At 43.4% G+C, this 136,228-nt stretch overlaps 6 protein-coding genes and 2 long non-coding RNA genes across 11 annotated transcripts; 3 read left to right on the forward strand and 5 right to left on the reverse strand.

Moving 5' to 3' along the window:
• Window positions 1–857: 857 nt before the first annotated feature.
• LOC309358910 (vomeronasal type-2 receptor 26-like) lies at window positions 858–14,857 on the reverse strand (the record flags this gene model as incomplete). The annotated part of the gene is made up of 7 exons (XM_081892177.1): window positions 858–1,759; window positions 1,940–2,066; window positions 2,802–3,029; window positions 4,104–4,964; window positions 8,873–9,164; window positions 11,098–11,313; window positions 14,481–14,857. The coding sequence occupies 7 exons, from the start codon at window positions 14,855–14,857 to the stop codon at window positions 858–860; spliced, it is 3,003 nt and encodes a 1,000-aa protein (XP_081748303.1).
• A 23,061-nt stretch (window positions 14,858–37,918) lies between these two features.
• On the forward strand, window positions 37,919–38,677 carry LOC309359624. Its single transcript, XR_014163866.1, has 2 exons — window positions 37,919–38,149; window positions 38,440–38,677. It is a non-coding gene; the product is annotated as an uncharacterized lncRNA (long non-coding RNA).
• A 2,468-nt stretch (window positions 38,678–41,145) lies between these two features.
• Window positions 41,146–55,266, reverse strand: TCTN2 (tectonic family member 2). 3 transcript variants are annotated; one of them, XM_081893336.1, is made up of 18 exons: window positions 55,163–55,266; window positions 53,991–54,095; window positions 53,719–53,792; window positions 52,831–53,035; window positions 52,255–52,355; window positions 51,334–51,530; window positions 49,823–49,946; window positions 49,151–49,283; window positions 48,115–48,180; window positions 47,908–48,012; window positions 46,897–46,974; window positions 46,521–46,601; window positions 45,720–45,831; window positions 45,087–45,190; window positions 44,278–44,434; window positions 42,625–42,750; window positions 41,836–41,924; window positions 41,146–41,406 (listed from the first exon to the last, which is right to left on the reverse strand). In XM_081893336.1, exons 2-18 carry the CDS (start codon window positions 54,070–54,072, stop codon window positions 41,291–41,293), a joined length of 1,950 nt encoding a protein of 649 aa, XP_081749462.1. In that variant the 5' UTR covers window positions 54,073–54,095; window positions 55,163–55,266; the 3' UTR covers window positions 41,146–41,290. The 3 variants fall into 3 exon arrangements, with proteins under 3 accessions (XP_081749462.1, XP_081749461.1, XP_081749460.1); XM_081893335.1 differs by lacking the exon at window positions 55,163–55,266 and adding an exon at window positions 54,891–55,062; XM_081893334.1 differs by lacking the exon at window positions 55,163–55,266 and adding an exon at window positions 54,427–54,520.
• A 7,265-nt stretch (window positions 55,267–62,531) lies between these two features.
• GTF2H3 (general transcription factor IIH subunit 3) lies at window positions 62,532–74,963 on the reverse strand. The gene is made up of 13 exons (XM_081893415.1): window positions 74,851–74,963; window positions 73,375–73,454; window positions 72,895–73,001; window positions 72,157–72,302; window positions 70,815–70,877; window positions 70,230–70,259; window positions 69,254–69,282; window positions 69,084–69,158; window positions 67,755–67,808; window positions 66,937–67,005; window positions 64,683–64,818; window positions 64,532–64,568; window positions 62,532–63,827 (listed from the first exon to the last, which is right to left on the reverse strand). The coding sequence occupies exons 1-13, from the start codon at window positions 74,858–74,860 to the stop codon at window positions 63,758–63,760; spliced, it is 906 nt and encodes a 301-aa protein (XP_081749541.1). The 5' UTR covers window positions 74,861–74,963; the 3' UTR covers window positions 62,532–63,757.
• A 4-nt stretch (window positions 74,964–74,967) lies between these two features.
• Window positions 74,968–87,295, forward strand: EIF2B1 (eukaryotic translation initiation factor 2B subunit alpha). The gene is made up of 9 exons (XM_081893479.1): window positions 74,968–75,112; window positions 75,967–76,068; window positions 76,969–77,105; window positions 78,386–78,502; window positions 79,234–79,350; window positions 82,774–82,838; window positions 83,932–84,007; window positions 85,125–85,250; window positions 87,131–87,295. Exons 1-9 carry the CDS (start codon window positions 75,100–75,102, stop codon window positions 87,284–87,286), a joined length of 909 nt encoding a protein of 302 aa, XP_081749605.1. The 5' UTR covers window positions 74,968–75,099; the 3' UTR covers window positions 87,287–87,295.
• A 545-nt stretch (window positions 87,296–87,840) lies between these two features.
• Window positions 87,841–104,148, reverse strand: DDX55 (DEAD-box helicase 55). Its single transcript, XM_081893364.1, has 14 exons — window positions 103,997–104,148; window positions 101,343–101,393; window positions 101,168–101,254; window positions 98,584–98,675; window positions 98,413–98,475; window positions 96,860–97,009; window positions 96,132–96,321; window positions 95,578–95,660; window positions 94,395–94,526; window positions 93,726–93,818; window positions 93,414–93,528; window positions 92,532–92,700; window positions 90,423–90,715; window positions 87,841–89,170 (listed from the first exon to the last, which is right to left on the reverse strand). Exons 1-14 carry the CDS (start codon window positions 104,102–104,104, stop codon window positions 89,021–89,023), a joined length of 1,776 nt encoding a protein of 591 aa, XP_081749490.1. The 5' UTR covers window positions 104,105–104,148; the 3' UTR covers window positions 87,841–89,020.
• On the forward strand, window positions 97,017–98,054 carry LOC309359654. The gene is made up of 2 exons (XR_014163899.1): window positions 97,017–97,342; window positions 97,714–98,054. It is a non-coding gene; the product is annotated as an uncharacterized lncRNA (long non-coding RNA).
• A 4,785-nt stretch (window positions 104,149–108,933) lies between the features above and the next one.
• Window positions 108,934–120,380, reverse strand: TMED2 (transmembrane p24 trafficking protein 2). 2 transcript variants are annotated; one of them, XM_081893537.1, is made up of 5 exons: window positions 120,136–120,380; window positions 116,085–116,277; window positions 115,503–115,523; window positions 112,541–112,648; window positions 108,934–110,774 (listed from the first exon to the last, which is right to left on the reverse strand). In XM_081893537.1, the coding sequence occupies exons 1-5, from the start codon at window positions 120,313–120,315 to the stop codon at window positions 110,650–110,652; spliced, it is 627 nt and encodes a 208-aa protein (XP_081749663.1). In that variant the 5' UTR covers window positions 120,316–120,380; the 3' UTR covers window positions 108,934–110,649. The 2 variants fall into 2 exon arrangements, with proteins under 2 accessions (XP_081749663.1, XP_081749664.1); XM_081893538.1 differs by lacking the exon at window positions 115,503–115,523 and having other exon boundaries at window positions 120,136–120,354.
• Window positions 120,381–136,228: the final 15,848 nt, after the last annotated feature.

The following is a 136,228-nucleotide window of genomic DNA, read 5'->3' on the forward strand; positions in this document are numbered from 1 at the left end:
ATTTTATATGCACTTTCACACTCTGATATTGATTGTGTTCATGGCCTGATAAAATGTACATGGGGTTTGGCAAGATGGATGATGAAACCCGGCAATTTGAGATAATTACCAGTTTGAAAGTTATTGCCTTAGAGCATTGAGCTCTGTGACTTATAGTAAGATCAAAATAATTATGCATATTTATTATTGAGTAGTGCTCTTGTAATTTCGAGTGCCTCAGGCAAGCAAGCAGTCCAGCTGCAAACTGGTGCCCTGAAGGGAGCTTCCTAGTTTTTCCAACACTCTTCCTCAATCACATTTCCTCTAGCTGTACATGTGTCACCAATGAAGACATGATTTTCAGCATTTTAGACCCCAAAGATGCTACCTTGTACACCCATTAAGGGGAGGGAGGAAATAGTTAAAATAATACAGATTCCTGTTGCAGGCGCAATACAGAGTGTTACATTTCCTTACAAAAGCCAGAAATGGTTAGTGTTGTGCTGTGGCCAGAGTGTACCTTGATATCAGTAAAGCTTGTGAAGAAACTGGGGAAATGTGGGTTGAATGAGGGAACTGTTAGGTAGATTGGTAGCTGGTTGACTGACCAAACCCCTTTTGTTGCAGACAGGGTCATGTCCTGTCAATTCACCACTTCCATAATTGTGGAATCAATTCACCACTTCCATAATTGTGTCCTCACAATTTCTCCCAAAGGAGCTCTTTGGGGTTGCTCCAGATCTTTTTTATTGTTTACTTGTTAATTCTTGAATTATTTGTTTACTTGTTGATTCTTTGATTTCTAATTACACACACGTAAATAAAACAGCAATAACAGACATCTAGAATTACAAGCATGATTCAGACTTCTGGCTTATTTAAAACTGTCTTCTTATTAGCTGATCCCTGCTGTTCAGCTCAGGCCTCAGTAAAATAACATAGCATTTGGGGATAAAGATGCAGCCCAGTAACCCACAACTAGAGGCCAAGATGGAGAAGATCTCCACAGCCACCATGTATTTGCCCTTGGTGCTCAAGTAGGTTGGAACAAAGGAGAGCCACACACTGCAAAAGACCAACATGCTGAAGGTGATGAATTTGGCTTCATTGAAACTGTCAGGCAACTTTCTAGCTAGGAAAGCCACCGTGAAGCTGACTATGGCCAGTAAACCCATGAATCCCAGGACACAATAAAACATGAAAGTGGAACCTTCATTACATTCTAGTATTATTTCTTCAGTCATTGAGTGCATGTCAACATCTGGGAATGGAGGAGAGGTTGCCAGCCACACAGTACAAATTGTCACTTGCATAAGGGAGCAGGAAAGAACAATTGGGGTGCCCAGTGGCTTTCCTACCCACTTCCTCATTCGGGACCCTGGTTTGGTGGCCATGAAAGCTAGAACCACAATGGCAGTTTTGGCCAAGATGCAAGAAATTGCCACTGAGAAGATCAAGCCAAAAGCAGTTTGTCGAAGGAGGCAGGTCACTTCCTGAGGCTGGCCAATGAAGAGCAGAGCACAAAGGAAGGAGAGCAGGAGGAAAAGGAGGAGAATATAAGTGAGGTTGCGGTTATTGGCTTTAACTATGGGAGTATCTCTGTGCTTTGTGAATATTTGAAGCACCAAAGCTGTGATGCAGGAAAAGAAGAGGGCAAACGTGGCCAAACTGATCCCCAACGGTTCTCCAAAAGACAAGAAAGTTTTGACTTTGGGGAGGCAGCCATCCTGTTCATTGTTTGCATATTGATCTCCAGGGCATTCTGAACAGTCGTCCATGTCTGAAAAAGAAAAAGAAATAAAGAAATCTCAGTGAAACAAAAAGGTCTTCTGTCCCGAAATTGGCACAATGCACCTAAGAGATACCAGAATGTATATTTGCTACTTCCATACTGTTTTCCCACTAGAGAAAGGAGCTTCTGATGCACAGGTAAAATTAAAGCGTGTGATGCATTCCTTACCCTCCTTGTCTGAGATCTTCCCTTCTGGACACGGAAGGCAATCATAGTAGCAGAATGGCTTTCCTTCCTTCTTGTTCTTTCTATAACCTACATGACAATTCTCATTACACAGAGAAGTAGGTTGTGCCTGTTCATAAATGAAAGAAGGAAATCGTTTGGAAGTTTGCATCTCACTGACAGTTAAGCAGATTGCTATAGGTTTTTTGTTTTATCTGAAGATGATCTTAAATTCAGCGCTAATGGTAGCATTGCAGCTTCTACCATTATTCCAGTACCTTTGACTTTATGAAAACCATATTGGTAAGTATTTGAACTTCTTCAGAGATTAGCATGCCAATATCTTATCAAATTAGAAAATGTTCAGGTGAAAGCTTATTGGGTTGTAATCTCATGAATATAGAAATTTCTCAAGTTTTTTTGACTTGCAGTTGCAATAGAAATTATTGAAATTCTGCCCCGTCGAGGTAGTCTAACCACTGTTCCTTTAACCTGGAACTTGCAAACTATGCTTCCAATGGTTTCTCTGGCAACATTCAGTGCATTTGTTTTCTTTTTGTATAGTTGTATCTTTTTTGTGAAGGGCGATGATCTCTTGTCTTACCTTCTTGGACCATTCTACTGGCTTAGAAATATGGCTAACATACAGCAACATTTGACATTCAGCAAACCCCTTGCAAGTTCAGGTATTTCATGTATTAGATAGAGCTAGAAATAAGATAGCTTTCCTTTTATCAGTGCTACAGCCTGATATTTCCTTCACAGATCAAGTCTGATTCTGATAACTGATGATTCAATATGTTGCAATGAGGCAGTTTTGGGACACTGAGCAAAACACTAGAGAAAACCCTGAATAAATTCTTACTTGGTTGAACCAGTTGGGCCACATGATACCATCATCATGAATGATTAACCTCTTTTCACGGGGAGCTTGTGGGTCCATTGTTCCAACTTTGACTCTCAGAAATGACTGATTTGGGAATGTGACCCAATTTCTTACATCCAATCCAGCTACTAATTCCCCATTTTGGTCAAAGGAAACTTCTTCCCCAACACTATTATTAAATGAAACTCTTCCCAGAAAGTGGTGGACCTAAGTTTGAAGAGGAAAAAAACAATTAATGAAGTTGCCAAAAATGATTAAATATTAGTAATATTCGTACAAATAGAGTGCTTATCTTTAACATTTAAGAGCTATAGTTTGTGGTCCATTTAAAAGTTGTATCTTAGTGTTTTTCTTTCTCTGTTTTTAATGAGTCTCTTCTTCAAAAATGGATGGAGCTAAAAAGGAAAAAGGAATTAATGAGCAGTGCTGCTTTCTAGAAAAAGAGGTGCTGTAACTCACCACAAACACCTCCCTCATTCCCTTGGCATGGCAATGGTGCCCCCCTGAGAGGGGAGGGAACTGAGTTCCCCTGAGTTCTGGCTGAAAAAAGCCCTGCTCATGAGCATATACAAAAGAGCAACATTGTGGAACACTATATTCATTTTAAATGTTTAGTGAAGCAATGTTTTTAATCGTAGCAATGTTTATTGTGGTGGTAAGATGTGGTTCTTTTAAGAATTACAGTTAGTCTTGGCCTAAATTTCATAGAAATTAGATCACAAATATTAGACAGCATGTTCCTTCAGATAGGAGGATAAGCTGCTCATCACTTTCCAGGGATACAGGGCTGTCTTTGTACAAATAGCATGATATCGTGTACCTAGCCATCTATAGCCATATTTTGCTATTCCAAGGACAAGTGAACCCACTTTAAAGTGATGGCAGAATTTCATCCATTATGTTATCCTAACCATTAGTGGATAGTCATTTCCTCCCCGAGAGGAAAGAGGAAAGCCAGTGCCCCCACATCATAGTGGAGTCCCGGCCGTGTCACACCCGCCAACCAATCCAGTCAGCCAGGGGGACGTGACTTGCTGCATTGAAGGGCCGCGTGGCTGGGGATCACCTTCTTGGTTTCAGGCCTTTGTTGTGGCCTTAATTCGCCCATTAATCTAAAATACTGGTGTCCATGTGTTTTATTATTCAACAACTGGGGGAGGGTTCAGGGCCTTGACATACAATGAGTTTCCCCTACTGAAGAGGTATTCAAGAGAAATGCCCCCTTTGACTGACCTCCAGAGTTTATTACAGACATTTGTATTAACTGGAAGACGACATTACCTTCCATGGCTGTTGTTCTGTAAGTTCCCATCTTGCTCCTTCTGCCATTGCTCTGCAATTTAATTTGGTGGACTGCATGGTGTGCAAAGCATGTGCCAAAATATAGATTGCATTGTAGATGCTGTAGCTGTGGGCTGTCATGCTCGTTTCAAAAACAGACCCAGGAAGGCTCTCAATATTCTCCTCCCCAGTGCAGACTTTGTCATCTTTCGTCTCTGAAGCAGAATCATTAAAACCACAATTAAATGCCTCTTCCCAGAAAACCCTGAGAAAGCCGTCTTTTTCCAAGGTAGGCTTCCTCATCTGAATAAATTTCTGGAATCCTGGAAGATCCTTAGAGTGAACTGCAAAGGACAGAGCCCCATGGAGGAATGTGATGTCCCAACCTCTTTGAAAGGGAAATGAGGTGAAATCCATCTGGGCTATCATAATCCAGATTTTTCTATTTCCTTGTATTGGCACATCATTCATTTCTGCAAGCCTGGGTAGCGTTCTCATTCCCATAATTGTATGAATTTCACCATGTACAACCACAGCATTGGCAGTGCTTCCCACAATAATGTTCAATGTTTTTGAACCTTCTTCCACCATTTCATCAAACTCACCAGAAGAGGTAACCTTAGGGAAACTTTCTATAAAATCAACGCAGATACCCTTCTGGGCAAACATGGGGAGAACATTTTGTACAACTCTCTCTCCAGTGTCATCATGGAGTTGAAAAAGCACACCAATCCACATCCAACGGAAATGCAGCAGTAACTGGAGGATCCCCTCGTATTGCTGAGTCCCATCTGGGAATATCCAGTGGGTGAAAAGAGCTTGAACGTCATTAGTCATCACAGGAGAAGAGCCATAGATGAGCTGAAAAGGGTCATTAATAAAATCAAGGGAGGAAAGATGATAACAAATGCTGATATCAAAACACCAATTAGACTCAAAACCAGATTTCATTATTTTTTTAAATAATATTTATTACTTTTAAAAGTTACAAAAAAGAAGAAGAAAAAGAAAAGAAGACAAAGAAGAAAAAACAAAAGAGAAAAAAGAGAAAAAGAAAAACAATACAGTACAAGATGAAGATGACGAGTGAGACCTCGTCGAAACGTCGCCTAGACACCCCAACTTTTACACGGGAAGACACCCGAGGACACCAAAACCTGCATTCCTGTACCCGTGAAAATCTACGAAACCAATACAGTACAATATATATACAATACAAAACACCACCTAAACCCATTAAACTAACATAAATAAAACAAAACAAAAACACAATCCTTCATTCCCTTGTTTCCTCGACCTCCTCTCACCTCCCTTTTTGTATCCCACTTATACTAATTGCTTCAGCAAATCCTTTCCATCTTTCTCTATTTTCTATCATATTATAAATAACATATTTTTTAACCTTATTTCCCATTAAGACTAAAATACTTATATATACTTAACTTCTTATAACATTTCTACTAAATCCATAAAATATCATTCCACCATTTTTCTAACAGTCATTACTTTTACAATATTTCTAAATATAAACTTTAAATTTTCCAGTCTTCTTCCACCATCTCCTCTCCCTGGTTTCGGATTCTGCCAGTCCTTTCCGTCAGTTCCATATAGTCCATCAACCTGGAGATCTTATGTCTGAGGCTCTTAACTCTTTTCCAAGTCCCTTCTGCAGATCTTCTTCATGTTCTTTAATGCTAAGGAGCAAATCTCGGGAAAATTCCAACCTAACAGTACTTTTATTCCTTCTGGACAGTTCAGCCAAATTTCCATAGTTAAAGCTAAAGTCCATAAAGTGTTTCAGGACATATTTCAGGATTCCTCCAGATCCAAAGGTCCCCAAAACTTCGATCTCCTCCAAACCCAAGCCCATGTCCCAAAAGTCAGTTAATCCCTGGATGGAGGGATCTTTCCAACTTTCCTTCCTCAGTCCAAGCCGGGATCCAATCCTCAAAATCTGACTTTTGCTAGATTCAATCAGAAAAGGCCTCAATTTATAGTCCTCAATTTGCTTCTGTAAAACTAAGGATTCCGCTTGTACTACTTTAGGTTTCACAACAACAGCTTTCTCCTTTTCCTCCACCATTTGTCCTGCCAATGTATATTCCTGTGCCGAGTCCTGAATTATTGTTGTATTGGTGCTCGCTTTTTGACTCAAATTAGTCACTTTCTGTTCCAAGTTATCAATTTTAAAAATCGTGTCATCTGTCTTTTTATGAAGCTGTTCCAGTGGGTAGCTTATCTTGCATAATACAGTCACAATGGCTTCTCCTGTCAACATTTTGAATGGTCCAAGGTCAATCTCTGGTTCTCAGAATCCTTATCTTGCAGCTGGAGATCTCCCTGTTACACTCCTATAACAATTTCACATGCTCCCTCTAGAGGGAAACAGTCTCCACTTGTATCAATTCTTTCAAGTACAACTCACGCAATAAAAATAGTTTCAATTTTCAGTTACTTTTTCCTCCTTTTTAAACACAGAAGAGGACAATGGAAACAGTATCTTATTCTTATTTTAGCTAGCTGTCAAATCCGTTCTGTCAATGAACTTTGCCCAAACGTCATCTGGCAGCCCGTTTCCAGGTTCAGAGCAGTGGTAATTTGATTTTTCACTCTCTCCTGCAGGCTCACTAGGTCCAAAATTTCCCCCTCTTCTCCTGCTTCCAAGGGGGGTTTTGTTTTTTAAACCGATGGAAATTTAATCCTTTGTCAAAAGCCTTCAGAGACTTTAGCTTGTAACATCTTTGCTTCAGTCTATTTACAAAAGCGGAAGGCAGACTTCCTGTTTAGAACCTTCCCACTTCGGTACAAATTAAAGTATGTAAAAATCCAATTTTCCGTTCTACTCACGGGTAGTTGTTTAAAATCCAATTGTCCACAGGAAAAAGTCAGTGCTCTCTGGCAGCAGCAATGCTGCTTCTCACCGTGAAAGAAGCAGTTGATTCAAAGCACCGCGCCACTCACCCCACGTCGCTCCGGATCCCCAAAACAGGGTTTCCCCAGGAGTAGGGGAGGCGCAAAAGGTGCCAGCCAAATCCCAAGTTCACAGGCTTCTCCCGCCTGTGATTTCTATGGGTCTCCGCCTTCGCCATGGCGGTCAGACCCTGCTTTTCACGGAGCAAGTTCCTCCCAATCAGAGGAGCTCCGCCATTGCCGGAGGCGCCAACCCGGAAGTCCTCTCAAAACCAGATTTCAATCTCTATTTAATAGGTATATATGAACAAGGGGGGATTCAGCTTTTTGGTTATTTCTGTTAATTTAGAATTTGCAGTTTGGGAAAATACTTGGATATTAATGTCTCTACATCAAATAGAACAATTATGCAGTTATGTTTATGGCAGAATTTGCTGCCCTTCATATCTAAAGGAGGATAAAGGAAAGAACAGGTAAATAAATGCTTGTTCACAGAAAACCATGATAAAGCTTTCTCATCTGAATAAATTCCTAATACTGATTCCTTGAGTTAACTGCAAAGGATAGAGAACCACAGAGGAAAGCTATTTCCCACAACCTTTGCATGGGAAATGATATGAAATCCATCTGGACTATTCTAATTCCAATCTTTTGATTTGGTATGTATTGGTGCATCATCTGTTTCTGCAATATTGGACATCCTTCTCATCACCATAATGTTGTGATTTCCATCATTCACACCACTCCTAGGGAACGAGGAGGTTTCGTCCACACCAGTGCATTTTTTGAGGGGGCTGAGCCCCCTCAACATTCAAGGGGCATTCAGTTCCTCATGGCATCACACGCATGACGTCAGGGTGTCATGTGACATCACGCGCATGAAGTCATTATGTCGTGCTGCATTGCACATGGGCCCCCTCAATTCTCTGCAGGATCCCATCTGCTTGGGTCTCCTTCCAGTCAGGAAGGGAGAGATCTTCTAGAAAGAGAAGACACCCAAACCTGTCAAGAGGGCTGGGGGATCCCCTGGGGCTGTTTTGCTATTTGGAGAACCTCAGGAGTGGGATTGATAGAAGGTGGGGAAACTGACAGAAAATACTACCTTGTATAAGAACCAAAGTCTGAAACTGTAACACCTATGCAATGTGGTTTAAGAAACTGAAGTAATGAAAATGGAAATAAGCTGATTGTTTACCAATTGTAACATCAAACTGAAAATAAGGAACTGCCATTTTAAATAAGCTGTATGTTCACTACCTTCTTTTGAAGCCCGTAACATCCACTAAATTGAATATTAATAAGTTAACTGTTTCCTGAAAGAACTTGATCTCCTGATGCATCTTTTGTCTTACCAACTTTATTCTGCAAAATAAATCTTTCTTATTTGTTCAACTTCTGCTTCAAGTTGACCTTTACCTCTCACAAAAACGCTAGATAACCCGTGGTGGTTAAAGAGTTTTACAGAGGGGGATCTGCTTCAAAAGGATTCAAATATCACTTATTTCTCTTGATTTGGAATGTTAAAGTTATCTTGGGAAATATATAAGTGATTTTTCAGCAGGCATAACAAACATACAGTTGTGCTACCACAGGCAGCAGACGTTTTGTTACAGTCCTGCACAGGATTAAAGTGTCCAATGAGGAATTCTTCCTGCTGAGTTTTTAAGGAGATGTAGAACTGAAGCAGACATATTTTCCACAACCTGCATTTTTGGTTGATAAATACCAACCTATGCCCACTATTTGCCATTCCCTTGATATTCTGTTCTTCAATTACCAGCATGCAACCCAATGAGAGTTAGTCAAAGGCAACTGTAAACGGATTTCATTATGATCCATGTTCCAGGCAAACCTCTTACTCTTGGCATCTTGTACATAGACAGGATGGTTGACATGTGGAGACATAAATCAGAGTTTGGCCCCCCAATGACAGCCTTTGGAGTCTCCTGAACATCACACTTGTAGTTGGGGAGGAGTCTTTCTTGGCTAGAGAGAAGTTCCATGGAGGCTTGGTAGGTCCAGCTTGGACTGAAATGGCTGTTATAGATGTGGAAACCCAAAGACATATTGGGCAAGATTTGGGGATCTTCATTTATCTCTTTCACAGCAAATGTCAAAGCCAGAATATGCTGGTAGAGTTGTGTCACTGGCCTGTATGGAGAGCGACATAGTGCGTAACAGTTCACCTTTACAAAAATGTGTGGATATATTGAAACACAAACCTGGATGTTTTGCTTCCTTGAACATCTAACTCCTAGCATGGCTTTCAGTCCTGCTAAATGCAATCATCCGTGTCCAGATACATGCACATGACGCCACATCTCACGGGGAGGTGCCTCCACCCCACCCCACCCCACCTCACCAATGCCTGGCCTCCTGGGGCTGCACAGTGGTGGTGTCTTCTGGTGATAAATTCTGTGAGCTCACAAGATCTTAGGAGATCTCACTAGGCACCACTGTGGTAGCCATGGCAGCTGTACAATGGCAGCTGCAGGAATTCCCTGGCCCAAGGCAGCTGTTTCTATTTACCTCACGGCTGGTCTGGCCCTGATTGCTACTAGTTCTGTTCTATGGAGGAGGGGGAGGAGAAAAGTCTGGTTAATGGGATCATCTTACTAGATGGTCCTGCTTGTGGGCAGAGTCTCAACCAGGTTCCCCACCCCCACCCTAGCGTGGGTGGAGCTATTGCACACATGCCGGAGTGGCACCACAATTACCCAGGGCTATTGCCCAATCATGTCAAAGGGTGATAGTGGGGGAAATCGTAAAAGTGGCAGCGTGACCTGTGCCAGGCTCCTGCCTCGCGCTGACCACCCGCCCTCCCTTTAATTTAGATCGTTTGGCCTTGCTTTGGACTTTGGTTGGTTGCCCGGCTTGAGTCAGGAGCCAGGTAGGAATTTTTCCATTTGGCAAATTGGCACGGGCCACTTGGTCTTTGCCCACCACTTAGCAATCATCACAACTTTGTAAGCTTTGGCAGTTAGGCATTGGCTTATGGAGAATGGGGGAGGGGAGGTCGGCCATCGCCTGCCCCTCCAGTGTCAAGGGTATTCCGTTAAAGGAATCCGGGGCCTGGTTCCTGTCCTGGTTCCTCACCCTTGAAGGGTGAGGGCCATGCCAGGCCACTGGGAACACCAGGGGAGATGCAGGCCGGTTCCCCTGAAGGAATTTCCCTTTGGGTGGTTTACCCTTACAGACTTCCTGCAAAGTGGGCAGGAGTCAGATATAGTCTTGCCAATGCCTAAGCCAGTACTGTTCTCATTCCTGTAATCATTAAAGTTGTGGCCAAATTTTTGCCCAAAAACCTTAAACAAAATATTCGTATCCGTGTGAATTTATTTATCTTAATGGGGTGCCTGCTTGAGGGTCTTGCCACACAACCAAAAACTTATAATAAGAATCACCTCAAATCTGAATGAATTACCACTTGGCTTTGATTGAAGTCAAATATTAAATAAGAAATCCTTCGCTCACCATGGTAAATGAGCGGAAAGCCTTAACAAAGTGAATGGGGATGTTACTTTTTATGCTGCCTTGCAAACTTTTTAAAACAACTGAACACTGGTATAAGCCTATCATATAAGAAGAAACATGTTATCACACACTGCAGAAGTCACTTGCTAATTCCCCATTCTCATCAAAGGACACTAAGTCACCAGCACTGTTGTTGAAGGAGATACTCCTCAAGAACGAGTGCAGCTAGGCAGAAGAAAACAAAGGGAAAGTTTAAAAACACAGAGCTTTTATGGATTTTAGAAACAAGAAGCTTCTGACTAAAAATTTTCTTTAATCAGCTCCACAGATTTTCTGTTGGATTCAGGTCAGGACTATTCAACACAGTTTGTGGCATTATATTCTGCATTAGATTAACTTTCTAATGATCCACTTTTGAAGTTCATTCTAATGGTATACTGTTCTTATAAGCCGTCAAACCTTAGAAATACACTTTTTCCTAAAGTTTACCACAATTTTGACCACTAGTGTAATGAGCATCACCTACATCATATGTCAAATGCAGAAATATAGTCATTACAGATATATGATAGGGTTTTTTAACAGACACACACAACACACACTTCCTTACAGAATATCATCGAAGAGTTCAGGTGTAGGAGGTTCATCGAAGGCTATGCTTGAAGTTATATAGATTTGAGACATAATACCAGCAATAACAACATCTCCAGATTGGAAATATTTGTGAAGAATAGGAAGAGGGTCACTGATGGAACACGGAGCAACTGCAGCCTTGCACTCATCTGGAGGAAGCAGCACTGACGCCAACATCAAGGAAAGTACCATCCTGCACAGAGCATGGTAGGAGCAAGAGGAATTTTTTAGGCAACAATTCATCTCTTTGCACGTTGTCATCTGAGTGATACTAAGCAGCAAAGTCTCACTGGGATGGTTACGAAAGCCAGATTTTTGCAGAGAAAAGAATCAGTGATCAGTCTGACAGAGCCCTTGGTATAAGGCCAAGCTCTGAACACCACAGGAGATATCTTCAAGTCTTGATTCGTAGTTTTCATGCAGCTACTGGAACTCCCCAGAGAGTCAAAGAAATGATTGTGATTACATTGATAATTACAGGAGACTTAATCAGCCTCTCAGTGATTTGGGGGTGGGAAGCATGTTTATCACATCACAGCCAAAGTCTCAGCTGGTCCCCTTAGTAGGGAGAGCAATAAGAGTTTATGGAGAGTCAGCAAAAAGAGAGAGAAAGGGTTACCCAGAAAACTACTCAAGATGAAAATATAGAATAAAAAAAAAACTGCTTTGCCGTTAATTGTTCAAAGAGGTAGAACAAACTTTTGTCATGGTCTGGGTTACGGGCAGTCAGAGTTCTGACTTGGTACGTCGGGACTGGGGTTGAGGTCGGGAAGCAGGAATCAGCAGTCCAGGGTCAGCAGTCCAGGGGTCAGGAAGCCAAGAGTCCAAGGGTCAGGAAACCAGGAGTCAGGAAGCACAGCTAGGTGGGTAGCGTGTTGCTGTAGCAAAGAGCCAGAGGGAACTGCTGGTCTTATATACCCCTCCTACCCTTTGCCACCAGGTGCTATGAGTCTTCCGTCAAGCCTCACCTGTGCGGGGGTGCCTTGCCCTTCCAGGCCAAACTCAGGAAGGCCCCAATCCTGCGAGGCCCTACCAGTCACAGGGCCTGGCTCCTGCACACACTTCTGACAACTTTGCACAACCTTTAAATCAAGTCCATTATCCATTTCATCAACCAAAATTCTTATTACATTAACTAACACCATATGGACACACCATAATTTTCAGCTGAGAACCAGTGTGATGTAATGGTTAGAGTGTTGGACATGGGAGACCAGGGATCAAATCCCCACTCAGGCAAGAAGCTCACTGGGTGACCTTGGGCAGGTCACAGCCTCTTAGCCTAACCTACCTCACAGGGTTGTTGTGAAGATGAAATTGGGAGAAGGAAAACCATAGTATATAAATGCTATATAAATGTAATAAATAAATATGCAATAATGCAATCTGTGAATTCAGTGATTTAGAATCTTTGTCTATGAGCTTTAGAATGCTTGAAACACTACCATAGCAACCAATTTTGAACAAGTTATGTCCAAAGGGGAAATGCTATAGCATTCTTTGTATCATGACTATTCTTAATGCTACAGTTTTAAAGATTGTAGGCTGTGGTTTTTTAACTAAATCAACCTCCACCAACTTTTGACGCCTAAAGCCAGGCATAGGCAAACTCGGCCCTCCAGATATTTTGAGACTACAACTCCCATCATCCCTAGCTAACAGGACCAGTGGTCAGGGATGATGGGAGTGATAGTCCCAAAACATCTGGAGGACTGAGTTTGCCTATGCCTGGCTAAAGGTTTATTGTAAACAACATGGTTGATCTTGTGATCTTATGGGGCACTTGATCTGAGAGGTGACCTGGATCCTCATCTCCCACATCCCCCGTGGCCATAGGTGACATGGGGGTGGGGCAGCATACCTCTCCATCATCCGAGATCACAGAGACGTCAGAGAACCCATTTTCCTCACATGAATGATCAGCTGCTCATTGGGGCTGAAACTCAGCAAGCATGATGCTCTGCAAGCTCCTGCTATCAGCTGATCTTTGGGGCCTCACAGTGCTACATATGGAGCTATGCAAGGCCCCCCAAAAGCTGCTTGTTGGGGTTTCCATAGTTTCATGAACACAGCTTTGCAAGCCTGAACTATGAGAACATCATCAGCACTTGAAAAGCACTTTGCGCGGGGTTTTGTAGGTTCTCCTCACAGCAGTTCTTCAGTCCAGCCACTCTGTATCTTCCCTACATGGAGAAGATAAACTCAGAGAATCTGGGTCTCATTTGTAGGCAGAGGAGGACCAGAAGGTAACAAATGTCATTCAATTGTTTTGAAGCCCCACTTGGAAATGTGACAACTTCACATTGTGAAGCCAGATGGATGTGTACAGACATTTTTATCTACAGGTGGAGGATGACAGAAAGGATTAAAAATGCAACCTCTTAATTGTCCATAATTTTCTGCCATGTTATACAGGCTTTTGCAGCTACATTCTGAGATCAGCAGCCTTTCTTGATTACATATAAATAAATACAATATAGCTTTTACCTAACTCAGCAGAAGTTACATGTTTCTTTTTTTTAATGAATATTTATTAGGATTTTCAATAACAAAACAAAAACAAAAATAGACAAAAAATGACAAAAATACAAAAATACAAAACTTAAAAACAATTAAAAGCACATAGAATTTCAATTGCTTATTTTCCTTTAACTTGTTTCCCAGACCTCCTCACACCTCCCCTTCTTGTATTCCAATTTAAATTATTAGCTCAGCAAATCCTTATTACTTATTTCTCAACTTTACTTAATAATTTATTTTAACATGTTATTATTTTACTTTTACTTTTTCTTCCATTTCCTTAATTTATTTTTGCAAACCTTATCTTCATTTAATTTAGACCATTTTAAAGACCAGTTTTAACTTATCCAAACTTAAACATCAATGCTTATACATCAGTACTCATTCTTAAACATTTTTCCTAATGTCGACCAAACTTCCCTTCTACGTCTTTCCCAATTTTCATACCAATAGCAAAACAATATAAAAACAGAACAAATTATAATTGTATACCCTTTGGATTCCCAGACTCCACCCACCCCTTTCCCGGTTTCAGTCCCCAGCAAGTGTCCATCAGTCTCAATATAGTATTAGCCTGGAGATCTCACATCCGAGGCTCTTAAATCTCTCTCAGTTCCTCTCTGCCGGTCTTTTTGATAGTCCTTAATGTTAAACCCCAAATCTCAGAGAGGCTCCGGCCCAACAGGATCCATGTTTCTTCCAGCCAGACCTCCATACTTAAAAATAAAGCCTATGGGGTATTCCAAATCTTGTTTCAAACTCCTTTCAAATCCAAATGTCCCCAAAGCTCCAACTTCCACCTTAATCAAATTTGTAATCCTTCGGTTTTCAGATCTCCACATAAGGAGATCTCTCAATTTTTCACTCTCCAATTCAGGCCAAACTTTCCACATCAAGTTTTTATTTTGCTTTATTGCCATCATGTCAGGCCTCAAGTTACAGCTCTCCTTTAACATCTGCAAAATTACAGCTCCTCCTTCCTTTTCTTCAGGAGCAACATATGTTTCCTTCTCCATATTTTCAAAGCTCTCAGGTTTCTCTATTTGTCCAATTGAATAGGCTTGCTGTTTCAAATCCTTATCAGATTCAACCATGTCATTTACTGTTAAGTCCAGAGTTGTGACGTTTATAGCCAAAACATCAATTTGGCCTTGTAACTTTCCCAAGAGAACAAAAGCTCTGTCCAATTCAACCTGGATTTTCCCTCCTCCAGCCATTTTTGTAAAGTCCCTAAACCCCCTCTAGGGGGATTTTGGTTCCTTAATGTTCCTTTCAGCTCAAATCCAAAAATCAAGTTAGTTTATATCAGCCCTTCCTTATTTTCAACAAATTGTAATAAATATAACCAGCAGAAGCAACAGAAACAAAGTTCTCTTTTTCCTTCTTGACAGCTAACTTGACAGCTGTCAAACTCTTCGGTACTTCATCAACAGGCTCTCTCGCGGAACTCTCCCGGGTCCGGGAGGGTGACACTTCAGCTCCCAAAATTAGTTCTTTATCCTCCAGTAAGATTTCTTATAATATCAAACCGTGAGGTTAAAATCTTTTACAAAAAAGAAAGAAAAGATTCTCTCGACCTTAGTTAGCAGGTCCTTTGCTTTAAATTATTTACAAAGGGGGGGCAGACTTCCTTTTTAAACATTCCCCGCTCGTTCCTAATTCATCAAAATTTTTCTTTAAAACTCCAATTTCCGTACTACTCACGGGTTGTTGCTTTAGAGTCCAATTGTTCAAAGAAAAAGGTCAGCGCTCTCCGATAATGGCTTGCGGCTTCACTCCGCAGAAGAAGCAGTCTACTCTCAGCACCGCGCCGCACCCCGTTCCGGAGCCTTTAAAAAGGCTCCTTCACAGATTGGGGAGGCGCAAATGGTACCCGCCGAGTCACCACTCTCACAGGCTTCCGCGTCTGCGATTTTTAAGGGTCCCCGTGTCGCCGCAGCGGCAAGACCCAGTCCTGCGGAGCCAATTTCCTCCGGAGCTCGGAGGGAATCCGCCATTAGTCAATGGCGCTAACCCGGAAGTCCCAGAAGTTACATGTTTCACACAGATGATGTATCCCCATGAAGGGATATACCTTTAGCACCTTATGAATGGAAGATCAGTGTATTGACAGGATAACAAATTGACAGAACAACTTTATGGGGTTAAAAACTGGTCTCAGCTTTATTGATTACAGATGTAGGTTGGAGGCTTTTTCTGGGAATGAAAAAGATGAAAAGGATGAGTGTTGAGAAATACAAGGAATTACTTTTTCTGCTTTTCATTCAATAAATGTCAGCAAACAATGCAATAATTAAAACCATCAACACAAATTCATTCCTATTTGCTCCTCAGAATTAAGTGGTCTTTGCTGTTCAAGTCAGGCCTGAGAAGAATTATATATAATTTGGGGGAAAAGATACAACCCAGCAAACCTGCGCTGGAGGCCAAGATGCAAAAGACCTCCACAGCCACCATCTGCTTTCCTTTGGTGCTCAGATAAGAGGGAACAAAGGACAGCCAAACGCTGCAGAACACCAACATGCTGAAGGTGATGAACTTGGCTTCGTTGAAACTGTCCGGCAACCTCTTGGCCAGGAAAGCCATAGTGAAGCTGACCATGGCCAGGAAGCCCAGATAACCCAGGACAGAATAAAACATCGCGACAGAACCTTCGTTGCATTCCACAATGATTTCCTCCATCAGAGAGTTCATGTCCACATCTGGGAATGGAGGAGCCGTACAGAGCCAAGCAGCACAAATGCTGGTTTGAACGGAGCAGCAAGCAAGAAGAACCGAGTTTGTGAGAGATTTCCCCACCCATTTCCTCATCCTGGATCCTGGTTTGGTGGCCACGAAAGCCAGAACCACCGTGATGGTTTTGGCCAAGACACAAGACACAGCAATGGAGAAGATGATGCCAAAAGCAGCTTGTCGTAAAGAGCAGCTGACTGGGTGAGGCTGGCCAATGAAGAGCAAGGAGCAGAGGAAGCAGAGCAAGAGGGAAGTAAGCAGAGTGTAGGTGAGGTCCCGGTTGTTGGCTTTGACAATGGGAGTGTCCCCATTCCTAGAGAAGACGCCAAGTATCAAAGCTGTGACCAGAGAAAAGACCAGAGCTAAGGAAGCTAAAATGAACCCTAAAGTTCTGCGTAGGAAAGAAAATGTTGGCGTTTGGGGAGGCATTGATCTCTGTCCTTGTTTGGAAATTGGTCATCTTGGCACTGGAAACAATAATCCATATCTGAAACAATGAGTGATATATGAGTTCTGACAAATAAGGCATTAATTAGTTAGTGAACGTATCAGAGATAAGTGGATATTGAAAACTGTTTGTACAATCTCCTGTCATTATGCATAATACGCAATAGGTTCTACTCTGTCTTTAGTCTGCAGTTAATGATCAGAAACATAGCCTTTGGTTGTGCCCTTAGTTGAGTTGGTCACACCCAGAGAGATCTTCATGGTGATGGAGGCTTCTTGAGAACAGCCACTTTGGGCTCAGAGGCTGGGCTGAGGACTGTTCTGCGTAAGAAGATCATTTCATGCTTTTTTCTGGCTCACACACCTATACAACAGATAACAGCATATTCCACACCTATTTCCAGAGATCTCACTTGTAAAAGTTCTGGATCTAGTTTCCCCAACTGTCTCTTTTTTCTTCCAGATATCAGTGCAGCTGCTCTTCTGTTTAGGAGTACTGAACTACTAATAGAGGGAAACAGTTGAAATAGAGATCAGGAAGATTATACAAAATAGCAGATGATGTCTCCTACCCTTTTGATTCGAAATCATCCCATGTGGACATGAAGCACAATCATAGCAACAAAATGGCAACCCCTCCTTCTTTTTTCTGCTGTAGCCTGGCTGGCAGCAATCATTACACAAGGCAAGGGGCAGCACCTAGCCATAAAAAGAGGAGAAAATGTAGCTCTCTTGTGCCTTGTGAACAACACAGTTTTAACCAAAGAGAAGAGATCAGCTAACTGATTAACATTATTCCAGAAAGGCGTGTTGTATGCGTAGATAAACTGTAATGTAAATTTTGGGAGTGAATGAGAAGGGATACTGAATTTTTCATCTGCATAAAGATGGAGGAGTGAGAGAGGACAGGGGAAGGCAACAGACTTTGAAATATAGGGAGTTAAAAAAGAAGTTAAAATAGGAAGCACATACATTAGGCTCAGAGAAGCACCGCGAGACAATCAGTCTTCTTTCAAAACAAATGGGTAACTTAGCGTCCCCTTGTCTTCTGAGCTGTAAATCTCACTTGGTTCAGCATGTTTTACTCCTACATTATGTGCATAGCATTAAAATGTTATACTGAATTCCTATATATCAGGGATGTGGAACATTTGGTCCAGCAGATGGTATTGGACTCCCCTCAGTCTGAAAACCAGCCTGGCCAATGATCAGGGAGGAGGAGAGTTGGAAGCCAACAATATTTCATTTGCAATATAGTGGAATATATTACCATTCTATACTTTCAAACCAGAACTCTAAAGAAGAAAATATCTACTTCTCACCTCCTGTACGATGGTAAAATAACATGGGTTATACTTAAACAATTTGCTTATTAATGATAGAATATCTACATTAACCATTTTATTTGTATTCTTAATAACAATACCTCATTTTTTAAAATCCAATGGTCCCACCTGATTAAAAGCTCTGTGCCATATGATGGCTTCCTCATCCATGCTGAAGTCTACATATTGTGATTCTTGTGGAACTATCTTTCCTACTTTCACTCGGGAGAAGGTTTGGTTTGGAAAAGTAACCCAGTTAATAATATCAAATACACTTGCTAACTCCCCATTCTCATCAAAGGACACTAAGTCACCAGCACTGTTGTTGAAGGAGATACTCCTCAAGAACGAGTGCAGCTAGACAGAAGAAAACAAAGGCAAAGTTTAAAAAGGAGAGCTTTTATGGATTGTAGAAACAAGAAGTATCCATCAATATATTCCACACAATGGAAAGTAGTCCAAAACTGTGCAGTCTACAACATTTGGAGCAAATAGTAATATTTCTCGCAAGTACAGCTGGCCTGCCACTTGTGTGAGGGTTCAGCTCTGGGGTCCGTGTGCAAAGGCAGAATGGTGCCATGTCAGGAAGCCCTGGAACTGCCCCTACTGCAAGGTGGGTGGGTGGGCAGAGAGAAGGGGGACAAAGAAATGGAGAGCAGCTCATGGTGGGTTTTCCCTGATCTCTATTTGTTTATTTACCAATGTAAATAAACCAACGTAAAATGAACTTAAATTGCAGGCCCACTATAATCAATGAACATCACTGGAAGGGAGTTAAAAAATAGACCAGGCAACCACATTTGAAAATAGCCCTACATGTTCCTCTTTAGTGCAGAAACAAATGCAGGTTCTAGAAAATAGTTGGTGTCGGTGGACAGAATGGGTGGGCAGTCATGGGAAGAAACAAACCTTAATTGTTTCAAGCAAATTCTTAATTTTTCATAATTCTCATTTCTCTTGCTCAACTTTGCAAAGGTTTATTCTTAACAGGAAATCTTACCTGCCAAGGTTGCAGTTTTGGAGGATCGAGCCCACCTCTGCCTGACATCATTCTGCATTTTGACCTGGATGAGTGCATCTGATGTAAAGAATGTGCAATGGCATAAACCGCATTATAGATACTGTAACTTTGGCCAGTCATGGTCATTTCAAAAATATGCCCAGGAAGGCTCTCCAGACTCTCATGGCCAGTGCAGGTGTTTGTGTTTTCATTGCTCTCATTGGAAGCAGAAAATATACAGCTGAATGCCTGTTGCCAAAAAGCCTGGAGGAACCCATCTCCATTTGGAGAGTTGGGGTTCAGGGTCTGAAGGAAGTCTTTAAATCCCTGGACTTTCTCTGTGTGAATTGCAAAAGACAAGGCACCATCAAAGACTTGTATGTCATAATACCTTTGCATTGTTTCTGAAGTGAAAGCCCATTGGGCTGTCAAAATCCACACGGTGCCTGTAGACTTCTCTGCAATATCTTCAGCTAATGAATAGAAATATTGCATCCATTTCACAACTGTAATGGTCTGAGGTTCTGCGCACAGAACCAAAATGTTGACTTCTGAGGCCACCAGGAAAGAGGACTTGGCCCGAAGGAGTTCCAGGGAACTGAAATTATCTAGACCCTGAGATATGGCTGGTAGTTTTTCATTGAAAGCCGTACAGACTCCATGCTGGGAAAGCATTGGCACTAAGGTTTGCATAAAGGTCTCTCCATTTTCATCATCGGATGCCACAATTCCTACCCATGTCCACTGGAAATATAGAAGTAGCATGACAATCCCTGCATATTGATATTTCTCATTGGGCACCGTTCGGTAGAATGTCTGGGGCTGCAACTCTGGGCTTCTCACTGGAGCTAATACGCAGTAAGCAATCTGGAGGAAGAAATCAACCCCACAAGAATTGGAGAGTTAGAGCAAACGGTTATAAATAAAGGCATCAAGTTTTTCTATACTTTGCAGTGATGTACACCACTAAAATAATTCAAGATCTGGACCTATACCCACAGGTTTTGTTAGTTAGGAAGAAAGAAGCACAGCTCAACGGAACGGTGGAGGGATTGTCTGTTCAGAAACTCCTTTGTACTTGGACATTGTCATATATTTCATGAGAGGGGAACCTGTGGTTCTACAGAACTTCCTGGACTCCTTGACCATTGAGCAAAAGTGGTTGGGGCTACTGGACAAAATCAGGACAAGCAACTCCCTTGTTTAGTTGGAACCATCCTGATGAGACACAACTAGGGATAGGAGAGGAATTGAGTTCAATGAACATCGTAATAATAAAAAAAAAACCTGATTCACAATTCCTGAAACAATTTGTGAGCCAAAATGCAGCTATCCTCTGACATTTGTACTTCTCTGAATTTTGCAATTCACTTCTCCAACCAAAAGCAAAGCTTTATATTAAAATGATACTGGTCGCAAAAGTGAATACATTAGTGAAAATGAAATCAAAAAATATATTACATTAGGAGAAATAGCTGGGAAATCTGTGGATTAGCCAGAACTACTTAAAAAACGAGAGAAATGGACACTTGAGATGCTGATGAAGTTTAGAAATCCATTTATGGCATATAAATGGACAATAGCATAATCTGCATCTCCAGCAGTTGGTGGTGAGGAGAAGTACCAGAGTTTTTCTGACCTTTTGCAACTGATGTTGTGCAGCTTCCTGGGAGCAGGAGGAAGACTCCTGCTGCTGCATTTGCCCAGTTCCAACCTCCCTGCTGCTTCCCAGTGACACATGGGAGACAGAGTCTGGTAAGCACCAAAGCCCCTCTCCTCCAACCACTACTGCAAAACTCCCCCAGATGCTTTTGTATCGGTTATATTTTTAACTTTCACCTCCTTTTTCAGAAAAATGAGCCAAAGTAAAAGAAAGCATGGACAACTCAGAAGATCATTATTGTACCTGAGGCAGAAGAGCTTCACAGCCCCCAGTCTTACTATACCTGTGGAATCTTGTAGATGCTTAAGACAGTAGCCATGTGGAGAGAGATGTCAGAGTCAACTCCTCCAATAACAGCAATATTTTCTTTTTCCTTGTCACATTTGAAGTTGGGGACAATCCTTTCTGTGATGGACAGATGTTTCAGGGTGTTCTGATAAGTCATCCTTGCATTTAAGTAGCTATCATAGACGTGGAACCCAAAGGTCGTATTTGGTACAATATTAGGGTTCTTGTTTATTTCTTTCACAGCAAACACCAGGGAGAGGGTATGCTGGTAGTACTTCAAGAGTTATACTATTTGTCAGATGTATTCTCCTCCTCTCCCTCTTAAGCACATAGGTAACTTCCTAGCTCACATACATGTATATAAGTTGCCACATCCTCCTCTTAACTCCTTATTTCCTTTTAGCAACCAACGGACACTCATTGGATGAGAAGTTGCCAAGTCAGAAATTCTGACTGGTGCCTCTCAGATAGTTAGTGTTTGGTGTAGGTAGATAGTAGAGACTAGAGCAGATCAGGTGGAACAGTATATATTCTTTCACAGTTACTGAGCTTCCATCTTTCCCTCCTTCAAATAAAATTGTGGCTGTACAAAAAAATACTCCAGCCAATGTTAGTCATAAGAGAAAGTCCATTGTTATGAATAGTATGAATGTTAGGCCCAGAGCAAATGGAAGAATTTGCAAAGCATGATATGCTGCCAAGCGAAGCAAAAAACGAGTTTTATCAAGAAAGATTGTATGACTGTGTCCAAAAACATTGGTGTTGTTTCCTGAAAGCAACAATCTCCTGATAACAGGAAGAAGTTGGCAATGGACAACACTAATTTAAAAAAACCCACTGACAAGAACAGGGAGGAGCTGGCAAAGGGACACGGATGTGTGATAAAGGTTTGGAAAATACTATCTGTCTGCTTTGAAGTACGACTGCGAAGGGTTTTCTTGATGGTTTTCCAGGAGGAGAGCAGGAGGAAAGCAGTGGAGACAGCCCCTCTGCAGACAATCCATGGGAAAGAAGACTATAAAAAGGACCCCTTTGCATGCCCTCAGTGTGCCAGGACTAGCGCTACAGCTCGACACCCACAATTCTTGCATGAGGCTTCATCAACTCATGTGAAGGGCCTTGTAAGTATGGATGAATGAATGTTTGAGTTTTTGAACCTCTTGCTACCAATGTATTAATGTATACTTGACTATATGAAATAAATGTTACATGAAAGGTGTGTAAACCCAGGTCTGGTCTCCGACGTGTGTTATTGAAAGTCCTATAACATATGGGATATCACTTGTCTCTCCGGATTTCAAAAGAACCAAGTTACCACGGTTTGGTGACATAGATGGCGCTGTGAGCAGGATTCCGAGAATGAGTGATATATACGTATTGAAGGATGACTAAATAGACCAGACTATGTTAGGTGTATTAATTTCAATGGGTCTCCTTTACATATAACTAAATTTTGATACTTTGTTTTGCAAAAACAAGTTTGCAACTGCTGTTTATATTACCCAATATGGTTTACATTGCATAGTAGCAGGTATAATACAAAATCTATGATATTCATGTGCCACAGTATCTGTGTCTGTCAGGTTAAAAGAGAGTGATTGTGAAAGTGAGGATCAAGCTTTGCTGCAATGGAAAACCGGATGTTAATGGTGTGAAAGGAAACACAGAGGGAGGTTGAGGATGAAGTTGGGAGAAAGCGGTGAGAGCCATGGGATCAGGTGATGAGAAAGAAGAACAGGCAGAAGATAGAAAGCCCAAGAAGCGGAATAAAGCAACAAAGAAGAAGATGACAAGATGACAATGTAAAGAGAAGAAAATAGATGTTTAATATTCCTACCTGACAAAAGTCACATGGAAACATGTTCTGAGCATGACACTGTATGCTTGGTGCACTTGTAGCATACATGAGCTCACCAAGGGTACGCTATGAAAGATAGAGTTTTTTACTTACAAAAGTTCATCTATAAGCTTTGTGTTTGGGTGCTCATGGAAATCCATTTCTTCAAATACAAAGCCAAAATAGGTAACGATTCCTCCAATGATTAGGTCCCCTCTCTGATAATTCTGGTATGGAAGCTGGAAAGGCTCCATCATGGTGCATCTAGCAGAGTGTTCCTTGCTCTCAGTTGGAGGCAACTGTAGCCACAGGAAGAGAAGAATTTGCAGCAGAAATGTTATGACCATCTTGGAGCTAACAGGGATGCCAAAAGTCAGATTTCTATCTTATCTACCATAAACTGCATTACAAGAACATTCATTTAATGACTCTGGATTATTTTGATAAAGAAAAAATGCCAATGATCTGATCCATGAAAACCTGCATGTTCGAAATTTCCCATCAGGGGTCTGAATGACACAGGATTTATTTTATATACACTTCCGCACTCTGATATTGATTGTGTTCATGGCCTGATAAAATGTACATGGGGTTTGGCAAGATGGATGATGAAACCCAGCAATTTGAGATAATTACTAAGGTATCTCCTTAGGGCATTGAGCTCTGTGACTTACAGTAAGTTCAAAATAATAATGCATATTTGTTAATGAGTAGTGCTCTTGCAATTTCGAGTGCCCCAGGCAAGCAAGCAGTCCAGCTGCAAACTGGTGCCCTGAAGGGAGCTTCCTAATTTTCCCAGCACTCTTCCTCAATCACACCTGCACCATTTTCCCCAACTGTACATGTGTTACCAATGGAGACATGATTTTCAGGGATGTTTCCTTGTACAAGAGTTAAGGGAAGGGAGAAAATAGTTAAAATAATACAGGCTCCAGTTGCAGGTGCAATACAGAGTCTTACATTTCCTTACAGAAATGGTTAGTGTATGCAGACATCTGTTTTTCTAAACACTTCAGAAATCCCACATTGCATGGGCTAACAGATGAAACTGACTAGTTACTGTATATTAACAAATATAGATCAATGCCTATGGAAGTGGGGAATTTCCTTTTGCCATCTTAGAGTTGGAAAGCAATGTGAGGGACTCATGAAGGTGACAATGGAGGCTTAAATGCAGTGGTACAACTTGAAACATACAATACATGTGGTTGTGGCATGTGGGAAGGGAAAGGGCAGTAAGGTCATGAAATCGACAGAGTGACTGACAGCGACAAACTGAAGTTCCAATATTTCCTATTTATTGGGGGGGGAGATAATATATAAGATCCTTCTTGAGTTTGCACTGTTACCCCACAGTATGAGGTTCAATATGAGCATTCTTGGGGCAGTACAATTGTTGCATGGTGAACACTCTTGGATTTGCAGACAATAAAGTGTCCCTGTTGGTGGAAACACCTAAGCGAAAGGCTATGTGTGGAGACTAAAGCTTGGCAGGGTGTTATAAGTTCTCCTGAGGTCTTCACGGTGTTGTTCCTAAGCAAGCAACCTGGGTTCCACTGAACCTTCCCAGTTCAATGAAAAATGGAAAGCTGGCTCAAAGAGGAATTGTGGGTTATGTGTTCCAGTGGTATTCGACCCTTCCCGCTACTGGCTTATAAAAACTAGTAGGGAGAAGGCAGCCAGCTGGCTCAAGATCACACTGTGATTGGTGATTTTAACCCTGATCTCCTAGGTCCACCTAATATCCCTCCACTTAATTCCACTTCCTTTAAAGAAGACATAGAAGTGAATAAGCTGGAGGAAGGCCGTAGGGAGAACTCAGAATACATAGAACATAGCACTCAACTGTTCTCTTGTGAGCAGGGCATCCCAGATTTAAAGAAGTCAGCCTGCTCTCTGATTGGATCCAGGAATGTCCTGGGATCCGTGTGTCCTCCTTTGGGCAGCCACCATTGAGGAGTACAACTTTCTGCTCTTCTCAGTGTCTAAATAAGTTTAGCAATGAAAGAAGGCAGTTGTGGTGGCTGCTGGGAGAAGCCAGCCTCTCCTCCAATCAGAGCTCATGGAGGGAGCTGAAAAACATTGATATGCCAGGTTGGCAGAGCGAGGAAGCAAGGACAGCCCTTCTCTTCGCTTTGCTTCACCTTTCCCAGCCCCAGTGGATAACTGTGGCTTCCTGGCACCACTGAGGTGTGCAGAACGCATGGCCCCTGGGAACTGTGAGCTCAGCAGGAAGGTGGCGGCAGCACATGGAAAGGAGTGGGGGCATGAGTGGCTGCTGGCACAGGGGGAGCAGGAGGCAAAGGGGCTCTGGGTGCTCTCTGCCCCTCTGGCAGTGGTGGGGGCTGTTCAATGGCAGCTCTTTCCCTCCCTCCCACTGGGCTAGCACCAAGGAAGCTATGGCCTTCACACTTCCTCAAGTGCTGGAGCCCAGTGGAGGAGAGGTGGCCACTGCCCCTACTCCTCCTTCTCTCTGCTACTTCCACCTCATGCTCAGGCCTGAGCTGGGAGTGGAGCTGCAGCCTGGTGGTGAAAGGCAGCCCTGAGGAAGCCGTGGCCCCCGGAGCCCAGTAGAGGATAGGGGCAGTGCTGCTGCCGCTGCCAATACTGCCACCACTTCCACCCCTGGCATTTTGACTCGCGCCCATGTCCTGGATCCAAAGTGGAAAGTATGCATAGAGGCCCCGGTAGCTTAAGGAGCTACTGAGTGAGGTCCATAGTCTGGAATGAATAGAAGGGAGCCCAGTAGGGATGGGAGCTTCTAAATGAGAAATGTTGAAGGCTCAAAGGCAGACAATTCCAACAAGAAAGAAAAGTGGGAGGCATCTAAGGAAACCAATGTGGCTGCATAATAATAATAATAATAATAATAATAATAATAATAATAATAATATAATAATAATAATAATAATAATAATAATAATAATAATAATAATAATAATAATAATAATATCTTTATTGTCATTGCCCCCTCTCGGGGACAACGAAATTACTTGGCTGCTCCATCCACCCAGGTAGGGCACTCCACACAAAATCAAAATAACTATAAAAACACTAATTAAAACAATACAGTATAATACAGCAAGGAAGATTAGATGACTTTCAAAGTCCAGGCTTCCCATTCAGGGCCGAGATCGCTCTGGAGAAGAAGCTGTTCTTACGGCGGCTCATTCTTGTCTTCATCGTCCTGTATCTCCGTCCCGACGGCAGGAGCTTGAGGAGACAGTGACCAGGATGTGATGGATCCTTACAGATGAGCTGAGAGTCAGGAAGGACACGTGTAAGAAATGGAAGAAAGGGGAAATCACAAAGGAAGAAAATACAACAGTTTAGGATGAAGATCCAGGCTGGTTAAAGCTCAGAATAAACAAGAGAGGTTAAAAGTAATTCTAAATAAGGTTTATTTGTCTATGTTCAAAGCAAGAGAAAGAACAAGCAAGTGGTAGTTGACAGAGGGAAGGCAGAACTACTCAACACCTACTTTGCCTCTGTCTTCACCCAAAAGGAAAGCAGTTTCCAACCTGGAGATAACAAAATAAATGATGTAAGAAGGGAGATGTAGTCCAAGATAGGAAAAGAGGAGGTAAGGGAACAGCTAGCTATTTTAAATAAATTCAGATCTCCAGGGCCTGATGAGCTGCATCCAAGGTTACTAAAGGAGCTTGCAGGTGTAATTTCAGAGCCTTTGTCTAGGATCTTTGAGAATTTTTGGAGAATAGGTGAGGTCTCTGCAGACTGAAGGTAGGCAGATGTTGTTCCTATCTTCAAAAAGAGGGAACAAGAAGACCCGGGTAACTACCGAATGGTGAGCTTGACATCAAAACCAGGAAGGCTCCTAGAACATACAATGAAACAGTCAGTCTGTGAGCACTTAAAAACGATGCTGTGATTACTAGGACCCAGCATGGATTTCTCAAAAATAAGCACATCAGATGAATCTCATTTCTTAGTTTTTTTGACGGAGTTACATGCTTGGTGGATCAGGGGAATGCTTTGGACATAGTGTATCTTGATTTCAGAAAGGCTTTTGACAAAGTCCCCCACGATATTTTTGCGAGGAAGGTGGTAAACTGTGGGTTGAATGAGGGAACTGTTAGATGGATTTGTAGCTGGTTGTCTGACTGAACCCAAAGAGAACTCATTAATGGTTGCTTGTCATTCGGAGAAAAAGTGTCAAGTGGGGGCTGCAGGCTGCAACATCTTTATAAACAACTTGGACGAAGCAGTTGGGGCTCATCCAATTTGCAGTTGCCAGCAAACTGAGAGGGATAGTTATAATAATAATAATAATTTATTATTTATACCCCGCTCATCTGGCTGGGTTTCTCCAGCCACTCTGGGCGGCTTCCAACAAAACACTAAAATACAATAACCTATTAAACATTAAAAGCTTCCCTAAACAGGGCTGCCTTCAGATGTCTTCTAAAATTTTGGTAGTTATTTTTCTCTTTGACATCTGGTGGGAGGGTGTTCCACAGGGCAGGTGCCATCACCGAGAAGGCCCTCTGCCTGGTTCCCTGTAACGTGGCTTCTCACAGCGAGGGAACTGCCAGAAGGCCCTCGGCGTTGGACCTCAGTATCTGGGCAGAACGATGGAGGTGGAGATGTTCCTTCAGGTATACAGGACTGAGGCCGTTTGGGGCTTTAAAGGTCAGCACCAACACTTTGAATTGTGCTTGGAAACGTACTGGGAGCCAATGTAGGTCTTTCACAGAAGAAAAACTATTGTTCTCATCCACTCAATCCGCAAGAGCCTGTCTTTGCATGCAGGATAAGTCCCTAACTCATCAGTGGTTTGAGACCCATCAGCTACCCTCATCTAGTTTAGCTGGCCAGTCAAAGCCATTCCCAGAGAGACTCTCCTCCCTGAAAGAGAGGGGAGTGGTTGTGGGCGGGAGCCCGAGCACCGCCCAGCAGGGGGCGTTGCCCCCTGCCTCCAGCTCACCTGGCTGGCACTCACGCCCCCCGGTGGCCACCCAACCAGGTGCTGCGGTGGGGGCGTGTTCAGCAGCCTTTTGCTGCAGTGCCAGCCTTCCCTGGCCTCATTCCTCATCGTCGTCCCGTCACGAGTCAGGAGTCATCGTAGGGAAGAGCTCAGCCACGAGGTTTGGAGTTGGGGGGTGTTTGTGTGTGTGGAGGCTGTCTGATTCCTGGCTTGCCTTTTTAAATTTAGGAGGCTTGCGTGCGCTCATTGCTTTACTGTTTTTAAAAACCAGGCACCCAGGTTTGCCTTGCTGTCTTGCTGTGTCCTCTTTTCTGTGTAAAACCTACATTTAACCTTTTATTTTCCCCCACTCCTGGTGCTGGATTTGTTTGGGCGTTTTAAGTGCGAATTACCTTTCTTAAGCTGCAGCTTGCTCCTTTGCCCAGCACATGGTCACTCCACCACCAGCCGTGAATGCCGTCTTACTATCTCCCTTGTCTCCTCACTTTCCTTTCCCGGCCTCTGCCTTGGTGGCTGTGTGTTTTAATTTAATTTTGGCCAGTGTGCATGTATGTTTTTTTCCCCTCTATTGCCCTTGCCCGTCCGATTGTCTGGCTGGTCTGGGTGACTGAGTGGGTTTGCCTTACATTTTAATTTGTTGGCCAGGGTGCTTGTACATTTTTTCCCTCCCTTGCCCTTGACTGTTCCTCTCTAATTTTAAGTCGTGTGTGTGTGTGCTGGCAGCGTGTTTGTGTGCCTGCCGTTTGTTGATTTATTACTCTTTTAGTGTGGGTTTGATTTACCCTGCCATCCCTTCCATTGGTACCACTTAAATCGGGAGCCCCCTCTGAAATTTTAAATGATGCCGGGGCTTAGATTAGACTGTGCATTTAAACCTCACCCCTCTTACTTTATCTAAGCCACCCCCCCTCTTCGCTTGGCGTTTGGGGGAAGAAATCAGGCAGGGCTGGGGGGGGGACAATTCAGGGTTTCTGATCAGGGAACCATTCCTCAGCATTGTACATTTATACGTTTAGAACCTTTGAAGGTGTACCTTTGCCTGGTTCTTGTCATTGGCTTCACTTGCCAGTACAGGGTCCCTAAAGGAAATCGCTTTTAAACAAAACAAAACAAAACAAAAAAGGTTGCAGCTTATAGAACCTTACTGAAAAGTCCAGGCTAACCCACGGTTTATATTTCCACTTCATTTTGGCTCACTGTAAAGGACAGCTATTTTCCTTTTCTGCTAAACTTTTCCTTGTCTGGCTTGTTCATTTTACCCCCTCCCCCCCAACTCCCCCCCAGGCTTTCCTTCTCCTCCCTCCACCCCTCTTCCCTCCCAGCACCCCCACCCTTTCAGAGTTCCCTTTGCTTCTTGCCTGAGTCATCACAGTTACCAGACAGGTTTTTCAACTTGCTTGCTTGCAGGCTTGATTGCTCTCTGAGTGACCAGCAGTTTGTTAGGCATTGTCTTTAAGCACCTGGCAGTTCAGCAGCTCTAGTTGCATTGTCAGTTTAACTAACCAGCAGTTTGACCATTTGCAGTCTTTTGTCTGTTTAAGCACCCTTATGGAGCTGACCTTGTGGGCAAAGATTTACTTTTCTTTGTTTGGCAAAGTTTCCTTTGTTTGGTAGACGTTTTCCCAGTAGTGAGATATTCCCCTTAAGAGCAACCTCACCCCTCCTTTTCAGAGGGCCATTGGTGTGGGCCTGGAATCTTGTTGATTTCCTTTTCTCTTAATTTGGCTGCAGCTTCTGGGCATTTCCTAGTAAGCAGTTATTTTCAATTCTGATTACTTGGCGTTGTTTTGCGCCTAGATTTGCCTATCATTTAAAAGGGGCAACATTTAATTCTAGGCAATTATCTTCCAATTCTGTCTGACTGCAGTTGAGGTTTCTTTGTGTATGGGTCTGTTCCTTGGAGCCAGGTGCTAACTAGCTGAGCGCTGCTGCTTGAACTCTTGCTGGGTTGTGATTTAATAAATATAAATAAATACAAGTGGTGCATTTAAGTGACGTATAGCTTATACTGTATGGGACCCTGTGCATATTCCTGCATTGCAGAGGATTGAATGAGATTTTATTGATTGATTGATTTAAAAGGCTCACTGTTCTGCTGAAATGCTGGTAGAAGGACCATTTCCTTAAGTGTATTTTTCCTACATTTTCATTTGATAGCAGTTCCCGTGTCTGTTGTTCTCTGATTGTTCTATTGTACCATCCCTCTAAATCACTAGGAGTTTTACCTGAGGAAGCAGCTCTATATAATTGATTGTGTGCATCTGCCTGAATTGTATATTGACTAACAGATACATAAATTAATAAGGAAGTGCGTTCTGAGCATACTATTGCATGGAATTTGCACAGTGTAGTTAATTCAGCTGAAGTTAAGAATTTATATGGCCAAGCGTTAATAATCAACTCAAGGAAACATTGTTTTTGGCAGCATTTTCCTTCTGCTGGGCCTCCAGCATTACCTTTTGTTTTGCAAAGTGTTAGTTAAAGGACATTTCCCTGAGAGCGATTTTCTTTGATTCCATTTGATTGCAGTATGGGGGCTGCGTTGCCCTGCTGTTCCTATTGTTTCATCACTACATGCTTGTGAGTTGCTCCTCAGGAGGCAGGTTTAAATATTTAGATGTGTCTATCCACCTGACCCATTTGTTTGGTGTCAAATAAATAAATTTATAGACATATACAAACAGAACAGTCAAGTGATGAATAATTATTTCAAATCATCGTCAGTTACAGTAGACAGTTGATAGTATCAATAATTAATTCTACATACAGTGGTAATTGATTGAACAAATAATACTGGATTAGATTTTAATAAATAACAATAATAATAAATAATAATAACAATAAATAAATAAATAAAAGATAAATAATAATAGAATGATAATAATAATAATAAATAAAACATTAAAATAAAGAATATTAATAATAATATATAATAAAAATAAATAAATAAAGAGGATAAGTGGAATGGCATCACATACCAAGATTAAATTGATTAATTAATTAAATAAATCTAAAGATAAATAGATAAATAGATAAATAAAATTAATAAACATAAAAAATAAAATTAATAATAAATAATTGACATATATTTCGGAACCCTCAGTTGCTTAGATCATGATGACAATAATGCCAAGGTTGCAGGTTCGATCCCTGTATGGAACAACTGCATATTCCTGCATTGCAAGGGGTTGGACTAAATGACCCATGGGGTCCCACACAATTCTAGACAGCCTGGATAGCTCAACTGGTTAGAGCATGGGGCTGATAATGCCAAGGTTGGTGGTTTGATCCCTGTATGGAACAACTGCATATTCCTGCATTGCAAGGGGTTGGACTAAATGACCATCGGGGTCCCACACAATTCTAGAGAGCCTGGATTGCTCAATTGGTCGAGCATAGTGCTGATAATGCCAAGATTGCTGGTTTGATCCCTGTATGGGACCCCTGCATATCGAATGAGATATTATAATATGAAGTAGGAAGCATCTTTAATATATATATATATATATATATATATGCAGGTTTTGGTGTCCTCGGGTGTCTTCCCGTGTAAAAGTTGGGGTGTCTAGGCGACGTTTCGACGAGGTCTCACTCGTCATCTTCAGGCTGGTGCTTTCGGCTTCTTGTTACTGGAACAGAGCAGGATCTCAGTGTTTGAGTTCCTATAAATACTGTTGAGGGGGTGTGGTGTATAGCCTCCAATGTTCTGGGCAGAGAGGAAGTTCCCAGGCTAGTGTGCCTTTTCTTCTTTTGTTCCTTAATTACTTGAGGGATATCTTGAGTGATTTCTTGAGTGATATCCTGAGTACCACTTAGGTGGGTCATTAGGTGTGGATTAGTTGCTAAAGTCTTTGTGTCTTGACCTCTTGAACTTTGTGAAGAGTTTTTCTGAGAAGATGGCTGTACTGCACTTAGTTGTGCTCTGGCTTGGCTTCGTGTATAGGGGCGAGCTGTGGTTTTGTGGCCTGTGTCAGCCAGATCTGTGTAGGGATTGCAGGGGGGTGCAGCATCCGGAGGTGCCACCATGGTTTGGCTACTGGATGGTGTCTGTAATTTATCTGTGGAGAGGGTCTGGGTTTGGGTCTGGTGTGGTTGATTGGTGATGGCGTTCTGTGTGCCTCTGGATCTGGTGTCAGTTTTTGTGGGGAGGGCTAATTTCCAGATGTCTGGCAAGCGGGATGTGTCGTCACGCTTGTTCATGTTGTGAGGGTGTTTCTCTATCTCGATGGCTTCCATGATTATTCTCTTGTGGTGATGTTCCATGTTAAAGAGCAATTTGGAATCTGCAAAATTAATTTCGTGTCCTGTTTCTTTCATGTGTTGGAAAAGAGAGGAAGTTTTTTCTTCTTTTTTGACGGCATTCTTGTGTTCTGCGATACGTGCATTTATTCGTCTGTTTGTTTGTCCAATGTACGTGGCTGGGCAGACTTTGCAGGGTATTTCATAGACCCCTTGGTTTTCCAACTGGATTTTATCCTTGGGGTTTCTGAGGATATTGGCTATTTTTTGGTTGGTGCAAAAGGCTGTTTTGATATTGTGTTTATGGAGGATTTTGCTAATTTTATCTGGATACCAGCAAAACAGGGTTACGAAGCTAATCCAAAAAGAAACACCCCCCAAAAACCAAGACACAGAAGAAAACAATGGCATGGCCCTCCTTCCTTATATCAAGGGCACTACAGATAAAATTAGCAAAATCCTCCATAAACATCGCCTAGACACCCCAACTTTTACACGGGAAGACACCCGAGGACACCAAAACCTGCATTCCTGTACCCGTGAAAATCTACGAAAGCATATATATATATATATATATATATATATAGTAATAATTAACACACACACACACATACTAATTGGATAAACAATTGAACATTTAACCAAATACTTGGAAAAATCGTTATTTATTATAAGTAAATCAATTGTTAATTAATACATTCGTTTCAGAATCTATAACATGTGCCTGTACAACCACTTGTAAACAGTCGCATGTGTTTGTGGCAGTAACTTTAGCGCGTTATCCATGGCTCCTAAGAGGAAGTGCTCTGCGGCGGAATCGGCTCACGGATGGGATAATAACCCCAAACCTAGTTCACACTACCTAAATGCCTTCAGATCATTCATTGATGATTATGAGCAGCATTTTTTCGAGCAATCCCTAACCCCATGCCCTCCGCTGCTACCCCTGATATGATACTAGATTCCCAGGTGGTTCCGGAGATCCCGCCTTTCACCCAGGTTGATGACCTCCCAGGCACCTCTGCTGCCCTCTTCAACGATTCCCAGTTCTCAGGTGCAGGCCCAAGCTCTCAGGCAGTAACTGCGGCAGTGCAAACTAGGCCTCTGGCCCTCAGAATCTGCATTGGGTCGCCTGTGCGGAGGCCGCCGGCCTGTGTCAATAACCCTGTTGCGTCCAGTTCTTCCGGTTCTTTGCAGAATAAGCAGCCCAGCAGCTGGAGGGGGAGCTTCCGACAGTTGAGGGGGGACAAACCGTCAGGTAAAAGACGCACCAAGAAGAAGCATGTGTGTAAGAAGAGCAAGTCAAAAACGGGCGACATGGATGAAGAGTCAGAACACCCTGTGCGCTTTCTGGGGTGGCCGCCACCATTAGCTATGATAAAAGTCTGAAGGAAGGTTTCCAGGATCCCTCTAGCATGCTGGGATCAAATTGAAAATGGCACCTGGTCTGTGGCGGTCGTCCCGTATGTTGAGAAGAAGCCATTAGATTCTTATCGCACGGCTAAGCCGGACCTGAGAAGGGAGCCAAAGCGCAAGGTATGTTGGGAATTCAATAAGGGGTCATGCCAAAGGCAGTCTTGTAAGTATCTGCACGAGTGCGAGAGGTGTGCAGGGGTACTCCCAGCCGTAGCGTGTTACAAAGGGAAGTAGCCCTTTCGGGAAGGCGGGGTTCCAGTTCCAGAGAAGCCCCCGCAGCAGGGAACAGACGATAGGGACTCTCCGGGTCTAGCAGGGTGGTGTCCCCCGGACGCCCCTTCTGTGCCCGCCTGGCCAGGCTGTCAGTTGGTCTTAGACACCCGCACCACAGGGTCCGCCTCCCCAGGTCGGTCAAGGCAGATCTGGAGGTGTGGACGACTTTTTTTTTGGAAAACTACAATGGGGCATCTCTATGGCAGGATGTCTTGAATTTGTCGTCAGACTTCCAGGTCCAATCGGATGCGGCTGGGTCCTTAGGCTTTGGCTTGTACTTCAAGGGCCGCTGATGGGCACAACGATGGCCGACGGCATGCAAGGTCAGGCCATCACGCGGGATCTCACCTTTCTTGAGTTCTTTCCAATAGTGGTGGCCATTCACATCTGGACGGAAGATTTTCGTGATCACCGTGTGTGCTTCAGGACCGACAACCTGGCGGTGGTGAACATTCTAGCCAGGCAGTCATCTCGGTCTGAGAGGGTCTCCTCCCTTCTGTGGGCGTTCGTCCTCCGGTGCCTTGAGTACAACATAATATTTTCAGCCAAATTCGTACCCGGAGCCAATAATGACATTGCCGATGCCTTGTCTCGATTTCAGATACCTTGCTTCCAGTCGCTTGCACCTGGAGCACAACTGTTGCCCGAACCCTTTCCGGAGTGCCTGTGGAACGTTGGAGACACAAAGTGATACAGGGAGTATTAGCGTCCGTGGCACCTTCCACTCTCAGGTCCTACAAGAAGGCCTGGTGTGATTTCCTTGGTTTCAGGTCTGGGTTATCTGGGCTCTCTCATAACGTACTTCCTACCACTGACAATGTCTTGCAGTACCTTTCCCATCTCGATGATCTGGGACGTGCTCCTAAAACCTTAAAGATTCACGTAGCCGCCATCAGCTTCTTTTCAAAAGCTACATTTGCTCATGACCCGTGTAGCGACTTCTTGATCCGTAGAGCCATTGAGGGTTGGGGCAGGTTACAACCTCCCAGGGCCGAGGGCAGTAAGCCGATTTCTTACGGGTTGTTATCTCAGATACGCATAAAACTCAGGTCAATTTGCTGGACCAGGTTCGAGGCACGTCTCTTTTTCGCAGCATACGCTATCGCCTTTTTTGCCGCGCTTAGAGTTGGTGAGGTGGTGTTTGAAGTTAGTGCACGAGGTTCAACACGTGGCCTCCTGTGCGAGGACGTGCAGTTGACCGAAACTACCGTGACAGTGCGTATACGTCAGTCCAAGACTGATCAGGCTGGTAAGGGTGTCCTAGTTAAGCTCATGGCGTAGGCACAGCAGGGCCCATGCCCGGTAGAGGACACTAGGCGGTACCTCTACCTCAGACCGCCCGGCCCGGGTCCGTTTCTGGTCCATGAAGATGGGTCACACTTGTTGAGGCACCAATTCACCAGAGTACTTCGCAAGGCTATTGAGGCTTGTGGTCTATCCTCCCAGGAGTACGCTATACACTCATTTAGGATTGGCGCCGCAACCACGGCCGCGCACCTGGGGCTACCGGCGGACAGGATCAAAGAAATGGGCCGGTGGAAATCCAATGCTTATAAGTCTAATATGTGACCTGCAGCTTTACCCTACTTATCTGCCTTTTCTTTTCTGTCTTTTACCCCCAGCTATGCTCAGGAGAAGCGTGTGGATTTGCGGCCACAGTATAGTTCATTGGGCCCACGTACGAGCGGTGAGCTGCGGCCTTGCACCCAATCTTGGCCTTCCACATGGTGTTCGAGTTTCCTGGTTTTCGAGAAGAGGCATGCGTTGGGAGGAGCTTATGCCATTGTTGTGGGAGGAAGTAGCCAAGTTCGGCCCTCCCGACATCCTTGTGATTCATTTGGGGGAGAATGACCTCGCTAACAGAAGGAGTGTGGACTTGTTGTGGAGCATAAAAAGAGACTTGAATGCATTTGCAGTCTTGTGTCCCAGAACAACGGTGTTCTGGTCCTTCTTCTTGAAAAGAACTGTTTGGCGCTGTGCGCAAAGCTGTATGGCCATTGAAAGAACCAGGAAACTCGTAAATTGGGCGGTAGCCCGTTGGATGCGCTTTATGTATGGCTGAGTCATTTATCATGACCGTATCCAGATCGGCGACCAAGCTTTATACCGGAATGACGGCATCCACTTATCGGATCTGGGGAACGACATTTGGTTAGCTAGTGTCAGCAAAAGTATCTGGGATTGGTTGCAGCTTTGAAGGTATTGGCGGCGAGCCTTTGGCTCAGGTGGCGGTTAGGCATTGGAATAATGTTGTGGTGTGTTGAAGTGCTAGGTGTGGCCATCGCCTATGCCTTCAATTTTTAGGGGTATTCCGTTAAAGGAATCTGACGGTCGTGTATTCTGTCCGATGCCTGCTTGGCGGGAGGCCATGGCACGACCCGCGGTGCACCAGAACCAGGAGCAACTCCCAAAGTAGTGAGGGAGACAGCTTGCCATACTTGATAGCACCTCTACCAGTGGAGAACCCGGCTGTTGTCAAACCAGCATCTGTTCAGGGCTGCCCCGAGTCACCGTGCGACCTACTCTAACCACTTCATGGCAAGTTCCAGCACTTACAGCTGAACCTCAGTTTTCAAATGTGATCCATTCAGGAAGACCGTTCGACTTCCGAAACGTTCGGAAACCAAGGCACGTCAGCAAATTCATTTGAGAAAATTGAAAAACATGCAGCGGAAGCCGTCCGACTTCCAAGGTACGTTTGAAAATGGAAGCATTTACTTCCGGGTTTTTGGCGTTCAGGTTCCGAAACGCTGGTCAACGGAGAGGTTCAAGAACCAAGGTTCCGCTGTATTGGTCTTGCGGGGAAAGCACAGGACCTAGCCATATTACAGCCTTTCCCTAATTTCTGCACTGAGTGCAACAATAGTTGTTTAGGGAAGTTTTTAATGTTTGATGTATTACTGTATTTTAATATTGTGTTGGAAGCCGCCCAGAGTGGCTGGGGAAACCCAGCCAGATGGGCGGGGTATAAATAATAAATTATTATTATTGTTATTAGCTCATTTAAAAGAACAACAGCACGGGGTAAGATGCTCAGGGGCTATCTAATCCCAAATTGCCATCTTACACATCTCAAGGCTTAATCTTATTTACTTTCTTATTGCCTTTATATCCCACCTTGCAGTGGGAGACTTAAAAAGTATTAGTTAGCAACCTTGGAGCAGACGTCTGCCCAAGGAAGTTGCTTGTTTGTATGCAGGTGTCATTCGGAATAAATAACAAGATGAAAGATGAAAAGATCTTTTTTAATAATTCCAGTAATTTAGCTTTAGGATGTATAATGGGACATGAATCCAATATATCCATTCAGACCAGGTCTCTCCATAGTTTTTAGTTTGGTAATGAGTTGTAATTCAGCAACTTCTCTTTCAAGTTACAGATAGGTAGCCATGTTGGTCTGCCATAGTCAAAACAAAAAATTCCTTCCAGTAGCACCTTAAAGACCAACTAAGTTAGTTCTTGGTATGAGCTTTCGTGTGCATGCACACGAAAGCTCATACCAATAACTAACTTAGTTGGTCTTTAAGGTGCTACTGGAAGGATTTTTTTTCTCTTTCAAGTGTATTTCTAAAATTCTTCTGCATTAAGACAGCTACTTTAAGATCCTGTATAGAATGCAATTAGAAGCTACCGTAATTTTGGTCATCTATCCCTTTAAGAATCCCTCGCCCTTCCCTGCGGAACCAACTGGCCATAACAGTCTTCAAGAGTTAGAAGGCTGAAGTATCTGACGAAGTGTGTATTACACACAAAAGCTCATACCTTGAAAACTTATACTGAGTTGATCTTTAAGGTGCCACTGGAATTATTTAAAAAGATCTTTTCATCTTGTTATTTATTATGACTATGACAGATCAACATGGCCTTCCACCTGAATCTGGGGTCATTCGTAGTTGACCTTTCCCACACACACTGTCATAGGCGACATATTCCGTTTTTCAACTTCAGCTTTTGATCTCAAAACGTTCTGTTTATCACAACTGATTCCTCTGTCCGTCTTGATTGGAATCGGAGGGACCTTGGAACAAGATATTGGCAAACCTGGGGGGGGGGTGTTGGCTGCTGAGCTACGCCCCCCCCCCCATTGTGAGGGCTGAGAGTGTGGTGGTGATGCCTCCCCAGCTGCTGCCATTGTCTGTGGGTTGACTGTGATGCCACAAACACATCTGGCAGCCGAGCGGGTATAAATGTGGGCCAAGGCGCAAGACTCGGCAGTTGCCCTCCCGAGAGAAATGGGCAGCTCGGTGGCACCCAGCCCTGGTGGTCTCCTGCCCCGTAGCAGCAAGCTGACAAGCGGAAGGAGGCAATTGCCTGGTGCTGGGATGCTGTGGAGCAAGGAGAAGGCAAGTACAAAGTTTACTTGCTGGTGAGATTCGCTACCTGAAGGCAACGGATATTCAGCTCTGAAGCTGGTTGATGTCTGGCAATGGACCTGGCGAGGCTGCAGCTGGTGGGTGGTTGTTGGAAGAGTTTGCATTCAGGCTAGTGGATGCCGTGAGGATACGCTGTCTGAGATGGATGCAAAGTGGTTTGGAAGCCTTGTTTGTGAACAGGCAGCCAAACAGAGGAGGAGTCTGGGGGGACGCTGTTGGATGGGGGCCATCCCACCCACCTCTTTGCCTTTGCCTTACAGGGATGTCCGGAGCCGGTGAGGTTTTCCCCAAGTCCAGCCTTCAAAGTCATGAAGAGAACCACAGGACGTCCCTATTTACATTGGAGAAATAAATGTGAAATATTGGCAGCGAGCAATGGACAAAGCCGTGGACGTACCTGAGAGAAGGAGCTTTGAAGGAAGACTGCAGGCGGACATCTGCTGCATTGCAAGTGATGGGGCAGTGGGGAGAGAGAAGAAAATGAGGGAGGAAACATTAGGCGACATTAGGCGCACCGTCCATTAGAAGTGCTTTGCAGACGCTTTGAACAGGAATGGCTTCCCCTCAGGGATTCTGGGAACTGTAGGTGGTTAAGGGGACAGAGAGTTGTTAGGCGGGTTAGGCTTAGGCTTAGGCTTAGGGTAGGGGCAGGGTTAGGAGTAAGGCAGGGGTAGGGGTAGGGATAGTGATAGGGTTAGGGTTAGGGTTCCCTTCTTGTCAGGGAACTCTGGGAATTGTAGCTCTAGTTAAGGGTTAAGGGTTAGCGTTAGAGTTAGGGTTAGCGACAGGGGTAGGGGTAGAGTTCCCTTTTTGCCAGGGAACTCTGGGAATTGTAGCTCTGGTTAGGGGGTAGGGGTAGGGTTCCCTTCCTGTCAGGGAACTCTGGGAATTGTAGCTCTGGTTAGGGGGTAGGGTTGGGGTTCCCTTTTTGCCAGGGAACTCTGGGAATTGTAGCTCTTGGAGGGGAACAGGGGGTCTCCTAACAACTCTCTGCACCCTTTTCAAACTATAGCTCCCAGATTCTTTGGGGGAAGAAGCCATGAGTGTTTGAAGCGGCTTCATAGCACATGAAATGGTGTGGATGTGGCCCTGGCCTCCCTCACCCCACTGCCCCTTATTATTGAGGAATCGAAAAGATTTCCCCATGCAAATCTCTCGGAAACAATGTATTTCATCTGGAAAACTATTTAATAAAGATTACTTTTTATTAAATCCTTTGAATGTGTTTGAACTGTGTTTGAGTGCACAGAGAATGATTTCATTTGAAAGCAATGCCCTTAGATTACAGAATCATGGAAGAGTTAGATGGGACCACGAGGGTCTTCAAGTCCAGCCGCCGCAGGAATCTTTTGCTCTACATGGGGCTCAAAGGACGACCCTGAGATTAAGGGTCTCGTGCTCTACTCAGTGAGCTATATGGATTGATCTAAATAGCAAACACCAATTATTTATTTTTTAGAATTTACAATTTTGTCACCTTGCCAACAAAGGTCCGTATAGTTAAAGCCATGGTTTCCCCGGTAGTGATGTATGGAAGTGAGAGCTGGACCATAAAGAAGACTGATCACCGAAGAATTGATGCTTTTGAATTATGGTGCTGGAGGAGACTCTTGAGAGTCCCATGGACTGCAAGAAGATCAAACCTCTCCATTCTGAAGGAAATTAGCCCTGAGTGCTCACTGGAAGGACAGATTGTGAAGCTGAGGCTCCAATACTTTGGCCACCTCATGAGAAGAGAAGACTCCCTGGAAAAGACCCTGATGTTGGGAAAGATAGAGTGCACAAGGAGAAGGGGACGACAGAGGACGAGATGGTGGGACAGTGTTCTCGAAGCTACAAACATGAGTCTGACCAAACTGTGGGAGGCAGCGGAAGACAGGAGTGCCTGGTGTGCTCTGGTCCATGGGGTCACGAAGAGTCGGACACGACTAAACGACTGAACAACAAAAAATAAAGGGTGTAGGAAATGAAATGATTGTTGCCTTTTCATTGTTTAAGGATGTTTTGTTAAGTCTTTTGATTCAACACATTTATTTCAATATACAGTTGTACCTTGGTTTTTGAACTTAATCCGTTCCGGAAGTCCGTTCTTAAACCAAAGCATTCTTAAACCAAGATGTGCTTTCCCATAGCAGTAGGGGACTCAACTGACAAATGGAACACACTCAACAGGAAGCGAAACATGTTCTGCATGCAAGGCAAAGTTCACAAACCAAAACACCTACTTCCAGGTTTGCAGCGTTCTTAATCCAAGTTGCTCATAAACAAAGCTGTTCTTAAACCAAGGTCCCACTATATAAGCGTCAATAGACTGACCTTTTAAATAGGAAGCTACTCTTTGTTTCTAAGCAATTTTTTACCTTTCAATTAATTCACCAAGGAGCAAGGGGGGGTGGGACCAAGATGCCAACAAAATTCTGTTTTATTTTTTAGCTATGCTAGAAAGACCAAAGCAGGTTGCAAAGAATTTTGTTTTATTTTTTAGGTGACAGCAACACTCCTGAATCGCCCTCCCTCTCTGCAGCAGCTGGAGAGATAACCCTAACATACAATAATTTCCTATATTAGACATTACTTTTGTTGCAACTAAATGATTACTGTACTTTGAAAAATACCTTTGTAAATAAAAACTCAGGCCTTGCTAGCTTCACAGCGTTCCTATGGCAGCAGTTTTGCACATGTCTAGTCACAGCGAGAGATGTGTTTAATGACATCATGATGTTAGCTGAGCACAGAGTATTTAAAGCCATCATTCCATCTTCTGCGGCCTGAAAGGCATTGAGCCTGCTGGTAAGTGGGAATCCACAAACTCTATAAAGGTAGTTCCCTTTCTCCCCACTTTATCCTCACAACAACCTTGTAAGGTAGGTTAGGCCAAGAGACAGCAACTGGCTCAAGGCTACCCAGAAAACTTCAAAGTCCAGTGGGGATTCTTATTTCAGTTTCACAAAATCACAACACTGCTGTCATTTTGCAAATACTTTATCTTTTTATTTTTAGCCCTTAGAAAAATATACATTTTTTTAAAAGTCTCTTTCCATCCAGTGCCACATATTAAAAGTATAGAAAAGCATTAACAAAATGCTGGCTTTATTCTGGGTAACTGAAGATTCATCTCTTATTCCGTGCTCTGTGGATTCTCCTCCAAGGATCACTCAGGACAGCTGCAACTAGTATGAAAAATATCAGCATCAAGCCTTTGGCAAGAGTCTGAGAGTACGGTTCTCCTGAAAGACAGTTCGAAACAGTAATCAACTGTAGTAATAACATGACATGGTAGCTGATTTGTGTCTTGAGTCCTGTCATTCCAAAGCCAGAACCACCGCCGTAAAAGCCCTACTTGATGTCGCATTTGAACCTCTCACAATGAGATTCACCTGACTGCAAATATAGCACGGACTGATACTGAGCAAGGAAGTTCCTGTAATTAGTACATATCCCCATCTAGAACACCTACAAATTAGTTAGTTGTAAGCTGTAAGGGATAAGGAACCTCCTTAGATTCCAGTTCCCATCAGCCCCAGCCACAGTGGCCAAAGGTGAGGCATGATGGGGAACTGGAGTCCAGGAACACCTTAACAAGGCTCAACACCCTTGTGTAAATAACCCATCTGAATGCTTGTCAAGAAACCACCAGGTTCCCTCTATCTTTTTACCAGTGTAGTAGCGTGTCAAGGGATAAAGAAGTTCTGGCCAGCAAACATCATTCCTCTTGCAGTCATATTCTGTGTAGTTAATCTGAAACCTGCAAAACAGTTTAAAATAAAGTCTTACAGTCAGATGGATGTTGTTGTTTTATTAGATTTGTAAATTTTTCCTGATGCTGGGGAATGCTACCTGTTGTTCATAGACAGTGGGGAGGGGGGCAGTGTATGTGTGTGTGATAGATCCTTATTGTGTGATCACCACAATCAGGACCAGCAGGACACAACTGACTTCCCATGGTAAGCATGGGCGGGGGGGGGGGGGGAGCAGCAACGGTGTTTACTTGTTCCAATTCTGTCTTATGCTATGCCCCCATGGCAGCCATATTGTTATGTCACAGCCCACTGCAGCTATTTTGTGACTGGTGCCCACAACACTTTCACATAATTAAAAATGTGCTCTCTGTCCCAAAAAGGTTGGTGACCGCAGTCCAATGCATACACTGTGCCAAGCTACTCAGGTATCAAAACAACTACCCCTTTTTTCTATTAAGCCAAATTCAATGTTTAACTGATGTTTTTATTATTATTATTACTATTATGATTTATATACCTGGGGATCTCAGGGTGGTTCAGAGAATAAAATCAAGATATAAAACCACAAAATAAATAATAATAACAACCACCCAATACCCCCCCCAAAAAACCACATTTTAAAAGGGCACAGGATGTAAACCAGATCAACCGTAGATATTAACACATCTAATAGAATTACAGTAACATAGCATCCAAGAGGGTTACCTTGTCATTGGAACAGGGGGTTGTGCTGGTATTTTAATAAACTGCACTGCAGCAGAGATAGAAAGAGCGCTGGCTTTATCTTCACAGGCAATTGGACACTGAACTTGGCAGGTTACTGTTGAAATACTAAATGTGAAGAGAAAATCTGTATTACAAAATCTCAAGCAACAACACTACAATATTAGGCTACATACTGTTATAGCAGCTTTGATTTTGTCAATATCCTTCCATAAGGTGACCAGTTAGATCTGCTTTAAAGTACAAAGGTCAATCTTACGCTTGCATTTCACTTCAACTGACTGCAACTTCAAATGCCTACTTTCTTGTGATTTTGAACATTAGATGGGAGCATTGTAATCAATTAGGCTAACATTTAAAAGGTAGCAATCTTAATATCCTTTGCCTTCATCTATTTTTTTTTTTTTATAAATATTTTATTAGGTTTTTAATAAACAAATTTCCACTTTCAAATACATACTTCCATAGATCCAATGGACTCCCCCCATCTCCCGAGCACTGCATTCCCTGTGTAACCAAAACCTCAGCAATTTGTTAACTTATTTTATACATAACAATATATCTTCCATTTTATCGTGTTATCTGATGTAAACATTTCAGTACAATTGCATTAATTTTTAATTTCCACACAATAAAAATATTTCATTATCTCACTTCTGTCTTATAGTGTCTTATTTATCAATTCAGAAATTTGCCGATACTGAAGCTATACCTTCCTAGAAAGGAGCATTTTTTAACATTCATACAACTTATAATGCTTTTTCAAATAGTCCTTAAAATTTTCCCAAACTTCCTCCGTTTCTTCTTCTCCCGAGTCTCGAATTCTGCCAGTCATTTCAGCCAACTCCATATAGTCCATCAGCTGCGTCTGCCATTCTTCCAATGTGGGTAGATTTTGTGTCTTCCAGTGCTTTGCCAACAAAATCCTCGCTGCTGTAGTAGCGTACATAAAGAAAGTTCTATCTTTCTTAACCATCCTCTGGTCTACCATGCCCAGAAGGAAGGCCTCCGGTTTCTTAGGTAAGGTGAATCTCAGCACCTTTTTTAGTTCATTATGTATCATTTCCCAGAAGGCCTTCACTTTCGGGCAGGTCCACCAGAGGTGTAAAAATGTCCCTTCCTCTTCCTTACATTTCCAACATTTATTATCGGACAGGTGATATATCTTTGCAAGCTTGACTGGGGTCATGTACCACCGGTATATCATTTTCATAATGTTTTCCTTCAAGGCAGTACATGCCGTGAATTTCATTCCGGTGTTCCATAACCTTTCCCAGTCTTCAAACATAATGTTATGCCCCAAGTCCTGTGCCCACTTTATCATAGAGGATTTGCCTTCATCTAGATGAGCAGGTAGTGAATTTATTGAATTGAATAAATAACTGTAAGTTATAGTTTTCCTAGTGCTCTGGTCAAAGGGCTCAAGTGTATAGCATAACACATTGCATTGCCCCTCTTCTAACAGAAAATGGAGATTGGTACAATACAAATCTACTTAATTTGCATAATGTATTTTTATTGACCCAAGACTCTTCTCACCCAGTGCAGAGTATAACACAATGGATAAAAACATTGTAAATCTGTGAAAGAAAAGAAAGAGCAGTTCTGCCAAACATAGCTAGTTTTCTCACGTACCTGACCTGTACCCCAACTATCTCCTGCTGTGGAATCCCTTCTACTGCTCCAACATCAGCAGTGATAATTTGAATATTCAAGTGGGTAGGAATATCAAGGCAAATCCCTTTCAAATCTCCAAAACTTGCATTTGTATCTGCACCGAACGTATCTAAATCTGTTAATGGGGGGAAACATTGTTCTGAGAAACTATTGAACAGTGTTGAACAGCTTATCTTTTTCTTTCAAGGTTATAAGGGGAAAGTGGCAATGTTGTTGTTTTCATTTTTTTAAGGGGCAGGGCTAATTGAACACAATGAGATGACCTGCTGAGTAAACACAGAGGACAGAATAATTAATCATGCTTTCCAGAAAACAGAGCAACCCTATACTCTTAAATACATGGAGATACTATTTTCTTACATCTACATCCTGCCTGTCTTCAAGACAGCACACACACAGTTCCTAGGCAACTACCCATCCAGGTTCTGATCGGACCCAGACCTGCTTAGATTCTGCAAGGAGGCGACCTCATGTGTCTTCAGACTTTAACCTGGGACCACATGACACCACTGCATCCGATGGCCCCCCAAGCAGTATAACAATTATTCTGTAATTTTATTTGTTATAAAATATCAAAATTCAACTGCACAACTTTGAATCTAATATGGAAATAATAGTCATGCTTTGTGGTGTTTAAAATGTTACTATCTCAAAATGTTTATACATGTGGTTATGCCATATGCTATTAAATTAATTTTTTAATAGGAATGACTTAACTAAATGAAAACTCAGCAATTGACTCAATGCTAGTGAATGTTGGTACTCACAAATAATTTCCACCCAATCATCTGGAGCGCTAGTAGAGGAGTTCCCTCTCTTTCCGACATGAGTAGCTTGCACCAACGAATTAAGTCTTTTGGTAACATTCTCCCTGCAATAATGGAAGTTGGAACATTACAATTATCCACACTTGAAAATAAATTATTCAGGGTAGCAGAAACCAACACAGTTTTGTTGATGAAAACATTGCTCTCCTTTAATGTCCTGGGATTTTTGTTTGGCCAAAGTGTGGTTTGTTTTATCGTCCAAACCAAGTCCCACAAGCTAACCATAGTCTGTTTTCTGGCAACAAACTTCAATTTGAAACCATGATTTGTTGATGGCTTATTTTAACTACACAACAGCCCTATTTAACCATGGTTTGGTTGTCCAACGCACACTAAAGGCACAAAGCAAAACCAGCAGGAAATCAAAACACACTTTAGAGAAACAAGCTGCAGCTTGGATACTCATCTCTTTGATAATTCACGGTTTGCTGAACAAACCATGGTTAAAAGAAACCATGGCTAAGTGTTATGTTCAAATGTAACTAATGATAGAATTTCAATGTGAGATTAAAACTCCCTCATCACTTCAGACTTTCCACAAGTAGAAAAAGGGAAGAAAACACTCCATCTCACCTCAACTGATTGCAGTTGTCCTTAAGATCAACTTCTAAAATGCATCCAGAGATTGAATTTAATCCGAACAAAATTGGTGTGAGACCTGCCGATGCACACAAGCCTTTGCCATCTATGTAACAGAAGTATTTGCTTGAGAAAACCTCTTTTTTCAGGTTCTTGCTTACAGTTTTATGTAATACAATTTTTAAACAAAAATTACTAAGGTGCACAATAAAATAATAATGTTGAGATCTTACTGAGTTCACCTTTTTACATCCATTAGAAACAGAGATGTTTTAATTCAATCCAAGCTGAAGTGACTGAGCTGTCACAGAGCACTTCTACACAGGACCAAGACTATAACGCTGTTTCAGGAAAGCTTTTTAAATGGCAGATCTCAGTATTTCCCTTCTGAAGCATTTCAAAGGAAAGTGGTATGATATCAGAAGCAAAAGCAGAAAAGCCAACTGAGGTTTTAGGTAGAAACAGTGTCTAATTATCTCTGTATCTGCCATAGATCAGATAAATACATATTTATAGTTAGTTTTACAGTATATTTCGAATCAACAAAACACATCTCAACTCCAATTACACTGTTATAATAATAATAAACAATTTATTTATTTATTTATTTATTTATCTATTTATTATTTCATTATTTATACCCCGCCCAACTGGCTGGGTTTCCCCAGCCACTCTGGGCAGCTTACCTTAACCAAACAGTATAGAAGATTGAAATTAGTGTTAGGGTGATAAACCTAATTCTGAAATGTTCATTTGTATCACGGTTCTAAAACACTCCATATCAAAATGTAGTACCGGGCTTCCAAAGTTGCAAAATGGTGACAGCATCAGAAGAATTCAGATTTGCTGCTCTAATCGGTTTGCCAATTTGATAACCTATACAGAAAGAGAAGGTTTTGTGTGAAGTTTTATAGTTTTATAATCATTGTCGACAAGCAATACTGTCAAATAACTGTGTTATAGTGCATTCTTAGCCATGTCTGCTCAGAAGTAAATTTTATTGAATTTAATGCTTAAACCCAGGTGAGGGGTTGGGATTGCAACCTTAAGTCTTCCTAAAGTTAACACCCAAAGCATCAGGTTTTGACATTTTCACTCCCCACATACATCATTACAAATATGTTGCATTTTCTCTGGCGAGCATATAAACACCACCAATGAGGCTTTTCACCTGGATTCCCAGACAATTCTTCTCTGCTTGTAGTGTTTACACTCACAAAGTTGACTGTGAATTTCTGTGTCAGTATTTCTGAAAAAGGAAAAGGATACACAATAAATGCTAATGAAAAGGAGGAATACCACTTTGTTGAACCTTTAATTCAGCAATTATCATACAAATCATAACCTAAATTTTGATAACTAATACAATACTGCATCCTTTAAAACCCAGTGATATTTTTCTGTTTATGTATAGATCATTTCAAAGCTGAATAGATCTTTTCGTGATTTCTATACACCACTGCAGAGGGCAAGATGTGCACTTTTCTGGATACACAGCATACCTGATGGCTCCGGGGCAACCCTTTAGTATTTGTAGCTACAGGAGAAGAACCTCAGGATATGATACAACCAGCACAAAGGATGTCCTGCTCTTTTTTGCTTGGTTTTTCTTTCAATGGGGCATATAGCAGACATGTGGCAAAATCTTTTCTCATCAAAATCAGGTAAACAAATGTCAAATCTAGTGAACCTCTTTTGCTGCACAGAGCTAGAGGTCTGTGAAAACCCTCCTGAGAGGTCTTTGTCTCACAGCATGCACGACTGGAGTTGATGGAGGCTCCACCTACTGAAATAGACCAAGCATTAAGTCGTTTCCATTCTCCTGCCGCTGAAGCAAGTGGGAGAAGTTACGCAGACCTGGATACAGCAAGTATTTGGCACGTTCAGAAAGGTACCAAGTACTTGAACAGAGGCAGCAAAAAGAAGCGTTGCTCTCCCCCCCCCCCACTCTATTTGAACAGCAGACCCACATTCAATATCACCAGTTCTCCTTGGGTTTAAAAACAGTATGCCATGGGGGTCAGGATTTGCTGGCCCCAGCCCCATCTTACCAGCCACCGAGCTGAAAATTTTCTTTCATGTCACACTCCAATAATGTCTCAAGATTATACCATATAAACAACAAGGACTGGGAGTGGGAGAGAAACTGAGCAAGGAATGCAAAAAAGAAATATGATGGTACCTTCTGGACATACTGCTCCAGAAACGACGGTGACTTTTATTTCTATTATTCTCTTGCCTTCCCATATGATTGTATAATCTTCTCCAAAGGTCACATTTCTGCATTCTGAACACAAAAAACAATTTGTATGAAATCCAAATTTCATTGTGATTTAAAGAAAGCTCTAGAGATGTGGTGATTTAGAGAGAGAGTTGAACACAGACTTACCTCTGCCAGTGCAGCTACTCACATCAGTGTCTTTCCTCTCATGGGTCACCTGTGGCTTGATGCTGTCTGGCAAGAAAACAAACAGATTATTGAGTGCAACAAGTCTGAAAAACAACCTGCAACAAAAGCAGATTGTAATTGCAGCAAGGGGGATCCCAGATGCAGAATAAGACATACAGATGGTTTTCTAGAGCATAACTTGCACAGGGGGAAAGATTATGATTTATTCATAGACGTATTCATATATCTCCCACTCGTAAAATATCAAGGTATTGCACTACATAAAATAATGCAAAACAATGCAAAATATGACTGGCTCATCTAAAAAGAAAACTGAACTGAACAGGCCAGTCAGCATAAAAATGATGATGGATATGCAGCTTGAATAGCAGGATTCCTGAACCTAGCAACCAGTTGGTTGGGGAGGAGGTACTTGCAGTCCTTTTTCTTTTCAACCGATGACTTGACACTATCAGTCCCGGTGGTGCCCTTTGTTGTCAGGGCATGGTCTGAGAGCAGCGAATGCAGCATTCTTGTTGAAGCTAAGCAGGTCTTCAGGTTGTGGTCAGTACCCAGACAGGAAATTATCTAGGACCTCTAGGCACACTACCTTGAGTTCGACCTACATGTATGTATACCGTATTTTTTGCACCATAACACTCACTTTTTTCCTCCTAGAAAGTAAGGGGAAATGTCTGTGCATGTTATGGAGGGAATGCCTACGGGTGGCATGCCTACGGATTTTCCTCCTCTAAAAACTACGTGCGTGTTATGGTCGGGTGCGTGTTATAGAGCGAAAAATACGGTATATTGTTGGTGGATCAGTGTTTGCAAGCTCACGGTACGATTTGGGAGAAGAGCCAGGTCAAATTATACCTTGCATCATTTGACTTCATTTTACTCTTGAAGATAAAGAACAGTTTAAGCCTGGCAGCCCTGCCTGAAAACAATGGTTACAGGGATTAGAAAAGAACACTTCAATCAACCTCATTCTGATGGAGCAAAGAGCAATCTATTATTTCTGATCCCAACGTACCTCCAGTACCGCTGTTTATTGCTATGTTAGGTGGTGTGCTCCCCACTCCATCGCAAGCGCTGAGACATTCGGCTTCAAAATTCTGAAGGAAGGCAACAGGGGCATTTCTTGCACATTGCCCAGCCATGAATTGCTGCATCATATAGGGAGAAAAGAGCTGAACATCAGATTTGTTTTTGTGAAATTTGTTTTCTCTCCTAAACAAGCTCAAAGCCAGCAGTAGAGAATTTTTTTTCATCTTGAGGGCCACTTCCTCAGTGGACAGTTTTGGGGTGGGGGCTGCATTCCAGTGATGGGTGAAGTCAGAGGCAAAACTGAGCAGGGCTAGAAGGAAAAGCAGGAGCAGCAATGGGTTTGGCTCTGATCTGTGTACAATAGGTCATACTGTAGCCCAGCCACACACAAGACAGCCTCTACATCCCGTGTTTCTTCATCCAGACAAGCAAGAGTTCAAAGATAAATTCCAGCCAGGCAAAAGCACATGAAGGGGATACACAGCAGGTGTTTTGGAAGAAGGGACATGACCGAGGGAGACTTCCAAAAGCCTGATTTCGGAGCTTGGTGGGTGCCATTTATCCCATGAGCCAGAGGTCCCTCACACTGCTCTAAGCAAACACAGAAAGAGCCAAGGTGGGGGTGGGGGTGTCACTCACTCAAGCAGGCTGTCATTACCTGAGGAACTGTAAAATACCCATTCTGCACAGTCATAACTGGATCTCCTTGTCTGTAACCACTGGAAAGTTTTCCTGGGATGGTTTGTAATGGTACTTTAAATGAAGAAACTCGGGGTGAAGAACTGCAAAAAACATTTTTTTAAAAAAACAACAACCCACATTTGTATGCTATTAAAGCCTTCAGTTTCTACAGAATCAGAGCATTATGCTTGGTGAGTGGAGACAGAGGACAGAGAGAGGAGCTTTTCTTTCCCTCTTATAATTCTCAAACTCAGGATCCCTCAATGAAACTGATCAGAAGATTCAGGGCTGATAAAAAGAAGTATTCCTTCAGAAGTACATACTGTACTTCAGTCATCAAACACATTGCCACATGATGTTATGATAGCCTCTAGCTCAGATGGCCAAGTAGCTAGTCAGACTAGCGGCCACTGATAGATCAAAAGTAACATTCGTGTAAAACAGAAGAAGAATGCCACTCAGCATCAGCTTGAGGGGAAGAACAACGGAAGATGACTGCTTCCTCCATACTCTGCTTGGCTGCCATTGGAGCCAGGATGCTGGACTAGCTGCCAAGCCTTTGGTCCGATCCAACAGCCAGGCTCTTCTAATGCTTGTAGCAGTAGCAAGATCTGCTCAGCACATGAACTAAGAGGGAGCAGTGGGTAATAGCTTGAAGATCTCTGCAGCTGGTTCTCTCCTTCCTCCTAAATATGTTTTATTATCCTGTCTGTGGCAACAGGAAACAAGAGAATGTACAGCCTGTGCGAGAAAATTAAAAATAAAGCATGGGGCCCAGAGAAAGAGAACCGCTGGGATAGAGGACCTGGAGCTCTCCAGGTGTTGTTGGACCGACTCACATCAGCCCCAGCTTGCATGGACCCGAGCAAAAACCAGGACAGGAAGGAAGAGCTCTGTTCCAGGCTTTGTCAACCTCCAAACGTTTTGGACTATGATTCCCATCAGCCCCAGCCAGCACAGCTGTGCTGGTTGCAACTGTTAGGTGCTGCAGACCAAAACATCTGAAAAGCACCTGATTGGCAGCAAATATATTTGATATGGCAGGCACCTACAGTAATGCTGGTTGTTTGAAACATAGCTATTTGTGATGGCATTCCCTAAGCACTGCCTTTCAGTAGTGGCTCTGTTGGAAATTCTGGGTATCTGTGATATCTGTGCTTTTAGTAACTTACCGTTTTATTGCATTGATTTTATTCTATAAAGTGCCTTACTTATTTTGCAATGAAAGGTGATATATAAATGTCTTAATAAATAAGTTTTATAAGAATGAAAGGTTCATAAAGTGCTCATTGTTTCTTTTAAAAATATTCTTGGAAGACAGAATTGGTGGGAAGAGGTAATTCCACTGCCGGAAACATACTGAAAAGAGAAAATTAACAAAACTGTGCAAGCATGAGAGGTGGAGAGAAACTGTGTCACTTGCATTCACTTGGTTAGGGACTATCTCACAGGAATGCACACATATCCCGGATAAGTCTCCATACTTACACAGCCCCATGATAGAAATAACCCCGGAAAGGTGTGTTGTTAATGGAAGACTGCACGCATAGGAAGGGAAACCAGTCAGGGGCATTGTTCCCCGTCTGGACAGAGCACAGTTGGTCAAAAGGTGGACTGACATCCCCACCAAATATTCCTTTAAAACATGACCCATTGAACAGTTGCTTCATCTCTGAGGTGCATTCCTAGAAAAAGGAAAAGGAAAAAAAAGGATTCTACTTTTTGCCAAACTAAAAAGACCTGGTACAATAAAGCACAAGCTTAGGAGAGTGACTGTAGCTCAGTGGTAGAACACATGCCCTGCATGCAGAAGGTCCCAGATTCATCAATCCCTGGCACATCCAGTTAAAACAGGTGTGGGGAACTACACACTGAACTACAGCTCCCATCAGCCTCATCAAGAATGTTGAATGGCAGGGATGATGGGAGTCATAGCTCAGCAACATCCAGATGTCCAAAGGTTCCCCACACCTGAGTTAAACGGATCACAGGTAGCAAGTGGGCCAAAGACAACACCTAAAACCCGGAAGATAGACTCCAGTCAGAGCAGAAAATACTGGGCTAGATGGACAAAGAGGCTTGCATCTTACATGCACTTACATGGACAAAGTGCATCTTACATGCACTTTTTAAGAAAGAAAAGGTAAGCAGGGCAGACACTGCGGAGGTCACCCCTGCTGCTTATCAACCCCAGGAGCCATCAGCCACATTTTTTCATATATTTCTCTTCTTATTAAATTAGTTCAACTTCTGAAGACCAGAAGTTACAACCATTGTTGGCTTATTGTGTCATAGTGCTAAATATAAAGTACACAAAGTTCTCTGGCAAATAATATTGCAGGCATTTTTGTAGATTTTCCCTAAGAATGCTTACAATGAAGTTTTCAAAATTAAATGTAGAAATGGTACCAAATCACAGCAGCAACGGATATCGCAGGCTCCTGCAGTGAGATTGCAAGGACAAGATCCCAGTGGCTGAAACACTTGATTGGGGATCACTGTTGTACTATCTATTTAAAAAAGGAGAAAAATAACTTCAGCTCTGAAACTTAAGGTGCTCCTCCCCACCCCACAGCTGTTATCTAGTGGCAGCCAGTCCATCTGACTGCAGTGGGGAAAATCAACCGCATTTGAATCTTAATAATAATTTTAATTATTTGATTATTTGTACCCTGCCCATCTGACTGGGTTTCCCCAGCCTGCCTCTCCCTGAACTTTTAGATACACACACACACACACAGAGAGAGAGAGAGAGAGAGAAAGAGAGAGAGGGGGGGGGGCAGGCAAATATGGTGCCGGGTGGAGAGAGTTCTTCCATTTTGTAGGCAAAGTGGCCTCTTCTCCATATACTTATATAGGACTTTTGAAGTCTAATGGGACTGCTGCATCAAAAGGCTGAAGCCTCAGTGAAAATACACACAGAGTATCACAGAGAAGCAGAAAATGAAACCCTAAAATATAACAAAACAACAGCGACTGAAATACCTTCTCCTTTTCCTGTCACATTTCCTGAGGACGTATTAGCATATATTTCAGCTTGGATCAACAGATGGGCCACCACCACCGAGTCTCGACAAGCCGAGACTTGCAAAGCTTCAACCAAGCAGAGGGCTTCTGTGCAGCAATTGGTCAGATTGGAAGTACACAGCTGCAGACTCCTGGTCAAAGATACCATCACTCTGGAAACATTCTGAAACACACAGTTTGATGGCAGGTAATACATTTACTAAACATCACACAAATTTCAAACACATCTTGCTGGAAAAGTGACCTTCAACACTAGTCAGTGTATTTTCCTCTGTCAATTAAATGGGGGGGGGGGGCTGGAAGAGCAATAATTAACAAGCACCAAACAAAATGTGCTTAGTATTGCAATGCTAGTGGGAAAACACCCAATGATCAGTGATACATGTGTGAAACGACCACAGAAAGAGATATTATTTGGGATTCTGTGTGGAATTGTGTTAACTGTACAGTTCTCATTTTAACAAGCCTTTGTGACAGGCATGTATTTTTGATGGTTTTAATTTTTTTGCATCAATTTCTTATCACCTTGTTGGTTTTAAATTGTGCAATTTGTATTGCTTATAGTTCTTTATTGTTTTACATTTTTTATTATATATTGTAATTTTTTTAAAAATTGCAAACCACTCAGAAGACGTAATTGGTGGAGAGTATGCAAGTGTAACAAACAAATAAAACAAATATTCGCTTATGTGAGAGGCAGGAGTCCTTTATGGCAGACAGTAACAGGCTAATCCCATAGTTCAAAAATGCACAAAATTAGAGTCAATGGAGTACCGTACTTAAGAAGTATACAGTTAAAATATTGAACCACAATGGAAGGATGGCTTATGGGATTTTTCTACTAACCCCTTGATACGTTACATTCAAACTCCAGTCACCAGTTTTGTTTCTTCCAGTACAATCTGCAAGCGGCAACATTCCTGGAAGAGAGCAAAGAGCAATATGAATACTTTCAGATTTACTCTTCTCTCTCACTTCATCACTGTGAGAGATGGTAGAAGTAGGAAAGTTCATGTACTCAGTCCCAAGTGATCTTTGAGACAGCAAAATGGTCCCACAATTTTTATGGTATTTAAACACATCCAATTTGAAAAAAAGCAGCGTCAAAGGAATCTTACCTGTTTCATTGTCTGCCACAGCAATAGTGAAAACATCTGACGGACTGCTCACCAAAGAAGCAGTGACTACAGGCCCAGACATGTAGATAAAGGGAGGCTGAAAACCTACAAATATAAATCAACATTAGCACTCGTGGAATAAAAAATGTTATCACTGTCTGTACTTTTGTACATTTCCATCCCTCTAACCTCACTTTTTATAATCCCTGTAACCCCATGCATCAGCTGAAGGAGACTGCAATGTACAAAAGGCTTATCCATAATAAATTTGTTAAGTCTCCCAAGCGACACGATATTTTTTATTATTATCTAGAGACAATTTCTCCCCTTTTAGGGATTTCATTTCAGACCCCTCTAAGTAGAAAGCTCTTTGAGATTAAGTCTTAAGAAATTTTCTTGGGCTAGTTTACAGAAATACGTAATAGAACAGAGGCACCTTTTGTTTTGATGTCCTCCACTTTGAACTGTGGAACACAAGGAAAAGAAACGTTGCCTGACTTGCACTGCACAAGGTCTGACATACTGGGAGGCTGGGCAGAGGGAGGGGAAGCACTTAATAAACGAGTTTTGCAGGGTGACAAAAGAAAAATGACCACCTCAAGTGCCTTGTTTCCTAAGGCTTTAGGTGTCATCTGTTTGCTCCCCAAGCCACGCGCCCTGTGAGCGGGCTCTGTGCTTCCACAGCTGCGTGTCAGGCAGAAACACAACAGGTGAGGCTTTTTACCCAGCGCGGCGAGGGGACGAAGTGGGGCACCGCCTGCACCTGCAAGATTTCTGCCTGTCGCGCATATGCTATTGCTAGAATTTCTTAGCTGCTTCATCCCGCTCAGGGCAACTTACAACCAAGCCAACAAATGCACAGGAGAAGCGCCGAAGCGCACGCTGCCCTTTCCTACCCACCCGGATTCCCATCCTGGGCTCCAGCCCCGAAAAAAGCCAGCAGCCCCCAAAGGAGCCGCCGGGCGAGCATGGCGAGGCGAAGCCGCCGCTAAAGCGAGCCGCCGCCGCACCGGACAAGGAGCAGCCCAGCCGAGGCCTCCCCGGGCGCCATTTTGTGAACGGGTCCCTCGGTTGCTGTGGAAACGGCTGGGAGGAACCACCTCACGTTGCCCGGCTCTGAAGCGGGAGAAGACCCCAAAAAACACTCAAGCCCAGAGTGTTTCACTACGTACATTGACTAACACAGGCTTGAGGTGGGGGAAGGCAATAAAGCAGCAAAGAGTGAAGTCCCTAGTGTCAAGTCTCCTCTCCTCCACCCCTCTGCGTGAATGGTATGTCCCAATATTAAGGCGTGCCTAACAACGGGACGCGGGTGGCGCTTAAACCACACAGCCTAGGACTTGCTGATCAGAAGGTTGGCGGTTCGATTCCCCGCATCGGGGTGAGCTCCCGTTGCTCGGTCCCTGCTCCTGCCCACCTAGCAGTTCGAAAGCACACCAGGGAAAGTAGATAAATAGGTACCGCTCCGGCGGGAAGGTAAATGGAGGTCATGTGCTCTGGCCACATGACCCAGAAGCTGTACACCGGCTCCCTCGGCCATTAAAGCGAGATGAGCGCCACAACCCCAGAGTCGGCCATGACTGGACCTGATGGTCAGGGGCCCCTTTACCTTTTAACAACAGGGGGAGGAGGTTAAGTTAAATGCAATTTGCCCTCTGGGCTCTCAGAGATGACTTGCTGCTGTGCCTGTTCTTAAAGCAACTCCTATCAGAGTTGTAGCGGCAAAGCACCGCCCACGCCATGCTGTCAACAAGCTTCATGCACCACTTGAACAGTCAGAGTATCTTGGGAGCTCTAGCTATGGTGTTGGGAACTGTAGCTCTGTGAAATCAGAGCCCCTCAAAAAACTATAGTTCCCATGTTTGGTGGGGGAGCCACGGCTTGGAGGTTGTTCCCACTTCAGAGCCCCCGTGTGGCCGCCAGCATCCTAAGGTGCTTAAGTGGTGGGTGGTATTTATTGGAATTGGTAGCATGGAGGGCAAGAGAGACCAACAGCAGCTGGAGAGAGACCACAAGTTCTAGGAAGGTCCCCTTCCTCCTCTGAGGCGAAGGAGAAGGAAGACTGGCTCTTCCAATTAACCACACTGGCATCTTCTGGGCCAGGGGTCAGCAAACTTTATCAGCAGGGGGCCGGTCCACTATCCCTCAGACCTTGTGGGGGGCCGGACTATATTTTGAAAAAAAAAATATGAACGAATTCCGATGCCCCACAAATAACCCAGAGATGCATTTTAAATAAAAGGACACATTCTACTCATGTAAAAACACGCAGATTCCCAGACCGTCTGTGGGCCAGATTTAGAAGGCGATTGGGCCGGATCCAGCCCCGGGCCTTAGTTTGTCTACCCATGTTCTTGGCCATGCTAGCACCTTTCTTGATCCAAAAACCAAAGGGAACATGCCAGTGACCCACTGGGTCCAGCATCCTGTTCTCACAATGGCCAGCCAGATTCCTGTGGGAAACCACCAAGCAAGATCCGAGCAGAAGAACACTCTCCTTAAATTTGTCTAGTCTTCATTTAAAGCCATCTAGGTTGGTGGCCCTCACTGCCTCCTGTGTGATCAAGTTCCGGAGTTTTACCATGCACTGCAGTAAGAAGTACTTGCTATTATCGCTCCTAAATATTCCCACAATCTGTGGGGTGCATTCTAGCTATATACCTGAGTTGCCAGGTATTAGACTCCTTCGAACTCAGAGCCTCTGCAAGGGTGGGCCAACCAATTAAGATGGCCTGCCCCAGGAGACTGATGGATTCGAATGGGTTCCTGGTGGCACTTGAAGAGTTTTCTGTCACCTTGGCAAGCAACCATCAAAGCCCTGGTGGACTTCCGGAACAGAGAAATGACCCAGGCGGTGGACAGGATCACTTCTGAGTGTCCCCTGGTTCTCTGTGATGAAATGAGTCTGACCAAGCACAGGATAGAGCCTCTCTGAAGCCCTACTCTGTGGCAGTGTAGGGAGCAAATAAATCTGTTTTCTCTGCCTCATTTGTATCAGTGAGGAGCTGTCCAACAGAACTGTTTCAAGTGGTCAGGGGTCTTTTACACTCTGACCCGTGTGAAGAGAGTTTAGACCACTCAATGGCCCACTGTGAACTATTTGTTCAGCATTTCCCTGACAAAATTGCTCAGATCCATTCTGACTTGGACACTATAATTGATACAAGTCTGGTGGATGTAACTTTGGCCTTTGCTTGTCCATTGTTAATGGATACTTTTCAATTTGCACAGCCCAAGGATGTGAAGAGGATCCTTGAAAATGTGAGAGCTACCACATGTGTGCTAGGTCCTTGTCCGTCCTGGCTCATCGAAATGGTCAGCAGGGGACTGGCTGAGTGGGTGAAGGCGAGCGGTCAGTGCCTCCTTACAACAAGGCACAATTCCAGCAGGCCTAAAAGAGGCAGTTTTAAGACCTCTTTTTAAAAGCCCTCCCTGGATCCCACCATATTGGATAATTATTGGCCAGTCTCTAATACCCCATTCTTGAGCAAGGTACTGGAACATGTGGCGGGTTTCTGGAGGAAAGGGGTCATCTTGATCCATTTCAATATGGTTTCAGGCCTGGTTATGGGACAAAGATGACTTTGGTCGCCTTGGTAGATGTCTTACACTGGGGACTGGACTGACTGTGTGTGTCCCTGTTGGCTGTCCTTCTGGGCCACCTTGCTGGGATGGGACTTGGAAGAACAGTTTTACCATGGCTCCATTCCCTTCTGGTGGGCACACCCAGAAGGCAGTGCTGTGGGGCTCTCGTTTGACACCTTAACCATTGGTCTGCGGGGTCCCTCAGGGTTCTGTCCTGTCTGCCATGTTATATAACATTTACATCAAACTGCTGGGAAAGGTGGTCTGAAATTTTGGTGTTTATTTCACTAGCATGCTGATGACACCCAGTTCTTTTTTTCCTTTCCACCTAAATCTACAACAACAACAATTATTATTATTATTATTATTATTCTGCACTGTAGCTCCTCATTCTGTAAATGAACCTGATTACTTTCCCTGAAAAGCTGAAGAAAATGAAACCATGGATTTCTCACTTTACAGTCCTCATTTCTTACCAAGATGTGTCTGTACCTGTTCAACCATGGCACTGTGGTGACTCCATGCAATGTTTATGCCCTGTGAGTCTGTAATATGCGGGTGTTGATTTATTAGCAGGACCCCAGGCACAGTACAAATTCCTCTGTAATGTCACCATGACAGCAATGATGCTACACACACAACTTCATACAACATATATTTACAAAACGTATTTTCCTCCGTATATTCAATAAACATGTTCCAATCTTCTTGCTCTCTTATTCTATATGTTAGGTCTGCAAGCTGCACATATTCCATCAGTTTAAGTTGCCAATTTTCTTTAGTCAGGGCTTCACTCGTTTTCCATTTTGGGGCTAGCAAAACACAAGCCGCAGTAGTGACATACAGAAATAACTTTTTCAGACACCTGGGAATTTTGATCTGAGTTATCCCCAACAAAAAGGACTCTGTTTTTTTGGGGGGTGGAGAGAAGTACTTTTAAACATTTTTTTCAGTTCATTATGAATTATTTCCCAATACTCTTTTACCCTTTTATAGGTCCACCACTTATGACAGAATGTACCCTTAGTAAATTTCAGATCACTCTTCCAAAGTTTTCCCCAAAGATTAAAATCTATATTGTGTCCTATATCTATTGCCCAGTGTGTCACAGAGGCTTTGACAAGCTCGTCTTTTGTTTCCCACTCTAATAACAAATTGTACATTTAAATAAAAGTTTTTCTTTATTTTGCAGGAGTTGTTTTTCAAATTGTGAGCTTTGGTCCAAAAAAATTTTTTCCTGTTATTTTAAACATTTCATATAACTGATGATATTGTAGCCAGTCTGTAACATGGCTCCTTACACTTTCCATTGATTTCAGTTTGGGTTTCCCCTCTGTAAAGTACAGTGGTACCTCGGGTTACATACGCTTCAGGTTACAGATTCCACTAACCCAGAAATAGTACCTTGGGTTAAGAACTTTGCTTCAGGATGAGAACAAAAATCGCGCGGCAGCGGGAGGCCCCATTAGCTAAAGTGGTACCTCAGGTTAAGAACAGTTTCAGGTTAAGAACGGACCTCCAGAACGAATTAAGTTCTTACCACTGTATAGCAATTCCCTGTAAGTTGCCCACTGTCTAACCATATTAACTTTCTTTATTGTAATAGCCTCAATAGAAGATGGCCATAAAGGTGTTTTCCTTTCCAGCAGACTTTTATATTTCTCCCAAACTCTATACAAATTCTTCCTTAGAAAATGGTTTGTAAAACTTTTGTAAATTTTCGCCTTCCCATACCATAAACATGCATGCCAGCTGAATTTTAAATCGTGACCTTCTAAGCCCAGGATGTCTGCATTATCCAACGTAATCCATTCTTTTAACCAACACAAACCCTAAACAAATTACAGTGCCCAGAATTCTTTGAAGAAAATAATGTGCTTCAACTGTGATATAAAGCTATAGTGCTTGTTTGTCTTAAACAGTTCAGTCCTATTCAAATTTTTTTAAAAAAAATATTCACAGCATACCTCTCCTAACTCAACAGCAGAAGCAAAACAGCCAAAATATACTTTATGCCTGCAATTGATATAGCCAACTCAAGACAGCACTGGAAAGTGTTTTCTGTCTATAATATTCTTTTTAAAAGCAAGGTTGGGAAAAGAGACACTGAAGAGAAGCTTGACATATCCAGAGCTTTGTACGGAAAGGTTAAGCTTCAATTGCCTGACCTCCCTCAAAGACCGGGTGAATGTTTAGCAGCTGGTGTTGTGCATGGCTGGTGGGGAGATATATCCAGCCAGCTTCAACCAGTGAACCAGGATATCCTTGTCATCCACCTCACACTCCATCTGAGAGGAAGGTCTCTTCTGCACGTCTGCCAAGGGCCCAGTAATTCCAGAAGAGGAGAGAGAGAGAGATTTGTTTCCCAACCACTTTCAAAAGACAGAAATCAAAGAAACAGCCATGGATGCTGATCCAAGGATCTGCCTGGCGTTCCTATATAAGAACGACCCTTTCTATTCACTCTGCCTTTCAGACTTGCTGACAGCACCCCAGCAGGTTAAGAATAAGTTTCTCAAGGAGCAGAAGGACCTAACAATGGTAAGGTGACCAGTTTCATTGCCTTCCCTCACCCTCAACAGATGTTATTGTTGTTGTTTTATTAAATTTCTATATTGCCCTTCACCCAAGGATCAGTAGAGTAAGGGCCAGATGGTCATCTGTTGAGCGCAGCATTCTAGTGGTGGAAGTCTCTCTGCTGTCCTTTGCCACCTGCACAAAATCACGGCAGATTTCTGAAGTGCGGGAGGATTCTTGATTGTATGACTCCTTTAAAGCTTTCTCCACCCTTCATTGTTCGTTTCCAGACTATAAAGAAACTGGAACAGCAGAAGCTGAGCAGGCTGCGACAACTGGACGAGGAGAAAAAACAGTTCACTCTGCTCATGAGGAAGAAACTGAGCCCCGGGGTCATCATCAGGACAGGGTCATCCATGACCATGGAAAGGGGTTCCCAGAGGACATTCTCCAGTGTCCAGTTTTCTTCTCTGGCTTCAAGCAAGAGCAGCTGGAAGAGGCATGGCAGCAAGTCACACCCCCGATCAGGCCCTGGCTTCTTTTCAGCCATTGGACGATAGGTTCCTACAACTCACACTCCAAAAGTTTTGCAATGTAAGCTTGACACCCAGGGAGAATTGGATCTTAAAAATGTAACGTTCCAGGCCAGGCATGGAGAACCTTACTGGGACTTGCAGTTCAGCAACATCTGTCCTTGCTTAACCTAGCTCACATGGTTATTGTCAAGATTTAAAAGTGGCATACAATAGCAGCATGATCCCATGTATGTCTACTCAGAAGTATGTCATGTTGCGTTCAGTGGGATTTTTCCCCAGGTAAGGGCAGAGACAAGGATCTGGCATTCCTTGTCAGATCCAGTTCCGCAGTCCTGCAACATAAAATCAGCCTGAATTCTCTGGAAGAAAGGCAGGATTCAAAAGTGATCTGAGAGTTCTGTGCAAGCCTGAATGTCTGAACTGGCTCTTCTGTGTTTTCACCCACAGGCACCCAATCTTTATTTCCCAGGCTCTGTGCTGGTAGCGAATATATACAAATGCCTAGACAGCAAGAAGGAATGAACAAGAAGTGGAAGTTAGCTGCCTCCTAGTAGTCACGATGCCGTCCATGAACTTTCACGGAATTATCAAGAAAGAGTGTTGTTTTTTAAAAAGTGAAAGCTAACCATAGGCAGTCTCCACTCAGTCCCACTCGAGAGGTGGGCTAGGCTGCAATCCTACTGCAATCCACACTAAAACCTGGTGTAATCTCTACTGAACTCAATGGGACTTTTGTAGACATGTACAAGATTGCAGTTTTATGTATAAATTTGTTCACATGCACATTTGAGGAGATATGTGAACAGAGAAGATTTCTCTAGGACTGATTAATGTAGGCTTGTAAACAGCTACTAACCCGGTTGCAAACGAGTGGTAGCAACTGCCAGCAGGTGGATCAGGCAGAATTCTATATATTGAAAGTAATTCAGTTCCCCACACTTCTTTTTAGGCAATTAATGTCATAAACTACTCGCGCAGACATAGGAATCTTATAAATGTCAGCTGCTGGATCTAGACCACGGTTGATTTTCTGAGCATGCTACTCCATTGTGCAGTGACTTCTGGTGCATTTTTGGACCCAATTCAAAGCAATGGCTATTACAAGAGGCAAATCGCTTTCCTGCAAAATCGGAAAAGCAGCTAATTTTCCAAGCCAAGATATCATGTGTACGTTACCCACTCATTACACAGTCTGCAGCCGCTTGACTGATTTTGGGAGGCTGCTCTGTGAACAATTATCCTCCAGTTTTATTTTGTTTGCATCAACTTCAAGTTAATTTCTGGATGAAATTCTGTGTGCCTGTTCTTACCTATAAAGCCCAAACAGTTTGGGACCAGGACACTTGAAGCTCTACCTCCTCCCAGATTGTCCTGCATCCAGTGTCGAAGGCCCTGCTATGCACCCTCCTGCTTTCAAAACCTCAACTGGTTGGAACATGAGATGGGTCCTTTTCTACTGAAGCGTCTGACTCGTGGCTTCACCTCCCCCCTGTATTTTTTGCTTCAGACACCTTTCAATGTAGGTTAAATTTGACTGTTTTGTCCTGCTCCTGATTCTGCTGTTCAGGTAATTGAACCGTTCTTAATTTGAACTTTTAAAAATTGCAGGTTAAGTCATGTTATGAACTTCTTTGTAAGCTGCTTTGAGGGTTTTTGTAATTAAAGAAAAGTGGGGCATGCATTTTTAACTAAATAAAGTAACTATGCAGTTTAGTGGGCCAGAGGACTGTGCACTTGCGCAACTCCTACCTGTTTCTTGTGTAGATATCCTGCATAGGCCCCTCCTAAATGAGCCTGATTTTATGTCTGTCCACCAATGGTGGTTCCTGTAAAGGGTCTTGCCTATAGCAAAGCTCTTCAAATAAATTATAGGCTGTTACAGGGAAAACACCCGAATCCTGTGTTCTTAGAAGCAGTTTATTAAGGAAAAGTTACAAAACATTTGTAAAACAAAACAGCATTGAGATGGCAAAGATTCAGTATAATATACAGGCCTGTCAATAAATTACAGCATCTCTAGAAAGCACTGGTTCCTGATAGACCACCAAATGTAGCATAAATCTTTAAATTTGGGCTCAGGAAGCAAAGCACACACAGACAACTGTTTGTGGAAGGATGGAAGAAAGTGTGTTTTGGCTGTGCTGAAACCATGTCCAACATTCAAGGAAATAAAATTGCATGGCAGAGGCTTTCTGCCAGAAGTACAGAAAAGGAAAAAAGGTTATGCCTCCGCACACTATTCAATCTTTCCTTGCTGCTGGTCAAACATGAGACAGGATAAGCCACTTGGTACTGCAGTGTGGAAGACCAAACCTTTCCTGGTTTCTCAAAGCAGAGCAAACTCAGCATGAGCGGCAGCCGCCTTTGTCAGAATTCCTTCATTCTGTTGGGAAACAGGGATAATTCACGGCATGGAAGCATGTGACTCAGTTTCCTTACTGAAATTGCCAAGCAGCTGTTGGTCTGCTTTCAATGGTGGCATTTAACTGTGATAGGTTAATCTGCTTGTTCCAGCTTAATTTTTGGCTGAGCTGGCTCTGTTTAAAAGCAGATGTAGTGATCACTATTAAAAAGTGTGGTGAGGGTGGACAAATACCTAAGATGCATTGTTAACCATACTGAAAGCCATAGCTCAGAGCAGTCTAGAGTCCAAGGCTTCTGCACTCTTTAAATCAGGCAGTTCTTTCTACTAATTTGAAAGGAGCTCTACAGGACCAGCCCAGGAGCCCCAAAAATTCAGTTTCTAAGGCAAATATTAGATTTCTATTTAAATAATTGGGGCTTTTGTTTTAAAGGAAGTGTCACGGCTTAAATTGATTTGATTTGTTCCAAACGGAGCAGTTGGTCCAAGGACGCTATATTAGAGAAGCATCACTCTTGGGTTTACGCATTTCTGGCTTTACAGCTGCACTAGCTGAAGCTGTTGGTCCAAGGCAGTAACAGATTAACCATCCTGACTTTGTAATATGGCACAAGTTTTAAGTGTCAACATGGGCCACTGAACAGACTAGCTGCATCCAACTTATGTGGCTGTTCCAAAACGTTTAGCCCCAGAGATTATCATACAGGTCCCTCTTTTCCAGTGTCCCATAACCGTCATCGGTAGCTTAACATACACCAACAATGCTGTTAGACAGCCAATTTCAATTTCTTTTTCTTAGACTTCATGACAGCTGGCAGCGAAATCTTGAATGCAGTCCTGGAATGACAAAAAATAATAATCCTGGCTGGGTTGCTAGAAGCTGCACCTGTGGATGTGTTCACACATAACATTAAGCCATTGTTTGTTTTATCTAAGATGTGTTGAACAACCCAGGATCAGTCTTGTGTTCAGGCAAAGTAACAATGGCTTGTTTCATCTGATGTTGCTGTTGTTGCCTAACTGCTCCCATCTTGCTCCAGGTGCCTATGGGAAGCCCACAAGGAGAACCCGGGTGCAACAGTACTCACCTCATCCACAGTTCCCAGAGGCCTGTGTCCAGAGTGGAGCCAGAACGTGGCCATTGTAGCCAACAGCCATTGGTAGCCACATCCGCCATAATTTGTCTACTATTTTAAAGTTTTCCCAGCTGGTGGCCATCGTCACTTATTGTGGGAGCAAATTCCACATGCATTGTGTGAACAGGTACTTGTTATTTGTCCTGAATCTTCAACATGTCTAGTAGGGTCATGCAGCTAAAAAGGGGAAGGGGTCAAATTCCTGTCTACAAACTACTGAAAACTATGCCCACTTCCAGTTCCCACAAACATGATGAACACATGTCTGAAACCCTCTCTCTGCAAGAATGAGGGCCAGAAACTTTTTATTGCTTTTATGCAGAGAATGCAGAACAAATGCAACCCTACCTGGACATGTTTTATTTTAAATACATATATATATAAATATATATCAAGGTCACTTACTCACAAGTGGTGCAAATTGGACTGAAGCTGCAGAATACTGTGTGGACGAAAGAACAACAACAGATACATTCAGACAGTCTGTAGACTAGTTAAGGAAGGCTACAAGAAATCAATCAAAACCTGGTGAAACCAATCAGATAAGACGACTTACTTGACAAACACACAGAGCAGACATAACCGATTTCAATGAGATTTCTGTGGCAGAAGCAGGCAGCTCGGTAGTCAACATGAACAGGGGGTGGGAGAATTAGCTGCGATCTTTGTTCTTGGTCAGGCAGATATACCCACTGTAGTAGTAATAATAATAATAATAATAATAATAATAATAATAATAGCAGCAGCAGCTTTCTAACTTCAGAGAACATGGCTAGATTAAAGTAGGGGTCAGGTGAAGGTAGATTAGGATGCATTAGAAAAGCACAGGGTGATTTGCAATGTTTGACAGGAGTTCCCAACTCCCAATTGTCACAACACAGTAAGTTGTTTTTTTTCTAAACTACTGTACATTGTTAGAATCCTTGAGCATAGTAACCCAGATGTGGCTTTGACCTTGCATATCCAGGTCACTCCAGTGGGTGGTTCATGGGGTTCATTTGGCAACTGGCGCCACCCAATGAGCCACTGTTTCACACCAGGCTCTAGCTGGGAGACATTGGGGTTCCAGTATAAAAAAGATGATGACAGCCAGGTAAATTCCACAAGCCTTAAGTCTGCCCACACCTGGATCTGAGGACTAAGAATGTCAAGGACTTGCTTCCTGGATAAAGCCAATGTCTGCTGAGCCCGTTGCCTTGTTTCCAGTGGTGGTTAGTCAGTTGTCTTTGGCAGCTTGAAAGCACAGTGCATTGTCTTATGTTCACAAGCACGTTGTCTCTGAACCTGGAGGCTCCATTTAATCCTTGGGTAGGCAAACTAAGGCCCGGGGGGCTGGATCAGGCCCAATCGCCTTCTCAATCCGGCCCGCAGAGTAGAATGTATCCTTTTATTTCAAATGCATCTCTGCATTTTATGGGTTATTTGTGGGGCCTGCCTGGTGTTTTTACATGAGTAGAATGTGTGCTTTTATTTAAAATGCATCTCTGGGTTATTTGTGGGGCATAGGAATTCGTTCATTTATTTTTCCAAAATATAGTCCGGCCCCCCACAAGGTCTGAGGGACAGTGAACCAGTCCCCTGCTGAAAAAGTTTGCTGACCACTGATTTTATCTCATGACTGAGAACCTCTTATACAGCTATCCTCTATGGAGCAAAGTCTACCTATCCGAAATGTTAGCACAAAATTTATTCATTTACCCTCCCTGGAAAGCTTTAAAAAAACTTGCTGGAATGGCATACAAAGGATGAAGAAGTTAAATCTGTTATGATACAATGGGCCAGAGATTTTGGATATAATATACAATTTAATGATTGGATTAAATTATGGAATGAAAATATCTAATTTACCGCATGTACTGCGTTAAAGGAAAATGTTATGAAAATTATGTACAGATGGTATATTACACCGGTAAAACTTGCAAAAATGTATAAAACATGTAAGAAATGTTGGAAATGTTAAGAAAAGGATGGCACTTTTTACCATATGTGGTGGAAATGTAAGAAAGTGAAGAGCTTCTGGGAATTGATATATAATGAATTGAAGAAAATGTTGAAATATACATTTGTTAAGAAACCAGAGGCCTTTCTTTTAGGAATTATAGGAAATGAAATAAATAGAAAGGATTGTAAACTTTTCCAATATGCAGTAACAGTGGCAAGAATATTACTGGCCCAGAAATGGAAACAGGAAAAAGTACCAACATTGGAGGAGTGGAGAATGAAGCTGATGGACTATGCAGAACTTGATAAACTGACAGGGAAGATTAGATATCTACGAGATCAAAAGTTTATCGAGGACTGGGGAAAGCTAGTGGAGTATTGGGAATGTATAAGTGATAATGAAATAACGTTAGTGGCATTTAAAGAAGCACTGTAAAAACCTAAGAAATATTGTAAGAAAGAAAAACAGGTGTGGAAGGGTATGTTAAAAGGCAATAGCAAATTTAGGAAATGTGTAATTAAAAAGTTTAATTTGGATGATTGTCAGAGAGGCTGAAGGAAGTCCAAAAACGAGAAAATTTGTTAAAGTTGTAATGTGGTGCGATATTTTCTATTAATTTTCATCAAGAAAAATACATATTATTTTTTAAAAAAAGGAAAGCTTTAAAAAAACTGTAAATCACTGCACTGAGAATCAATCCAAGGCCACAAAAGGTTTGGGCACCCCATATGTCAAGGAGAAAAGGGGCACTCTACAGATCATCATCACACAAAATGCAGGCATGACTCTTGGCCCAACAATTTCTACAGTCCAAGCTTTTTCATGGAGCACTTTTGAACCAGAATAAACATAGAAAAGTGGAACTCACCAGCAAATACTGCAGCAGAGATGGCATATGGGGAACTTTCAAGTAAATGCCACCAGTAATATCGCAAGCCTGGAAAACATGGCGTTATTACTTTAAAAACAATGTAACACCAGGAGGAAGTAAGCAGCTTAGTGGTAGAACATATGCTTTGCATGCAGAAGGCCCCATGTACAATCCTGGATTGTTCAGGTAAGATTAGGAAAGTCCTCGTCTGAAAGAGTTACTACCAGTAAAGCGAGGCGGACTCAGCATAGGGAATGGCCTGACTCAGCATAAATGTGCCTGGGGCCTGTACATATCTGTTAATTCCCTTAAAAATAATAAAAAGCTCCTAGACCTCATGACTGTCACAACCTCTTCCTATTTTCTAGATATTTGGGTATTCTAAAATTTACTTCAAGGGCATGGAAGCCCCTCTCCTGCCAAATAATTCCAAGATAACAATACCTTCCATACTCAAACTATGTGCAAATAATGTGCACATTATTTAATGATAATGATAATAGTCAGATGTGCTGCAATAACTTCCCAGATTGTGCTGTGATTTCTACTGGGGTGCTGATCAAAAGGCTTCCTAACACTATAATCTATTTGCAGGACAGACAGACAGAATTGTAGAGTTAGAAGGGACCCCGTGGGGTCACCTAGTCCAGCCCCCTGCAGTGCAGGAATCGCAACTAATGCATTCAGGTAAATAAAGCACAACAACCAGCAGCTGTGCCTCCTTTGTCTGGATGACGTCTCACTCTTCTTTCCCCTCCCTGCCCCACCTACTCCAGATTTATGCAGCCAATGACAATGACTCAGTAACATCTTACCTGCTGCAAGAGCCCTGAATCAGAATCCAGAACGCAGGCATCAATCAAAATATTCTGAAAAACCAGGGGAAATGAGAGTTAGGTTTTATTGGAAATGTGAGTAAAGGAAAGAGGAGTTTTGTCTTTTTATTTAAACCATTTATATACCATGTAACTAGAAACATCTCTAGGTAGTTTACAAGGATGCAATATAAAAAGTGAAAATCAGTTCTAAAGTCAGGCTGCAATTAAAATGCTAGCTGGAATTTTAAAAAAGGCAACAGGAGGCACTGGAAGTTCAACAGGGTGGAGGTCTGACTGACCTCAACTGGAAGAGTTCCACAAAATTGCGGCCACAACTCTGAATGCAGGACTCTGGTGGATGCCACTAATAGTGACCCCCCTCTCTCGTGCAAAGACCTCAGTGATTGGGCAGGAAGATAAGGGATCAGGCAGCCCCAAATGATTAAGGGGCTTGCACATTAATACAAGCAGGAAAGGAAAAGTAGTAACAATAATAGTAGTAGAAAAGTAATAATAATTTATTTATACCCCGCCCATCTGGTTGGGTTTCCCCAGCCACTCTGGGCAGCTCCCAACAGAATATTAAAGGGAAAGGCATGCAAGCTTGAGGCTTGCTGCAGCTCATTCTTGCAAGAATCCACTAAGGTTTAGCATCAGAACTGAGCTGGGTCCATGAGTTCATGGTGAAGGCAAGTGAGGATGTGGACTTTAATCTATGATGTGGTGGTCCGACTCTGTAGAAGGCAGCTTCCAATGTTCCAAAAGCCGGAGCCACAATAAACCTATTGCTCCAACAGCAGAGAACCTGTGGCCACCCACAGATGTTGCTGGACGACAACTCTGGCCGTTCCTGACTTGGCCATCTTGGTTGGGGCTGATGGGAGTCAGACCCCAACAGAATCCAAAGGGCTGCAGGGTCTCCACTCTTGTTTTTAAAGGTGCTTATCATTTGTGTGGGTGTCTGCATTTTAAACTGTCAGCCCCCCCCCCAATGTCTTGAACACAACAACGGAGTTTTAAAAATCAGGGCTGGGACGATATCCAGAGGCATAGTTAAGCTCCGTTGCACCATTGGCAAGAGCAGAACTGGCACTCTCCCGTCCCTGGCGACCTCTGCTGAGGCAGCCAGGGGAGAAGTAGCCCAGGGAGCAGGTGGACTGATGGGCAGGCTCTGAGCCGCTCCAAGCCAGAGTGGAGAGGCACAATTTTTGCAGCCCCATGGACATGCATCCTTGGTGGGGGCCAACCTGGCCAATCCCTGAGTATGCCCCTAATTTTAGCATGTTAAGAAATACTGCTGGTGTCATAATCAACTATTGGCATCACCTGTTTCTGGGCTGCAAAGATCACATTCATGAAGTTCATGTACTGCAACGCACTGTCCTCAGCAGCTTTTATGACCTGGGTGAAGAAATGGGCATTTCTTAGCCTACTATACTGACTGGGATTCAGTCTGCTGGGATTCAGTATTTGTAAGGAAATCTGAAAAGTCTTACCAAAATCCTAGACTTGATTTCCTGGCTGGCTGCAGATTGAAGGAGGGGAGGGGGAAAGAGGAGAAATATACAGATATAATTGCATCTAACTCCGAAGCTTTGCTGTCAGTCTGTTCACAAAATCTCTATGCAGCCTCCATTGTTTGTTTTCTTTAAGCAAGGTTAAATGTTACATCACCTGACTACAATCATAGCTCAGTAGCAGAGCACATGCTTGGCATGCAGTTGCAGGTTCAACACCTGACATCTCCAGTTTAAAAAAAGGGATCCAGGAATCCACCTTGGTAGCTCAGTTGGTAAAGCATAGGACTCTTAATCCCAGGGTTATGGGTTCGCGCCCCATGTTGGGCAAAAGATTCCTGCATTGCAAGGGGTTGGGGTAGATAATCCCTGTGGTCCCTTCCAACTCTACAATTCTATGAAGTGATGGGAAGATCCTTCTCTGACTGAGACCCTGAAGTCTGGAGGGGACCACAATGGCACATACTGGAGCAAACTGGGCTAGATAGACAAACAGTCTGGCCTGCTGTAAGACTGCTTCCTATATACCCCAAACATTGTTAAGGACTGGCTGGAAAACAGGATATGAAACCTTCGTTTAAAGATATTTCAGAAACCCTTGTTAGTATCAACCATGGTTAACTGCAAACCATAGTTTAAAACAGGGGTTTCCCTATATTTGCCTTCCAAGTCCAGAGCTTAGTTTGGCAAGCTATACTATAGTTTTGCTGTATGTTTCAGACCTTAACCAGAGCTCAGGTATGAATGCATTAGGCCAAATTATATCTAATATCTGCACAGAAAACAACACACACATGCAAAGGTCAATTAATAAATCTTAAGAGTAGTAAGCTCATTTAATTCAGAGTAATAAAGATGAAAAAAGTCAACCCACATTTCTCTCTCTCTTAATTTGTTCCCATTTTCTATTTTAAAAACCCCAGTAACTGTTACTGAGTTAAGCATAATACTGTACCTTTTCCCTCTTTAGTTATCCTGTGAATATCTAAGACATGTAATATTCAGGAATAATTTGTTAAAAATAAGAGCATCTTCATGTAACAGATATTATAAAAGCAGAATTTCTGGGTTATGGGTACTAATACATCTGGCCTGATATATAAGGTACCTTTTAATGCTTCCATGGGTGAATATGTATGAACTGCCACCTCTTTTGCATCAATCAGCTCTCTCCTTGCCTTTTCCATTCATAACTCCTTCATCCTCCTTCCTGAACTGTGACCATGCCTAAGTAGGGATAGCTTCATTTATCCCCAGTTCTCTCTTGCTAGGCTTGTCTGTCTCTCCCTTCCCCCGTCCAAATGTATACTGGATGCTCAACTGTCAAGATGTATGTATACACTGGACGCTCCTTGGGGGCAGAGACCTACCGCTCTCCCCCCACCCTTTTTTTGCTTATAAAACCCTTTATAAAGTATGATGCAGAATGACAGCACAACACATGCATACAACAATTCCAGGAGTGGTTGCATAAATTATCTCCATTCTTTGGTTTTGAATGAACAGGAAAAACTTTAAAAGTCTGGTTTCAGAAGGATACAGCAAATTGCTTTAGCAAGAGATCCTGCCAGTAATGATTCAGTCTGCTGCCCTCTTATTTCAGCTGCCACAAAAGAGAAATCACACACACAGACACAACACACAGACAAAATGATTACATGGTTTGGTATTTCTTGGCTTTATTGTGTTAATTGCACATTATGCTTTAACTACAGGTAGTTCTTTAAGATGATGAAAACCTGTTAACCATTTGCTGTAGATTTCCTTCCCCCATGGAAATTAGACTTGAAAGGAGGATTCTATTGTAGCTTATAGAACAGGTTGTGTTGTGTGCCTAGTTCTGGTATGTGTGCAGTGCCCACAAGGTTCTCTAGTTTGCAAATGTGCCCACAAGCCTGAAAAGGTTGGTGCCTTCTGTTCTAGGGAATAATTCAAAGGCACATGAGACCACTCCCTTCTTGAAGCTAAGCATGTCCGGGTCTGGTGGTCAGTGCCTGGGAAAGGAGATCTACAATGTTAGAACTAAAGAAAGAAATGTATAGTGCAGGGGTTCTCAAAGGGTGTGGCAGGGCAGAATGACAAGTGTGGCAGAAAGATTCAAGGACAATCAAAGAAACATGTAAACATTTCAGTGCAGTATAGAATAGTATCAAAATGATTTTTTATTTGCAGAATAAGGATAGGTATCTTTTTAAAATGAGAGCAAGAGCATTACGTGATACCGAGGACAATCCTGGTTGTGATCCAGAATCGCAGTTTGAACAGAGTGCTGGACAAGACTCATTTATACTTATACCTTGGGAGTGATTTCTGTTCTCATAAAGCTGCATTGTTTTATACTTCCTGGATACACCATTTTCATATGCCATTTTGTTCTATGTCATAAATCAGGCACTGCTACGAGTTGTTTTCTTATTAATTAAAAAAAAAAATTCTGGAAAGTGTGGCCCAAAGAAAAAAGTTTGAGAACCACTAGTATGGCCATTTAAATCACACATGGTATTTGCAGTGTAGGCATCTCTCATGACTAAATAAGAGCAGGTGGCAATTGTCCGTGTCAACTTGGGTGGAGGGAACAGCCACAAAGGAAAAAGAGAAAGTGGATGATGCAGCATCCAGGGGGTCTGCACCAAGCCTGTAGGCCTCCAGATGTTGCGTCCTGACCACTGGCCACACTGAGTGGGGCTGATTGGAGCTGAACAACATCTGGAGGCCCCCAGGTCCCCCATCCCTTACATAAAGCAAAACTGCCTTTCATAGTAATGCATTCTAAGGGAAGTCAACCCTCTACCTGGTCATAGGGTTAAATGGTTTAGGGGAAAAGTAAGTAGGAAACACAGAGACCGTGAAACAGAGCAGAGCAAACCAGCTTCTCATCTTACTGTTGGTCATAAGGTCCTTGATCTCTTCTGCAATAGTTTCATTTATTGTTGTTAACAACTCGTATTTTCCATCCTTGCTGCCAGATATATTAGATTCACCAAAGAGATCAGCTGGTGCCCAATGTTTTCCAGGGTAGAGGAAACGACTAAGAGAAATTGAAGTTGTATTAACATAATTACCATAATTAATTGCCACAATATGAAGCATCAGACAACATTCAGCATTAAAGACAAGATGAAAATTAAAAGGAAAATGTGCATGATTTTGTTCCTATTGATTTCTATCATACACTTCAGCATATAAAATGCTTTAGAGTTCAGTTCTCATTTATCTTCACAGCAACATTGTGAGGTCGGTAAGGCCCCCTTTGCCCTTTACATGCTCACCTGGCTACAAGCCTCTAGGTGAGCAATCAGAGCTCATGCACTGCCTTGCTGGATCATTCACATGCTCACCTGGCACAAGTCCAAATACATGAATCAGCTTTCTGGATCAGACAAAAAATTCATCGTTGTCAGCACTGTTTCCAAAGAACAGCCAGTTTGATGTCTTTTGTGAGGCTCCACAGAAGAGTAAGTCTGAGATCCAGCCATCCCACCACTCTTTAACTTCAGAATCTGATACGCTGCTATTTGAACTTCACCCACCCTAGCCTCTTCCTAGTGTAGTCCATCCACAGCTCTCTTTCCAAATGCCTGACCATTAAAAAGCTACAACCATCCAAAAAGCTACAATACCTTTCCTGTATATGACTGGCTATCACAGCCAGTTTGTTGTTGCGGTTCATAAATAAGTGCGAGTTTCCCAACACCATGGCTGCATCGAGGCATTTTGATAATGTAAGCTGTGGGTAAAAGCAGGGGAGAATTATTAAACACCACAGAGATTTAAAATGGGAAATTAAATTTGTGAACATCTCATCAAACTGTACTTACGTTGGGCCTTGACAACTGCCCAACAATGCTGACCCCTGGTGCTGGCTCTGCACTGAACACAGCACATTAGCACCTTATCAGTCCAGTTCTAACTACAACTGACATAGGACCACGCACTTAATTGGAAGTTATTCAGACTCACAGGAACATTTATTTAGTATCAATGCTGAAGATTTCAATCTAGATTATAATGCATCCAAATTAGTGTTGTTGTTGTTTTTTAAAAAGGTCAGAAAATCAAAGATCCTGACATAGGTTTCACATATAATGGGAAAGTCTTACCTCTGAGCCTCCTAATGCCTGCTTCCCCCACCAAATAGGGTTAGTGTCAACAACAATGACTAAGAGGTTCAGCTCATCATCTGGAAAAAAATAATGAAACATCAGCCCCCAAAACTGTGAAAACATTAGCTGACAGTTTCCCAGCTCTGTAGGAGGATTGAAATTTACAGTCTATGTCCATTTTGTTTGTTGCTGTCACTTAATGATCTACAGAAGGTGCAAGGAACCATTGGCCCTCCAGATGCTGTGGGCCTACAACTCCCATTATCATTATTGGCCCTGTTGGCTGAGCTTGGTGAAAACTGGAGTTCAACAACATCTGGACAACAACACAGCTTCCCCACCCCTAATCTACAGGGAGAAGAAAGGAGATTCCAACTAAACATCAGGAAGAACTTCCTGACGGTAAGAGCTGTACAACAGTGGAACAGACTCCCTCAGAAGGTGGTGGCCTCTTCTTCCTTGGAGGTTTATAAGCAGAGTGGATGGATGCTTTAGCTGAGATTCCTGCATTGCAGGGTCTTGGATTAATGGCCTTCAGGGTCCCTTCCAAATCTACAATTCTATGATTCTATGAGTCTACATCCATCCACAGAGGTGCTATAACAGCAGGCCTGCTCAGTGTGGAAAGCTTCCAATGTATTTTTAAATAGATACAGCAGCAGCCCTTGGGAGTTACATTTCTTTCTTTCTTTCTGAATACTGTAGTGTTGATGGGAACCAAGTGTATGTAACCTTGAGCTCTGTGATGAAAGACAGGTGGGATATAATTGTAAGAAAATAAAAGAAAATATTTGCAATAGCTCTTTGAGTTAAATACTATTATTTTCATTTTACAGATAGGAAATGTAAGCAAATGTGCAGGCAGTTGGCACCTGTCTGTCTCTGGAGGCAATGGAGGGGTGCCAAGCAAACAAAATTTTACTAGTCCTAAAAGCCCAAGAAAGTTGCCAGAAAAGGAAGAGGTGTGGGGGGAGGGGAGAGTGAAAGTCGAGGAGAGAAAGCTGTAATCAATTATTTTGCTCCAGTTAGCACTAATGCTGTTAACAAGCAAATGAAAGCTGATCTCTGTGTGTGTGGAGATATGTTTGTGCATTTCAGTGGGTGTTTAGTAGCCTACCTTTACACCTGAATCCCAAGGAGGGGTGAAAATTGTGCTAAGCAGTGAGTGCTTAGATCCCATTTTAAATGCAGTTTTCTTTTTTAAAAAAGGGGGGGTTCTGCACATATTTAAGGACCAGGAAAAACACTCAGCACATGCTCAGATGCAGCCACACCACAGAACCCGAACTTAAAACACACACAGGAGGAGGAACCTGACAGCCACGCGCGTGAGACTCCCTCCCTCCCTCCGGGCTAACTCAAGAGGAGCCCACGGAAGGAGCCAGAATCGCCCCGCCGAGCCTTCCCCGCCCCGTTTTTGCCTGAAATCCCGGGGCAGCAGCGGGGAGGCGCCACAAGGCGCCGCGGACTCACCTCCGCTCATATCGCCCCGCAGCAGGGACAGGAAGGCGGACTTCCGTCGCTCCAGAATGAGGTCACGCCAGCTTCTGGCGCGTCCTCTCGACGTCACTTTTCCCACTTTCCCTCCCGCTTCCCCGGAAGTAACTGCAGCATGGAAAGGTTTCCGGCGAGGCCAAGCGGCGCGGCGCCGAAGGTTCCGCCCAAGGGGCAGCGTGGATCGGGAGAGAGGCTGGGAAGGCTTGGGTGACATTTTCTCCTACCATGAACGAAGCAGGTAAGGCAGTGAGTGTTGCGCGCTGCGGCTGGCAAATTATTATTATTAATAATAATATTAATATTATTATTGTTATCGTTGTTGTTTCGGTTTTCTAGAGTATGTCCCCAACTCTGTCATCAAAACAGCAACAAAATGAGGAGATTTCCATCAGTGGCCAAATAAATTTGTATTTTATATGTGTGTGTGTTAGATGGAAACAGAATAATATTAAATGGTTTACTGTCAGATATAAACCCATGTTGGTGTTAGCAACAACAGCCGCGCGTGAGACTGGCCACTGTTGGTACTGTAATTACCTTGTTCGTGCTTTTATGCATTTCTTTTCCTTCTGACTCCGCTTTTATCAGTTCCACAAACACACACCTGCATCTCGGGACAGCATCTGTTGAAGAGTATATAGACCACAAGAGTTCGCAAAAGCCATAATAAGTGTGTTAACCTCTATGGTGTCACAAGGCTCCCACCTCATAAATGTTATGATTCTGCACTAAATGCAGCTTCCGGATCAAGCCCGAAGGAAGCCCCATACTGTCTTTTAAACCAGATCAGCATGCTGGTCTTGCTCTCTGATCCTTTTGACTGGAGATTCTGAGGATTGAATCTGGAACCTTTTTCATAAGATTCAGGGGCTCTGCTGCATTTTACCTTCTTGTAAAATGTTGTGTTGATTATCATAGTTATTGGATCTCTTAAAAACAGCAACTGTGACTGTGGAGATTCCAAAGACAACAATTTAAACTACCATTGCAATGAATTTGTAATAACTGAAAGCACAGCTAGTTTGTGAAGTGTGAAATCAGAACCTCAGTGACTCTCCCCTTTTTCTATCCTGCCTCATATCTTCTTTTCAGAGCTGGTTGAAGCTTTTAAAACCAAGATTACACAGGAGCCAGATGTTGCCTCTGCTGTGGCAGCCATCAATGTCTTGTTGGAGTTCTTGAAGAGGGACAAAGGCACGTAAGGCAATCGGATTGGGTGGGCTGAGCTGTGGAGCTACCAGTTTGCACCTGGTTTTCCGGGAACTTTTGATTTATAGTAAAACCTGCTGCCTTCTTGCTGAGTTCAAGGTGCTGGTTTTGGTGTATAAAGCCTTAATACAGCTTGCGACCAGGATACCTGAATACCCCTTATATACCCAGTCAGCCATTGTGTTCTGCTGGTGAGAGACTCTTGCAGACGCCATCTCATCAGAAGGCTTGTTCTGCACAATGTAGGAATCAGGTATTTTAGTATTGTGGTCCCTTCCCTTTGAAATTCCCTCCCTTGAATATTAGACAGGTGACCTGCTTTTGGACAGGTATAATCAAATTACTCTAATAGTGGCTGAATTTTTGAGTGCTGTCCATGTAGAAAGACTGGGCCATTATAAAGAGATTTAGTGGTTCTTAATTGATCGGTGATGTGGTAGTGTTGTGCTGTATTATTTATGCAAATTGATTTCTTCTGGAATTAAAGATCTGACTGGGACAAACCTTATTATGCTGAACTCATATTTTGCACAATTTGTATACAGTGTCTGTTTGATAAAGTGTGGTTTGCTATGCCTAATAAAGGATATTTGATATAAGATATTAGATAGGTGCTGTCTCTGTTCAGTACCTACTGAAGACATCCTCTTTCAACAAGCTTTTTAAATGTAGTTCTTGTCCCAATGTGCATCTGTATTGGAATTGTTTTTAATATGCTTTGAATATGTCTTTCATTCTTTATCACTTGTTATTTGCTGCCCTGGGAGGAAGGGCAGGATATAAACTTAATAAATAAATAGATCCTGTAAGCTGTAAGTCTGAGCACCCCTGGACAATGCTGTCATTGGGCCTTTAGTAGCTTACTCTCTCCCTCTTTCTGTCAAGGTGAGACAATTCAAGGGTTGAGAGCAAACCTCAAACATGCAATAGAAATTCTCTCTGGTGTTGACTCTTCAGTTGCTGTCTCTTCTGGGGGAGAGCTCTTCTTAAGATTCATCAGCCTCACGTCTTTGGAGAATCCAGTAAGTTTCACTTAGATTTTCATAAAGGGTGGCAAGTGTTTGGTAGTAGTCTTCTTTACACCGTTGCTGGTTTTTAGAGGAAGGCAATACAGAGCAGGACCACAAGAGCTGCAATGAAACACGTTTACCTTGCGTTCTCAGGAACTGCCTCCCCCGTATGAACTGACCCAGACCCTGCAATCATCATTTGAGGCCCTTATTTCTGTGCCACCTTCACGAGAGGTCCAGAGGGCAGCAACACAAGAACAGGCCTTTTCTGCGGTGACTCCACATTTGTGGAATGCACTCCCTAGAGAGGCTCGCTTGGCACCTTGGTTACATATCTTTAGGAGCCAGGTGAAAACTTTCCTCTTTCCCAGACTTTTGGCTAATTGAGCAATGTTTGGCCTTTTAAACTGTGGCAGGTATTGTTTTTGTTTGTTCCTGTGTTACATATTTTTACATATATATTTTTTTACATTATTACATTGTTTTTTTTACATTTTTACATTGTAGACTGCCCTGTGATCCTTGGATGAAAGGCAGTATAGAAATTAAATAAATACATAGTTACTGCCTTACTATAATCTGGAACCAGTTTTAAATATCAGGGACCAGCACTGGAACAAATCATGTGCTGGTAACAGTGAAAGAGGACTCTGTAGCATTTGCAAAGTTTGTATATCACTCTGTGCACCTCAGAAGACTCAGAGGATGTCTTTAGCACTTTTTCTGTCTCTCTTTTATTTTATTTTTTTAAAAAAGCTAAGCCAGTCTTGTAAATAAGCCTATAGAAGTTACTAGCCTGCACCAAACAAAAAAACAGCAGAGAGCTGACGGGAGGAGAATAAACAAATCAAGTTAATAATAAATTTCTGTGCTGGTTGTAGAGGGATGATGGGCTCCTTCCTTCTTCTGCTAGCTGGCTCAGTATCTTGCATGCATGCAATTCCTTACCACCTGTGGCTACCAAGCAGTTGTTTGTAAACAAAGTTGTGCTAAGCATGATACGCAGGGCATACTCTAGTTTATTTCACTAGTTATTTTTTCTTTCTTTTTCCAACTGATATAACTATAGAAACAGTACAAATTACGTAATGCGTATCTAGACATGTAAAACATTTTACTTTGAAATTATACAGAATAAGAAACTATATTGTTGTGCTATCATGCATATAACAGTAAAGTGCTGATATGGATTATTTTTTACTGTTATGTATCTCTCAAAAATTAATCAAAGGACTTCACTGGACTATGACTAGAAGATACTCTAATTCTGTTTCTTGTGCTGCTTTTCCCAGGACTATTCCAAATGCAAAGATATCATGATTCAGCGAGGGAAGCTTTTCCTCGCTCGAACCTCTAATTCAAGGAGCAAAATTGCCGAACTTTGCCACACTTTTGTCAAAGATGGTGGGGTAAGTGAGCTTGGGTCATATTAGGGCAAAGAAATAGAGCGAAATGTCTTGTGCGTATCCCACAGATGCTCCATGTGTGTGCAGAAACTGATGCTGGGCAGAAAACATTGTATCCTATGAATCTCTGAGCTAAGCCAGGCATGGAATCATAGAATGGAAAAGACCTTGGAGGTCCTCCAGCCCTGCCTCCCACTCAGGGAGAAGCATCCACAATGCAGGATTACACCTTTGCTATATAACTAGCCAGACTAACTAACCATCCAGCCTCTGCTTTAAAACCTCCAACGAAGGAGAGAGTCCACCACCTCCTGAGGTTGTCTGTTCCACCGTCAAACAGCTCTTAATGTCAGAAAGTTCCTGCATTGCAGGGGGTTGGACTAGATGTTCTTTGGGGTCCCTTCCAACTCTTCGATAATATGATTCTGTGACAGTGGCTATTCACAGGGTTGGCGCCAGGGGCTGGGCATTTGCCAGGGCCCCATGGCCAGAAGAGGATCTACTCCCCTAGCATAAGCTGTTTTGTCACAGAGCCCATTCCCAAGTTTTGCATCCATGGCTGATGGCCGTCTGTCCTGGATGCTTTAGTTGAGATTCCTACGTTTCAGAGGGTTGGACTAGATGACCCTTGGATCCCTTCCAACCTCATGGGTGTTAATATAGCCTGGACAGAATCTCGAGTGGATTTCCGTGGCACGCAATGAACTGAAGAATCCTGTGCCTTGCCTCCGCAGAGAATCTTAACTCACGCTTACTCCAAAGTGGTCCTGCGAGTGTTAGAAGCCGCTGTGGAAGCAAAGAAACGTTTCAGTGTCTACATCACTGAATCGCAGCCTGATCAAGCAGGGCAAGTAGATGGGACTTCTCTTTTCTTTATGTTAGGGGCACGAGGCTCTGTGCAAACAGAGGAAGCCATTTGCTGTCTGTCTTTATCTGGAAAGGTTTACCCCCCTGCGAATTTAGGGGGCAGTCTTCTGCACACTGAACTTGGAAGTAGCACGCAGCAGATCAGTCTGCAAATTCAGCAGCTGGTAAATCACTTTGATTTAAGAGCAGCCCAAGAACCAATAGGTTTTGGTGAATGGATTTGCCCACTTTTTTTAGGTTGGGCTTTTGCCACATGTCCCATGTTTTAAATTCCTCTTTCCTCCCAGGAAATCAGAATAGTATACAAGGTTTTATTTCCTCCACTCCCCAGAATTTTCTGCCCACAGCCACCATGTGAGGTAAGGTAGGCTGAGAGATGGTGATTGGGTCAAAGACCTCACAGTGAGCCACATGGTGAGTGGAGATTTGAACCCGGGCCTCTGTGATTACAGTCCAACACTCTACCGTAGTCTTCCCCAACGTGGTGCCCTCCAGGTGTTGGACTAAACTCTGATCATTCCTAGCAATTGGAGGCTGATGGAAGTTGGAGTCCTACAACATCTAGGAGAACCACCTTGGGAAAGCCTGCTCTAACCACTACACAGCTCTGCCTCTCTTCCCCTTAGTGTTCTGCATGAACCAGAGGAGTGTGTGGAGAAGAGCAACCTTGCTTCATGCCGGGCTACAGTGAAGGGAAGAACTAGTGGCAAAACAGCTAGAGGGCTTGAGGGAGGAGTCTGTTTCACTTTGTGGAAAGGTTTCTCTGCAAATCTCAAAAGACTTGTGGAAGGAGATGTCACCATTGGTGACCAGGGGAATCAATTTGTGGAGCTCCATAGTTTTCTTAATCTCCAGTGGCACAATGTGAAGCATGTCACTTAGAAATACAGTGGTACCTCGGGTTACATACGCTTCAGGTTACAGACTCCACTAACCCAGAAAAAGTGCTTCAGGTTAAGAACTTTGCTTCAGGATGAGAACCGAAATTGTGCTCTGGCGGTGCAGTGGCAGCAGGAGGCCCCATTAGCTAAAGTGGTGCTTCAGGTTAAGAACAGTTTCAGGTTAAGTATGGACCTCTGGAACGAATTAAGTACTTAACCCAAGGTACCACTATAAATCCCTCAGAGCTCATTGGGACCTGCTCTCTGTTAAATTTGTTTAGACCTGATTTCTTGAAACAACATCCTCAGTGCAAAAGGAGGGGTAGGAGTTGCTGATGATGAGAAGAAAAAACAATTCTATACCAGGAGCTAATTATATATATATATATATATATATATATATATATATATATATATATATATGCTTTCGTAGATTTTCACGGGTACAGGAATGCAGGTTTTGGTGTCCTCGGGTGTCTTCCCGTGTAAAAGTTGGGGTGTCTATGCGACGTTTCGACGAGGTCTCACTCGTCATCTTCAGGCTGGTGCTTTCGGCTTCTTGTTACTGGAACAGAGCAGGATCTCAGTGTTTTAGTTCCTATAAATACTGTTGAGGGGGTGTGGTGTATAGCCTCCAATGTTCTGGGCAGAGAGGAAGTTCCCAGGCTAGTGTGCCTTTTCTTCTTTTGTTCCTTAATTACTTGAGGGATATCTTGAGTGATTTCTTGAGTGATATCCTGAGTACCACTTAGGTGGGTCATTAGGTGTGGATTAGTTGCTAAAGTCTTTGTGTCTTGACCTCTTGAACTTTGTGAAGAGTTTTTCTGAGAAGATGGCTGTACTGCACTTAGTTGTGCTCTGGCTTGGCTTCGTGTATAGGGGCGAGCTGTGGTTTTGTGGCCTGTGTCAGCCAGATCTGTGTAGGGATTGCAGGGGGGTGCAGCATCCGGAGGTGCCACCATGGTTTGGCTACTGGATGGTGTCTGTAATTTATCTGTGGAGAGGGTCTGGGTTTGGGTCTGGTGTGGTTGATTGGTGATGGCGTTCTGTGTGCCTCTGGATCTGGTGTCAGTTTTTGTGGGGAGGGCTAATTTCCAGATGTCTGGCAAGCGGGATGTGTCGTCACGCTTGTTCATGTTGTGAGGGTGTTTCTCTATCTCGATGGCTTCCATGATTATTCTCTTGTGGTGATGTTCCATGTTAAAGAGCAATTTGGAATCTGCAAAATTAATTTCGTGTCCTGTTTCTTTCATGTGTTGGAAAAGAGAGGAAGTTTTTTCTTCTTTTTTGACGGCATTCTTGTGTTCTGCGATACGTGCATTTATTCGTCTGTTTGTTTGTCCAATGTACGTGGCTGGGCAGACTTTCCTTATATCAAGGGCACTACAGATAAAATTAGCAAAATCCTCCATAAACACAATATCAAAACAGCCTTTTGCACCAACCAAAAAATAGCCAATATCCTCAGAAACCCCAAGGATAAAATCCAGTTGGAAAACCAAGGGGTCTATGAAATACCCTGCAAAGTCTGCCCAGCCACGTACATTGGACAAACAAACAGACGAATAAATGCACGTATCGCAGAACACAAGAATGCCGTCAAAAAAGAAGAAAAAACTTCCTCTCTTTTCCAACACATGAAAGAAACAGGACACGAAATTAATTTTGCAGATTCCAAATTGCTCTTTAACATGGAACATCACCACAAGAGAATAATCATGGAAGCCATCGAGATAGAGAAACACCCTCACAACATGAACAAGCGTGACGACACATCCCGCTTGCCAGACATCTGGAAATTAGCCCTCCCCACAAAAACTGACACCAGATCCAGAGGCACACAGAACGCCATCACCAATCAACCACACCAGACCCAAACCCAGACCCTCTCCACAGATAAATTACAGACACCATCCAGTAGCCAAACCATGGTGGCACCTCCGGATGCTGCACCCCCCTGCAATCCCTACACAGATCTGGCTGACACAGGCCACAAAACCACAGCTCGCCCCTATACACGAAGCCAAGCCAGAGCACAACTAAGTGCAGTACAGCCATCTTCTCAGAAAAACTCTTCACAAAGTTCAAGAGGTCAAGACACAAAGACTTTAGCAACTAATCCACACCTAATGACCCACCTAAGTGGTACTCAGGATATCACTCAAGATATCCCTCAAGTAATTAAGGAACAAAAGAAGAAAAGGCACACTAGCCTGGGAACTTCCTCTCTGCCCAGAACATTGGAGGCTATACACCACACCCCCTCAACAGTATTTATAGGAACTAAAACACTGAGATCCTGCTCTGTTCCAGTAACAAGAAGCCGAAAGCACCAGCCTGAAGATGACGAGTGAGACCTCGTCGAAACGTCGCATAGACACCCCAACTTTTACACGGGAAGACACCCGAGGACACCAAAACCTGCATATATATATATATATATATATATATTCTGTTAATTTTTAGAACACAGTTTTGAACAAAAAACTATTAATTTTAAAAACCTATGAACAATTACACAGGCAGAAGATGGCAAAGGCACTCAGTCAACTTGGCATTCCTGTGACCATCATCCTGGATGCTGCCGTTGGGTAAGTCTGTGTGGCTGGTGCTGCAGCTGGGCTTTTGAAGGGCAGTTGGACATAGTGACCTGCTGTGAGGGCTGCAGAGGAAGAGAACCTGCTTCATCCTGGTGTTTAAAGGGCTGGTTCTTGCACTAGTAAGCCAAGGTTGTTAGCTGTAGCGCAGTACGAGAGCGTTTGCCTTGGGTGCAGAAGGTCCAAGGTTCAGTCCCCAGAGATTCCAGGTGGGGGTTGGAGAGAGCCCTGCTTGAAACCCTGGAGAGCTGCTGCCAGTCTGTGTAGACAGTACTGTGCTAGATGGACCACTGATGGGACTCGGTATATGGCAGCTTCCTGTGTTCCTGTGTCCCCCTCCTTTCTCTTTGGCTGTTTCACGACTAGTCTTGTGTTTCTCTCCCAAGTGTAAAACAATTGGCAAGGGGAGGGTAATAATAATAATAATAATAAATTTTATTTATATCCCGCCCTCCCCAGCCGAAACCGGGCTCAGGGCAGCTAACAACAATAAAATAGTACAACATACCAAAATCATTCATTATAAAATTAACTCAAATCAAACTAATGGCAGCCACTGGGCCAGAGCTTTGCGAAGATTGCCAAAGGAGGGGGTCAGACTGTGCCCTGGCCAAAGGCCTGGTGGAACATCTCTGTCTTGCAGGCCCTGCGGAAAGATGTCAAGTCCCACAGGGGCCTAGTCTCTTGTGACAAGAGCGTTCCACCAGATTGGAGCCACAGCCGAAAAAGCCCTGGCTCTAGTTGAGGCCAGCCTAACCTCTCTGTGGCCTGGGACCTCCAAGATGTTTTTGTTTGAAGATCGTAAGTTCCTCCGTGGGACATACCAGGAGAGGCGGTCCCGTAGGTACGAGGGTCCTAGGCTGTATAGGGCTTTAAAGGTTAAAACCAGCACCTTAAACCTGACCCTGTACTCCATCGGGAGCCAGTGCAGCTGGTATAGCACCGGGTGAATGTGATCTCGCAGTGAGGACCCCGTAATGTATAGCTGAAAGCGTAACAGGAGTGGCTCTGTGCATCACAATGGCCCCACCCCAAATAACTCCTTGGATGGGACAGGAATTGAGTTGTTTTTATTCCTTCTGAACAGCTACATCATGGAGAAAGTGGACCTGGTGATAGTTGGCGCTGAAGGAGTGGTAGAAAATGGAGGAATTATTAACAAGGTAAAGTGCGCGTCTGCCCAGGTTTTTCGTGGCTCCCTAAACACAGTTTGGGAGATAGTTGTTTTTCCAGAGCTGTCCTGCTAGATCTGAACAAAAGTCCTGTCTTCTCCAACGTCCTGCTTTCTTCCATTGGTTAGCCAGATTATTTAAGGAAGAAACTCGGGAACAGCAGAAGAAAGTGTTTGTTGTTCCCTAGTTTTTTCCCTCCAACACACACGAAAAAAAGACTTTAAAAATCCTAGTCAGTGATTCCATCCCCTCTCTCTCTTCCCAACTGTCCCAAATAAAAGTTAGAATTCTGCAGCCTGTATATATTGTTCAAAATAAATAAGCAGCATTGCCTATTTACTTATATGGGGCATAATTGTACATAATATATTCTAATTTTGCTAGTCAAGGGGAGTGACATAAAACTACATAGAGCAGAAGTGTTGACCAGTGGAAAACTTGTTTAGCTGCTCCTCTGTCATCTGAGCAGAAACCATGTATGTTCCTTCTGAGTGGAAACTGCGTTCTTTACAACCATAAGGGCCAGAAAATAGTTTTTTAAAGTAAAATAGAATAGAAAGCTAGAATGTGGACCCACACACCCATGTACATACGAATGTTCTGGCTTCTGTGGAATCCTATCATACATGCATAGCATAAGGCTTGCTTATATGTGAACATACCCTTTTTCTCACAGGTTTTGAGACCTGAATCAAGGGAGTTGGTTATTTTTCTTGCAGGTATAATACAGGATACAGTTAAGCGCTTTGAAGTTCCACTGATTTTCAGTGAGAGAGGGAAACATGTACTTTATATAGCGCAAACCTAGGCATGTCAACTTAGGAGGAAATCCCTTTATTTCACAGTAGCTTAGTAGGTATGAAATTGTAGCTTAGTTACGTGGGAACCTGATTAAACTCATTGGGGTTTTCTTCTGAGTAGACATGTATATAGGACTGCACTGTAAATCTCTCCAACAAGACTTCTCTCCAACAAGACTTCACTGTGCTCGGCTTTGACAGAATCTTACCCTTGGGGTTTATTTTGTATCATAAAGCAAGGGCTGTTTGGTTCCTCATCATAACCTAAGAACATTTCTCTCTCCCCCCCCCCCCCATGGCCTTTTCAGATTGGCACAAATCAAATGGCTGTGTGCGCCAAAGCTCAGAACAAGCCCTTCTACGTGGTGGCAGAGAGCTTCAAGTTTGTGAGACTCTTCCCTCTGAACCAACAGGATGTCCCAGATAAATTTAAGGTAAAGCGAAACTAACTTTGCTTCCTGGTTATCTGCATTCAAAACTCTGTAGCCTGCAATGGGGTGGAAACCTCTGAGGAATTTAATGTCCCATCTTGGAAGTAAACCAGTATAAGGGGCAGCCACCCAGGGATTTGGGGCACTGAGGTGCATTTGTCGCCTTCATTATCAACTTCCAGAATGAATTTGGAAACATTAATGTTTACTCAGGCATTTAGGGACTGAAGAATCCTGTTCCTGGCAACCCTGTAGTGTCAGATGAAGTGTTGTTTTTAATGGTCACTGCTTTTCGATGTTTTTAATTGTAATAGTTTTCTAATTTTAGCTGCTTTGTTTTTGAATTGTGGGTGGGTGTGCCACCCTGGATTAATTCAGGAGGAAGGGCAGGATGTGCATTCAATGGAGAAATAAATGGTGGGTGGGTGACACCCAGTTCTTGTCTCGCCCTGGCATCTGAATTGGGTGAAGCTGTGCAAGACTTGCCTATTTTTGGCAGTTTTTTTGAGGAGCCACTGATTTCGGCCAGTTAATAATTTTAATTCAGTGAATGGTGGTACATGTTTCTAATAGATTTATCTGTTTTATATCTCTTTATCTGTTTGCTTTGTTGTAAACTGCCCTGTAACTTGTGGAAAGGGCAATATATAAGTTGTCAACTGAGCAAAACCCCACCTTTTATTAAAACCCATACTGTAGCTCAAGCTGAGGAGAGTTCTTTCAGCTATTTATTTCAAGCACTTTCCCCCACATTCTTCAGCCAAAATAGGCTCCCAGAGTAGCCTACAAATGCTTACCAGTAAGACAGTCCCTGCCCTCATGCTTACAATCTAAAAGAATGACATAAAAGGAAAAGGGTTTGTGGGAAGCAGAAGGAAATCAAGCTCAGGCATTAGATCTTAGTTACCCAGTTCCTCAGGTCGCAATTCAGCAAGGGACAGAGCTGGATCCAAGCGCAGGGGAAGGGCTGCTTCATCCTCTTCCACTTGTGGTGTCGACAGCAGTGAGCTAGATGGGTCTGACTTGGTGTAAGGTAGCATCCCATCGTCAGCCTGCGTTCAGACTATGCAGCCTGGGCATATGTGTGTTGAATGTTACACATGTACAGAATACACATGTAACAGGACCCAAACCAACGGGCTCAAATGGCAAGGAAAAGGATTTAAGCAAAATGTCAGGAGGACCTTCTTGATGGACCACTCTGTTAGACAGTGGAACAGGCTGCCTCAGTCTGAATCAGTCTATTATTATTATTATTATTATTATTATTATTATTATTATTATTAATTAATAAACATTATTATTATTATTAATGTTTATTTATACCCCGCCCTCCCCAGCCAAGGCCGGGCTCAGAGTGACTAACAAGAAATAATAAAAACAAGTTGAATGAATACAACTTAAAAACAATATTAATACAACATTAAAATATTGAAACATTAAAATATTAAAATGCAGCCTCATCACAGGAGGAGAAAGGAAAAAGGAAAAAGAGGGGGTGGGAATCAAATCAAATACTAATCCTTCTGTCTTAGTATTGTCTGCAAAACTGTGATCCAGCATTGCAGGCAGGCAACACTCTCAGCCAGGAAATGAACCTGGGACCTTCTGCACGCGAAGCCAACGCTCTGCCCCCAAGCTGCCTCCCTTCCCTGCAAGGTGCGGCACTCTTGTTCATTACAGCTTTTAAAGCAGGCGCTGGGTGCCTGCCTATTAGGGACGATGTAGTAGCCAACTTTTCTGAATGGGCAGGTGATTAGACCAGATTACCTTTAGGTGCCTCTCAGCTCTGTGATCCTGTGTTCTAAGTCATGCTGCCAAACTTAGATGAAAAAAGTGTCCTTTCACAGAAAACTCACCACTTTTTCTTATTTCTTCCCCAGTACAAAGCGGACACGCTGAATCAGCGTAAGGCACTTACAGAGGAGCATCCCTGGATCGATTATACCTCCCCATCTTTGATCACTCTGCTCTTTACAGACCTTGGGGTCCTGACACCCTCTGCTGTTAGCGATGAACTGATTAAACTCTACTTGTAAAATTATCCATATCTGGCGTGCCTAAAGGTGATTGTTTCTCTACCAGCCTGTTAAAAAGGCAAACCCTGTAAGCAAGAAGATTGCTGGTGATGAATCATTGGATGGCTCAATTTGAAGAACCAAGACTCTTAAATGGGTTGTTGGCTATTTGCAGTTTAGAAGCGCTGCAGAGAGCTTGCTGGGGAGACCATGCATTAAAAAGGGACTCAAAAATAACTTAAACAAGGTTTTAATAAGAAAAACAAAAACTCCATTTACACAAAATACATCAACAAACCAGACCCAACCACCAACCCATCCCCCAGGGTAATGGGAGAGCTAGGTGCTGCTCCTTAGATACTACACCCAAATGCTGACACAACTTAATCAAATACAACTCAGCAGCACCTGCTATGTTTTACAGCTCTAAAGCTGCATCTCGTTATCTTGCTCTGGCCCCTTAAAGACATACACATTGGGTGGAACAATGATGAACCTTTACATTTAAAGAAACCATTCAACAGCAGAGCCCACAATGCAGCTTGGAAAGTTAAATTGTCAGGGACAAATTCACAGAAGGTTCAGATATGTTAGATTTTATTTGTAATTCAGTTTATTACCCACCCTTCACTGTAGGTCTTCTGTTCTGGACCATTATTGAGGATTACACACACATGAAGGTGGCGGGTGGATGGAAGGACCCTGAGTGGGAGGTAGGGAAGACCACCCAGGGGGAGAGGCTGGGAGAAGAAAGGAAAGCTGGGTGGGTCCACCACTTTCTGTGTGAGACAAAACGCTAAGAGCTGCCTTTAAGAGAGGAATTCGTATTTTCTTTTTCTTTCTCTGTTTTTATTTAGATTAGTTTCTTTTATCTTACTGTATTATGACAAAGCTTTAATAAAATACTATTTTTTTAAAAAAATACTAAAATTAAATATATTTTAAAAAATATATCTTTTAAGAAGGCAGGCTTAAGATGATGGAGAACAGCTGGTGGCTGATGATTCGAACCTCAATTCTCTTAGATAAGAGAAGCCAGACTTTTCAGAAGGAATGACACAAAATGTTTAAAGCAGGCAGCTAGGGAGTGACTACCTACAGTCAATCCCTCAGGCCAGGTAGGTGTGGAAGGCAGAATCCTGCTCCCTTCTTCCTACAAGGAGCTCAGAGTTGGATACACGATCTCCCCTTGTTAGCCTCATCAGAGTCCAACAAAGTAGGTTAGGTTGCAACACCGCCCTGAAACCTCCAGGTATAGGGTGGTATATAAATTCAATAGATAAATAAATAAAAATAAACACAGCAACTGGGACAAGGCTACCCAGCAAGAATGTGCCACTGGCTTTTTAGAATGCAACTTATTGCAAGACATGGGTGGGAGGAAAAATCTGGGACCCTTTGCAACATGATGCTTAAAATCTTATCAGCAAAGTGGTCCTTACTCGTAGCTTCCTGGCAAAGCCCACACTTTGCCAAGCTGAATCCTTGGCACTTCCTGTTAAAAGAATCTCCTGTAGCAGGTCATCAATAGTCTGGCTCAGCAGGCGGTGGCTTCACGTTGTCCTGATCGAAAGCTGTGCTGGCTGGGGCTCATGAGAGCTGAAGCCCAAATCATCTGCACGGCTCCAAGTTGAACAAGGCTGCTGTAACATAAGGCCCCAACAGCAACAATATCAAGAGTGAAATGGCACTCGGTATGTGTATATAAAGTTTTATTTGCATCAAAAAGGAGAGTTCAGCTCGACATTTCACCCTTCAGTCTGAGCCTCCTGCCCGGGCCTCCTTCACGCCGTGCAGCAGCTTCTTCTCAAACTCCTCCTCACTGATTTTGCCCTTCTTGAGCCTTTTCAAGAGCCGCGTGTCCTGCAGGAGCTCCTCCATATCCTCGTCCTCCACATCAGAACCCTGCAAGGAAAAGGGGGAGAAGACCAGAGCTTAGCAGGGCACAGAAATACTTGGGCAGCAACTGCCGGCATCATAATGATGTTATACAAATCTATGGTGCAACTGCACTTGGAGGGCTGTGGACTGTCCTGGTCGCTTCACCTCAAAAAGGGTATTGTAGAGCTGGGGAAAGTTCAGAAAAGGGCCACCAAATGACCGACTCCCCTATTAGGAAAGGTTGCAGCGTTTGGGACTTTTTAGTTTGGAGAAAAGGCAAGTAAGAGGCGAGATGACAGAAGTTGATAAAACTATGCAGGGCATTGAGAAAGCGGGTAGTGGAATTCCCCTCTCTCCTAACATTGGATCTCGTGGACACCCAGTGAAGCTGAATGTTGGAAGATTTTGGATGGATAAAAGAAAGTGCTTCATGCAGCACATACAGTGGTGCCTGGCAAGACGAAATTAATCCGTTCCGCGAGTCTCTTCGTCTTGCATTTTTTTCGTCTTGCGAAGCACGGCTATTAGCGGCTTAGCGGCTTTAAGAAAAAGGAAACAAACTCGCAAGAACTCGCAAGACGTTTCATCTTGCGGAGCAAGCCCATAGGGAAATTCGTCTTGCGGAACGACTCAAAAAACAGAAAACTCTTTCGTCTTGCGCGTTTTTCGTCTTGCGAGGCATTCGTCTTGCGGGGCACCACTGTAGTCAAATATGGAACCCTTAGATGGTTTTAAAATAGGATTAGACAAATTCATGAAGGAGAAGAGGGATCCTAGCCATGGTGGCTTGGCTCCGCCTCCACAGTTGGGAGGCAGCAATGCTTCTGAATACCAATTTCTGGAAGCCGCAGGAGGGAAGAGCTCTTGTGCTGAGGTCTCCCAAAAGAAGCATCTGGTTGGCCTCTGTGAGGAGAGGATGCTGGACTAGGTGGCCACTGGGCTGATCCAGCAGGCTCTCCTGATGTTCTTATGACAGACACATAGTTCCAGCTTCCCCCAACAACTGCATCAAGCCCTCTGCTGCTCCTAGTATTTCTTTATCCACCCCACCACCCTTTTCAGACAAGACTGGCTCTCAAAAAAGCAGCTTGCAATTAAAATCCACAAGAAAAGATTCAACATGCTAGGCAGAAGTGGAGGTGTTGAACTGTAGTTAAGTCAATTAAACTCTACCCAGAGTAGACCCACTGAAATTAATGACTCTTTATTCTCAATAGGTCTACTAGCCCTAGATGCAATCAAAAATAAAATAAACATGGTAGCACATTTCCCTCACCTCCTCTCTTTTCCTTTTGGCTGTCATTTTCTTCTTCTTCTCTTTCTTTGATTTCTGCTTGGACCAGGCTTTGTTGCGGGTGAATTTTCTCTGCCCACTGTGCTCCTGCCACTCCTTCCTTCGCTGCTCCAACAGCTTTTGCCTCTGTTTTTCTCTGTTCTTGTCCTTGAAGGCAATCGTGTCTGTGTCAATATCAACAGGTGTGAAGTCCGAAAAGCACTTGCCTTTCAGCTCCGGCATCCGTGGCATCTTCAGCAAACCAAAACCGCGGGCCAGGCTACTAAAGTCCAAGTCTGTTGAGAGGGGGCGGGGGAGAAGAGAGAGAGAAAAGTATACAGAAACCATGTGACAAAGCAGGGACTACACAGGCAGCTGGGATGTCACAATAAACAGGGACCATCAAGCTTTTTGGGGCCAGTGAGCACATTTGGAATTTAGAGAAAGTACCATGGGCACCAGTCACAAAATGGCTGGTGTTGGGTATGCGGCATTACATGAAATGGCTGTTGCATCTAAAAGGGGAGAAAGAGAGGCAGACTCACAAAAATGGTTCAAGCATGCCCCATTCATGCCCCAATGGAGAAAGCACCTCCATCAGCCACCTCCATGCTTGCACCCACCCTCTGTGGAGAATGGAAGGGAGAGTGCTCGATTTGGGGGATGCTCAGCCACTGCAAACAAGAAAATCAGCAGGAAAAAAGTCTTGTGGATTGTGAATTTTTGAAGGGATAATTCATGGGAGGTGCCATAGAGAGGTCGGCTATTGGCGCCCATGGGTGCCATGTTGGCAGTCCATGGGATAAACCATGGTTCACTGTGGTTGGGAGGACCATTGGCAAGCCCTGGATTCATGTTATGCCCCCTTCCTCTCTTCCTCAGATATGGCTGGGAGGAGATCAGAAACTTCCATTTCTGATAAACTCAGGATTAGCGTTAACATCAGAAGCATACTTTGCGGTTTCATCTTAACTTACTGTGGGGCCTGCAGTCTGCCTGAGCCACGCATCTCTCCTGGGAGTGACAAGGTGGCTCCGACCCCTGCAGGCTCCGCCCTGCCCAAAACAGCAGCGTGGGGCTTGCTTCTGGCCACCGCCTCAGTCACCCTACAGCTGAAGTGGAGGTGGGCCCCCCCCCCCGGCACCCAAGCGACTAGCTACACTGCTGATAAACAAGCTGACTTCACAACACATGATTTGAAGTTGGCTTGTTTCTACAAACCATAATTAAAATCAACCAGTTTGCTCGGTTTGCATGAAAAGACAGGCTGTGGTTAATCAAAGCCAAAAGCATGTGAGAAGCTGCGTCTCTAGCCAGAGACAGAGGTCAAGAAGGGGCAGCGCAGCTTAGGGGTAGAGCATTTGCTTTCAATACAGAAGGTTCAGGGTTCAATCCAGGAGCAAGACAAATTTAATAAATAAATTATAAATCTCTAGGTAAAGGCTGGGAGGGACGCGGGTGGCGCTGTTGGGACGCGGGTGGCGCTGTGGGTAAAAGCCTCAGCGCCTAGAACTTGCCGATCGAAAGGTCGGCGGTTCGAATCCCCGCGGCAGGGTGCGCTCCCGTCGTTCGGTCCCAGCACCTGCCAACCAAGCAGTTTGAAAGCACCCCCGGGTGCAAGTAGATAAATAGGGACCGCTTACTAGCGGGAAGGTAAACAGCGTTCTGTGTGCTGCGCTGGCTCGCCAGATGCAGTTTGTCACGCTGGCCACGTGACCCGGAAGTGTCTGCGGACAGCGCTGGCTCCCGGCCTCTAGAGTGAGATGAGCGCACAACCCTAGAGTCTGTCAAGACTGGCCCGTACGGGCAGGGGTACCTTTACCTTTACCTAAAGGCTGGGAATGTCCCCTGTCTGAAACTTTAAGAAAGCCACTGCCAGGAAGCACTGTCTACACTGCACTAAATGGACCAATGGTCTGACTCAGTAAAAAGCTGCATATGCCAGCAGGGGGCCTTCCAGATGTTTTCGACTAGAACTCCCTGATGATGGGCTGATGATGGGAAGTTGTGGAAGGTACCAGGTTGGTGTTGGCCGCCATAGAGCATTCCTGAATCAAAACACACACACACACACACACACACACACACACACACACCCCTAGTGCAAATTACCTTTCATCCTGAAGATCAGGTTGCACTCGTGTTTGGCATAAGCCTGCACGTAAGATACAAAGGCTTTCATCCCCTTCTCATAGAAAGCTCTGTCAGCCAGACTGAGAGACTTCAGCTTCGGCAGGACATCTGCCACGTTGCTCTGCAATTTCATTTCCTGCATGGGACACTGTCAAGAGGAGTCCAGTTTCAAATTATCTGAAACAAGACACTGGAAGTGCACCCCTTAATTCAGCTACTTTTAAATACGACATACCATGTGAGGAATTTTGCAAGTCAGAAGACCTTTTTTTGCACATCATCTTTGCCAAAAAAAAAAGGTTGCCAAAGATTTGTGCAGAAGGGAGAATTTCTGAAGGTGCATTCCCCCCCCTCACTAGGAGTACTGCATCAGCAGGAAAAGTCACACCTGTCAATAATTACTTATTTATTAATTTCATTTATTGTCTCCCATAGAGCATCCCAAAGCAGTAAGACAACAATTTCACATCCAATAGAGAGGCAGACTAGGATACAAATCTCCACATAAAAGACCCATTGGAAAAGGAAGTCCAATAGGCACCGAGGGGAATTAGAAGGCACCTGTTTCTGACACATTCTGAAAAGCAAGTGCCACCACACTAAAGGCTTCATCCCCACACTGTACAGAACAGATCTAGTAAGACAGAACTGCAGGAGGCCCTTACCTGCAGAGCACAGTGCATGGTTACATACCCGAGGAGTGAGACAATCTTTTAGGTCTCCTGGTCCCTAAAAGATGTAGAGGACTTTGTAGAACAGTCAATATTCCTTCCCCATCACAGATTATTCAGGAACTGCATTCTCAGTGGAACCTGGAAGCATTCTCCCTTTCCATTTTTGAAAACAGAGAAGCCCACACACCTTTTGGTTAATGGCTAGAAAACTGATGTAGGCTTCTTCCATGGGAAGCAGGAAGACAAGTGCGCTGCCCAAGTGCCCGATGCGCGCAGTGCGGCCACAGCGATGAACGAAGGCACTGGAACAGCGGGGGAAAGTGGTTCAAGACAAGGAAAAGACACACCTCCTTGGAGGCCAGCACAGGCCCCCACATTTGTATGCTATCACTGCTGAGCTCAGCAGACCCTTTACTTCCCACTTTTTTGTAGCCATAAACCAGAGTGGCCATTAAAGATTGGTTGCATTCTTAAAGAGAAGGGAAGAAACACTCAGTACCTTGCATTGCTTGGAGGGTCACACTGCAAAACCCAGTTCACCTCTGGAATGTCTATGCCTCGGGCCATCACATCGGTGCAAACCAGAATGCCGCTAAGAAATTATGGGAAAATGCAAAGTTTTAGGAGGGGATGGAAATAAAGCTGAAATAACCTAGTGATTCTCCCAACTTAATTGGCTCTTATATGCAGAACGTTGGTCCTGCAACAAAAAGGTGCAGCGTGGAGTAGCGCTGATCAGGAATCCAGCCACTCTATTTCCCCCTCCCACCTAAAAAAAAATCTATCAACATTCTGTAGCCACAGAGCATGCTCAGTCCTCACTGGGGTGTTTTTGAGGCCTGCCTGCCTGCCCAGCCGCCACTTTTAGGGTTTGTTTTCTAAAGATGCATAGGACTTCTGCAAACCTTTGAGTTCTGCCAAGTCTGCTGATATCTCCCTGTTGTACATGGATGGTACTATTTTGGCTACAGAAGAATCGACAGTTGCAGACTGAACATTAGAAATAGAGGAAATGACCCTGAAGCACACAATCCTGAAGTCTTAGCAGTTTTTCCAACAGTCTTACACCTAAATCATATATATATATGTGTTAGGGGGAGAGAGAGATGCACACACACACATATTTCTAGCAGTTGGCTAAACCATTCCTTATGAAAATGCATCTCACCTTGGAAGTTTCCGGAACTCCGTGAAGATCCTATTCCGTTTGTGTTTCATTTTCCCATGGATGCACATTATTTTCACATTCTTAATCAAGGATTCCAAAGTCTTCCCAAAATACTCCACGCAAGCGCAGGTACTGGAAGTATAAACAAAATGCCACAAAATGGGTTAGCTTTGTGATTCTTCATTTTTGACGGCCTAAAGGCCAAGATCCAAAGAGTGGTGAAACTACTTTCACCAGAGCTCAAGGCAGGAGAGTATGATTACCTCAGAGTATTGCAGACGAAGGAGCTGAAGCTGGAAAAGAGCAGCTTCCTTGAGGCCATGCTCTACCAGAGTTGTTAAAAATCTAAATGAATCAGTCCCTCTACATCTGTCCTCCACACTCCCAAGCAGGGCCTTCCTCCTTCAAGCTGAGTTTCCCAGCAGTGCCCCATGCCACTGAGGCAATATGGAACCTTGACTTGTTACAACAGGAATTGTGAACCTCCAATGTTGCTGGACATCCCAACCCTCACCAGCACCAACCAGGATGGCCGATGGTTGGGAATGATGGGAGCTGGAGTCCAGAAGGTATTGGCCTGAATATAAGCCTCACTTTTTCCCAAATTCTGACAGTGAAAAGTGTGGCTTAAATTCGCGACCTTACAAAAATTGGCTTTTACGATATCGCTGCTGAAACAGACATACGGTAAAACGGAAAGCGTGTGAGTGCCTGCGGAATTTTAAGGGAGCGACTTATATCCGGGTATTGTCTTTTTTTCTTTTTTCCCCCTTGAATTTTAAAGGTGCAACTTATATTCAGGCCAATACGGTAATTCTGAGGACACCCCTTTAGCTACTGAGCCAAAAAATTAGAGTGCTTGGGGTGGTAGATAGTTCTATTTTTAAAACAAAACCAAAAACATTGCTGTATGTGTTTCAATCTACTTTCCATTTCTCAATGCTGAATGAGACATTGATCACGTCATGGGCATTTCTTTTCCGGATGAAGATATATCTGAACAGCTAAGGGTGGGGAACCTGTCCTGTTCCCCCCCCCCCACGTTGCTGGACCCCCCACTCCCCCAGCCCCAGCCATTATGTTCCATAGTCTGGAATGATGGGGCTTAGGGGCCCAGCAACCTCTGGAGGGCCACAGATTGCCCCAGCCCTGTGTTAAAGGACCTCCCTGCCCTTAGCATCACCTGAAAAAGACAAGGTGTTTTTCTGCCTTGTGTTGGCGAAGGAAGTGGACCAGCTGGTTAAATTTTTCTTCCGCTTTGCAGATCTAAAAAGAGGACAGAAACATAAAGAGGCAGGGATAAATAGATGGCGGCAGGAAGCAACAAAACACAACAAACACCAGAGCCGATCAAAGCCCTCCTTAAACCCTTTTCAAGATCAATCTGAAAGCTTCCCTTTAGACTGCAACTGTTAACCAAAAATAAAAATAAAAATAAGAAATCTCAATTATAGTCACACCTTGGTTCTCAAACGGAATCCGTTCTAGAAGTCCATTCGACTTCCGAAAATGTTCGAAAACCAAGGCGCAGCTTCTGACTGGCTGCAGGAGCTATAGGGTTATAGCCAACAAAGCTGTCCTAGTTGGGCAAGGACAATGGACTGGCACAATGGACTTTCTCCTTCCTCTCCCTTTCTCACCTCCCAAAGAGAGCTCTGCTTGAGATAGCTGGGGGAGACTCCCAGAACCTGACATGGCTGAAGGGAGCTTCCTGGGTTACTCTAGAGCCATCCTCACCATGTAGTAGTTTTGGAGGCGGGTGGGGGTCTTCTGAGTGTTGCTCGCTGCCATTCCCTTCTCCTTCACCGAGATGCGGACAGGGTTCCGGAGACCAGCCCTCACCAGGTTCTCGACTTCTTGAGTTTGAGTTGCCGAAAAGAGCCCCGTTCGTCTCTGCTTGGGCAACAAGTCCAGAATGGTATTTAAACTGCAAGCGAACACAGTTAGAAAGGTCAGAAGAGCTCTTCTGAATCAAGGCCAAAGATACACAAGGGGAGAACTTCATTCAGTCTTCATTTTAAAGGAAACCAAGCTAACGCTAATGATATGGATTAACATGTAGATAAAAACAGTTATCATTTGGACTGTGCACTTCTCCAAATTTTGCAATGCAGTTTTGGTTAAACAATGCATATATTCTGATTTAGAGTGGGAATGTGTACAAAATGTATGTTTCAGGGACAACTACATGCACAATGTTTGTTTTAGGGGGAAATGCATACAATTTAAGCAAATGTTTGGGTAGTATTTTTAAAAGCCACAGAAAGCAAGATGGAATGAACTCAACACCTGCAAAACTGTCACGGAATGGCAATAAACTGATCCATCTATCCATACTTCTTAGCCCCAAAGTGCTCAATCAGATGTCTTGCAATTTAACTATTATGAAATTTATAATCCAGCTCAAGAGCAGGAAACAATCAAAAGTGCTGGTGGAAGGTCCCTCTTACTCCCAAAGCAAATACCTTGCTTCAAAGCCCATATCCAGAAGCCGGTCTGCTTCATCCAAGACCAAAACATCCAGAGATTTCACAGAGCTGGCCAAATCCAGCCCATCTGATTTTCTCCTGAACATGTCCTCCAAACGGCCTGGAGTAGCTACCAGGATGTGTCCACTGTTGGGTATAGAGGGGAAAACCTCCTTTTTATGGTTGGTTTAGGGGAAAGTTCATAACTGCAGGGAAAGTCACAGGAGAGTCCAATCTTTTTGGAACTGGGATCAATACAATCAAGAAAGAAATCAAGAAGGAAAAGGAGATGTTCTCTGTCTGTGCACTAGCATATATCACAAACACAACTGCCACCTCTTCCTCCCCCTTGCACCAAAACGTTTTACTCCGCTGCCACAAGGCTCTTGCTGAATGCTTGAGAAGCCCAAAATGCAAATAATGAGAACCAAAGTGACATTTTCAAATCTTATGACTTCTAAGCTCTTGTTAAAGGTAAAGGTACCCCTGCCCGTACGGGCCAGTCTTGACAGACTCTGGGGTTGTGCGCCCATCTCACTCAAGAGGCCAGGGGCCAGCGCTGTCCGGAGACACTTCCGGGTCACGTGGCCAGCGTGACATTGCTGCTCTGGCGAGCCAGAGCTGCACACGGAAACGCCGTTTACCTTCCCGCTAGTAAGCGGTCCCTATTTATCTACTTGCACCCGGGGGTGCTTTCAAACTGCTAGGTTGGCAGGCGCTGGGACCGAGCAGCGGGAGCGCACCCCGCCGCAGGGATTCGAACCACCGACCTTTCGATCAGCAAGTCCTAGGCACTGAGGCTTTAACCCACAGCGCCACCTGCGTCCCCCAAGCTCTTGTTAGTGCTACAGTATTAATAGGAGAGAACGAAATATGAAAGCATGTCAAAAACTGCTTTTGTGAAATTCCACTGAAATTAAGCTAGTCAACCATGTGCTTAGAATCTTAGGATTGTAGAGTTGAAATCTTTTTTGCCCAACATGGGGCTCAAACCCACAACCTTGATGCCTCATGCTCTACTAACTGAGCTATCAGAGATCAAATTATTACTAGGACCCACAAGGATCAAATGGCACAGCACTGTCCATAACCAATGGACAGATAGGGGCTGGGGAGTTGCTATAATAAATCTCAATAATATCTAATAATATCTAAAGATACAAAAAAATAGTATCAATAACCACCAACACCCCCCCAAAAAAAAACCTAAATAAGAGTTTGTTCAGCAGCCTCAGCTTTTGCAGCTGGAGTCAAGTCAGGGCCCCACCCTCCCAGGTCAGGTGGGAAAAGGCCAGCAAGGCAGGGACCAAGTCTCCCAAGACACACAGCCAAGATGGTCCAATGTTAACATGGTATCATTGCTTTTCTCCTATATTTACACTGGGACAAACTGGTTGAATAATCCCAAATGCAGATCCATGGAATTGCTACTGAGCTAGGATTCTACCCAGAAAATGCAGGACACATAGTAATTTCAAACTCGAAGGAGTTCATTAAAACTGATGCCCAAGTAGTAAGATTTCAGCAGCACTGGCCAGTCAGCAACTCACCCTCGTTCTTTGAATCTTTCTACATCTTCCATGGGATTCTTTCCGCCGATTAGAAGGCACTGGCTGAAACAAAGCACACACCTGCTATTCAAAAAAGCCACCAGAGTGAGCCATCGTGCCCAGCTTCTTAGCAATCAGAATCATTTATGTAAGAATCATTTACATTATTACCTAAACTGTGGGAAATACTTTGTGAAATGGGATATCACTTCGTCTATTTGAATGGCAAGCTCTCGTGTGGGAGTGATGACGACAGCACCAACCTGAAACATCAGAAAGAAAATGGGAGGGAAATATAAAAAAAAATAGAAAAAAAGAAAGAAAATGGGAGGGAAATACACAGGCCAACTATTTTCTTCAATGCAATCCGCTCCTCCATCCTGAGCAAATGCAGCTGGTAGCACTTCCTGCGGATTTGAACTGAATTGAGGTGATGGCAGAGTGGCTGAGGATCCAGAGAAATGCAGATGACAAGGGGCTCAACACACTTTGAGCTCCTTTTCTTCTTCAATTCCTCAAAATCCTTTATTAGGCATAGCACACCACACATTAACAAACAAGCATCATATACAAACTGTATAAAATACGGGTACAGCAAACACAATTTATCCTAGTCCTATTCTTAACTCCCAGAAATTAAACGATGTACATGAATAACATAATACAATACAATACAATATAATATAATATAATACAATAATACAATGCAACAACATCACCTACCATTAACAACCACTAAGTCTCTTTATCATGGCCCATTCTTTCTTCATGGACAGCTCTTAAAAATTCGGCCGCTATTAAAGTAATTTGATCATCGCTGTCCGCCAGCATGTCCTGAACAGTTGGTTGAGTAAAAATCTGTTTATTGAATTTTAGAGCCTCATATAATTGTATTCTGGCATAACTGCCAAAATCACAGGAAAAGAATATATGCTCTAGAGTATCTAGTTCCTTTTTACTGCATTTCCAGAGACGCTCAGATTCTGGGATAGCTAAATATCTTCCTCTCACTACCACCGAGGGAAACATGTTAAATCTGGCCAACATAAACAGCCTACACGATTCATGTTTCTTCAGATTTGTCATGTATCCCTTTTGGAAATCTCTACACAAAGGATAGGAGTGGATAGGAGAGCAGGTGCTATGCTTTGCAACCTCAAGCATGGCGAGAGCACTTTTTTCTGTGAGAGTCTTCCTAATAATTTCCCATGTATCTTTGGGATCAGAGATTTCAAAGTCAGTTAGAATGAGCCCTATAGAATCCAGTTTTCTCCTACATATCAATGATAGATTGTAGATTGCACTATCACTTAAAAGATCGTAAAGAAGAGAATTAGGGGATAGGGCTCTATAATGGAGGAAGATCCAATATTTCAAAGTCCTCAGCCATGCTCTTACTGATAAAGGCAATATTCCCAGCTCACAACATATTGTTTCATATTTTACTGAGTTTGCAAGTCCTAATAATGACCTCTAAAGGGAAGCGTGAAATTTATCCAACCTCTTGAGGTCACCTGAAATCCACACTGGTGTGCCGTATAGAAGTTGGGCACAAAGTTTCATATCAATCACTTGCAATACAGCTTTGAGCTCCTTATATATGGCTGTCAAATAGGGGTGAATCAAAAGCTGCTACACCATAGCTGTTTGGCTGGATGCGCGACTACTGCTGCCTCTCTGCTTCTGGGGAATGAAGTAGCCTGTGGCTACCTGCCAGAGACAGGAGAGTGGAGCACTTTTCTTTAGACAAGGAGGTGGTGTTAGAAAACAAGCTTGCTCCATCTTCCATGCAACAGCCCATTAGATTTCTGAAGATAGCTATCATATCTCCTCTGTCTCCTTTTTACCATGCTAAACATATGAAGTTAAGAAGCTGCTTCACACTGATCCGACCCTTAGTCCATCCAACTCAGTATGGTCCACACCACAGGTAGCCAATCTCATGGGGAGCCTCAACTTCCATCATACCTCTGACCATTGGCCATGCTGGCTGAGGCTAATGGGAATCAAGGTGTAACAACATCTAGAGGCCAGCAGATTGGTTTGATCTATACTGACTACGCTGACTGGCAGTGACTCTCCAGGGTTTGAGGATTTGAACCCGGATCCTTTTGCATACAAAGCAGATACCTTATCACTGAGCTATGACTCCTCCCTCAAGGAATTGCACATGGTGACTTGCTTACCTGCTCCTGCCAGAAATTAAAGCACTCCACAGCCTCCTTTCATCTCAGACAAATGGCTTCAACACACCTTGATCCCCAAGAAGAAATGGCAGTGATGGAATAGCCAGTCAAGTGACTCTAACATTGCAGCTTTTGAACTGCTGCTATGCTACAGTCAAATGTTCGTTGAAGAGAAACCTCAGAGATCACAGCACTTTCAGTCTCGTTATTTCAGTCTTCCTCTGCCCTAAGAGTGCAAATTATGGTTCACAGTGGAATGCACTAGGTAAGAAAACCACTCTTAGGTCAGATGTAGGTAAACCATCTACAACTGTGAACCGCCTTGAGACCTCTGGGTATAGGGCGGTATATAAATTAAATATATAAATAAGCCCTTAGAACACTGGAAATAAGCTATGTAAGTGACAAGTCTTTTTCACTAGCCCTCTGTAGAAAACAGAAATGAAATATCAATGTTCTTAGGCACCAGCATAAGAGACCTTTGGCTCCTGGGAACCAATTGCTCAAAACTATTCTCCCAATCTTCCTATTTTTTAAAAGCAGGGCAGAAAAGAACAGTGACATTTTACCTGCATTTTCTTGAGCTTTTCTTCCCGTCGGAGAAGAATTTCTATGATTGGAATAACAAAAGCTAAAGTTTTTCCACTGCCAGTTACCTGCAGACATGAAAACAAGAGACATCAAAAATAGTTCTTTCAGCAAAAGGCCAAAAGTCACAGGGAAGTTGAGCAGCAAGACACTTACCGCTTCAGCTGCCACATCCTTATTTGTCATAAACAAAGGAATCGTTGCAGACTAGAAGAGAGGCAGAAGTGTAAAAAAAGGATTATTATTTCATTTTTAAAATTTAGTCCCTCTGTAATTTTCAAAAGGAAATCAAGATGGCTAACTAATCCAAGCATTCCAACAATATTAAAATATGTAACAATCCACATTCCAATGCCCATCGATAAATCAAGGTATTCACATAAAAACCTATCCTATAATAAATTTCCAAAAATGGTCAACATAACTAAAATATCAAACAAAAACAAGAAAAAGAAATTACGGGGCAATGCTAAGTGACAGGATAGGGAACCTGTGACCTGCCAATGTTGTTGGACACCAATTCCCGTCAGCCTCAGCTAGCCGTGACAATGGGCAGGGATGATGGAAGTTGCAGTCCAACAACTTATAAAGAGTCACAACCCCCCAAACCTTGTTTTAAAGAGAACTGCAGGCGGAGGGAATATTGGGGAAATGATCTTTCTATTAAAGCAGGTGATGTAAAGCAGATGCTGCTGGTGGAACCTTAGTCTTTTATTTTATGACATAAATTTATTACATTGGCACTTGCTCTGCTGCCTTTTTGGTGCCTATTGAAGACCTTCCTTTTTCCACAAGCCTTTTACGCTTTCCCAGTCTGCATCTGTACAGTGGTACCTTGGGTTACAGACACTTCAGGTTACAGACTCCGCTAACCCAGAAATAGTACCTTGGGTTAAGAATTTTGCTTCAGGATGAGAACAGAAATCGTGCTCAAGTGGTGCAGCGGCAGGCCCCATTAGCTAAAATGATGCTTCAGGTTAAGAACAGTTTCAGGTTAAGAACGGACTTTGGGAACGAATTAAGTACGTAACCAGAGGTACCACCGTACTGGAATTGTTTTTAAGATGTTTCTTTGTTTTATCTCTTGTTGTTTGCCGACCTGGAGTTCTTTGGGAGGAAGGACAGGATATTAACTTAATTAACAAAGAAAGAAGAAATATGCCACTTTTCCTCCAAGGAGCTCAGAGTTCTTCCCCTCTCAATTTTATCGTCACAACAACTCTTGACGGGTAGGTTAGGCTAAGAGACAGTGACTGGCCCCAGACCACTCAGTGGGCTCCATGCCTGAGTGGGGAGTTGAACCCTGTCTCCAAGATTCTAGTCCAACACTCTAACCACTATGGGGGCTGCTCTGAAAGCGTTACTTTGTATGGGAGCCATAGTACTGGTAAAGCTGTGTGGGGTGGACCTGATCAGCACCCGAATGAATGGGAGACCACTGCAGTCCTGCCCATATGCAACCTGGCTAAAGCTGCACCAAAATCCTTGCTGTATGGCTCCACTATCAGAGGTAAGGCACATTATGACTGGGAAGAGGTCCTTCTCACTTGCGACGCCATTCGTGGAACTCTATCACAACAGAAGCTTATTTGGCACCTACTAAGCTGTATTCTCAGTGCCAAACAGTATTTGTATTCTTGTTTTGAGTGACTGTTTCCTACACCTGTCTGCTAATAGTCTGGAGTCTTCCCCTCCACACTCGTAGAAGCCTTGTTTTGAATACAGAACATGGGTAGGCAAACTAAGGCCTGGGTGCTGGATCCGACCCAATCACCTTCTAAATGTGTCCTTTTATTTAAAATGCATCTCTGGGTTATTTATGGGGCATAGGAATTCGTTCATTTCCCATATATATATATATATATATATATATATATATATAGTCTGAAGGTCTGAGGACAGTGGACCAGCCCCCTGCTGAAAAAGTTTGCTGACCCCTGGTCTAGAATGTTGATCACTGTTTTGTTGATTTCTAGCGAGTCGTATTTCTTGTAGGAAGACAATGTGGTTTCATGTTGTTTATGTACAAGGCACAGCCCTCTCGATCTTCGTGTTGGGCACCCCTGGCTCTCCCTTGCTTGTGGTGGCGGCGTTGGCAGCGTAGGGACCAGCTAGAGAGCCCTGTTGGTGCTGGCGGTCCCTATGAGTTTGGTGCGGCCATGGCGTTTGCCATCTTGCCTTGCCAGAAGACAAGCATACTTACTCTGAAAGCAGAACTAACTTACAGTGGTACCTCGGGTTAAGAACTTAATTTGTTCCGGAGGTCCGTTCTTAACCTGAAACTGTTCTTAACCTGAAGCATCACTTTAGCTAATGGGGCCTCCCGCTGATGCGCGATTTCTGTTCTCATCCTGAAGCAAAGTTCTTAACCCAAGGTACTATTTCTGGGTTAGTGGAGTCTGTAACCTGAAGCATCTGTAACCTGAAGCGTCTGTAACCTGAGGTACCACTGTATTTCTAACTCACACTTTTCCACAACCATCTTCAAGCCAGGATGCAACATAATTAATATTCCATCCAAGAGACATGATTTAAAGGGGGGGGGCAATACATGCCAGAGAGAGTGGGTTTGGTGCAAAAATCCAGGCTCATTTGGGTTGGAGGCTTTGCATTGCACATATACATCTGTATACCTAGATAAACGCACGTGTGCATAATACACAGCGCTCACGGGCATGCTGGCTCTCATCTCTTTTAAGGAAAGAATCCCAGAGGTGTGACGCTGGCAGGGGTCCGGGGAGCCATCTAGTCCACCCCCTTCCCGAGGAGGGAGATCAGAGCCGGCTCCCTTTCCCGTCCCCGCTGCCTACCTGCACCGGCGTCATGTGCGTGAAGCCCAGCTCCCGCAAGGCCCGCCCCACGCCAGGGCTCAGCCGGACGGGCAGCGAGTCCCACGTTCCCTCGGTCACCGTCTCCATGCTCCCGGGCGCGCAGCTCCCCGTCGCCGCGGCAGCCAATCCGCGTCCGCCCCTTCCTGCGGTCCCCCACGGGGCAGGCGTCCTCCGCCTTAAGCGGCCGTTCCGGGAAACAGAACTGCGGAACTTTAGTTCCGCCTCAGCGCTGAGCGGCGCGGGGCGCAGGGAGCAGGCGGCGCCCTTGCGAGAACAGCTCGGCGGGATCACAGTTTGTTTCCTTTAAAATCCTGCTGAGTTACCCATTCCTGCAAAACTCTGGAATCCACAGCTCATTGTCAACAGACACGGGTGTCAGTAGTGGGATACGAACCCTGCTTCCATTCAGAGACCAGAACAGAGCCAGAAGTAGGAATGGCTGTGAAAAGACCAAAAAGTTTTGGAGGAAAGTTCATTTCGAAATGAAAAAATGTAAAAAAAAAAAAAACAACTAAATTTGCATTGGACCCCAAAACTATGTCATTGGGAATGACTCCTTCAGCTACTGTATTGTGAAATCGTCAGTGGAACTATTTAGTTATATGACCACAGCAGTCAGAGTGGTGTTGGCTAACATATGTCCTGGAATAGATGCATGGAAAGAGAATATGCAGTAATGGCAAAACTCGCGAATTTAGTAAATGATAGACTCATGGTAGAAGATTAAAAAACTTGGAATCTTTATAATTTGTATATATGAACATTTGTATGGATTTGTATAATAGACCTTAGGTTACAAAAATATTTCCTGTTTAAAAATAGAAGCTTTGTGTGTACTGTATATGATAAAGAAATATATAGTAGAATAAATCTTGTCTGTCTGATCTAGAAATGAAATCATAATTTAAAATAATTTTTGCTTTAGATTTTTATAATCATATATGGTATTTCTCCAATAGCAAACTACCTAGAATCAGAAATAATATTTAGTATACTAACCTTTGTTTAACTCTTGATAAATGTCAGCTTGCTGAGTTATTTTGTACCATTGTGATTCAATGTTATATTTGCCAGCAGGCAGACCAGCAATACAGAGTTTTGCTGCTTAGCAAGAGATTTGGGGAAGTTGCTCCCGTTCTTCACTGTGATCAGATTACACACTGAGTACTCATCTCCCGTTTAGTGTGCAAGCAAGTCAGCCAGGCCATAGCATGAGTGCCTGCCAGCCATCTCATCCTAGGTCACCTCCGATGCAGCATCAGGCAGGTGAAGTCACTAACATCCATGAAAAAAAATACACCTAAGGTGAATTCTGGGACTCCAGAATCCACAGATACCTGCAGAGTCTCTGGCTCAGGTGTGGGGAACCTCTGGCCCTCTAGATGTTGCTGAACTCCTGCCTGCTGGAGCTGACGGAAGTTGCAATCTAGCAAGAGGTGGGGTGGCCAAAGGTTCCCCACACCTCACCAGAGGAAAAGGATTCTGCATATGCTCAGGAACACATTTGCCCTGCGGTCTTTGAAATGCTATATCCCCCTTGGAGATCAAGGATTTCTGTCATGCTCCAGGACACTTAGCCAAGGTGCCAGAATTTTGGTCAGCCCAAAGGTAGCTGCTGCACTCTTTAGACACGTCTGCTGAAATTGTGGATAAATTTGCACTGGCTTCCTTGCCCTTTTGAGACTATCTGAGGTGGGGACTGGAACAGGCCTGCCTTTGAGGACTTGTTAATTAATTTTAGCACTCCTTTGGAAACAAGTAGGTATGTGCTTTTTGCAGTCGACTGGGCATATTTCCAAATGTGCATTCCGCAGAAAAACAACAAACTGTGAAGCATTCATGTGCCCCATGTGCCCATGGCTCTGGAATTCACGTGTTCCCATGCCAGAGAGGTTTTATAAGCGAATTTGATGTTTCCTTTCCCCACTTAGGCCAGACAGGTCCCCCACGCGTCTGCCTTTAATGTTATGGCCCACCATTAAACTTGCACGCACCACGAAATGTGCCCCCCACATGGAAAGAGCAGGCTACATTTACCCTTTTCTCTCCCGATTTGAGTTCCACCTGAAAATTATGTGGCAGAAGTTACAAATGCTTGCAAATCCATGCCCTGCTTAATTCACAGAGTGCAGAAGGAAGGATAGTGATACCCTTAAGCCCCCCCCCCTGCAGCAAACAGAAAAAGAGAGCCACCAAGCAACCAAGCACCTTAGAAACAAATGGATTGATCGTGGCAGATAGGAGGGGGGAATCTTTCTGTGGAGGACATGGGCAGGCTGTAAGTAGCATCCCTTTCTCTTCTCATTTGTGTCACAAACTGGGAGGTTTTTCTGGTGGAAACCTGAGTATCAGATTTGTCCCTGTCCCTCCCTTGACCTCCACCTTACACCTTACATTAAGTAAAACAAAGGAAAATATATACATGTTCCTGTTTCCCAGCCAAGTTGAGTACCCCCTATTGTCCTGTGAAATAAAGGGTGTAGGAAATGAAATGATTGTTGCCTTTTCATTGTTTAAGGATGTTTTGTCAAGAGTTTTGATTCAACACACTTATTTCAATATACAGTTGTACCTTGGTTTTCGAACTTAATCCGTTCCAGAAGTCCGTTCTTAAACCAAAGCGTTCTTAAACCAAGACTTGCTTTCCCATAGCAGTGGGGGACTCAATTGACAAATGGAACACACTCAACAGGAAGCAAAACATGTTCTGCAGGCAAGGCAAAGTTCACAAACCAAAACACCTACTTCCGGGTTTGCAGCGTTCTTAATCCAAGTTGTTCATAAACAAAGATGTTCTTAAACCAAGGTCCCACTATATAAGCATCAATAGACTGACTTTTTAAATAGGAAGCTACTCTTTATGTTTCTAAGCAATTTTTTACCTTTCAATTAATTCACCAATTTTATAATGGCTCTTAGTACCATTAAATAATGCCTTACTGTGGTTCCTTGGTTAATCCGTTCTGGAGTCCGGTCTTAAACCAAAGTGGTCTTAAACCAAGGCATGCTTTCCCATAGAAAGTAATGGAAAACGGATTAAATTCTCTCATAAATAAAAATTGCAGCGGGAGACTTAAAAAGCATCAGATTATGTTAAATTCTCTGGGAATGGAAATACTTTAAATGGACAGAAGTAAAGAAAGATCTAGAAATATGGTCTAAGTTGAGACTTTCCTTGTTAGGCCGAATTGCTGTCATTAAGATGAATGTATTGCCTAGAATGTTATTCTTATTTCAGACCTTACAGATTTTGGACAAGATGGACTGCTTCAAGAAGTGGCAGAAAGACATATCTAAATTTGTCTGGCAGGGCAAAAAGCCCAGAATAAAATTTAAGATTTTAACTGATGCAAAAGATAGAGGGGGCTTTGCCCTGCCGGACTTAAGACTCTATTATGAATCAGCAGCAGAAACTGGCTACTTCTTGAAGACACAGACATTTTGGATTTGGAAGGGTATGATAACAACTTTGGTTGGCATGCATATTTATGGTATGACAAGGTAAAGGTGTATAAAAGTTTCAAAAACCATATTGTCAGGAAAGCATTATACAATGTTTGGACTAGATATAAAGACTTGCTGGAAAGCAAGACTCCCAGGTGGTTGTCACCAATGGAAGCTAAGGCGGTGAAAAAACTTAATATGGATTCTAATTGGCCAAAATACTGTGAAATCCTAGAGCAAGATGGTGAGAAGCTTAAACTTCAGAGTTATGAGAAACTAAAGTTCAAAGTTCGAGATTGGTTACATTATCATCAGATAAATGAGACATTCAAGCAGGACAGGAAAATAGGATTTCAGAAGGAGAGGTCAAAATTAGAAACAGAACTGTTAGAACCCAATACTAAGAATTTGTCAAGAATGTATAACTTGTTGTTGAAATGGAATACACAGGATGAAACAGTGAAATCAGCTATGATTAAATGGGCACAAGATATCGGTCATGATATTATGTTTGCTGACTGGGAACAGTTATGGACCACTGGTGTTAAATTCACGGCATGTAATGCCTTAAAAGAAAACATAATGAAAATGATTTACAGGTGGTACATGACCCCAGTCAAGCTTGCAAAAATTTACCATTTGCCCAATAACAAATGCTGGAAATGTAATGAAACTGAAGGTACCTTTTATCACCTTTGGTGGACCTGCCCAAAGATTAAAGCCTTTTGGGAGATGATTTACAATGAAATTAAGAAGGTCCTTAAATGGACTTTTCCTAAGAAACCTGAGGCTTTTCTCCTGGGCATGGTTGGCCAATTGGTGCCAAAGAAGGACAGGACTTTTTTTATGTACGCTACCACAGCAGCAAGAATTCTTCTGGCAAAGTATTGGAAGATGCAAGAACTACCTACTCTGGAAGAATGGCAGACAAAGGTGACAGACTTTATGGGACTAGCAGAGATGACCGGCAGAATCCGAGACCAGGGGAAAGAGACAGTGGAAGAGGACTGGAAGAAATTCAAAATATATCTTAAAAACTGTTGTAAAATTGAGGAGTGTTAAGATGTCAAGGGGTAAGAAGTAGAGAATTACAGCTGTAACTAATAAGTTTAAGGAAATCTAATGAAAGGGAACCAATAGACAAACTGACTAAAGGGTTGCTAAAGAATTGCGGAATAAGGATGCAGCGAAAGGGAGGTATGGGGAAGTCGGAGGAAAGAAGGTGTATGAAATTAAGGTTATGAAATTATATATGTTTAATGTTGTGTATGTTTTTGTTTTGTGTTGTGTTTGTTTCTTAAAAATTTTTTTTTTTAAAAAAAAAGGAAATACTTTAAACGAGAAGTTATTGGGTAAGCTTTTTATCATAATCCCACAAAGCTCTTAACATGCAGCTGCTAACAAACAGTAAAACAAAGAAATAAAGAGTAGAATTGCTCCTTAAAGACGCAAAGCAAGCATCAGGCTGTAGGTTTGTTTTTTTAAAGAAGGTGTTTTATTTATCGAATCTGGCCATATATCAAGAACTTTTAAATGTACATCTTCTCATTAGAATTCAACTTGTCTCACACAAGGGTTGGCATACAACAGCTGCACTGAGGGGGGGAGAGCCACCCCTTTGAAGGACAGCTGCTAAGTGTCTAGCTGAGGCTGAAAAGATTTACTTGAACCATGAAAACTTGTAACAAATTTTAATTAAATTAAATTTGGTACAAAACTCTTATGCATTACCGATAGAATGCTTCCCCCACTCTTGAAAAGAACCCAACCCCACCCACCCCCAAAATTACAACCAATATACATCAGTTCAATATACATCAGCCACAACATAATCTTGGATCAGCACCCCGCTCCCAGAGACAGACATGGTGATTTTTAAACCCATCATCCAGACAGCAAGAAGAAAAATAGCTGGTACAAAAACTGAAGTTGGTGTGTGTTTAAAAGAGAGGAACAAAATTATTTCAATACAGCCTAATTGGGAGTGCCAACTCCTTTCCTGAGTGAGGCTCCTGTTCCTTTAACAGCAGTGCAAAAAAAGGAAAACCTCAACAGGTACACTTTATCATGGAGCTGCAGTAACAGGAGCTGCACCTGCTAAATTTCTATGTGCTGCTATTAAATGTGCAAAAGCCTCTTGGGAAGATGCACTTGCAGCAGGGAAACAGCACCCGTTTCATTTCTCCCCGCTACATAAAAGGCACAGGAGTCTTCATTATAGGAAAGGGGGTTGCAGTCCTAGTGGTGTTGTGACCACACAGCTGCTTCTTTCATGTATCGGATGTGTAGCACGGTAATAACCTCCCTTCCACCGCCTCCCAGCCCGCCCATCACCACTGTTAAAACCCTTTGGCATCAGGAACCAACGTCCTGGATACTAGTTCTACAACAGTGCCAAACACAGGAGCAGCTTTGGATTGTAAGCAAAAAGGAAAAGATGTAGCTAAGTCCCCCCTAAATGGCTGCCTGTTCATAAATTTGCACACAAGAACACATGGTTAACTGGCAAGAACTGTGTTGTATTTTCATATCTTTAATTAAGAACCTCAGGACCAAGCCAGTGGAATTACAGAAAGAGTACAGGAGACCTTATAGAAGCCACCTAAGCACCCCCTAGTAGAGCAATCCGCTGGTTTCAGTATGTTTGAACACCAACATGCCCATTTCTTTCTTGGCATGCTTTCTTGACAGTTCTGTCAGGCTTGTCCGCATGCCACAATTCCACTCCTGGGTAAAGCGGAGAGGAAATCCTCTGATCAAATTAAAAAGTGTCTCCCCCACAGGCATTTAAAAGGTTTTTTAGGACCTTGTGCCATTTCCCTTACACAAAAACAGTATTCTATTACCAAAAAAAAGGGAGACAGAAAACAATCAAGGAAAATTTTCACTTGATCAATAGCGCTGGTTTAAAAACAAACTTTTGCAATTTCGTTGAACTCACTTTGGCTTGTGAGAAACAAAGTTTACCAATTTCAATGTACAACTCTCAGCCCATGTTTCCCTAGAGAGGGTATCTATAGATACATAGATATATAAAATTAAGCTAAGAAGAAACTGAAAACACAAGTTTTATAGTTCAGAACATAGGGATAAAGAAAACTAAGTGAATTTTGTGACCAAGTTGTTTTGTAGAAGTGAATGGAGAATCTGGGATCACTGGAGAGAGAGGCCAAGGGGGGAAAGTTTGATTAAACAACTCTCCGGACTTCAAAAAACCTCTTCAGATAGTAGATTTGTCCCAGTGTCATGGCAACTAGTACAAGAGCTTCAAAGAATGACCAGAGGACCACTCTGCTATTTGTGTTGTCGTTAACTAGTGAAAAAAGGAGGAAAAAACACACTTGATTAAAATACAGGAATGAAAATAAGCTAAACACACTGAAGCCTAGAGAAACAAAGCATCGCCTCCTCCCATACAAACCCACCCTGCATGCGCGGATCATCACCTGAAACCCTGTTCTGTGTTTCCAACCTGCCAGCTGAGGTACAGCAGGCGGGTATAGAAGGTTAGGCCTTCTGGGCACCCAGGCCATGGAACATTCCAAGAAATAGGAGTGGCCCAAACTTCCTTGCCTTTCTACAAGATGCTAATAAACACATATTAAATCATGAAAATTATGGGTCTTTGCTTCTATAGATTAGTGTTGCAACATCAGGTGCCAGCTCCTTCTCCGATATGGCTGGCTACTTTATTTTGAGTGTATAGTTCTTGGTAAATACGTTGTCATTTTCTAAAGTGCTGCTTTGAGAATGGAAAAACAGTGTTAAGTGATGCAAAACAGGGGGAAATAATTATTGATGCAAAGGAAGTAATAACACCCAAATGTGCCCTGGGAGTACAACCATGTTTTATGCAATTTGTTTTACAGGATTCTCAAAAAAGGTTTCGAGTTTTCTCTTTTCTAAAAACATGCCAGCATTTAAGAAGCAGCATGAAGAAAGTTAGTGGCAAGCAGTGTCTAAGAGACTTCTAAGGTACAATTAATAAATTTAATTGATTTAAGTATCTCTCTGCCATGAACTTTTAAAAATGATTTTTATTAGTTTTACAAAATAAATCTCAAACTTAACACATTAATATTAAGAAATCAAACAAAATTCTTCTGAATTTTAGGACTTCCCTCCTCCTCTCTGTGGGTCCTTAGTATATCTAAGTCCAACTTAGTATCCAAAGTCTCTGCCACATTGCAGGAGTTGTTAAAAGTCTGCCAAAGAACTCAAGGCTTTAGTGTTCCTTTAAATACAGTTTTGATTCTCCCAATTTCTGATTTTTGTGGTGGGGAGCAGGGAGACAAGTCACTTCCTTGGCCTTCCCAAATGTATTCAAGTTGGGGCTTATTAAGTGATAATGAGCATGAAGCACTTTGATGCACCATATAAATCAGCTGTGTAGAAAGGAAGCTAGTAACTCTTATTTGGGGAAGGTTCTCAGGCAGGGTGGAAGGAGAAAGAACTTGCCCATGTGAAGACCACCTGGTGGAAACCCTCACACATACGGTTCTTAATTGTAAACTATATGCTGATCTCCGTCAGCAATTTCTAGATCAACTCTACATCCCCAAATGGAAACCAGAGTTGGAGGTCATACATTTTCTATTACTGGAGAATGATCAGGAGCTCACCAAGTTAGTGGCTAAATATCTCTATTTGGTTTTTTGTCGTCAAAATACACTCCCTGGAGACCTAGAGATGTGACGACAGACTGCTCTGCCTCCTTTCTTTTAGCAAATGTTTTGTGCCACTGGGGAAGTGGTAATTCTGTATTGATTTGCTTTGGATGTTTGGATGTGATGCCAATAAAAGGTTTGATGATGATGACAGTAACTCTTATAGCCTGCAGTTCTACTGTGGATGTGGAGGGGAAGCAGCCTCCTTCAGCACATGCATAGAAGCACAGGCTGCTAAAGCCCCTTGGATAATTTTCTAGACAGCAGCTTTCTACCAAGTGCAGATTGACAAAGGAGAGGCAGCAATCTGCTACCCTTCCACTAGCCCACTAAATTCCCATGCCACAAGGAATGGAAGGCTTTGCTGGATGGCGATGCAGGAAACCTGTACATGCCAACCAAAACCACTTACTTGCTCGGTGTATCCTTTCACGGACTTCCATGTATTCCTGTTCATGCTTGACAGCGGTCATGGCCACCGCTAATTCATTAATCATCTCTTCTAGCTTGTTCTGATGAGCTGCAGATGGATCACAAGACATCAGATTTGTGATGTAAGCAACAAAACCCAACAACAGTGGCATATAAGACTGAAGTCTTCACAGCCAACCACTGCACATCTTGGGGAAGGGTTGATGTTTTTTAACCAGGCACAAAAATTCCCTTTACCTGGGTATTCATTCCAACATCCAGTTACCTCGGGCAAGTTAGGTGAACAAGTACTGCTTTCACAGCATTACAATTAAGATGCTTTAGAAAACCAAGGTAAATAACTTTGTAATACATACAGAGTTCTGTTCTATAAGTCACATATGCCTGCATTAACTTATATTCTGTGGTTGGTTGGCATCTGTCTGTCTCTCTCAAGAGACAATGGAGTGCACCTTCGGGGGTGAAGGCAAACTGCTGCGTTAGCAGCACTGAAGCGACTCCTCCAGGGCAGAAGCCTGCGTGGTATACATGGAGGACTTGGGCTGCCCAGATTACAAAACCCTCTCTCGGTCTTGCTGATGTGGTCCAAAGGAAAGCAGAACAAGACGTTTGGCGCCAGCTTGGCTGCAGGAGCTGCCATAAAGAGGCGTACAAGGTGCCATCCAACCATCTTAGGGACTCCACTCCAGATTTCTGTGGGATTTACTGCTTAGTCTTTTCTTCCTAATCTCTTATTCTCTGGGGCTTGTAGGGGGTAGAAGTCCCCTTCCACTATTCTATTGAACTGGCTGTCAGGCTGCAATCCTAGGTATAATAAGACCCATTAAATTCAACAGGACTTACTTCTGAATAGACATGGTTAGGATTGCCCTTTTAATTGCTGTGTTTTTAGGGTGATGATTTTTGTTTTACTAATGGGTTTTATTTAACAGTCATGTGTTTTACATCCAATGCAATGCTCTTAGCAGCATATAAATTCAAAACATATTTGTAGTCTACTCTCTTCTACTCCAGAGCACTTATCAGAAAGCTGGTCTTCAATATTTCTCTCTGTGTGTGTTTATAGGGAGTCTATTCCCAGTAACCCCCCCCAAAAAAAATGCAGAAAGGGGTCTTGCTCAGCAGCATGTCCCTTTGAAGAGCGACTCTGCTGCATCATCACTGCTCCAGCGACACCTGTTACCATCTCTGATCCCTGTTCTGACAGCTGCTTGGGACCCGGTGTGGCCTCCTCTCTCACCTAATCTCAGCCTTAAAGCAATTCCCTTCATCTACGGCTGGGTCCCTTTATGGCCAGGGAGATGGGGCAACGTCATGTGACCACCACCCCTCCTGGCAAACTGCAGAAGAGGCATCTCGGTTCAAGGACCTAAGCATTTATTTGATCATTGAAAGAACCATTTACCAAGCAGGCATTGCCTGATAAAGTATGACAAAGGAATGAAAAGCAGTTTCTACTTGAAACTTACTACATTTATATCCTGCACTTTTCCCAACAAGAGAAGTCAAGGCAACTCACATATGGGGTTCCCAAACAACCTCCCATCCTGCCACTGACCAGACCGAGATCTCCTTAGCTTCAGCAAGGTGGGGGTCTCATGCAAACTATGCCTGGAAAGCAAACTTACAAAACTATTTCACAGAAGCTTAATGCTGGGAGTGAGAACAGGACAGGTGCAGAGATTTCAATGAGCAAGCCAACAACCTTGAACAGAAATACAGTACCTGGTGACTTTGTAGTTTTGTAGAATCCCATTCAAACAGAATCTCTGTTAGGGAGTGAAAAACTTTTACAGAGAGACCTTCCCTCCCTCTCACTCACACAGAAACACACTCTTCTCACACCCAGCAGCTTAGTTAACCCACTTTGAGAAATACTGACATGAATTAGTTTGCCTTCATGGTGTTTAGTTAGCACAAAAAGACAGAATTCTTTCTAGAGGGATAAACTGGTATAAAGTGAGAGAAGAACATTGGGAAATACAAAGGAAGTCCTCAAACTTTACATCAAGACCTTCAGGTCCAAGGCAAATCACTCAAGTAATGCAATATGGGTGCCCTATTAGTAAGACCACTCTTATGCACACTTTTAAACATGCCAACACCCACACATGCGTGTTAAGTGGTGGTCTTCAGACAACGATCTCCCTCTCAAAATGATTTCAATCTGTCAAGAGTTTTGTGTGTGGATACTCAGGCTACTGGTAGAAATAGATGGGACAGAACAAAAGGACCCGAAAACTGGAAGGGGTCTTTAGGTCATTTAGTCCAACATCCGGCTTGATCTGGGTGATGGATACTTACGACGACGAGAGGCCCAGCCAATATCCATCCTTGCAGTTTTTGTCCTCAACACTGGCAGCAGGAGACCAGTAATGGCATGAAGGACAAGGAGGAAACTATGAAGTTTTAAAGCTGGGGTGAAGGGTCAATGGCCTCCTCAAGAGACATACAAAATAACAGGATGTGAGGGCAGAAGAGAGAAAAAGTATAGGAGTGTGCACCTTTCCTGACAATTAGCCACACCTCCTTAGGCCAGCCTACCTCACAGCTGAGAACCACGGTCATGATCCAAACCATGCAACTTGGTCTGAGTGTTTATACTTGCATTTCTCAAACAGAATCCTCCACAACTGAATGAGAAACCAGTTTTAAAAGCAGTTCCAGATTTGGTATTAGAGAAGACTGCTGTTCAGATAGAGAATGGGGATAGGAAAGAGAAAAAAGCCTACAGTAGCAATTTGGATCTTAATGGTTGAAGGACTTCAAAGTGGCAGGAGCTGTTCACACTCAGACCTGAGTGCAATACCATTGTGGTAATCATTGCGTATTAGCAGGAAGTCACACAAAGAGTGGCCCCAATAGGCATTAGCAGATTATGTAGCAAATTATGAGAAGCGATGCAGGAGGACTAGCAAGCTTCTTAAAAGCATTGCACATACCATCCCAGTTATCTCCACCACCTAAAAGAAAGCATGAGAAATGAACAAATATACAGGAAGACGCTGAGCATGTCTAGTAAGCAAAGGTAAATACATCAAAACACACGATGGGCGAAATGAGGGATGAAGGTAAGGCTGCAAATGTCACAGGGAGAGAGGCATGACGAAACCACAGCGAGAGGTGGGAGAAAAGCTACCAGCTACCTGACTCAAATGTTCTGGCACCAACCAGTCTTTAGAGCCCTGCTCTGCAGAAAGCTGAAGAATTATGTACAATTCTAAGACATCCCCTTTTAGGGACTTCAAGCCACAAGATTACCCGTATTTCTTTTTCAAATTGATGGGGTGGAAAGCGGTCATTTAATTAAATATCCCTTATATTTCCTCGATCCATGTCCATCACATAGCAAAAAGGGCTAAGAAGTTATATTATGAAACATTTAAATCCAGGAGAGAATGTGTTTGGAATTCTGAAGCCCATAGAACAATATCTGGAAAACAGAGACGCTGGGGAAGGACAATAACATATAGGAGGAGAACATGGGTGAAAGGTGCCATTTTGTTTCCGGGATTCGCCCTCACCTTCTGTCTCCATATCTTGCCCCTTTGGAGCTTCACCAATGTCAATAGTGAACATCACTATCTTTGGAGTCATGGTGGACATTTTGTTGCTGAAGCAAAACTTGTATGTTCCATCCATGTGAGCAGCAAAGGTGTATTTCCCATTGGACTCTCTGTCTCCTTTGTAGATGACTTTGTTATCAGGCCCCATTATCTGGAAACAAGAAGGAAAACCTTTACTTTTTACCACCTTATGCATCATTCACATCAATAAATTACATAAGCCTTGGGGAGTAATTGGCTGACACATCGTACAAATGAAGTGACAAACCACAAGGGCAAATCGAGCATTTGTTGCTGCCTCAGCTGACATCTTCCAATTTTAACTTCCAACCAACGTTTAATTTTTCCTTATTTGCTCTACATCTCATGTGCAGCTGTTGTGCAACCTGTAGCACTGAACACAAGGATCTTACCTGTGCTTGATGAAGCACCCTGCAGTAGGCACCAGAGAAGCATTTCTCTCCAGGCCTTTCTTACCCAAGGCATTGCATCATGTTCCCTCTATCCTCCAACTCTGAGCTTGCTTCACCACATGAGCAACAGATCTTATCTACTCATGTAGCAGAAGAAAAAGGAGGGAGAACAAACAATGCCTCTTCTGACTGTGGGTGAGTGATGCCATTTTTAAATGTTCCTCCACATTAAAATATACACACTCCCTCCTCTATTGTTTTGCTTATCATAAACTGTACTCGGGGCAGCAGGGGGGTGAGGGTTCATTTTTGTTTTATATATGAAAACAATAAATCTTTTTTATTAAAAAAACACCTCCCAGCAAATTAAAACTAACACAACAGGAATTAAACCTTTAGCCCAACCTACTCACTACTGTGCTAATTTCCTTTAAACTAAACTAAACTAAACTAAAAGATAGGGAAGCTTGCAAACATGAAAACCCCAACTGCAGCAACCTTGTCCATTCTACTGCTTCACACAGCTGCATGAGTTTACCAGTGCACCTATTTCTCCACCAATGTGGAATTTTTTTAAGAATGCAAGGGGGGGGGAGCAAACTGTGTTTAGAATGATGGGGAGGGTTTCAAAAACAAGGCATCTGAGGGCCAGGGTGCCTGTCTGAGTTGCTTTCTGCAACTACACCGGCACGAACAAAAGTCGGGGAGAATTGTGTAATTTGACCTGATGGAATACAGTACAGTGGTACCTTGGGTTAAGAACTTAATTCGTTCCGGAGGTTGGTTCTTAACCTGAAACTATTCTTAACCTGAGGTACCACTTTAGCTAATGGGGCCTCCCGCTGCCACACAATTTGTGTTCTCATCCTGAAGCAAAGTTCTTAACCCGAGGTACTATTTCTGGGCTAGCGGAGTCTGTAACCTGAAGCGTCTGTAACCCAAGGTACCACTGTACTTCAAGTCTAGCTTGGCACACCATGGTTGCTCCAATGCCTTCAACAGCAGTTAGTGTTTAGTTTCCATTTTATCCCAGACACATTTTGTCAAATAAACTAACTGTGGAAAGGAATTGCAACAAGCCCATGGAAATATTTTATTTAACATTTTCAGAAGGTATGACCACCTAATACAGGGTTACAAACATAACTACAACCACACCCCCAATGCCAACAGACATATCTCCATGCCCTACCCTCAATAGGCTCTTACGGGCTAACCATCACATTCTGTCCTTCCACGGTTCCACTCCACACACAGGCAATAAAACCTTTTCTTTCCCCACCCCCACGTAGTAACCTAGTACAGTGAGCATGAGCAAACATTTGTATCCTGGTGACATGCACAGCATAGTAAGTTCGGAGTTGGCAGAAGGTCTCCTCGCTCACCCTCACTTCACAACCATTTTCTCATCGAGCCCCACTCCATCCCACCTTCTCTGATTAGCTAAGGCACCTCCACACTATGAAATATGAAAGAGAAGTTCAATGCAGGAATGATTGTAGTGGTCACAGAGGGGAAAGACTCAATTTCTGGAAGACTCATTTTGTCACCTGGGCCAATCTCAGTAAAATATTATTTAAATAAATCCTGTGCTACATGTTGTCTTTTCTACTGAAGTAAGTTGACACTAATTTCATAGCCAAGTGTTTCCACACAAACCAGCCAAGTTACAGTTAGTAAACTTTAAGTACCCATCTTCGAACTGCTCTGCTGTACTTTAGAATCAAAGGGAACACATCCAGAGAGTGAAGCACTTCTCTCAAAACTCTGGTCCTCCTTTGCCCACAATTTTTTGTTTAACTTCATTCACACAGTACAGTGGTACCTCGGGTTACAGACGCTTCAGGTTACAGACTCCACTAACCCAGAAATAGTACCTTGGGTTAAGAACTTTGCTTCAGGATGAGAACAGAAATCGCACGGCGGTGGCATGGCAGCAGCAGGAGGCCCCATTAAGCTAACGTAGTACCTCAGGTTAAAAACAATTTCAGGTTAAGAACGGACCTCCAGAACAAATTAAGTTCTTAACTCAAGGTATCACTGTACTCTAAAATCCTCCATTGTTCTTCCTCAGTCTCTCCCTTTAGCTGAAAACCCCTCCCATTCCAAATACAGCAAGGCCTTTTGCTGATTTCCACCTAGCCTCTATGACCAGAGGGATTCAACTCTGGATTTTCAGCCTTTTACATTTTCTGTGTCCAATTCTAAGTTGGAAAAGCACTTCAAGAGTATAATAAACAAAACAAAACAAAAACATTAAGAGAAAGACAACCAGGCCCTCCCTTTCCAAGCTGTCCACTACCCCCCTCCCACCATTCATCAGAGCCAACCTCCACATTTGATGCTTAAACCCTGGAGTGAGAGAGAGAAAAGGTACACAGAAACAGGCACACGTAAGGCTCAAGGCTATCTCAGACTTACACCCTCTGATCTAAAACAGTCCTTCCCTAGCTGTGCACACCCCTTGGGGGTTGAACTAGATGACCCTAAGGGTCTCTTCCAACTCTAGAATTCTGATTCTCTCTCTCTGGGTGCTCTTTCTGCTGGGCTTTCCAAAAATACCCTGTTGATGGGGGAGGGGGGTTGAGATGAGGCGGTGGTGGTGGTGGCTTGGTGCCCCCTTCGGCCTGAACCTGCAGGCCTTCTCTTTTAGCATATGCTGCACTTTCCGTATTCACTTTACATATTCAAGGACTGACAATCCTCTGATCCAAAGCCATCAACACTCTTCTGGTGAGAAGAATTCACTCTGCAGTCTGCACGTGATTAAAGGACACATAAATATACTCTCTATCAACTTTCCCCAACCTGTTGACCTCTCGACGTTTCGAACTAAAACTCCTGTCGGCCTCAGCCAGCACAGCCAATGTTTGGGAAGACGGGGAGCTATAGTACAGATCATGTGGAGAGCATCATTTAGGGGAAGCTGCTCCCTATGTATGCCCTGACATAAGCCAGGGCCAGACCCTTCCAACCCCGAAGCCCCCTTCGTCACCTTCTCATGGCTCACACTGCCCAGGGCAGCCGACTTCAACTTACCTCCCTGTACAGGTCCTCTTCTAACAGCAGGCAAGAGGAACCTGTACCCCACTGCAGTACCTTCACACTACCATTTTCATAATCCTTAAATGTTGCCTAAACAGAAATGATCTTAGCAGGCGCCCAAAAGAGTACAGTAAGGTTGTCTGCTTGATCTCAATAGGCAGGGAGTTCCCAAGTGCTGGTGCTGCCAGGTAATTACGAATGCGGAGGGAGTATTATGTGGCACTTGTGAAGGAATGGGTTTCTGTGTAGTAAGTTTAAAACTGACTCAACCCCCCCTTTTGTTCTTTCAAAAGAGAGCAGTCTAAAATGCGTAAAACTTGAGCTGTTGAGCAAAAAAGCAGCTGCATAAACAAGCTCTCTCCTTTAGAGAGAGAGCTTGTTCTAGTGGCTCCTCTAGCGTAAACCCCTCGTGCTAATGGGTGCGGGGCGGGAGAGAATGCCAGCGAGGCTAAGCCCCGGCGCAAACCGAGCCCAGGCCCTCGGGGGGGGGAGGCCCACAGGCTCCTCTCCGCCGCGCCCTGCACGACCCCCCGCCGCCCCGCCAGACTCGCCTCCACGTCGATGTCGAGGAAGCCTCCCTCGGCCACTTCGAAGATGAGGCCCATCTTGGTGCCGGACGGGACCCGCTCCAGGAAACACTCCTCGGCGTGCGCGTCGATGCTGACGAAGTAGCCGGCCGCCGGGGCCGAGAGCGCGGCCAGCAGCGCCAGCACCGCCCGCACCGGCGACATGGCGGCGTCGTCGAGGGGAGGCTGGAAGCGAGCGAGGCCAGGCGAGGGGAGGGGGAAGAGGGCCGACGGGCTCGCGCGCTGCGCTCCGGCGCCTGCCAAGCCCGCAGAGCAAATGGGCTTCGGCGGAGGGGCAGCTTCCGGCCCACGCCACGCCCCTTCCGGCGCACGGGGCCCTCGCTCATAGGTCGGAGACGCGGCCCGATGCCACGTACGGCCTGCGGGGGGGCGGGGGGGGATGGCGGCCCTCGAGGGAGCGAAGGGGCGTCGCCTGGCTGCGAGGCGCGCGGTGATTGGGCGGGGAGGAGAGGAAAGGAAAGCGGACGGCGGCCCCGCGAGGCCAATCCGCGTGCTTGGCGCAGTTTATGGGTGAAGCGACGGGGGCCGAGGGAGGACATTCCTCGCTGCTCCTACATTGTCCTGCCAAGGGAGGGCGCCAGGGGTGACTTCAGCGAGGGCCTTCCGCCCTCTTGGAAGGGACCCCGAGGGTCATCTAGCCCAACCCCCTGCAGTGCAAGATATTATTTATTCATTTATTAATCAGATTACAGTCACAACATCGAAATAGCAAATTATCCATTAACAAACAGCCTGTCCTGGTATATGTACAGACTTGTAATTGCACATTATGATAGTTACATTCACCCTCCAATTGCCTTCTTACAGTCAGTGTTTGCATTTTCAAAAGCCAATTTTTTCATCAGTTCATTCTGGGCTGTAGTATTATCAACCTGCCTGGTGACTGCTTCTTTCAATCTATCTATAAATTGATGGTAGGGCTCTGAATGTTGTTGTTTAATATTAACAAAAGAGCTAATAGGGAAAGCAGAAGGCAATTCCCCAGCCCACACAGATTCCTCCTCTAAGGACAGAATTCCTTTCTGCCTAGCCAGAGAAAGTGAGGTGCGCACAGCTCCTGTAGGAGAGCACGCAGGGGTTGTGGCAGGCAAAGCAGGCAAAGGAGGAAGGGGAGGGGTGGATGGGTTTGTGGGCTGAGGTGTAGGGAGGGGTTGGCAAGGCTGCAATGGAGGCAAAAGCTTAGGATAAGGAGGGGGGGATTGTCTGCAACAGCCAGAAGGGCAGGAGCCGAAGGAGACGCCTGGGGTCCTAATTTAGCAACGGCAGCTGCACATTTCTGCCAGGTGAGCAGACAATGAATTGAAGCCCTCGGTTCTGCAAAGAGGGTCTTCCCGATCTTTTGCCAAGTCCCCACCTCAAGGGACCCCCTTTCGGGGTAGGAGGGATATTGGCAATTGATCTCACCAAGGAGCTGTTCAATTTCTTTTAAGGAAACATTAACACCCACAACTCGCTGTCTAACGAGAGAAAACAATTCCCTGGCATGTTCTTTCTGCAATTTTGTCAAATCGCCCCCCATACTCACGAAGTAAGCGCGCTGAGACTTTTCCAGTCGAGTGAAGTACAGGTGCTAGGCTGCGTAAGGGATCTGGCACGTCCGGGGTCACCAGATGTAGGAATGAAAATCACGGGAGACGAGTAGTAGGTGTCATGTGAGAGGCGTCTGCCGGGGAAGTCCCGGGAACTCTCTTTTATTGAATATCACAAACATTGCCACAGGTGTACTTGTGGTTGATTGGTTGATACAAACACAAAGAAACTCATTGCCTATTGGTTAATGCAAATGCAAGGCGGGAATTACATGTGAGGGGTGGGAATTACATGTGAACATTTATCACTGGTAGATTAAAGGCTGGGAAACAAGGTTGGGACTAGACAAGCATGAAACCTCCTAATTAATTATAACTAAAGATTAATATAACACAAACAATTACTAATGATTGATCATAACATGAAAGAATATAATAATCAAGTTCTATAGATGTGGTCAGCTATGCATGGAGTACAAGTCACCATGAACTTAAGGTGAACTGAGCGATGAGGGAATGTCTTGGTGTTTGGAGCAGGTTCGTACAGTGTGTGCAGAAACAGAGAGAAGATTATAAGCGAGACTTCCCAGAATGCAAGAGGAAAGAAGCAAGACTTCCCATAGCAAGACTTCCCATAAGGCCACAGTTATGTATCCCTATAATGCAACAGTTATGTGCAGAGGGAATGATCTTATGTGCAGAAGGAAAACTTCCCTTTACCCCAGTAACAGTGTATTAAGTCCCACCCTTGGGCAGATAAATGAAGCACAGGGGAAAGGTATTAAACCTTTACTGTTCAGCTGTGTGAAGCAGATCACCGCCCTTTACCTCCTTGAAGAGTGAAAAAAAGCATACATGGGTCTGTACAGGATTGAATATAATTAATATATCCTCTTACTAATTCCATCATAAGGTTATGGGCCCAGTTTAGGAATTATTTCCAGATATATTAAATAGTTTTTCAGCTTTTGAATGGATTTTGAGGCTTGAGTTTTAAACTGCAAAAGAGAGATTTTTTTTCTTAGCCTCACAGCACCAGAGAAAAACCCTTCCTATGCAACCTAGGAAGTAGGAAAAAGGCTATTTATTTTGGGGGGTTTTGGATTTTGTGATGGTTTTTCCATTTTTTCCAGTGTTCTTTTTGAAAAATATTTCTTTTTATGACTTTTGGCATTTTTTATTTTAAGATGGATAGCAAGAGTTCCATTGCAGAGGAAAGCCCCAATTTACCTAAGCTTACTGAAAACAATTTCAACAAATGGAAAAGGTGCTTAGAAGTGTTAACGGAAACTTCGAGGGTTCTCTTGGACAAAACAAAGACACCAACCAGGATAACTTGGAGCAAAACAGCAGCCTGTAGGCTTGGCCTTTATTGAACTGTTGCAACAGGGTATTCCCCTCACGTGCAGGAGAGAGGAAAAGACCCAGAAGAATAGTGTGCAAGGTCTTATAAAAACTTTTGAAATTCCCCTCCTCTAGATCAAGCCCACCCCCAGAAACATCATGCATACATTACAGAAAGGAGGGGTTGTGGGAGGCATACATTACAGAAAGGAGGGGCTGAGGGAGGAGTTGGTGGTAACTTGAGTGTCTTGTCACCTGGCTGGTTCCTCCTTTCCCCCTCCCCTTCCAGGAATTTCTAGGAGACAAAGGGGATTTTGCAGTTTCCTGCCCCCTGAGGGAAGATCTGATCAGTGTCCTTTGTTTGAATCCACTCCCATATGCAGGTTCTTTGTGATCTTGATTGTCTTCTGTCTGGGATCATCAGGGTTGGCATGGGCAGGGCTCCAGTGTATGTGCTGAGACAGTGAAGGGATTATGGCTGACCAGGACTGTCACCCCCCTTTGTTAGTTCTTGTAATATGGAGTAAAAATAAAATGGAACAGTGCAAATCCAATGTATGGTTGACTTTCTATGAATTTATAACAGAAATGTGGCGTATGTAGTGTGTGAGTGTGAAGTTTATACAAACAGAATGATTGGGGTGGGGGGGGGGTTCCTGCTACAGTTCCCCCCTTCGGAGATAAGATTGCAAAGGTGGTTACTTTGCAATCCTTTTCTCCGCACAATTTAAGGTGGTAAATATTAACCTGCTATTCTCCGTCCCAGATGCGTGTGTCCATGTGAACTTGAAAGGGACTTGGATGCCATGCTTCTTAAGGATATTTGTATAGAAATATAACAGTGTAACAGTGCACATAGTTAGACATAGGATATCACGTAAAATTAAAATTTTGTTGCTCAGTTACTTGTGGTATTTTAGCACCTTGGAATAAATATTTTCTCAATAGTGGCGTATGCTTTACATTTAGCAGGAAGGTCCACTAATGACTGAAAGATGCAGTTTGCTTTGCCCCCCACCATTTTTGTGTTCTCAGGTGTCAAGGTAGCTCTTCTGTGGTCTCACACCGGCCTGGTGCAACAGTAGTAGCAATCCCTGGTGAATCCCCTTAGGGCTTTCATATTAACCATGTTGCCTGGCACTCACCACAGCTGGCACAGGTTTGGGCACGTCAGGAGAGATATGTCCTTGCCTGGCCATTCCATGGGATTTTATTATTATTGGCTATGGTCTTGCAGTCATGGGAAGTTGCTGACTTGCACTTCAAGGACCAAAAAGCTAATTGCAGCCTGGATACACTTGCCCAATTCAAACTGAGTCCAATTTGAATTTATCTTGCCCCATGGTTCTCAACTTTTCAAACCAATCTGTTAAAAGAAAACCATTCTTAAAAGGGCACTTGTCCAAATAAGTCAATTTAACTCTATAAGGGATTATTCCTGCTAAACCAAAGCATATCCACCTTCATGTCTCTTAGAAGCTTCTCCTTGGTAAAATGAGTTTTAGCACATTTTAAAATGGGTAGGGAAGTTGGCAGAATGCCAGATGAAACAACAAAATGTGGTTATAAATTTATCTAATTCTAAACATTGGACTACATAATAGCCTGATCTGTAGAAAAGCATAAAATGTATGAGAATCCTCCATTGGGGTGTAAGGAATAAGACATAAAACATAAAACCAATTACACACAAAAATAGTCACAAAAATAGCCCCCTCCCGTTTTGTGGAAATAACACACTGTCAGACACATTTCAACATTCCTACATAATAACACATAATACAAAACAAACTAATTAAATATCAGTTGCCTATCTTGAGACAATTGGGATATTTTTTTTTTACGCATGTATCTTGAGGTTCAAAAGTCAGAAAATGTCCTTGTAATTCAACTCCACCCCCCTTTGTCAGCCCCACTCCCCCGGCAGTCTATATCCTTTGAAACAGATAGCTGTGGCCATATTGAAAACTTTGATGTCTTCTGTTGTGGTGGCGAAGGTTTTCATTGGATCTGTAGTAACACACTTGTAGAAGTGATATCCTGTAAGGGCAGGGTGGACTTAAAAGACACAGTTAAAATAATAATAAAACACACACATACAATGACCTATGAGGAACCAAAAATAAATAAATGCTAAGACACACAATTTTTTAAGAAACCTGAAGTAACCTGCTTTGGCATTCTAACGTCCCAAATGAAAATAAAAGAGTGTTTCTTGATGTGACAACATCAGTCAGAATGTTAATAGCAAAATACTGGGAAATGACTTAATACCAAGAAAATGAATGGCAATTTAAAGTTGTGCAAGTACCTTGAACTAGCCAAAATGATAGAATTAATAAGAAATGATCAGGCAAAGGGTAAACAAATACCATTCCACAAACAATGTTAGGTTGTGCTTCGCTTAATTTCGTAGACATCATGGAAAAACTGATTAAATAAATGAAAAGAGATTATTTGTAACTTAAAGCGTCAAAGGCACGAAGAGATGGAAGTCACAAATACAGCAGGGATTCAGACTTGTTTCACAGAACAGGAAAGAAAGTTGCTGTGGGAGAAAGAAGGGACAAAAACCTTTGTTATCGGGGTTCACATATCCTGTTAAAAGGGAAAAATTATTTCATGTGAGAAGCCAGTCAGGAAATGCTGTTCCTAAAATGCACACAAAGTCTGTGATTTAAATCCCTTGGGGGGGGGAGTGCTTTGAAATTTACCTGTGAAAAGAATTTGGCATGTTAATCATGTTAAGATTTGAAACTTGGCGCACCTTTTGTCTTGCGAAGCCCCTGGAGCAAAGGACACATTAAGGGTGATTTCCCTCAGTGGCTCCAAGTTTTTACATAAGGAAATTAGGATAAATTTCCCCCTTCAGCCCAAGGTCCTCTCACTCCCTACAGTTCCCCCTCCTTCCTCTATCTCTCTCCCCCCTTTGTTGCTGATCTAGCCTCTGTGCATGTGCCGAGTTCATATCTCAGCAAACCTTTTATACTATTGAAAATGTTGAAACCTTTGGCTAAATTACCATTTGAATAAAAGAAATGAAGGGTAAGGAATAAATTTTAAAAAATAGGGTTAGATTTTGTTAAAAAACAAAAAAGAGAAACTGAGCAATTAAAGTATTCAATAAAGTTAGCAATTGTAGCCCAAGCAAAAAGGACTGCTTCCTTTATGTACAGGAAAGGGCTATCATTTTGTGTGATTTCCCTCTGGTCATTCACGGAACAATGCCACGCCCTTATATATGGGGAAAAAATGGCCAGAGAGTCAGAATTTATAGGATTTTTTTAACATTCTCAGTCATTTCAGCCTTACCATTTGCAGACAAATTTTTCTGCCCTTTATTTACAGGATAAATGGTCAAGACTCATATGTATTTTATGTGCTTAAACTTTGAATTGACTTTGAAGTTTGATTTTTTTTAATAGTAGAGAAAATGATAAACACTGTAATCACTCAAATGCTTGAAATTACCAGTTCTGCTTCAAAACATCACGGATTTTACCTCTCACCTTTTTTTTTTTTTAAGTAAAACAAAGAGCAAAGTTGGGCTGAATTTCAACTCATCACATGCTTGCAGACACATGGCCATCCACACAGCCACAAATTGGGAAAGCTAAAAGGGACCCTTGGGTCATCTAGTCCAACCCTAAATACAGTGTTCATAGCAAGATTTCAAAGCAAGATTTACACTACCAAAAGGACATATACATTTAAGTACAGATTTTCAACTGGGAAAGGAAACATCTATGCTCGTATCATGTACTAAGGAAGAGAAAAAGAAAAGTAGCCAACTTTACACAGAACCATTTAAGCAGATTTTGAGATAGTTTGAGTTTGCTTCCTTCAAGTTCCTAGAGAAATTATCTTTAAAGGAAGATTGAAGTGAACATTTTTCCTAAGAGGGAGAGGATCTCTTATAAAGCATAGTTAAAACAGCCATAGATTTGATTTAAAAGGAATACAAAAGTGAGTTTTTCCTGAACTTGCAGAGGAATAGTAAGCCTAATCTATGCCCCCCTTTGCAGTTTCCTTTAAAGGAAGCTTACTTGGGAGTAAATTTACCTGGCACAGAAGTAAAAAGGAGAAGGGGAAAAAAACCCTGAAAGAGACAGAATGAAACAAAGGGGCATTTTTTAAGAAAAGAGGCCAGGAAGACTGATATCAGGACTGGACTCAGATAGACAATTTTGCTGGCTATGGAAGCCTCTACATTTAATACCAATTTTTAATACCAATTTTCTTAGAAAGAACACATTTTCATAGGCAGACGCTTAATGAAATACATACACTGCATTTTAGCTTGAGAGAGCAGTTGGCTCTACTAGGCTTTTGCAGCAGAAACATTAGTTCATTCACAGCACATTTCAAAATACTGGGGAAAAATACTGGAACACAGATATAAACTTATAAACTCAAACGTTGCAACATAACATTATCCACCATCAACTTAAAATCATACTCCTCACTCAAGCTACTTGGAGGAAGACTCCTTGGAGCCTCTCTCAAAGAACAAACATTTGCACACTTCATTCTAATGATTTTTTTTTTCGTCCTGTTTAAGATTGATGAGGCCCAACATGGCTTCCTTAGATTTAAAATTTTTGAAGCAAGCTTGCAATTTAAACTATGTGCATTTAAGAACAGTCTGTGGATGCCGGGGCCAATGTAAACACAAACCCTTTTAATATTTCCAAATCTTTGAATACATCTCATATCCTCTTTTTTTTTTTTTCAAGAGAAACTAAGATCTCTAATGTGTGGGCTCTCAGGCTGGGCTGTTATTATATCTACTGCCTTCTGAGCACCATTAAATTTACGGTTTCATGTTCTAGCTTTAGGTTATAGTTTAACACCACAAATTTGATGTGTTCAGCTCTCCCTAAGGGTTCAAACCCTGATTTTGTTGAAGGATCCCTGAGGTGGCCGCTGTGCCCTGGGTTCCAGGTGGTGGGCCTAAGCCACCCACTAAAAGTTACAATGGTCTCGTACTTTGTACTTGGAAAGACCATTTTGCCCCTTTATTTTTTTTATTTTTCCAATTGGAGATGACAAGCTGGAGGGGCATATTAGAATCCTCTCTGGGGCAAAAAGGCTTCATGGAAGCTTTGTTGCCAGGAGGAGTCCAGTTAGGGTGTTTATTGAGCTCCCATTCTCTCATATGTTATTATTAGGCTTTTTTTTCTTTTCTTTTTTCATTAACGAAGTACGCTAAAGACAGAAAGAGTGGACGCACACACACAAGGGAGGAGTGGCAATGGGAAAGAAAAGGGGGGACAGAAAAAGGATCCTTTCAGTACTCAAAGTACCCTTGACTAACACAATTCCTACTTATCTATAAACCACGAATTAATTTCTGGAAATCTCAAACCTGAATCTGAAACAAACCCACGGGTCTCTCTGCCCGGAACCTCAAACCACGGGTCTCTCTCTACCCGGAATTCCTTTACCTCAGCGCTGCTTACAAGACTAACCCTAGTGTGGGGCCCCAATTCCCCCCTCTACCCTCCACGACAGCCTCCTGCCTAGCCTTTGAGACTAAGTTCGGAACCCCTACTGGACGCTTGCGCAGTGCAATGCCAGATTAAGGCCCGAGAAAATGAAGGTTTGGAAAGGAAACAAACAACCTTGCGTTCTGACGTACCCGGGTCATCCCTAACAAAGGTCGCCAGGCAGCAGGGGCAGCTTTGTTTGCATAATAGACAAGAAAAGAGAGAGAGAGAGAGGAGAGAGAGAGAGAGAGAGAGAGAGAGAGAGAGAGAGAGAGAGAGAGAGAGAGAGAGAGAAGGCTTGGATGGACCCCCCTGGACGACTCCGAAAGAGGGACGTCAGAGAAAACAGTAAAGAGCCACGCTTTCCTGGACTCAATTCCAAGACGGAAAACGGGGGAGAAAAGGGATAGAGAGATTAAGACGTTCCTGGACGACCCTGCGAGGGAACGTCGGAAAACAGTAAAAGTACCACAATTTCCCCGGACACGTTCCATGTAAGAAATTGGGGGGAGAGAAAGGGAAAGGTTTTGATGTTCCTAGATGACTCCGAAAGGCAACATCATACAGTAAAGTTCCGCGACCTCCCTGGCCACCCTCCGAAAGGGGAGAATCGGGGGAGAAAAGGGGAGAGTTTAAGACGTTCCTGGACGACCCCGGGAGGGAACGTCAGAAATGAAAGAAGGAAAGTCTGGCTGCCGTGGGGACGCTGCTTCTCCACCCCCCTCCCAATGTATTTACTTCAAACCATACTCACGTTCGAAGATGTCCCCCGCGGATCCCGGGATCCTTTCTTTTTAGCCGGCTTGACCTCGCCTTTGCTCCCCCTGGTTAGGCTTTTGGTGACGATTGATTACTGCCCGCAAAGAGGAGGCAGGGAGAGGAAGAAGGATCCCTGGGCTAAGGCTGCCCAGTGGCGCCCGATCCCCTCTGTCTCCCCTCTCACCTCTGCAGGAGAACCAAGTGTCCCTGAGAATGGTCGCCAACTGTTAACGGAAACTTCGAGGGTTCTCTTGGACAAAACAAAGACACCAACCAGGATAACTTGGAGCAAAACAGCAGCCTGTAGGCTTGGCCTTTATTGAACTGTTGCAACAGGGTATTCCCCTCACGTGCAGGAGAGAGGAAAAGACCCAGAAGAATAGTGTGCAAGGTCTTATAAAAACTTTTGAAATTCCCCTCCTCTAGATCAAGCCCACCCCCAGAAACATCATGCATACATTACAGAAAGGAGGGGTTGTGGGAGGCATACATTACAGAAAGGAGGGGCTGAGGGAGGAGTTGGTGGTAACTTGAGTGTCTTGTCACCTGGCTGGTTCCTCCTTTCCCCCTCCCCTTCCAGGAATTTCTAGGAGACAAAGGGGATTTTGCAGTTTCCTGCCCCCTGAGGGAAGATCTGATCAGTGTCCTTTGTTTGAATCCACTCCCATATGCAGGTTCTTTGTGATCTTGATTGTCTTCTGTCTGGGATCATCAGGGTTGGCATGGGCAGGGCTCCAGTGTATGTGCTGAGACAGTGAAGGGATTATGGCTGACCAGGACTGTCACCCCCCTTTGTTAGTTCTTGTAATATGGAGTAAAAATAAAATGGAACAGTGCAAATCCAATGTATGGTTGACTTTCTATGAATTTATAACAGAAATGTGGCGTATGTAGTGTGTGAGTGTGAAGTTTATACAAACAGAATGATTGGGGTGGGGGGGGGGTTCCTGCTACAGAAGCCAGATTTTTAGTTAGGGGAATAATGGAATGTATCATCCAGTTTGTATTAAGTATGTTCTAGCTTTTCAATAATGGATAGGAAGTCTATCACGTGACTGCTACTGTCCTTTTTGGATTCAAGCTTTAATCTAAATAAATCTCTCACCCAGGCACAGTGAGAGCACTTGCTTGTGAATCCAAATGCCTTTTGGAGTTGAGCAGCTGTTTCACCTTAGTTTGAACCATCTGAGTATCTAAATATTGTCCAGAATGATGGACAGTGTTAGATTTTTCTGCTGCTGCCATTTCTTTATTAAGGTTTAGTTTTCACTGAGTGTCTCCTGTGGAACCGGTTCTGTATGTCCTACAGTTAAATTGCAACATGATTATTGTGTCCATTTTGGACAGAATAGCTTTCTCTGTACAATTTGAAAATGTAAAATGCCAGGTGACCAGAGATCATAGCTGTCAACGTTTCCCTTTTTAAAGGAAATTTTCCTTATTCCGAATAGGATTCCTCGCAAGAAAAGGGAAAAGTTGACAGGGCAGCCAGAGATGGTGAATTATATGCTGAAGCATGTTTGATTGATGGTGTATATGATACTAATCTTTCAGAACCCCAGTCTGCAAATGGGGCACATTCATGCCAGAAGCATGAATCAGATCCAGAACTTTGGCATAGAGGATCTGGTAACAGAGAGATCAAAGCCATTGTGGAATTGTAACACAAGGAGCTTGTAAGAGGGGTGAAGGTAGCCACCAGCCACAATAAAGTTTCTAAGTTGCATCACTGAAGAAAGTGTTAAGCATTCTTTTCCTCCATGTACAGAAAAGCGCCAGAGTGCTTGATGTAGTCTACAGTGTTGTATGGGATCCAGGGAGTGCCCTCCAGCAGCATAATGTGGTTTGCTGGAGCCTGGGGTGCACACATGCCGGAGGTGCCTGCACCTGCTGGGCCAGCCTAGATCTTGCTGCAGTCACCATCAGATCAACCCCCTGCCAAGCGGGGCCACACTGCACCGCCTGCCCACCTGCACAGGGGAGAGGCCGGTTGGTTGATGCGGCCCTTCACGGGCAAATCCCCCCCCCCAACACCCAGGGAGAGAAGTGCCAGCCTACACTGGGGTCACCCCTTGCCCGCCTCCCTCCATTCAGCGAGGACATGGCAGCAAGGCCAGGCTGGAACCGGGGCCCAGTGACCCCTGGCAGCAGGAAGGGAAGGATAGGGAATTGGGGATGGGGCCCACCAGGTCATTCCTGGGCAGGATGGGTATCCACACAGAAGCCAGCGCCTGCTTGGTGGCACCTGGTTCGTCCCCCCTCAAAATTGTGCACCCGGGGCCACAGCCCCGCTGCCCCCCAATGCTATGCCACTGGTTTCCTCCCTAAAGAAAAGACGTACATTCTAATCTTACTATTTGATTTCTCAAGATACTGTGCTGTGTATTTTCTCAATGAGAAAAGCAAAACAGTGGAGAAGTTCAGAAAATACCTTGCCATGGAGAGCAACAAGTTTCAGAGGAAACCCACAACCTTCGTCAGCGACCACAGGGATGAGTTTAATACATACCACATTCAAACCCTCCTGGAAAAGGAAGGGATTACATGTGTAAAGAGTGTTAGTGACACTCCATAACAGAACTCAGCTGCTGAGAGAAAGTTCAGTTCTCTTATGGAGATGACTAAGGTGCATGCTGAGAGATGCTGGCCTTCCCAAATACACTGCAGTGGCTACTGCATGTCCCCACATGCATTTGGGAGCACCACACACTATTACAAGGAAATGGGTATTCAAGGTAAAGCAGGGGGCAGAAGGTGAAGTTGAGTGCTACAAAGCAAGATGTGTGGTGAAAGGTTACTCGCAAAAGTACGGAAAGGACTATGATTATACTTTTGCCCCTGTAGTGAGACACACCCCCAGTAGTCTGATCGTTGTTTGTTGTTGTTGTTGTTTAGTCATTTAGTTGTGTCCGACTCTTTTTGACCCCATGGACCAGAGCACGCCAGGCACTCCTGCCTTCCACTGCCTCCTGCAGTTTGGTCAAACTCATGCTGGTAGCTTCGAGAACACTATCCAACCATCTTGTCCTCTGTCGTCCCCTTCTCCTTGTGCCCTCCATCTTTCCCAACACCCTTATTCCCCCAACAGAGCTACAGTTCCCAGAGTTGTTGTTGTTGTTTAGTCGTTTAGTCGTGTCCGACTCTTCGTGACCCCATGGACCAGAGAACGCCAGGCACCTCTGTCCTCCACTGCCTCCCGCAGTTTGGTCAAACTCATGCTGGTAACCTCGAAAACACTATCCAACCATCTCGTCCTCTGCCGTCCCCTTCTCCTTGTGCCCTCCATCTTTCCCAACGTCAGGGTCTTCTCCAGGGAGTCTTCTCTTCTCATGAGGTGGCCAAAGTACTGGAGCCTCAGCTTCACAATCTGTCCTTCCAGTGAGCACTCAGGGTTGATTTCCTTCAGTATGGAGAGGTTTGATCTTCTTGCAGTCCAGGGGACTCTCAAGAGTCTCCTCCAGCACCATAATTCAAAAGCATCAATTCTTCGGCCATCAGCCTTCTTTATGGTCCAGCTCTCACTTCCATACATCACTACTGGGAAAACCATAGCTTTAACTATACGAACCTTTGTTGGCAAGGTGATGTCTCTACTTCTCAAGATGCTGTCTAGGCCTGTCATTGCCCTTCTCCCAAGAAGCAGGCGTCTTTTAATTTCGTGGCTGCTGTCACCATCTGCAGTGATCATTGAGCCCAAGAAAGTAAAATCTCTCACTACCTCCATTTCTTCCCCTTCTATTTGCCAGGAGGTGATGGGACCAGTGGCCATGATCTTCGTTTTTTTGATGTTGAGCTTCAGACCATATTTTGCACTCTCCTCTTTCACCCTCATTAAAAGGTTCTTTAATTCCTCCTCACTTTCTGCCATCAAGGTTGTGTCATCTGCATATCTGAGGTTGTTGATATTTCTTCCGGCAATCTTAATTCCGGCTAGGGATTCATCCAGCCCAGCCTTTCGCATGATAAATTCTGCATATAAGTTAAATAAGCAGGGAGACAAAATACAGCCTTGTCGTACTCCTTTCCCAATTTTGAACCAATCAGTTGTTCCATATCCAGTTCTAACTGTAGCTTCTTGTCCCACATAGAGATTTCTTAGGAGACAGATGAGGTGATCTGGCACTCCCATTTCTTTAAGAACTTGCCATAGTTTGCCGTGGTCGACACAGTCAAAGGCTTTTGCATAGTCAATGAAGCAGAAGTACAGTAGATGTCTTTCTGGAACTCTCTAGCTTTCTCCATAATCCAGCGCATGTTTGCAATTTGGTCTCTGGTTCCTCTGCCTCTTCTAAATCCAGCTTGCACTTCTGGGAGTTCTCGGTCCACATACTGCTTGAGCCTTCCTTGTAGAATTTTAAGCATAACCTTGCTAGCGTGTGAAATGAGTGCAATTGTGCGGTAGTTGGAGCATTCTTTGGCACTGCCCTTCTTTGGGATTGGGATGTAGACTGATCTTCTCCAATCTTCTGGCCACTGCTGAGTTTTCCAAACTTGCTGGCATATTGAGTGTAGCACCTTAACAGCATCATCTTTTAAAATTTTAAATAGTTCAGCTGGAATACCATCACTTCCACTGGCCTTGTTATTTGCAGTGCTTTCTAAGGCCCATTTGACTTCACTTTCCAGGATGTCTGGCTCAAGGTCAGCAACCACACTACCTGGGGTATACGAGACATCCATTTCTTTCTGGTATAATTCCTCTGTGTATTCTTGCCACCTCTTCTTGATGTCTTCTGCTTCTGTTAGGTCCTTTCCACTTTTGTCCTTTATTATGGAAATCTTTGTACGAAATGTTCCTTTAATATCTCCAATTTTCTTGAACAGATCTCTGGTTCTTCCCATTCTATTGCTTTCCTCTATTTCTTTGCATTGCTCGTTTAAGAAGGTCTTCTTGTCTCTCCTTGCTATTCTTTGGAAATCTGCATTCAATTTCCTGTATCTTTCACCATCTCCCTCGCATTTTGCTTGCCTTCTCTCCCCCACTATTTGTAAGGCCTCATTGGACAGCCACTTGGCTTTCCTGCATTTCCTTTTCATTGGGATGGTTTTCGTTGCTGCCTCCTGTATAATGTTACGAGCCTCCATCCATAGTTCTTCAGGCATTCTGTCCACCAAATCTAAATCCTTAAACCTGTTCCTCACTTCCACTGTGTATTCATAAGGGATTTGACTTAGATTGTATCTTACCGGCGCAGTGGTTTTTCCTACTTTCTTCAGTTTAAGCTTGAATTTTGCTATAAGAAGCTGATGATCTGAGCCACAGTCAGCTCCAGGTCTTGTTTTTGCTGACTGTATAGAGCTTCTCCATCTTTGGCTGCAGAGAATATAATCAATCTGATTTCGATGCTGCCCATCTGGTGATGTCCATGTGTAGAGTCGTCTCTTGTGTTGTTGGAAAAGCGTGTTTGTGATGACCAACTTGTTCTCTTGGCAGAACTCTATTAGCCTTTGCCCTGCTTCGTTTTGATCTCCAAGGCCAAACTTGCCAGTTGTTCCTTTTATCTCTTGACTCCCTACTTTAGCATTCCAATCCCCTATAATGAGAAGAACATCCTTTTTTGGTGTCACTTCTATAAGGTCTTGTAAGTCTTCATAGAATTGGTCAATTTCAGTTTCTTCAGCACAAGTAGTTGGTGCATAAACTTGGATTACTGTGATGTTAAAAGGTCTGCCTTGGATTCGTATCGAGATCATTCTATCATTTTTGAGATTGCATCCCAGTACAGCTTTCGCCACTCTTTTGTTGACTATGAGGGCCACTCCATTTCTTTTACGGGTTTCTTGCCCACAGTAGTAGATATGATGGTCATCCGAACTGAATTCACCCATTCCCGTCCATTTTAGTTCACTGATGCCCAGGATGTCAATATTTATTCTTGCCATCTCATTTTTGACCACCTCCAACTTACCCAGGTTCATGGTTCTTACATTCCAGGTTCCTATGCAATATTTTTCTTTACAGCATTGGACTTTCCTTTCGCTTCCAGGCATATCCGCAACTGAGCGTCCTTTCGGCTTTGGCCCAGCCGCTTCATCAGCTCTGGATCTACTTGTACTTGCCCTCCGCTCTTCCCCAGTAGCATGTTGGACGCCTTCCGACCTGAGGGGCTCATCTTCCAGCGTCATATCTTTTATATGCCTGTTGTCTTTGTCCATGGAGTTTTCTTGGCAGGGATACTGGAGTGGCTTGCCGGTTCCTCCTCCAGGTGGATCACGTTTGGTCAAAACTCTCCACTATGACCTGTTCATCTTGGGTGCCCTGCTCGGCATAGTTCATAGCTTCTCTGAGTTCTTCAAGCCCCTTCGCCACGGCAAGGCAGTGATCCATGAAGGGGCAGTTCCCAGAGTGGTTAACAATAAATCCTTCTTCCAAGGGAACTCTGGGAACTGCTGAGCTTAGGGTACTCTCAGCACCCTTAACAAACTATAGTTCCCAGGATTCTTTGGGGTGGGGAAGCCATGACAGTTTAAGTGGTAGAATAGTGCTTTAAATGTATGGCGTGGTTCCAGATTATTTTCTCCATCTGTCAAATGGTTGTAATAATGTCTAGTCTCACCAAATTATTGTATGGACATTTCATTGTCATCTTTGTAAGGGTCTGATATTTTAATGGACTGCCTGAGTTTTTGAAACAGGTTAGTCTGTCAAGAGATAGATTATCCTGTGTTGTGTGAAGGAAGTTGCCTGGGGAAAGCTAAATTACTAAAAGGCTGGGTAATCTCTAGGGTGATATATATATATATATATATATATATGGAATCTAATGGAAACACACTGGCGTATTTTTGTTGCCTTCTCAGCCATGTAATTTGTTGATTTTAGAATAGCTCAGGGGAAGTTGGCTCATTTTACTTACCATGACTGACTAGGTTGTGATACACTGTGACTGTTTTCACAAGTGATGTTTGAGTCAATGATTGCATTTCCAGCTTCCA

Source organism: Podarcis melisellensis (assembly GCF_964234715.1).
Source record: "Podarcis melisellensis genome assembly, chromosome: 16".
Classification (NCBI taxonomy): domain Eukaryota; kingdom Metazoa; phylum Chordata; class Lepidosauria; order Squamata; family Lacertidae; genus Podarcis; species Podarcis melisellensis.

Excerpts from the sequence above, each read along its gene's own strand:
- TCTN2 (XM_081893334.1), bottom strand. The coding sequence starts at position 54,511 with ATGTCAGACCTTGTGCAGTGCAAGTCAGGCAACGTTTCTTTTCCTTGT. Across the intron at positions 42,751-44,277 it reads ATAGTTGGGGTACAGGTCAG|TATTTCAACAGTAACCTGCC; the intron begins GTACGTGAGAAA and ends CTTCACATTTAG. Across the intron at positions 41,407-41,835 it reads CTTGACACGCTACTACACTG|GAGAACCGTACTCTCAGACT; the intron begins GTAAAAAGATAG and ends ACTGTCTTTCAG.
- GTF2H3 (XM_081893415.1), bottom strand. Across the intron at positions 69,283-70,229 it reads GATAACTAAAGAGGGAAAAG|CCAGCCAGGAAATCAAGTCT; the intron begins GTACAGTATTAT and ends TTCAATCTGCAG. Across the intron at positions 64,569-64,682 it reads CTGCTCTGTGTGTTTGTCAA|TATTCTGCAGCTTCAGTCCA; the intron begins GTAAGTCGTCTT and ends TCGTCCACACAG.
- EIF2B1 (XM_081893479.1), top strand. Across the intron at positions 76,069-76,968 it reads GTTCTTGAAGAGGGACAAAG|GTGAGACAATTCAAGGGTTG; the intron begins GCACGTAAGGCA and ends CTTTCTGTCAAG. Across the intron at positions 77,106-78,385 it reads TCACGTCTTTGGAGAATCCA|GACTATTCCAAATGCAAAGA; the intron begins GTAAGTTTCACT and ends TGCTTTTCCCAG.
- DDX55 (XM_081893364.1), bottom strand. The coding sequence starts at position 104,104 with ATGGAGACGGTGACCGAGGGAACGTGGGACTCGCTGCCCGTCCGGCTG. Across the intron at positions 93,819-94,394 it reads GAGTTCCGGAAACTTCCAAG|CGGCATTCTGGTTTGCACCG; the intron begins GTGAGATGCATT and ends ATAATTTCTTAG. Across the intron at positions 89,171-90,422 it reads CCAAAAGGAAAAGAGAGGAG|GGTTCTGATGTGGAGGACGA; the intron begins GTGAGGGAAATG and ends TTTTCCTTGCAG.
- TMED2 (XM_081893537.1), bottom strand. The coding sequence starts at position 120,315 with ATGTCGCCGGTGCGGGCGGTGCTGGCGCTGCTGGCCGCGCTCTCGGCC. Across the intron at positions 115,524-116,084 it reads GCAAGATATGGAGACAGAAG|GTGGTGGAGATAACTGGGAT; the intron begins GTGAGGGCGAAT and ends GCTTTCTTTTAG. Across the intron at positions 110,775-112,540 it reads TGAAAGGATACACCGAGCAA|TTAACGACAACACAAATAGC; the intron begins GTAAGTGGTTTT and ends TTTTTTCACTAG.